Source organism: Nelumbo lutea, chromosome 5 (assembly GCF_056320005.1).
Source record: "Nelumbo lutea isolate HS-2025 chromosome 5, American lotus-T2T, whole genome shotgun sequence".
Classification (NCBI taxonomy): domain Eukaryota; kingdom Viridiplantae; phylum Streptophyta; class Magnoliopsida; order Proteales; family Nelumbonaceae; genus Nelumbo; species Nelumbo lutea.
In genome coordinates, this window is record NC_142688.1 from 33,430,386 (window position 1) to 33,555,934 (window position 125,549).

Below are 125,549 nucleotides of genomic sequence, written 5' to 3' on the forward strand. Positions count from 1 at the left end.
CCTTAGGCTCTAGGGATGACTTGTTTCCCTTCAAGGGTTTCGGGCTCGTATGTTCCTTCCCCGAGCACCCGTTTCACTAGGTAGGGTCCTTCCCAATTCGGTTTGAGCTTGCCAACGCCGGGCTCAGGTACCATAACTTTACGAAGGACCAGGTTGCCGACGCGAAGGTTCCACTTCTTGACCCTGGCGTTATAGTACCGAGCTACTCTTTGCTGGTAAGCTGCGGTCCTGATATATGCGAGGTCCCTTACATTGTCGAGTAGGTCAAGGTTTGTACGTAGCTCGTCTTCATTTGCCTTGTCTTCATATGCTTCCAATCGAGGTTTGTCGTCATTTTCCTTGCCCACGGAGAGGGGGACGGTGAACTGCCCAATACAGACAGTAGGAAGTTGGGGCTGCTCCCCATAAGCGTTTTGGTTGGCACCACGTCTGGCGTTGCTGGAGGAAGCCATGAATGCTGAGTTTTCAGAAAAGGAAACTATAAAAGCTTAGAGGAAGGCTTTTTGAAGCATTTCCCAAAGATGGCACCAAATGATGCGGCACGATCCAGGCACTCCTAACTAGCAACGGACAACACCTGTGAAGAAGAAGATGAAGGATTCCCGAGGAATTTGCCCGACGGGAATACTCTGAAGCTTAAGTTAGAACACTGGGGGAGAAAGTAAAGAGGGTAAAGAGGCTAAGAGTGTAGGTCGTGCTAGATCACTGAGTTCTCAAGATTAGCTCGAGAGCAAGTAAATTTCAGATAGGATCTCAAATGTTCGAGAGAGCCCTTCCGTTCAACTAGGGAGCTCTTATAGGCGTTCTTGTCAAATCGAGCGTAACTGCCACTGGGCTCCTGTCGTAGCCGTTACCTGCCAGGGCTGCATAGGTGACCGTTGCAGGGTACTACCCGATTGGATGGATGACACATCCCAGGAGGACGGGCATGCCACCATTTGTTGAGAGATGTGGGTACAGTCTGTCGAGAGACGTGGGTACAATCAGTCAAGAGACGTGGTGCAGTCTGACGGGTATGGTCTCATCAGATAGAAGGTTCCTGAGAGCATCGCATTGCTTTAGTCACGAGCTAACTTGTCGCGAGCTGCTTTGTAGTGAGCTCCCAAGGGTACTTCGAGGTGACCCTCGCCGAGATTGTCTTTGGGGCAATCTTTATGCCTAAGTGTCGGAGCGAGCTGGTTATCCTAGCTCGCGAGCTAGGATAGATTTGTCTTGGAGTATTCCCTTTCAATAGCTTGGGGGACCTCGAGCTCACGTTGTAGTGAGCTCCCCCTATAGAGAGCTATGGTGCAGCAATCTGTCTTGCAGGATCGTTACTTAGTTGCGGTCAGGCTGCAGTGCTGAGCTGTTGCTCGTGTTGAGTCATGTCCATGTGTCATCATCTTAAGGGGTCGGGTCAAATCATCCTCCATCACTAACAATATAAATTATAAATTTGCAAATTATTCAATTTAAATATTATTCAAATAATAAAAATTTAAAATAAAAAAATATTATTTAAAATTTTTCAATAACTAAATATTATAAATGACAAAATATTAAAAACAAATAAATATTATAAATTTCAATTATGCAAATCCAACTCCACTTCTATAATAGAGAACTAGCGGGGACCCGTGCGATGCACTGGATTTGTTAAACAATAGAAATACATAAAAGTATACAATTATTTTATATTTTTAATTTTTTAAATAATTAATGTAAGGGCATTATTAAAAATATATAGAAATTATTAAAAAGTAAATTTATGATATGAAATATTTTAGACTAAGAAATATGAGAATTTGCTCACTTTCTCAAATTAAAAAAATTATATTAAAAATAATATATATATATATATATATATATATATATATATATATATATATATATATATATATATATATATATATATATGATAGATATAGATATATATGATCAGGTTGTTCAATCTTGGTCGATTTACAAATGGCCAAAGCGAAATTGATCCAACTTAGTTGGGTATGGAAATTGTTGAACTAAAGCCGACCATAAATACTAAAAAACTGACCAACTCGAATAAGTTGGTTGGGTTGGTTGGTTTCATCGGTTTGATGGACAACCCTATCTAAAATTAATTATTGTTATTTGTATTGTAAAAAAATTAGTAAAAATAGTATATAAAATATTAATAATTATTAATTATTTAAAAAAATTAAAAATATAAAATAATTGTATACTTTTATGTATTTCTATTATTTAACAAATCCCGTGCATCGCACATGTCCCCGCTAGTTCTCTTTTATAGAAGTGGAGTTGGATTGCTTTAGTTTGATCAAAGATTGCAAAAGCTAGAAAAATTGATGTTAATGATGAAGCTTTCTTTCCTTTTAGAGATAATGTCACTGGATTGGTGAAGAACTTCAAGTGTCTTTTTACATTAAAATACCAAACAATGCTGTTGCCCATGCCTTGGCTCCAAGTGGGGGTCTTTCCGGTCAGGGTGTTTTTGCGACTGGTTGGTTAGATCCACGGATGCAAGCTGGTTAGTCTTAGGACCTGTTTGGTTCATGGGAATAGGGGTTTGGAATCAGAATTAGAATGGCTTATTCTGATTGCAAATGTTTGGTTGTGCAGAATTAAAATTTGATTCTCATTTCTAGTGGAATGACTTTCTTCCATTTGAGGGAATAACCATTCCCTCCCCTTCCCTTTGAATTCCAATTATGATTTTGATTCCCATAAACAGGTTATAAGAATAAACCATTCCGATTCCAACTATAAACCAAATGGAGCCTCAATTTTTTATAGTTTAATTGCTTTCTGTGGTCCCTATTTTAGGTTGTGTTGTTTTGTTGACCTTTGTTGAAGTCCTGTTATCCTTTAATTTAATTTAATGGAAAGTCTATTTGAATTAAAAAAAAAAAAGGATATATAAAATGATGCTTTTTATTGGATTCAGATTTTAATATCTAAACGCGGAATGATCAAATCCGGAATGGACATCCAACTTTTGCCTTTTGAACGGCATGTTAAGAGTGGTTTGTTTGAACCGAATGACTTTTATCTGTGTTGTATGAAAAAGAACGGACTTTTATCTCTTGGGGCATAAAATAAATTGTTGAAACCTCCCTTGCCACAGTAGCTGAAACCTTGCCATTCTTCTGAACATTTTAAAACAACTGCAAATAAACTCCCTTTATTAGAATCCTCTAACAGAAGTCACTAAAATATCCCAAATATCTATACAATTTATATTGAGGCTAGTTTCTATAAAAAACAATACAAACTTTATAAATAACAAAGAATAGAGAATTAAAAAATGCAGCTTTACCTTTGAGTGACTGATATGTATGAAGTTAAATTTGAAAAAAAGACTGGAAGAATTTGAACTAATAATTCATATGAAGAGAATTTGAAAAACAAACATTTTGGTTAAAAATAACTGCATTGATATTTTGAATATTTTCATGCCGCTTTTTAGATTATTTTAACAAATGGGTCTAATTGCAACTGTTGAAGTACTTGAGTGAACCACCGTAGACCATCAACATCAATGTTGGGAAGCCAACGCTTGAATCAAAAGCCTGAAAAATGGAAACTGCGCTTGTGCCGCTTGGCACATAAACGTATGCTTGGAATTGCCAGACCCCAGAAGAGTAATCGTATCCCTATCAAAGGATTTAATTAGTTTTCACATCCATGTATGAAAGCTGCTAAGGTAGGGCTTTGAATTTCTTACCCGGATGCGTATCTCTGTACGAGGCTTGGTGTTGCTGTCTGGTTTGAAGGGCTTGTCTGTAGAATACACCCAGAGCTTGTGGACTCCATCTATGAAGCTGTACCTTTGACTTTCGTCCAAGTCGTATGGCTTTTGAATGTTGAAGTTTTTGGATGGGTCAAGAGGAAGCTCGGTGAAGCCAGTGGTGGGATCAGCAGCAGCAGATTCATGCGTGTTGAGAAGAAGAAGAAGTAATGAAGAAAGAGCAGCAATGTGAACGAGAGATCCCATATCTTCTTCTTCTGTTCTATGTCATGCTTTATGCCGCCTGTGTGTGTTCCTTTCTGTGGAAGAAGAGGAGGAAAGGACTTAAATAAGGTTGTGTTTGGTTTGACAGAAGGTAAGAGAGAAACTAACAGTGGGGGGGATTATGCCGCCTGTTTGTGTTGTGTTCCTTTCTGTGGAAGAACAGGAGGAAAGGACTTAAATAAGGCTGTGTTTGGTTTGACAGAAGGTAAGAGAGAAACTAACAGTGGGGGGAAGTCCTGAAGGATTTTTGTGAAATTCCTTGTGACGTACCGTTTCTCTTATTTTCTTTCAAACCAAACACAGAAGAATGTGGAACTGCACTGGTTTTTTGCCTTCATTTTTATTCTGAAGAAAATGGAGGAGTACATTAAATGCATCTACATTACCAACCCATTAACTACCGAACATTGACGACATGATGCTTCTATGAAAAACCCTCCATTGGATCATATCTAGAAATCCATTTAATCCAAATCCATTTGCTTAAGAATTCCAACATTTCTAACGTGTCATTTGTCCTGTTCCCAGTTCCCACCACCATTAATGGATCCATCAACCAGTCTCCGCTCTCTAATTCCAATTTCTTTGACCAGTCGCTCACTCCCGTTCAATTTCTCAATAGCAATCCGTCTTCACTCATTATTACGCCGTTGTTGTCCGAGTCAAGTAATCATATATATTGTATCTTTCTTTTTCCAAAAACACAGTTGACACCGGAAAATAGATCTATTGATTAAACAATCTGAATTCTGAAGCATATTTAACTGTGCTCTGCCTGCGTACATATGTCCCTCCCCAAACTCTGCAATAGCAAGAGCTTCCTGCACTGGACTGGTCTTATTAAATTGCTCTGCTTGCAACACTAACATATAGGATTCTTTCAATATTAACAGGGTAGAGAACTGTGTAAGACAAATCACTTATTTTTCTCTCGCCATTATTCAGTGGATACAGCCATTTCTGCCAGGTTCTATAAACCTTGAGTGCCTTCCAACGAGACTCCATGTACGAGCAAGCGTTGTCTTGCACATAAACACCGAATTCGAAGTAATGGGATGCTGTATCATTTGGATCACAATTGAAATTGGAATCAAAATTTCTCAGAATCGAATTGGAATGGTCTATTTCTCTCACTTGTTTGGTTCAGACAGGAATTGAAAAAGGAATCAATTAAAATGGATTCTCATTACTAAGAGAGGGGAGGCAATGACTATTTCCTCAGATGAGATAACATATTATTCTACTGGGAATGGGAATCTAATTCCATCCATTCAAACAGTTGAATTCAAAATGAGCCATTCGACCCCTATTCTCACAAACCAAATGGATCCTAATTGAAAGGCCATCAATGAACACCTTTAATTTCCAGCATCAGCGTTATGGATAACAGTAAAAAACCCCTAACATTTACATCATTTAAATGGAGCCACTTATGGTAGACGTCCTGGACCAGGACCTACCCGTTGTAGTACATGAGTGAAACACTGTAGATCATTAAAATCATGGAGAATCACTTTTTTGTTTTGTTTTTTTTTTTTTACTATATAGGCCTCTACAATGGGGATAGCCCAAGAGCCCCTCAACCCTATTCCTTACAATATCTCCAATTTTACCCTTAAAAAAATATCAAAACCACTTTTGACAATTATGAGTATTTATTATAAGTGCTTATTAAACGTGTTTACTATACTGTATCTATTAGATTCGATTTAAATAGAAGGGTTCGGCTTCTATGAGGGCAGAGTCCATACTAGCATCATTCACGCAGCACGAGGATGCACCATGTGTATTTTGATTCGTGCATTAACTGACTCTGGATCTCATATCCACATGAATTCTGCCCACGCCTACCCACCATGATTGTAAAATATCTCCTCCTGCATAATAATATGCAGAAAAATGAAATGTTCTCCGTGTGTAATTGCGATAAACCGGCTCTCGTTAGGTGCCCCTTCGTTCCATTTTACTTACCGCTCGAGACTCGTTAGCCACTCACCTCGTAAATGAAAAGGAAGGGTCGAAAAGGAATCAATAAAATATTCGGTCAAGAAGTAAAACGAGGGACATTGCAAGACAGAATTGAAACCGGATCGTACGATCAAAGGAAAGACATACACAGAAGGAAATTCCTCGTCTTCCTCTTTGGGACATGGCTTCCTTTCTCTTAATCTCTGCCATCACCTTCCTGGACTCATCGAGTACTTGGCACGATCTTAGGAAGTAGGAGTCTTCAATCACGTAAACGAATCTGGTGTTGGGTGAAGAAAATCCTATAAACACATGACATAGCACATTTGAATTAAAGCTCAGAAGATTCATGAAAAGAAATTAAGAACTCAGAGAGAGACAGAGAGACCTTGCGACGCATGGTGAAGAGGGGTTGTCTGAGCCGTCCATGAGGAGGATCTCTTCCCTATGACTGCCCATATAATTGTCGACCCTAAAAACCAACTTCCCGTCAGAATCAATCACCGTAAACACATTACAACTGAGCTAGAATGACTTTCTCCACACAATCTGCGATCTATACATATCCACCCGCTCATACTTTACTCCTTTTACTTCTTGACCAAATGCTTGTTGGGAAGTTACACTATAGTAGCAGAAATGAGTGTAAAATCAATCTAGTTTATGTGTAAAAATGGGTATGTCAATAACAATGATAATCACTAAACAATTCAGTCAATTAACAGAAAAATATATAATAATCACCGCACAATAGTACATCAGAATTTTTACATGAAAAACCCCAAAATTAGAGAAAAACCATGTGACCTATAATCAGTACAAGTCTTCCACTAATTCAGAAACTAATGGGTACAATAATCTTCTCTAGTTGCAACTAGAGACTTACAAGTATTAAAAAAATAATCCTTAGTTCATAAGAACCGCATTAACATCATTAAATGCAAGGTGGATACAACACAAATAGAGATTTAGATCTCATCAAGTTGTTGTAAATCTAAACTGAAAAGTAGAGAAAGGAAAAATCACCAAATCTAAATTGAAGTGAGATTCTTAACTCCAGCACTTAATATCATTAAGAACGGACTTGAAACACCTCCGAACTTGGTCTTGAATGGAGCAGAAAAATCAAACTCTTTTCTTCTCTTCTTCACAAACTCAAAAAAAAAATCCCTAAAACACCGATTATGTTTCTCTTGTTTTTCCCAAATCGGGTGGTTACGAAACATGATGCTCAAAAAAATAGAAAGGTGGGAGCGGCTTCTGCTATACGGCTCATTTAGGGAGTAAATAAAAGGTGGGGTAGATCCCTCATATGGGCTAGACCCACACCCAACAATGTTCTCCTAATTCCTTTTCCTTTATTAGATACCCAAAAAAAAATCAAAGAATGAATTAAAAGAAAGAGAAAAATATTCAATGTTTTGAACCTACAAAGTAGAAAAATAATAACAGGTGTGATGCAGATTTTTTGTTTCCACTACAAAGTTTTAAACATTCACAAGTTGAGAAGGTTGTAATAGAATAATAGTTGAGATGCGGGGTATCGATTCTCATAATAGAATAGCATGCTAAACAAGCGCTCTACCCGGTAATGGCCGTTGGTCGCCGCCAGTTGGAGAGAGTCTCGAGCACGAGCGGGAAGTGGAATGGAACTCCGTTTAATATTCGCTTCACACGCATTAAACCAATGCATGAATCAAAAGACGCGTGGCACATTCTCATTCTCATGCTGCGCGAACAATGCGAGCATGAACTCAGCCCTGATAGAAGCCAGACTCGTAATAAGAGACCTCACTACCGTTAGAATCACTATTGTGTACAAAAGTCCTGCATTGTGTTGACACCGGATGACCCACTTGGCACATACCCATCACCCTCAATTTGCCACATGCCTGAAGTATAATCATATATTTACGAGAGGAATCGCGCAATAAGAGAATTGCGACCACAACAATAAATTTGCACTTAGACCAGTACTATGGTGATGTTTTTTGAATTGCTTAATGAATCTCGGTACGAGGCCTAGATTGCATCGACGAAGCTGTAGCTTTGGCTTACGTTCAAGTTTTATGGTTTTTGGTTTTTGGTTTTCAAAGTTAGATGTGTCCAGAGGAAACTATGTTAACCCATTAATATTGTATGATCAACTACGGCTGATTCCGCTCCTTGTTGCTTATAGAAATTCAAGAGAAATGTAAGAGAAGAAAGGCAAGTGAAGGACCTGTTCAAAAACATCGTCTATTGGTAATTGGTAGTTCATGAGTCGGGCTTGAATTCAACTTTTGCCAAAATTTAGATGAACCCGGCCCGAATTAGTGTAAAATGTCTATGCACTGAGTCCAAGGCCTGTCCTAGGAACAAATCTTATAAGGCATGGATAAAATCATGTGTGGTGTTGGTAGAGTCTGTTAACGATGCGATATGTGTGTGATTGATTCGTTAATAGAATGGGGTTTGGATTGACTTTTCAACTGTCTTGAGATGGTTAACCATCAATTACAGCGAAACACATCTTCGTTTTTCCATCTTGACATGAATTAAGCTAATTTATTGATCTGTTAGCTGACAGGGACATGACGTTGAGTTAGACTGTTCAAGTCAATTAACATATTACGATTAGGGTGCAATTGGTGTGGAATGGGTCGGGTTGAGTTAACCTTAACCCAACTCAACCTCTAACATGATGATTTGGAGTTGGGTTGTACCATGGTCGGTTCAGGTTAGCGCAATTTCTTAACTTTATTTATTTTTTTGTTTAAAAAATGTTTTCATTACTTAAATCTACGATTGGAAAATTAGGATTAATATGATGGTGATTAGGCTAGGGTGCTTTACAAGTATTTTATTTATTTTTTATTAGGATCAATTTGGAAGGAGTATAAATACAAATTTGTACAATATAAATATATACAAAATAATACAAAATACAAGGTTTTGCAATCTACATATTTTTCATTTATTTTTTGTTTATTTACTCTTTTCATATCTACAAGACAAACATAAATAAATACATACTATAATATATAACACAGCTTGCGTTTTGTACTTCTAAACCTATATTTGCACCATACACAATTTATATATGTACTCTCTTAAAAATTTAAGACTATGTTTGGTTTAAAAGAAAAGGAAGGAAAAGACTGAGAAACTTATACAATGTTTGTAAAGGTTTTCATATATATCTTTTTCTTCCTTTCCCTATATCTTCCTTCAAACAATGTATAGCCTAAATTAGGGGTGTTCATGAAAAACCGAAAAACCGAGTCGAGAAAACCAAACCACAAAATGCGGTTAACCGAATTGATCGGTTCAGATTTTTTGAAAAATCAAATGATCGGTTTGATTTTCGGTTAACTTATAAAAAACCGACGGTTAACTGAACCAACCGGTATATATATATATTATATTTTTAATATGCATCACATATTTTCCATGTATTTTATATAAATATATATATTCATTATATATAAATATATACTTCAATTATATACATAATGATCTATTTACAAATATATTGTATATTTTTTAAATATTTATAATATATTATATATCATTTATTATTTATAATATTATATTATACATATATTTACATAATATATTATAAATATAAAAAACCGAAAAGCCAAAGAACTGAACTAGTCAAAAATCAAAACCGACAAACCAGTTAACCGGTGACACCGATTCGGTTTCGGTTTGGCGAAATGAAAAAACCGATACCACTAGTTTGATTTACAAAAGGGGGCCATAGTTCGATTAACCGAACCGTGGCCTAAATGTCTAATAATCAATTCCAACAAAATAGATATTTTGTTTTCCATATCATGACACGACTAAACCTATTTAGCCATTGTTTAGTCGATACACAGTAAAATTCAATTGAAATATTTTGAATCAAGTGCACACTGGGTTGGATTAGGTCGGGCTGAGGTCAACCCTAACCAAAACTGAAACCCCCAACATGATGACTTGCGGTTGCTTTACGAGATATGGAGGCGAGGTTAACTGCTCAACCATAATGGTTTGTCAGATTCTAGTGCTCATTCTAAGAGGGTTTCTATTGAAAATGGAACTGCTCAACTGTAAATTTGAATGAATGTGTGACCAATGTTTTAAAAAATGACTTGGAATCAGAACACTTCTGGCCACTGGTTTTTGGGTCAAAGGTTCGACTGTCCGGTTTAAATGAATGGCCTGTTTTGATAATAAATTAAAAAGTAATTAAAATTAAAAAAAAACAATAATTGTTGAACGGGTCGACGGTTCGATCATCCGAGTCAATGGATCATTGACTAATTTAACAGTTTTTTCTCAAGGATCGGTTAAGGTTCCGTTTGCTTTTTGATAAGTTATTAACTCATGTTCTTTTATTTCCTAGGTAAGACAATAACCATTTTAGCCATAAAAATCCATTATTAAAAGAGATATTTTTGTCCCATTCAAGTATTGGCAACTTTCCCCCAAGTGGAAAAGTTAATTATTTACCTAGGAGATATGTATCACTTACCCGAATATCTATTAAAGCTCGGCTTGAGTCAGTGCAAAGCCCGTTCAAACAACCCTTATAGCCTTGCATTGGGAACAGTATATGTACGGGCCTGCACTGACTAAAGCCGATCTCTAGCTATTTGTCATGTTTGACCTGCTCGGTGGGTCACAAGTTGGACATTAATTCTTTGTTTTCAGTTTTCTAGTGTTTTTAGTCATTTCCATTACATTAGGAATAATAATTCTTGTTTGTCGCATTTTTTTGGTTGTTGAATACTTGAATAAATCAATATATAATATTAGAAATGTTCATTCTTATTCAAAATTTTTATAATTTTATTTGTTTTTATATTCTTATTATTTTAACTTATGGTCATAAGTTGATTCATTTTACTTAGATGGTTGAATTTCTGATCTACCATTGGAAAAGTAATTTCATTTATAGATTAATTCTTAAAACAGAGATTTAGAACAATAAATTAGATTAGATTTTTTTTTTTTTTTTGTGCAACAATAACTCAATGAGAAATGATTCAGGAAACTCTTTTTACAATTCAGATGACATGAGGAGGAAATGTCTAATGTTGTTATCCAATTGATGTGGGTTAATAGTATCCGAAATTTTCAGATCTCATTGGCAGCAGCAGCAGCAGCTATGGACTAAAACCCCATTATAGCAAAATTTAATCTAATAAATGCAACTAGGAAGTTGGTAAAAATCTGCCAATTCATCATTCAACTTAAACCTTGAACATCTTATATATTTCTAAAGAATCTATTTTTTGGTAATATATATCTAAGGTGTGCATCTCTGTGCTAGAAAAATTGTTTCCTCTTAAGAGAAGTGCACCCAAATTTGGAACAAGAGGAAGAAATTTTGGAAGATATCCAAGCAAATTGTTTGCGCTTAGATCCAACACCTCTAGAAATGGGACGCTTGATGCATCGATTATGATGGACTTTGTGAAACAAATTTTTGTAAGACGTAAATTGGTTAGTTTATACATTTGGGAAAGTATTGTCATACCATGTAACTTGTTGTTTGATAATGCATTTGGCCAACTAAATGGTTACCCCTCAATGACCAATGTTTTGGTGAAGTATTATTGTACAATAATCAAGGAGCAACGGTTCCTTCAAGAGAGGTATTAACTAAAGATATGGTAGTTAAGTCATATTGAACGATGACATTACGGCTATTCCTATTGAGGTTGCAATTAAACATGGCAACGAATCAACCCTGCATCATATCTTATGGAAGCTAATCCTAAAACTTGTGCATGGGGCCCGACTTGAGTTTCTCACTTCTCACTTGGTTGTTTCTTTTGCATGTAACAATCTAGCTAGAAACCACCCATGTGAGGTGCACAGTTGTGACTTACAACTATTAAATGGAGAATGAAAGGATAATATATATCTTATTTCATTTTCTAGTTTGTTTCTTTTTTTTTTTTTTTATTTTATAAAAAATGAACAACGGGGAGACGCCTTGGCCTTTCACCTAATAATTCCTTGGTCCAACTTCACCGAATTCGGATTCTATCCTCCCAAATTTGTCCTCACACCATCTCACTACGTTTACAGCCGTGAATTTGTAAAATCTCCTCATAAATGAAAAAATATATATATAAATAGGGAATATTCCAAATGTACGACTGTAAGCGTTGAGGACGGTGCTGAGAACTAAATCCAGTTTCAACTTCAATCACATGTTGCGGGTGACGTAATTAATTACTCTCCTATACTTGTTTACGATACTTAAATATTCCCATTCCAAAGGCAACTGTTTGTTGGAATAAGAAAAAGTGAGAGCATTTTATATATAAATAATCCATAAAAACATTTCCATATATGTATAGGAATTGAAGAAATATTTAATTAATGAGTTATTTAAATGAGAAGAGATGACATTAATATTAATATAATTGGTACCGGTTGGTACGCTTGAAAGATTTGTTCCGTAACATGCAGAGTATTTCCAATGAAGAGAGGTTATGCAATATTAGGCCTCAGGGTAAGCCTTGGCCGTTGAAAAAGTTATAAATGAGATGGAATTGCTTTGAGATTCCTCAATCCATCCAATCCTGCAAATTGGAGTCATACAATCTGAGCGCCAAATCTGGTTTTCATTGTGACAATCCAAACTAAGGAGGATTCTACTCAAACAATCTCTAATGTGTTCTTCATTCCAAACTTGAAGACCAATCTGCTTAGTGTGAATCAACTACAAGAAAAGGGATACGAGGTTTTTATCAATGGTAGAGTTTGTCGAATTCAAGATGCAAAATTAGGTTTAATTGCTCAAGTTAAAATGACAGTGAATCGTATGTTTCCGCTTTATCTCCACAATATCACTCATTCATGTTTCTCAGCCAAATTGAAGGATGCAGCATGGCTATGGCATTTTCGCTATGGTCACCTAAACTTTGGTGGACTAAAGACTCTACAACAGAAAAATATGGTGATTGGTCTTCCTCAAATTACAGTTCCATCTAAAGTTTGTGAAGAATGTATTGTTAGCAAACAATGTCGTAATCAATTTCCAAAAAGAAAATCATGGAGAACGAAAAAGGCAGTGGAGCTGGTTCATTATGATCTTTGCGGGTCAACTAATCCATCTTCCAATGGAGGTAAAAAGTACATAATTACCTTCATTGATGATTATAGTTGAAAAATACGAGTCTATTTTTTGCAAAAAAAATCTAAAGCTTTTACAGCCTTTAAAATTTATAAAGTGCTTGTTGAAAAAGAAGTTGGCAGCCCAATAAAGGTTCTTCGCACTAATCGTGGTGGAGAATAAAACTCACTTGAATTCGCAAATTTTTGTGAGACCAATGGAATCAAGAGGCAACTTACGGTAGGTTACACACCTCAACAAAATGGAGTTTGTGAGCGGAAAAATTGCACTGTTTTGAATATGGTGCAAAGTCTTTTGAAGAGGAACCTCATTCCAAAACTTTTTGCCTGAACCAGTCAACTAGAGCATTCATATTTTGAATAGATGTCCCACACTCACTGTTCAAAATATGACACCAAAGGAAGCATGGAGCGGACGGAGACTGGCAGTAGATCATTTCAGAATTTTTGGGTGTGTTGGCTATGCTCATATTCCATACTAGAAGATGACAAGGAAGAAAAATGCATTTGTCTTGGTGTTAGTGATCAATCAAAAGCCTGTAAGCTTTACAATCCTATCACTAAGAAAATTGTTATCAGTCGTGATATCGTTTTTGATGAAGAAAGGTTTTGGCCATGAAATAACAATGTTGTTGAACAACAAATACCTATCAACTTTGATGGAGTCAACGAAGAGGAGAGGCAGCAACCAACAGAAAATGATCAACAAATTCCACCAGATGGTCCAACAGATGTTCCAAACTTGCCAATAGCAACAACAAATAAAGAACGGTCTCAACGTGTTAAAAAAGGCCTGTATGGATGACTGGTTATGAGGTAACCGAAATTGACCAATTTGAGGACCCGCTTACATATTTTGCTCTATTTTCGGATTGTGATCCTACAGTTTTTTAAGAGGCTGTCAAAGAATCCAAATGGTGAAAGGCAATGGACGAAGAAATTGCAGCCATTGAACGGAACAACACTTGGGAATTGACTGATCTTCCAAGAGGGCACAAGACAATTGGTGTCAAGTGGGTGTATAAGACAAAATTGAAGGAGAATGGAGAAGTTGACAAATACAAGGCGTGCCTAGTAGCTAAAGGCTATAAGCAAGAGTTTGGAGTGGATTATAGAGAAGTTTTGACCCTGTTGCAAGACATGATACGATCAGATTTGTGATTACATTGGCAGCTCAACATTCATGGCCTATCTTCCAATTGGACGTGAAATCAGCATTCTTGCATGGTGACCTGCAGGAACAGGTATTTATTGATCGACCTCCGGATTATGTGAAGCTTGGAAGTGAAAATAAGGCTTATAAACTAAAAAAGGCATTATGCGGGCTAAAACAAGCACCATGCGCTTGGTATAGTTGTATAGATGATTATTTTTCTAAAGAGGGATTTAAGAAATGTCTATATGAGCATACACTTTTTACAAAGATTGAAGATGGAGGAAAATTGCTCATTGTTTGCTTATATGTTGACGATCTTATTTTCACTGGAAATGATAGTGCCATATTTGAAAGTTTTAAGAAGTCCATGATGATTGAGTTTGATATGTCTGATATTTGAAAGATGCATTATTTTTTAGGTATTGAAGCGGTGCAATTTGTAGCTGGAATTTTTATTTCACAAAGGAAGTATGTACAAGAAATTTTTTATAGGTTTCAAATGAAAAATTGCAATTCTGTTAACACGCTAACTGAAGTGGGTTTGAAGTTTGTTCGAAATCCTGAAGGAAGGAAGATTGATAGCACTCTTTACAAGCAAATTGTAGGGAGTTTGATGTATTTAACAGCTACAAGACCTGACATAATGCATGTTGTAAGTCTCATAAGCATGTTCATAGAGTGTCCAAAAGATACTCATCTCTTAGCTACAAAAAGAATCTTTCGATACTTGCAAGGGACTGTTAGTTATGGGTTGTTCTACAAGAAAGAAGAAAAGTCTGATTTGTTTGGTTTCACTGACAGTGATAAAGCCGGAGATTTAGATGATCGGAAAAGCACTTCAGGATAAGTTTTCATGCTTGGTTTTGGAGTTGTTTCGTGGTCTTCAAAAAAGCAACCAATTGTCACTTTGCCAACAATTGAAGTAGAGTTTGTAACTGCAACAGGCTGCGCCTGTCAAGCTGTTTGGTTGAAAAAAAATCTTGGAGAGCTAAACTTTGAACGACAAGGGCCTATAACAATTTTCTATGACAACAGTTCTTCCATCAAACTCTCCAAAAATCATGTTCTACATGGAAAAAGCAAGCATATAGATGTAAAGTTTCACTTCTTAAGAAACCTGACAAATGAAGGAGTCATTGATCTCGTCTACTACAAGAGTAAAGACCAAATTGCTGATATAATGACCAAGCCTCTCAAATTGGCGTAGTTTGTGAAGTTAAGAAAATTGCTTGGTGTCTCCACATTGGAAGGTCCAGCTTGAAGAAAGTTCGCTGGTTCACTGCTAATATTTTTAAACTGGATATTTGAAAACTTTCAGTTTAAGAGAGGGATAATTGTTAGAAATATTTACTAAATTTCTTAGTTGTCCAAGTCAATAGGAGTTTTTTTTTTAGTGATTTTAGTTTGTTTTGTTTTTACCTTGTCTATAGGAGAATATGTGGTTTTAGGAGTATGTTGCATGTTTTTTGTTTGTGAGCACTTTATTAGGAGTTAGTGGTTGCACTTCCTAGTTTCAAGCATTTATCCGTTTGGTTTTAACTCTATAAATAGAGCAGCTTCTTGTTGTGAAAAATGCATCAGATTTCAGAAACAACAAAGTTCAGTCATTGTTTCTTTTATTTGTCTTTTCTTCCTCAATATACATTTATCAACTGCACCACAAATAGATTAATTCACCAATGTAACTGCACAGTGCTTCTCAAATATGAAAACTTATTGAGAATAATCCACACCCCATGATTTAATTAATTACTTGCCAATAATTACCAGGTAGACCGTGGAGAGATTGTTAATATATCTCAGGCACATACTCTTGTTCATCAAGGAGAAAAAAAAAAAAAGTCCACAAGTCTCTATATATATGACCATTATCAAGTTTAAATCACTCTTCTTTGGTGGGTGTTATGTATATATAAATTGAAGGGATCTAACAAGCAGAGAATCAACTGCAAGTAAAAGGAAGAAACGAAATTGTAAGCATGTTGTAGGCTAGGGCTGTCAGAAATTCAAGATCCTAGACCCGGAGAAAGGGAGAGAATATAGGTTAATCTATTGCAATTGTTCTGCTGACTTCTGTTTAATTTGTTTGGCAGGCCATGAACTCTATCACCTTCCATGGGCAAAGATTTATGCCAGCTGAGAGGTTCCTGGATTGGATTAATGGGATTGTTTCTTTACATGGTCTTACGGATATGCAGATTGTTGTAGTTGAGATGTGGTGTTTTGGAAGCGGAGCTTCAATCCATCTTAAGAGCTATTTAATTTGTTTTGTGAAATCTTAGCAATGCAGTTGAGTATTGTATATTGAATTGGATTGTAAGATGGCCATAAGAGCTATTGAAGCCCAGTTGCGGACTTGTGGATGTGTTCCTTGGAAATGCCTTCATAATTGGGACCCTATCAAATCATCATATTATAAGTATTTTGATTATCATAATACTTAGGAAAAATAACTTGTAAGCAATCAATCGGCTGGTATCATAAAAACGAGATCGCCTTCTATCAAGGCAAACCAGTGCTTATACCATTCTAACAGTCTTTTGATACCTTACATTGAGAATATTTTCCTATGAAATAAAGCATATAAATATAGAGATATTTTTAATGAAAGGTAGTAAAGGCTGCTCGAAAAGACTTTGTCCTGACTGAAGTCGATTTTAGAAGTGGTTTCATATTTTTATGATAAGTACCTGTTGGTAAATTTGTAAGCTAGTTTGAGTACATGTAGAGTATTTCCAATGAAGAGGTTATGTAATAGGCCTGAGGGTAGGCCTTCACATTGGTTAGAGAGTTTTGTTCTACATGCAATTCCTTCAGATTCTTCAATCCACCCAATCTTGTAGAGGTAAGTGCATCCACATATTTCATCGATCCGTGGGCTGAGAGGGAAGATGGAATCCTGTTCCTGGATAGGGGTGGTAATTTTCACCCAACCCATTGAACCCACCCAATTTGTCTATTTATTTGACATGGAAATGGGTTTGATCACCCATTAGATCAATTTAAATGGACTGGGTTGTGGATAATCATTGGGTTAACCACTAAAGATATAAGTATTAATTCCTTAGCCATTTTTCTCAAATTTTCTTCATTTGAATAAAATAATTTATAATTAATGCATTAATTTTTTATTAATTATTGTCTAAAATTAGTTTTGATTCAAATCAACACACTTCACCTAAACTGACAAATCTAAATTAACTTGATTCAAGTCTAAACCAGCTCAACTTGGTCTAAATATGAACAAACCCGATCACCTTTGGTTCAGCTCATTTGGGTCGGGTAGTACAGCCCAAACCCAACCTGACACAAGGCATACCTAGTTGACCCAAATCCGAAACAGATCCAGACCTGGACTGGCCCGAAACCCAACTGTTTCTCGACCTCTTGTCTAAACTCTTTGAACTTTTCAAAGGATTCAGACTTGTGTCTCATTAGGTACACGTAACCATATCCTGAGAAATCATCTGTGAAGGTGATGAAATACACGTGTTGATTCCGTGTCCTAACACTCAGGGGACCACATACATCAGTATGTATTCGGTCAAGTGTGCCTATACATCTTTCAGGCTTACCGTTAAATGGTTGTTTCGTTATCTTGCCTTGTAAGCAAGGCTCACAGGTGGGAAGTTCTTCTACAGTTAGAAAATCCAAAGGACCATCCTTTACCAACCTTGTGATTCGGTCAACACCGATGTGCCCAAGTCGGTAGTGCCACAGACACGTGGGATTAACTATATCACGAGCTCTCTTCTTGGGGATTTCAGCTGACGTAGTTTCGGTTATGTTAGTTTCTAGAGAATGATGTAGAATATAGAGACCGTTCTCCAGTTCCCCGTATGCGATGAATCTATTGTTTCTTTTAATAGTAATCGTATTACTAAAGAAGACAGAATAACCATCTGCACACTGTTTTGAAACAGAAATCAAATTTCTTCTTAAGTTTTGTACATAAAGACAATCTTTGAATACAATTTTTCCTTCTCTAAAAATTAACTCCACGGTTCCTATTGCCGCGGCTGCAACAGTTGCAGTAGTCCCCAAGTAGAGAGTGACTTCTCCGTCACTCAGCCTTCTGTTTACCTTGAACCCTTGCAGTGAGTTACACGCATAAGTTGAAGCCCCTGAGTCAATACACTAGGACGCAGAAGCTACCAATAAACTGGTTTCTATAACACAAGTTTCAAAATTACCTTTCTTGGATTCCAGGTAGGCAGGACAATTCCATTTCCAGTGGCCGGTCTTCTTGCAGAAGTGACATGCATCTGATGCTTTGTCTTTCTTCTACCTTTGGCCTCTGTCAGACAAGGTTCAGAGTCGTCTTCAGGTAAACCTTTCTATGTAGTGATTGCTTACCCATCATATTCGTGAATGCCAAAGTACCATGAGAGAGTTCCCATTTTCTGGTGAAGCCCCTCCCACATCGGTCTATGACGCCCCTATCATCTTATGAAACATTCAGACAAGCCCAACAGCAAATGGATAGCCCATTTTCTGGTGCATCTCCTCATTACCGAAGGACTCATCCTCATGCTAATGATGGAAGGCCTTTAGAGAGTTCATCATATGAATCTCCCTATCACATGCACTCATATTACCTGGAGGGAATAAATAATTACGCCCTAGTTTGATTTAGGTCAAACCAAAGTGGCTCCCACTGACTTTCATAAAGCCAAATTTCAATGGGCCTTAAATCGGCTAGGGTTCTGCACGTAACCTCTTGATGAGGTGTAGGGCCCACCACTGAGGGAGGTCATCCAATGACCTAAAGGGACACCATGTGCATTCAGCCATGGTGTGCGCAAGAGCCACTGTCGAATGAGCATGGGCCAAGTACTTATGGCCCATGTACGTAGCACATCACACATCCATACATCTCATGCAGGGATAAATTGATACAATCAATTAATTATCTGTAAGGCCCGTTGGAAGCCCGTTAAAATTCTATAATATTAACCATTAATATTATCTAGGTATATGGGCTGAATTAGGGTTACCCAGTTCGGCCCATATAGCTTTGTCCTTTAAACTGAGCTTTTGCAGTTCTAACAATTTAAAACCGGGCCTTTACAGATTGGGCCGAATTAACCATTTAATTAAATATTAATCCTTAGGACCATTAGTGGGAAAATATAGGGCTGACTTTCAGCCTTGATTAAACCCTAGAATTGGTCCAAAAAATTTGAACCAATCTTGGTTCGAATGGGTCTAGGGTTTGATTTTTAATTAAATCCTTAATTCAAGTAAATAATATGAAATTAAATAACTGATAAAAGAAAAATAGAAATCAGTTAATCAGGGTTGTTCGCACACTCCATCCTACAAAACAGAGGTTAGATCACAGATTGCAGTTTCTCAAACTGCAAATCGCAGATAGCGAATCTCCCATCTGCGAAATCTCCTTCTCTGCGCCGCCATCTTCGATCCAAAATTAAAAATAAATAGAAATCCTATTTCTATTAATTATTACATCTGATCGAATGCCTATACATTGAGTCTAAAAATAAAAAAAAAATTATTTACAGGCCAAATGTAATAAATAAATTCAATAAACTGCAAATCTTGCAGTTCTCCCTGAGCAAACCAAGATTTCGATCTCCTCTTGTACGAACAACCCATAAATCAAGAAAATTATAAAGAACTATTCTAAATAATAATCATATTTATTTAAAATTAATTTCAGATTATTTGCCCATCTGCTTTGGGAACAAATTTCTCAAAACCCATATCTGCGCAAATTGGGTAGAACACCTTCTCCCTATTTGCGCAGGTTCAGATCTGAAACAGAATGGTTCAAGATTTGAACCTGGCTCTGATACCACTGAAGGGATAGGAAATCCATCACATGGACGCCCAAGATTGCGGAATAAAGGGGCGAATATCAAAAATTTTTCTTTCCCTTCAACTACGGATTGAATTCCCTATTTAGAAAATCATATTTTCAATGATCATTCTTGAACCGTAAACTAAACCAGATCTGAACCAAAAGGAGGAGAGAGAGAGAGAGACAATACCTGATACAGAGAAATAGTATCTCTCAATGGAGGTGTTCACGCCCAAGGTAGAAACCAAAATCTGCTCCCACTGAAGATGACGCAGTGCAAGGTGGAGCAGAATCAGTAGTGTCCTTCCCAAGAACTTGATTTTTCCCAAAAATCACCTGGACGGCTAGTGAATACAACTCCTACCAATCTTTTCTGCAAAAGATTGGAATCAAGATCCAATCTTGATTTCTCCCAAGCAATGAAGATCGAACTGCTATAGGCGGCGGCTGCAGGAAGGAGGCGGCTAGAGAGAATTTGCAGGGTGTAGAATTCTCTCCTCTATGATCTCAGCTCTGAAGACAAGACTGTTGCTGGTGATTGTGTGTGTATAAAGGCTGCCGCCCCCTCTTCCTTTTATAGACTTAAAGGGATCAACTCCTAATCCCATTAAGAGTTGCTAACCCAAATCATATCTGGATTAGAAGTCCCTTTAAGATAAGGGATAAACCTTATCTTATCTGCAGATTAGATCAGCCAGTTCCTAATCTAATTAGGAAGTTTCCAAATCTAAATCTCATTTAGATCTTGAACTCTCTGAGTGGATAGGGTGTGGGCCCAATCCTATCAGCTGATCTTATTTCAGAATTCGCCCCTTAAAGTACATCATTTTGATTGAAGCCAAGGGAACATGAATCAAATATGCACTTTTATTCATTTACAATAAACTCATAAAGTACATCATTTTGATTGAAGCTAAGGGCATACAAAAATTGTCTAACATCAATCACTCTTGATGTGATTAGCACGAAGACAATCCAATTAGATAGTTCAAGTTGGCCTGACCAATTTGAACCTAAGTGGTTCGGTCAAAATTGAAACCCGAATATAATCAAATGGCCTTGCCGCTTGTATAAAAATAACATACATATAATGTGATTTAAACATTCACCACTTATGTAAATAACAACCACTATTACCACTAAGGTCTGACCAACTTATTTGTCAAAAGAGAGTTAGTTTTTTGTTTTAAGTACATTAATATAAGGTCACTGGGTTTGGGCAAATTGGATTGGGTTAAAGCGGGTTTGGGTTGAACCCAACCTATTTAATTTTATATAAATGCATCCTTACATGTGTTGACGGGTTAGATGGGTTGGGTTGAAGCTCAACCCAATCCGCCCAATTGCCACCGCTATTCCTGGTTGATTCAACCGATTCTCTCTCACATTTTAGATATTTGATATTTCTGTTTGTTTTTCTAACCTCTCTGTTTTTTTTTTTATTATTATTCAGTTTGTAAATAATCTGAAAGATTTGATGTTTGATATTTAATATTCTTTTTTTGGTAATTAATTTTTTCTTGCATGCAGCAAAAAAGTGCATCTACGCTAGCAATAAATAGTAGAGATATATGAAAGGATAGTAATTTTTCTGTACCTCTGGGAATAGCTGGTAAGCTTCTGAGATTATTGTTTGTCAAATGAAGTAATTCCAATGAAGAGAGGTTATGTAGTAGGCACCACGGTAGCTGTACTCCTTCTTAATCACCCAGATCATGGTTTTTAAAATCGACCCGGCGAGCGAATCGGTCAGGGATCCGGTTACTGGCTCAAACTGTTCAACTGTTCGACCCAAATAGTTGGCCAGCTCTAATAAAAAAAAATTTGAAAATTTTGAAAAATGGTCAAAATCGTTCGAACAGTTTGAACAATTAACCGGTCGATTCAACGGTTTATTGACCAAAATCAACGATTTTGAAGGAAAAAAATGGTTTAAGGATAAACGAAACTGGTCAAATGACCGATCAAGTGACTGATTCTCGGTTTTTCTGATCCGACCATCCAGTCCAATCCGATTTTAAAAACCATGACCCAGATTGTTGTATCCAAGGTCCAATTCTCTAAGATTGCTGATTTGGCATACTGCTGATACCATATATGTACATATGCAAATAGCGCGCAATAATTAGTTTAAATTAATTTATATTAATTAGCTAGTGTGCATGTGAATTTATTTGTAATTCAGATCGAATATAAAGACGGTATATGTATTGATTGTTCATGTGCTATACCCTTAACAAATGCTGACGACCCTTTAAGATTGTTGTCTGAAACATGAAGCCTTTCCAATGAAGTCAAATTACGTAGACACAGTAATGCGGCTCCACTACTTCCAGTATCATCATCACCCAAATTGTTGTAAGACAGGTCCAATTCTTTGAGATTAGTTGCTTGGCATAATGGTTCTGCAATATAAGGCAAATTGTGTTATATATCCCAATAAAGCTCAAGCCCAATGCATGAATCCATCGACATTATAAATAAAGAAATATTTTTTGGTTAAATAAATAAATAAATAAATTATAAAGGTATAGATTTAGATGAAGATTAATGAATATCCCTTTTAAATAATTAATAATATTTTCATACCTTTTAAGGCATTTGATGAACCATTGATACTATTGTGTGATAAATCAAATGATTCCAGATTACGGAATAATGGGCACCCCGCTGGTAATAGAGTACTTCCACTATTATGACCAAGATGGGTGTAGGATAGGTCCAAATGTTTGAGATTGGTGGCTTTGCAAAGAGCTGCATGCATATATACATTATAATTAACGATGTTAATTATAAACAAATTAAGATGAATGATAAATAATTAAGAGATGATTTAATTTAACAGTTAATTGGTAATTAAGTAATAATAAAAATACATGGAAAAACAATTACTGTCATCAATCATCCATGATTTTTTCATGTTTTTAATCCCCTTGATTAATTTCTGCATGTACATACCATGCAGGACACCTGGCAAGCCTAGGAGATTGGTGGCTTCGAGTCTAATTTGATTTATTAAAGAAGAGCTAGTATTTTTGTCCAAAAGGCACGGCGGTAGGCTGTCATCCGTTAAGAGTATTTAAACTTAGATCCAGCGAGAGATTCTTGGCTCCACAGATTGCTAATTAGACAGCACCATGCAAAAACAGAGAGCAAATCAGCCCCTACAACGTTCCGCATCACTCTGCCGTGTATCAGGAATATCTCCGGACGATAATATTATAAATGATAATATCATTATTGAGAAATATTCCCATTATATGGTCGGGAATGTGTTGTGGGATGTTATGGGAGACAATATTGTGGGGCTGATTTGAACTTGTAAAAATAAATCAACTATTCTCTCTCTTTCTCATTGCATAATCATTATGGGAGACAATATAATGTTACTTTTTCTTTTTCAATGGCAACTGGCAGGAGACGAGTAGTTGGACAACATACAAATTCAACAATTACTTACTTGTTAACAGTGAGGAGGAAATATTACGTTGATTGAATGATAAGTCCAACTCAGGTTCAATGTCTTAAGGTTGCGCAATTGACATAATGCTGTGCAAGTCAATATATATATTAATACTAATTAATTTAAGCATTGTCTTCATGTATACATAAGCATTAATGTTTGAAATTAATTTGAAGTAGCTAGGAAGAATATGGAATGGGCCGAATGATTGTGATCCATGCAAGTAATATTATTTCAAAGAATAAGGAATTAAAAACATTTAGGCTATGTTTGCTTCGAAGGAAAATGAAGAAAAATGTAAAAAAACCTTTACAAATCTTGTATTAGTTTTCCTACCTTTTCCTTTAAACCAAACACAGCTTTAAAGACATACAAATTAAGTAGGATTAATTGCAGGATGTAAAGCAAAGTACCATACCATGTGGCATAATCCAACCTGGGGTCAAAGGGTATAAATCCAAGATGACCACTACATACTCTAATGCTCATACCCGGTCCACAGTTATCCAGTTTGCTTGCTGAATCATGTTGCTAATTAAATGACTTCCGGCAACCAAACCAACAATTAAATGTCTTCAACTACATGCCAATTAGTCTTCAATCAAATCAACTACATGCCAATAAGGTGTGGAAATATCAGATTTTTCTCATTGTTTCTTGGAAATTTCTCAGTCCTGATGATATTTAATGTACATTCTTCATTGTTTATCCACGGAGGGAGATTTCTCCTTTGACATCATCAATTGGCACCATTGGAAAAGAATGACCTTGTTTTCGTTTTTTCATATGTCAAAGATTTAATGAAACGGAAATTAAAATGAATAATCTAATGAAACCGGTCTTTGTAATCTGGTAAAATTCAGAAGAAACAACTGTGAAATAGGGCTATAATCAGGTCTCATCATTTGGATCTATTCTAGTCGAAATCCAATCCAATTACTAGGTCATAAGCCAAACGCTACAGCTTCATTGATAGAGTGCACAAATTTTACCAACCTCAGGGTTGGCTCAGTTGGTACATTAGCTGTGTAGTCCTAGCAGATATGTGGAATCAAGTCCCGCTATTGAGTTATTAATGTGTTGCATTAAACCTGTTCATGAGTTGGGCTGGGCTTGGGTTTAACTTTTGCCAAAGTTTAAATGAACTCGTTCTGAAATAGTTTAAAATGTTCATGGACCAAGTTCAAAGCCCGGCCTGTGAACATGTCCTATAAAGGAATATCGGATGGATAAAATCATGTGTGGTGTTCGTGGAATCTATTCACTATGTGATAGCACATGATGATTAGTTTAGACAAATTGTATCAGACAAAAGGTAATTTATAAAGTTTCACATTCTTAGTCCTTAGAAATACACTCATGACTAGGCGGACCTTTAGTATCATGGTGTTGTGATTGCACCTTTGCAGGTTAGGGTTGGGATTTTGTCAAAATCTCAATAGACCCAATCTAAATCCTGAGACCAAAACAGTATAGACTATTAGCTCAGGCCAACCCAACTTGCACCCTTAGTTTCAGAGATACCTCAGTGCCACATAAGTGATTATGCTTACAACTTGTTTGGTAGGCTGATCAGGTTCAAAAGTTTTGTACTTCTTGTCTTGGCTTATGTGAAATTCACTTTGACAGTTTCATTGTTATGTTTCTATTTGGCAAACACAATAAATAATTGCTCAATTGCATTTTGTACTTGCAACATTTTTCCTAAATTTCTAATGGGTAAAATGCAATGGACACACAAAACATCATGTAGAAGTAGAACCATGGTTTTTAAAACCGAATCGGTCAGGGGTCTGGTTATTGGTTCGAACAATCGGCTCATTCTGACAAAAAAATAAAAAATTGAAAAACGGTCGAAACCGTTCAAACGATTAATCGACCGGTTCAGCGATTTACTGACCAAAATCAACCGTTCAAACTGGTCAAGTCCTGGTTTTTCCAGTCCGGTTTTGAAAACCATGAGTAGAACAATTAAAAGTACCAATTTGGATGTATGATTTAAATGAACTTAGAGGGGGAGGAATTTTTTGAATATAGCTCAGATTCCAATTCACAGCAGGAGCATCTTGTGGGAAGAGTTTATAGGTTGGAGACCCAGAACGATTTCAATTGGGTGGGGGGTTAGGGTTGGCTTTAAGCCTTTAACTGTTGAGATAGTTAACCATCAATTCCAGTAGAACACATCTTGGTTTTTCCATCTTGACATGGTTTAAGCTAATTTATTGGTCTATTAGCTGACAGGGACATGAGGTTGGGCTTGATTGTTGAAGTCAAATAACATATTATTGTTAGGTTGCAAATTGGGCTATAATGGATCGGGTTGAGTCAATCCTAATCCAAACTGAGTTGTTCAACCCCCAATATCATAACTTAGGGCTGGGTTGTACCATGTTTAGGGCTGTCAATAGGTTGAGTCTGACCCGGTGGACCCAAAAGGACTGAACCTGAACCAAATTTACAGGTTTTGGTTCTAGGATTTAGACCGGTAGATCAGTTCAGTTCTTCTTTTTTGTTTCAGTTATTATCGGGTGGGGATTGATTCCACCATATATATAAATGTCCAAAAGGTCATGCCACTAATCGACTGTCGGCTCTAAGTTTCCATGCTTCAGGTAAACTCTCTTCCCTTATGGTCCGTTTGGTTTGTGCAATTGGGATAGGAAAATAGGAATATTCTTTCCCACGTTTGTATTGAGCGAACTACTAAAATGTGATAAGAACAGGGTTCTCATTTTTTAGGATGTGCGGTCTCACCAAATAGGTGCGACCCCACTGCGAAAAGAAAGAAGTGCGAAAATTTTATTGAAGGGAGGCAACCATCTTCTTCTCAGCGTCGTCTTCTTCTCAGCCGTCGTCCAACCATCTCCTCATCGAAGGGATCACCAGTGATCTTTCTTGGAGGTAAGCTCATATTCGGGTTCTTCTCATGATTTTTGTTCGTTTATGTACCATTTTTACCTATTTTCATGAATGAGCTCCCCATGAGGTTTTCGTTCATCTTCTTCTCAGCCGTCGTCCAACCATCTTCTCACCGACCAAATCTATCATCTGGTATCTACACATTTCTAGATCTATTGTGTTTTCTAGATCTGTGTTTTTTCTAGGTTTGTTGTAGATTTGTTCTCAAATACATTCGTCATCTTCTCAATCTGCATTCTGTTTCAGAGTTGTCGTTAGATCTGGTAATCCTCAAACTGATCATATCTTTTTTTTTTTCATTTTTGTTGTGTTTCAGGTTATGTCAGGCAACCCAAGGGGTTGTTGTTAGATCTATTGTGTTTTCTAGATCTGTGTTTTTTGTTTTCATTTTTTGTTTCATGCTTTGTATTTATCAACAGTTTCTTGAATCAAGCTTTACATACAAATGGGCCAAGCCCAACTAAAGAATGACAAATGGGTCAAGCTTTGTTGTTGTTTTTTTTTTTTTTTTGAATAATCAAGCTTAGTGCATTTCATTGTGGTTAATTTTTTTGATAATAAAGAAAAATTATATTAAAATGGAAAAAGAGGAACAGTATCAGGTTATAATGAATCATAGAAAAGAAAACAGAGTAAAAGGTAATGACATATCCTTCCAAATAAAGTACAACAAAGAGCACTATAAAAATCTAAACCCAAAGAAAAAATAAAAGGTACCACCACCTACGGCAAGAAGTTCCCTCAATCGTCTTCTGACAAAAGTGTTACAAGGACAACAAAGCTACTCCTCACTATGCCCATACCATTTTGTTGTAGTTATATGGACAATATTCAATATTAAAGTATACTAAAAATGTTATAAATGGAACAATGGGACTAGATTTTTACAAAGATTCCAACTACAGGAATTAGATAAGCCTGGGAAAACTGTCATAGGTCTGATTTTGCCATCATGTTATGACAGTTTTTTTCCCATATATGTTCTGCTCAAGTTGTAGTGTAGGCCTCAATTGCACGTGGTGTTTTTCCTTTTATGTTACTAGAATATTCTCTTTTTTTTTTCCATTTCTAGAATCATGTTCAACTTTTTAGAATGATGTAGAGAAAGGTTATGGAATGGCTTAGAGGAGAACCATCGGTAAGTCCTTCTGCAAAATTGCCATGCTACACAGATGTGTCTAAAGTTAAAGTCAAACTACCCTTGATGAAACATGTCAGGTTCAAATACCCATGAAAAATCTACTACTTGTACTTCAAATATTCTTCTTATTTCTGGTTTATGTTCACAAACGTATGGAATAGCATGTTTATCTTGTCTAAAATAGTTTGTTATGTATTCATATTATATATCTTCTAATTGCCCATGCATTAGTCCTACCTATGTGGTGTAGCATAAAAGTTCCATATATGCTATATGTTTATGCATGACATTACATTTTCATTTCTTAATATGGTTATTGCTCTAGGTTATTGATTTGTGGTAGCTGTTAGACATTTTCTTTAAAGAATCTAGTGATTTCTATTTGAAAGCTGCAGGTCAGAAAAACAATGCTCCTTGATAGCGTAGATATTCACAAAATTCATGAATTCACTCTTTCAAAATGGTTACATGTTTTCTCTTTTTAAATGCAGATTTAAATCTCTGAAAGGATTTAAATATGTTAATATCATGTGAAAAATAGGTATTAGACCAGGGACATCTTTTTAATATGCTAATACCCAGAGCCTATATCATTGGGTTGGTTCTCTTTGGCTTTGTTGGGTATGTCTGGCTCATTGATAGCCCTAGTAAGGGATATAATATAGAAACTTTGTTCCCTAGCCTTCATAGCATTTGCTTCGTTCAATAAATACCTTGATAACTCATTGATAGGGAAACAATACCAGCATGGGAGGAAATATTTTCTAAGGACAGCATAAGCACATCAACATGAAATCTTAATAAGAAGCATAGATTATCACTTCCATCCATCAAGGAATGGATTTCTTTTTCTCCAGCATCCAGATCTAAATCTAGTTTATAGACAACTTATCACCATTACACAGGCTGAAATAAATTAAAAAAATAAATTCATTCATATGTCTCATTGACTGCATGAAGAGCAACAGTGCTTGAAGCTGTCAATTATGAAAAAAAAAAAGCATTGCTTGAAGCTATCTTCTAAAACTATCATGGTGAATGATTGGCTGAATTGTAAAAAACATTCAAGCTATTTTTTTAATATAACAAGACATCAACCATCCTAAGATAAACCTCACAAAGAAAATAAAGCAAAATGTTTAGAAGCATAAAGACCATAGAATGATTTGTTGAGTTCCCAATCTATAGTGCATTTCTTTAGTTAGTAAGAGAAGTGAAATCAATATAAGAATTACCCCAAACACAATACATATCCTAAAGTTGGGTATAGAATATTTATATCAAACACACAAATAAGAGAAAAAAAAAAGATAGAAACACAAGGTTGGTGTGATTTAAAGAAGGGATGTACCTGTGCCCAATCATGAACCGACTGCTTTACATCTTTCTTTTTAATGATAGCCGACTGTTTTAACCAACCAAACTACTCTAACCCCCTTAAGACACTTCCAACCAAACTACTCTAACCCAAATGTCTCCCTCACAAATAACCTAAATCAAAATGAACTGCAAATATCTAACCCGAGTGTCTATAAAGATATCTATATTTTGGATGATAACTATATTTATTTTAAATATTTATTTGGCTTAGAATTTTCATTGTCATGGGTATTCGTCTGATAATAAAAAGAAATCATCCTTTTTTAATCCCTCCATTGATTTAAATTGATTTGAGGAATCCTACTTTTAACCTTTTTTCACACATATTTTGCTTTGATAGATGGACAAAGAACTTTTGATTGCAGTGGTCAGTGCTGCAACCACTGCAACTACATTGACATTTACCATTCTACAAGAATGGATGGACTACGTGGATAGGGAGCCATCTGTCAATCGAGACTTAGAAAGACAAGATTTATTGGATCGACTATATAGGGGAAGACTAGTTGATTGTTATAATCAGTTAAGAATGGGGAAGGAATCATTTTATAGGCTTTGCAAAATTCTTCGAGAAACCAGGCCGATTGAATGACACTTTCTGAAGTACCATGGAGGAACAAGTTGCTAGATTCCTACACATATTAGCACACAATGTTAGGAATAGAATGATGGGATTCCATTTCAATAGGTCTGGAGAGACTGTGAGTCGTCACTTCAACTTGGTACTAGATGTAGTTTTAAGTCTAGAAGATAGGTATTCAATCCAACCAAATGGTGTAGTAGTACCTCCTGAGATTAGAAACTAAGTTGACTTTTGGCCATACTTTAAGGTAAAAAACACATCAAAATGAAATGCTTACATATGAACTATCTACACTATTATTTAGGCATTAAAAATTTAAATACACTATCAAAATGAAATGCTTCGCAGGATTGTGTTGGGGCAATTGACAGCACACATATGCCTGTAAAGGTTCCTACTACAGATGTAGCTTGATTTTGTGGCCGTAAAGGTTACCCAATACAAAATATTCTTGTTGCATGTTCATTCGACCTGCGTTTCACGTATGTATTACTTGGATGGGAAGGTGTTGCATCAAATTCCTGCATGTTAACTAATGCACTAACAAGAAAGCGTAAACTATATATTCCTGGAGGTATTAATACAAAGTCATGTAGGCCATATGGGTGTTGCACAAGTAGATGTGGGGGTTTGTTTCTAATCTTGTTCTTTATATATTTAATTTGGTAAATATTATCTTGCGGATGCTGGGTTTGTTTTAAAGACATTATTTTTTTAACGTCATACCGTAACATAAGATACCATCTGAAGGATTGGGAAACACATCAATTCGAGAATCCAAAAGAATTGTTCAACCTCTATCATGCATCACTTAGGAATGCAGTTGAACGAATCTTCGATGTCCTTATGAAACATTTCCCGATTTTGGTTTCTGAACAACATTATTCATTCAAAACTCAATTGAGGATAGTATCTGCTTGTTGCATATTACATAACCATGTCATGGGAGTGAATCCATATGATTGGATCATGTCTAAGTATGACCGGGATGGAGGAGATGCAGACTTGGATGCAAATGATGGAAATGAGTTGGATGATGGGATGGATACCCAAACAACTCAACATTTCCAACACATTAGTAGAAATGAGCAATCTAGAGAAGGGAACCGACTCAGGGAGGAGATAGCGAACCAAATGTGGGCAGATTACCAAGTATCTCGGTCTAGGACCGAAATTAATTTTAGTTGTTTGTTTTTATTATATGGGATATTGCTTTGAACTTGTATTTTTAACCGTCCTCTACTCTTGTGCGGATGTTAAACATTTTAATATTTAGCATATGTGTTGGTGGATTTAGTAGCTTATGTTAATTGTTATGTGTATTGTATTTGGTACCATGCATGTAATTGTGTGAAAGCATGTCATGTTGTATTACATGTATGAAATGACTAATTGCACTATGATTTCTTTATTTGAACCAGCAATGGACTCTACACCTACTCAATATGACATTAGGTCGGCCAAGCCTAACATGTCATGGACAACATACATGGACAACCTATTAATAGAGGCCCTCATTGAGCAAGCAAACCTCGAAAACAAGGTTGACAAAAGTTTTAAGGCCCTAGCATATAATGCCACTGCTAGGGCTATAAGCTTGACATTTGGGGTGGACTGCACCTCTAACAACATTCGAAACCGATTAAAAACAATAAAGAAAAACTTCACTACTATATTAAACATTCTAAACTCAAGTGGTTTCTCATGGAAGGACATTACGAAGACAATAGATGCAGAACCTAAAGTATGGGTTGAATACATACTGGTAAGATTGATTTAGTATTGTTTGTATATAAATCTTGGCATTTTTTTTATTGTAATGTGATGATGATAGAATTATTCATAACAAATGGCCAGGCACACCCTGAGGCAACAGTTTAGAAGGAAGTCAATCCATAACTACGATGGGAGGCAACCTACAATAGTCAGTGATAATGATCAAGTGATTGGGATTGGAGCTTTTACTTCTAGGGAGGCACTTAGATGGGAGGCAACCTCAATAACTCCAAATAACACACAAACAATGCAAGAATCAGTGTATGAGGAGTTAGATGAGGGGGACAATGCCGGTGACTCTAACTTACAAGCTAGGCCACCATAAGAGGGTAGCTCTGCTGAAGGGAGAAGCTCATTGGGGAAAACTCGGAATTCCTCATTAAGGCAATAGACTTCTTATCTCAGTTTGAGAATAGTGCAATAGCATTTTATGCCCTTAGGCCTCAATTGAGGAAAGCATGGCTGGATATGAAGCTTGCATCTGAATACTAAATTGGATATTGACTTCTCTTTAGGCATTGATAGACACTTGAATTAATTAGATATCCATTGCATTATTTTGTTATGACTTTTATTGGGGTGCATTGGATATTTACTTTGAAATACTGTATGGACATATACACAATGATTGAGATCCTATATAATTTTTTTTTTGCAACTTATTATTTATAGGTTGTGAATGTATGATATGGGTCACAGGTTAATTTGCAAGTTGATTGATTGATGGATGATATAATTGCAGGTTTAGATGCATTGGATTTAATCCACTACAATTTGTGACTGTACCATTTCTCTTTATATGGTGGTGCTTGGTTGTAAATGTATGATATGTGTCACAAGTTACAACTTGATTGATTGATGGATGATATAATTGCAGGTTTAGATGCATTGGATTTAATCCACTACAATTCGTGACTGCGATTATTCTCTTTATATGGTGGTGCTTGGTTGTAAATGTATGATATGGGTCACAGCTTAATTAGCAAGTGTTTGGCAAAATGTTGTATTGGCTTTAGTACGATTGATGATATATTTGCAAGTTTTATGAGATATATATTTACATCTGTATAGGTACTGATATGAAAAAATTTTACGTTGTATTCAAAGGCCATCGACCAAGAACCTATTTCACATGGACAGAGTGTAATGCCCAAGTGCATAGGTTTAGCGGAGCAATTTTTTGCTCCTATAGCACATACGAAGAGGTAGTATTCCAATTGCGGCAGTACCAGTGCAATATATATTCAATACCTCAAAACTCTACAGTTAGGAACACTTCTAGGATCCATGCAAAGGTCAACAGCAGTGAACTGCTGACAGAGCAGCTCTGTACCAATGTGGTGTATCTAAGAGCACGATACCACAAGCAACATATCAGCAGCAACGACAACCTACATCTAGGTGGTAGTGATGACAGAGAGCTGCAGTTGTGCTTCATGCCTGAAATTGATTGTGGTTTTTTTTCAGTTGAAATTGAATTTAAAATTTAGTAGTGCATTTCAAAATGATTATTGGCAATGATGAGAAGGAGCATTGGTTAGTTTGGTACTCGATAGGGTTGCTTATTGGTCTAAAACCAACCAAATCGCTTGGTTTGATTCTTGATCTAAAATTACAGACCCTATAGCTAGAGTTTGGCTTGGGACTGAGCCTGTAATTCTTTATTGGTTTGGGACTAATTCTACCTTATCTGACCCAGGCCCAACCTATTGACAGCTCTAATCATGACTTGTTCAAGTTAGCACTTATTTTTTTCAAAAGAATGTTCTCATTCTTTAAATCTATTATTGGTTGGAGAGTAAGGACTAATATGTATGGTGGCTAAAGCTATGGTGCTTCACAAGTACCATACTTATTTTTCACTCAAAAAATCTCTGCATTCAAATTTAAAATTATTGAAATATATATATATATATATATATATATATATATAAGCATAGATGTATGAATACAACAAACATACATATATTTTTTATATAGAAAATACAAAGATATATCAGATTCCAGTTTGATTGGTTGCTCAGGGCATCAACACTAACCCATCTAAGATGCATTTACATCTACTCATATCGGAATTAGGTATAGGAACACCTTACACTTTCCACTTTTCTAGTGGGGCAATCCAACAATGTGTTTTCTCTCAAAAAAATCTCAGTCTTCAGTATTCATTCAAAAAGACGTCAGCGCCTAGCGGTGGCAATCGGGTTGGGTTGGGTTTGGATTGAACTTTAACCCAACTTATTTAATATACCAACCATTAACGATTCAATTATATAAAATTAAATGGATTGGGTTCAATCTAAATTCGTTTTAATCCAATCCAATCTGGCCAAACCTATTAATCTTATATTTATGGACTTAAAAAACAAAATAACTCTCTTTTAACAAATAAGTTGGTCAAAGCTTAATGGTAATTATGGTTATTATGTACACAAGTGGTGAAAGTTCAAATCACATTACATATATGTTATTTTTACACAAGCGGCAAAGCCATTTGACTATTGTTCGGATTTTGGGTTTGACCAAACCATTTAGGTTCAAACCAACTTGAACTATCTAATTGGACTATCTTCAAGCTAATCACATCAAGGGTGATTGACCCGTTTAGATCTGGATTAGTCCGATTGGATCAGACCAGACCGGTTCAATCAATGGTGGATTGACTTGAACTGGACCATATCAGGTTTGTGCATGAGTTTGGGACCAAACCGATTGACCCGAAGCTGATCAATGTAAGTAAATCGGGTCGATATGGATTTGGGTCGGGCTGTGTGGATATTGGAGAGACAAACTGTCCATACCGGGCAAAGCATACGGACACCGAACTATCTTGCCCAAAATTGTTTCAGATTTGGGATGGCCCAGGCTGGGTTGTATCGGGTCAGGTCGGGTTGTGTGAATAGTAGTTGGACCAGATGACCCAAACCAGGCAAAGCAAACGATACAAAATCATCCCACCGGGGGTCTATTTCATACTCGGATCAACTTGGATCAGTATATGTTGGATCAGGTCGGCCCGCATTAAACTGGTCCAAACTCGGGTCAAATTGATTTGGATTTATATTGGGTGAACTGTGTTGATTCAAGACAAAACTAAATTTAGTCAATAATTAATAGAAAATTAATGCATTAGTTATAAATTATTTAATTCAAATGAAGAAAATTAAAAAAAAACACTAAGGAATTAATACTTATGTTTGTAATAGTTAACCCAATGGTTATCCATAACCCAACCCAACCCAACCCATTTAAATGGGTAGATTGGGTGATGGGTTGACCACACAATCTGCCAAGTAAATGGGCAGATTGGGTGGATTAGATACTGGGTGGATTGGGTGAAAAATTGCCACCCTTATTTGCGTCTTAGTTGTTTGACTTTGACAAACCTAGCTAGCTAGTCTTAAGGATTTCTCACATGCAAGGTTCCTAGAATTTGATAATGTAAAACAAAGTTTTCTCACAGCTTTGAAGTAAAAAACTAGAAAGCCGGCGTTGTTTGGATGCTTAATTTGTTTCTTTCTACCAAAAATACAATAATTAATGAATCTTCTATCCAATTCCAAAATACATATTTATAAACCCACTTTCTTCCTTATAAGTGATTAAAAACAATGCCACACATAATATATAAATCCCAAGAGCCACTTGCCCACATACAACATTTATCAATACACCCATCAATGACAATGAAGTACTTCTAACACCAAGAAACAATGGAATATTGAAAACAGCCCAAAAGCCCAATGCATAACAAATAACTACATATGGAATATTGGCTCATTAATTGACAAATCAATCCTAGCCAGATAGTAAGGAGGACCACTCTCTCAAGTGTACATGCTACCCCTTATGGCAAAATTGATTTGGCATAAAAAAAAATGTAGAAATCATCTTTGTTAGAATAAGACCCTTCTATTTGTTAGAGTAACCAATCTATAATTCTCATAGATTGGTTTTGAATGATTTATTGCATATTCCACACCTTCGCAAGAATCTTCTCTCTATTGCAAAATTCACAATAGAAAATCATTGTTTTTTTTTGAATTTCATCCATTTGAGTTTTTGGTGGATGATGCATATATAAAGGATGTGATTCTACAAGGAATGAATAACAATGGCTTATATCAATTTGTTTCTTAAAACATTGCACCACTAGTTTCATTGTATGTTGGATATCAATCTGATTATCTTGGTAGAAGGACTTGTATCAATAAATGGCATGCATCCAGCTCTAAGAATTGTTCTCCAGTTGTTGGTTCTAGCAATTTACTTTTATCTACAAGTAAATATCTTGATTTTTTAGAAAACCCCATCAATTGCCTTTTCATGATAGAAATAATGTATATAGCAATGTTTTCGAATCGTCATTGACCTGGATGGTCAGACTGTTTGGCCAGGCAACCGGTTCCGTTTTATTTAAAACCCAGAATCTGTTAAAAATCGTTGAAAAAGTCAATAAATCGTTGACCGGGATAGTCAAACTGTTGACCCATTGACCTATTCAACAATTTTGACCATTTTTTTTTATTTTTTTAATTATTTTTAATTTATTATTAAAATGGACCATTTATTCAAATCAAATGAACGAACTGTTAACCTAGAAACTGGTGGCTAAAACGATTACGTTTCTGAATCGTTTTTTAAAACGATGGTATATAGTATATATTTCAGTGAAGAGACAAAAGAAAATGGACTCCATTCCATCATTCCATCTATGCTCCATCCTTATAATTGCCTTCCAGTAATGGCCTCGCCCAAACGTAGGGACTGGGCCGACATGGGTGGAATTGACGCTAGAATAGTCGATTCAATTGAAGTAAACGCACACAAATTGTGTCCATCGGTCTTAAAATGTGACGTGTGAAAATATCTCATTTCTTATATACTTTATTTCGTCATAGCTCTGATGACTTTCCCTCCGAATCATGTGGTGCTAAATCACTTCCGGCGACCAACAATTCTCAAGTCTTTGGTAAATGCGTGCATCGTCTAGTCAATTGAATAGTGACTTAAAGTGAATGTACTGTGTGGAAATGTCAAACCTTTCATTGTTTCGTGGAAATTCTTAGCCCCGATCAATAATCGTTAACATTGCACTGAAAAATTAATGTAGTAAAAGAAAGGGCTTGTTTTCGTGTTTCCACATTAGATTTAATGGACAAGTATGTAAAATTTTGAATTCTGTAATTTTATAAACATTCAAAAAGTTTAAGCCTATACACTGCTATCCGTGAATTGGCATCAATTTCGAACTATTACCTACTCTAATTGTACTTACTTTAGGCCTATGAATTCTAATCTTGGACTGGACTGAACGGTTATTTTTCTAAAATTTAATGCAACGAAAATTAAAATAAATAATCTGATAAACTTGGTCTTTGTAATATGGTAAAATTGAGAAGAAATAACTATCAAATAGGGCTATAATCGGGGCTATTTTAGATCCATTCTATTCCAATCCAATCAATCACTAGGTATTCAAATCCAAATCTTATGCAAGTCTGAGTTCGCTTTATAATAATTAAAACAAAGAAGATTCAAAAAGTTTTTATACAAAATTAAATAGATGGCTGATTTGAGGGTAAGCTACAGCTTCATTGATAGAGTCCACAAGTTTTAGGTGTTTTTAGCTGAAATTATGAGTTGGTTCGGTTCGGTCGTAGGCTATTTGGCCAATCAAATTCGACCTGGTCAAATTAGGGAGTTTGTCAGCTAAAACCAACTAACCTTTTGTGAAAACCGACCCACTCAAGTTGTATCGATTTGGGTCGATTTTTTTGTTTGGTCAATCGGTTCAAAAGATTTAAACTTAAAAATTTAATTTAATTTTAAAAATTATAATGCAATTATTAAAAATAAATTTAAAAATTAGATTTATGATATAAAACATTTTAGACTAAGAAATATGAAAAATTTCCCACTTTTTTATATTAAAATTTATATTTAAAATATAAAATATTAATATATATCCATGATTAGGTCATTTAGTTTTGATTAGTTTACAAATGGACAAAGTGAAATTGATCCAACATGATTAGGTCATTTGATTTTGAATTTTTTTAAAAGTATTACTTTTATTGTTATTAAAACCCTAAAGTTTTCGTCTCGATATGACTGAACTTGATTTATTGTTGTGTTAGCCAAGGGACATGAGATTGGGCAACCCCCTGCTATCCGTACGTGCAGCACCCGTAGAGGATATGAAAATGATTTGGAGGAAGAACAAAGGCAGTAAGAACAAGGTAGAACTAAAATTCAGAGTACGATTGAATGATAGTATCTTTCTTTATCTACAATCAAGGCAATGGTTACACAAAGTAATTTTCAGCTGATTTACATCTTCGAAATCGCAAGATAACACATTTTTTACATGAATTAATGATACAGTGGAGGAGATGGGATGATTTTGCACAAGCCAACGAGGGTTATATACATGCCGGTCCTGGATACCTTCGCAATTTATAGAAAGCTGGGTTTTCTGGGCATAGACTTGATTAACAGCCTCAAGGAGGATCATTTATATGATTATACAAACACTTCGATAACAATAATTCCTGATGACTGGGATTCCACTATAAGTAATCTTGACTTTTGACTAACATATATTGCAGGGAAAATCCAATTAGAAGATGATACTGTTTTATCAAGGGTAAAAGCATCTTTTTGTTAAATCTACTAACATAACAGGGTGAAGGTATTTTAAGTTCATTTATAAAATTTAGGATATATTTAAGTCAATTTTTTAAAACTGAAGTTCTATAAATATAAATTTGTAGAATGCAAAACCTTATATTTTGTATGTATTTGCACCGTATATATTTATATTTATACACTTTCCAAATTGAGCTTGAGAATTCATCCTCCTTATTTATTAATATTTTTACGCCAAAATGTCCTCATTACTTAAATCCTATATTCTAGGATGGACAAGGTTATGGTATTTTAGGAGTACAATACCTCTTTTAGTAATAAACACTTAGTTTTGACTTTTGATTAAAAGAATCTTTCTTCAAATTTAAAATAATTGGCGTGTGCAAATAAATATGAATGGGCAAAAATATACAAGTTAATTGATTTATTTACTTGCATTAAATTTAGGGCAAGCATTTCATCTTTATAATTTTTATTTCTAAATTTAACGACACCATTTACCGGATTTGTTTGCCCAAGCTATCAACTAACCCGAACCGGAATTTCAATGTGGCCCATTTTCTAAATTTTATCATGAGAAGAACCCTTCTATACGAGGTTGCAAATGGGATACGATCTGAAATTTATATTGTATTTATTAGCAAAGTTGGTTTAAATAGTATGTTTACTAAAAATCCATTAGATCAAGTTTCAAACAAGTTATTTTCCAGTTCGTTATATAAGAACATTAAAAGCATTTTTAATTCATTTTATTAAGGATATAATAATGTTTTCTTCAATTTTAGTTTAATTTATCCACGCTATTCAATATCTCGTCACAATCACAATCTAAATTATTTGATTCAAATATAAGTCCGACAAAAAAGTTGATTCGAATTCACATATAAACAAATTAAATTTGGATTTACTTAAATACTTGATTCCATGGTTTTTAAAACTGATTTGGAGACCGAACTGGTCAAGGGTTCAGTTATTGGGTCAAAAAGTCTGACCGCTCAAAGAAAGAATCGACTCATTTTGACAAAAAAATAAAAAATGATCAAAATCGTTTGAATGGTTAACAGCCCAAGTCAGCTATTTACTGACCAAAATCAACATTTTTTGAAAAAATTCTGGTTTTAGAGAAAACCTAAACCAGTTACCTGACCGGTTCCCAGCTTTTCCAGTCTGATCCGGTTTTGAAAATCATACTTGATTCATCTGATTCGTTTGCAGCCTTCTTGATAATTTTGGGTGTCCTTCCTGACTTTAACCTTGTTTGCCCTTTACAAAGTACCAATGGGCCACAGTGATTTTTTTGAGAATCACACCATGACTATATTTGGTACAAACAGTCATTTTATACTCGTCCAAATCATGGGCCTCTGCTTTCGCCCAGCGCATAGGAGTTGAGGGTATGTTCGGTTCGCAGAGGTCTGGAATCAGTCCATTCCGATTCCAGCCATTTGGTTGGGTGGAATTGGAATCCAATTCCCATACGGGCGGAATGGCATTTCCCCTAATAATTTGTGGATACATGATAGGTATTGGATCTGTTCAGTGGATCATGAGTTGGATATTAATTCTCCTTTTCGATTTTCTTTAATATTTTTAGCGATTTCTATCACATTAATAATAATAGTTTTTATTTATCACATTTTTTTATATGAATCTATATATACTAAAGCAATTTGGGCCATAATAGTGGGTCTCTCCTTTCTCTCTTTTCCCCAGTATTCTCCTTTAATGCCTCTCTTTTTCCCGTTATAGCTCTCTTTGTGGTTCTGCATCAATACTCTCTTTTTTTCTCTTTTACATTCCCACTTTCCCCTTTCTCTTCGCAAACTTGTCAATGTTAGTGTGTTTTTAAAACAAGAAACATGACGTATTAGAAAATTAAAAAGAGTTTATCTCGAAGCAGATTTGGTTCAACCTATTCAGAAGCAGTTGATTCCGTGTTTTATCACTTCCTCTGTATCGATCTCTATTTGTTATCAGTCTCTTTGATCCCATAATTTCGATTTGGTTATTCGGTTTCAATCGAAATTTGCTCACCCCTATCTATTCGTCTTTTTTTAGTCAAACTCTCTATTTTCATCTCTTATAAAAAACAAAAGCCTCTCTCTATTATCTATCCTGGGTTACTTCTATCACTTACAGGATTTTTTACCTTTGAAAGGTAGAAATGGAAGTAGCAGGCACGGTCTTATTTCTTCCTAATGTATTTATCAAAACCAACAACTACATATTTTATGTTTCTTTTTCTTCTTCTATTGCTACTTTTTTTCTCTGCAATTATCTTTTATTCTTCATTCTTTATAAATGAGCAGCCACATAACCTTCAGTTTAAAAATGAAATCTTTAAAAACGTCTAAGATACAAAAATGCCCTTTATAAGCAATCATGGTGACATAGAGCTGGACAGGAAATTTTAACGGTGGGTACATAAATAGGGATTCGAATGAGTTGAATCATAGACCCCACTGCGATTGGTGCGGGCCCATGTATTTTATTAGTGGCGTAAACCTTTATCATTGGTTTTACAACCAGCCGAACAGCCATTGCGTTCACACAAATTAACCTTGCTCCATAAGATTTGGAGCCAAAAAATGCGCTAAACTGATTTCACCCCAGGGGTCATGCAGTCGGTTTTCTTGAGAGTCGTTGGATCATCCTAATCTTGACCGTTGATTCCCAGACATAGTGGCTACAAGTAGGGATGACCCGAGTCATTTTCTCCACCATAAGTTCACTAGCGTTCACTCTGAGGTCACGCCTAAGACTCCTCAGCTCGGGTTCTCTAGTTCGGCCGCTTTCCCTTAGTGAGTTTCCCTAGCTTCCTTTTCAGTTCGTTTCAATTAGCAGTTATGTCAGACCATAGCTTTGATAGTCTTCTAGATGAACCCAAGGTGGGTACCTCGGCTCAAATAGGTGTCTCTGAGGCACAACCAACCTATGAGGCACGGGAGGCCTTGGATGTCCTAGCGTCTACCTCACATCAAGTTCAGGTACCGGACAAGTTCGGCCCCTCAACTATGACCGTAGAGAGACTTAGGGCCCTGATACGTCAGTATAATCTTTCGAGGGAGTATTCCTATAATCTTCCCGCAGGTAACTTCCCTTAGGAGCACGGTCATGATGAGATCATGATTTTCGGAGAACAACTCATGGCTGGGCTCCGTCTTCCTCTGCACCCCCTGATCATAGAGGTCTTAAAGTTTTTCAATGTCACCATAGACCAACTTCACCCAAACTCCATTCAGAATGTGGTCGGGACAATCTCCCTCTGCTCCGACTACGCCCTGCCCCTTGATCTCGAGATTTTCTCCTCTATCTTGTCCATAAAGAAGAATGCCTCTAGCGTTCTCCCCAAGCATAGGCGGGCTGCCTATACCTTGGACATTTTAGAGTGCTTTGCTCGTGCCAATGTCTTTTGTTAGCTCGACGTTTTCGCCCTTAGGCTGGGAGAGCGACTCATAGTCCACTCTCTTCTGGAGTTCGCCCATGTCGAAGAAGCGACTGGGTCTTTTAATGTCGAGGTCATTGCTAGTTCGACACTTTTGGCCCTTATGCTGTGGGAGCGACTCGAAGTCCACTCAGCTTTGCCCATGCCGAAGAGGCGACTAGGGCTTATGGGGTGCCGAGGTCATTGCCCGTTTGACACTTTTGGCCCTTAGTCTGTGGGAGCGACTCGAAGTCCACTCATCTTGGTCATTACAAGTAATATTGCCTTAGGTTGACAATATTCCATGCCCGAGGTACTTGCTTCCCTTTTGGGGTTTTGAGCTCATACGTTCCTTCCCCAAGCACTTACTCGATAAGGTCCTTCACAATTTGGCCCGAGCTTACCAACGCCAGGCTTAGGTACCATAACCTTACGAAGAACCAAGTCTCCGACGCGGAGGTTCCGCTTCTTGACCCTGGCATTATAGTACCGAGCTACTCTCTATTGGTAGGCCGCGGTCCTAATGTATGCGAGGTCCTGTACCTCATCAAGTAGGTCGAGGTTGGTGCATAGCTCATCATTATTTGCTTCGTTGTCGTAGGCTTTCGGGAGTAGTGTAGGACCTCGATCTCGGTTGTAATGACTGCCTCTATCCCGTAAGTGAGGTTGAAGGGAGTCTCACCCGTCGTGGTCTTTATAGTGGTTCAGTAAGCCCATAGTACGCTGGGCAGTTTGTCTACCCACAGTCCTTTAGCTCGGGCTAGGCGTGCCTTTAGTCCATGGAGAATGGCCCTGTTCGTGACTTCCGCTTGACCGTTTGCTTGAGGGTGCGCCACTGAGGTGAAACTTTGTTGTATCCCCATGTCTTTACACCAGTTCTGGAATTTGATGTCATCGAATTGTTTGCCATTGTCAGAGATGAGCACCCGGGGTAGTCCGAAACGACAAACTATATTCTTCCAGAAGAAGTTCTGCACACTCCGTGCCATGATCGTTGCGAGAGGTTCAACTTCCACCCACTTAGTGAAATAATCAACTACTATGAATAAGAACCTCCTCTGTCCTGTCGCTGGTGGAAATGATCCGAGTATATCAATCCCCCACTGTGCAAAGGGCCACGAGCTAGTGAGGTACTTGAGGTCGGCAATGGGTTGGTGGTGGATGTTGGCGTGCTTCTAACACTTGTCACATATTCTGACGAACTCAATCGCATCTGCCTTCATCGTTGGCCAATAATATCCCTGTCGTAGCGCCTTCTGGGCGGGAGCCCTGCCCCCATGTGTCCGCTGCGCAAACCCTCGTGAGTGTTGCAGAGTACGAGCTCGGCTTCGAAAGGTCGTAAGCAGTGCAGATAAGGGAGGGTCCCATGTAGTCATCCGTCTATCATGACGTATTTGGCTGCCTGACGCTCTACCCTTCTGGTAGCATTATGATCTGCAGGGTGGGCCCTGTGTAGTAGGTAGCTTACTAGTGGATCAACCCAGCTTGGCACTGCTTGTACAACAGGAGCAATCTCCTCTGCCCCCCCGAGAATGCTATGCCGAGGCAGGTTTTCTATGTATACGGTTCTCATGGTGTTGTCGCTTGTGCTGGCTAATCAGGACAGGGCATCGGCCTCAGCGTTCTCGGACCTCGGGATTTGTTTGATGAAATAGGACTTGAAGTTGAGTAGAGCCTCTCTGACTTTGGTTAAGTAGGCGACCATGGTTGGCTCGCGAGCTTTGTATTCACCAGTGACCTGGTTGACTACAAGCTGGGAGTCACTGCAGATAACAATATGCTTAGCTTTCACTTCGCTTGCTAAGGCCAACCTGGCTATTAGTGCCTCGTACTCCGTTTCATTATTGGACGCAGAGAACTCGAAGCGTAGTGCGTATTCCAATTTCACACCGCTTGGCCCATACAGAACGATTCCAGCTCCGCTACCCTGCTGATTCGACGAGCCATCCACATAGAGGATCCAAGGCTCCTCATCCCAGGTCGGTTTCGGTCTAACCAGGAGAGAAGCCGCGCTGGTTGGAGCTTCCTCGCTGTGCTCGGGCTCGATTAACTCAAGGACCTTGGTGCTAAAAGTGCATTCCGCGATGAAGTCAGCTAAGGCTTGGGCCTTAATGGCAGTTCACGGCTTGTACTGGATGTCGTACTCGTTGAGTTCGATGGCCCACTTCATCAATCTACCAGAGTCATCGGGCTTGAGCAAGACTTGCCTCAAAAGCTTATTGGTGAGGACAACGATTGTATAAGCTTGGAAGTATAGTCGAAGTTTTCAAGTTGCAACAACTAACACGTACGCCAACTTTTCGATCTCAGGATGCCTTGTCTCTGCTTCCTGTAACACTTTGCTAACATAATAGATGGGTCATTGGACCCGATCTACTTTTATCAGTACCGAGCTGACTACCTTGTCACTCGTGGAGAGGTACAACTCCAAAATATCCCTCTCATCGGATCGGGTTAATACTGTGATGCTAGCGAGGTCCTTTTTGAGCTCGTTAAAAGCTAATTGACACTCTTTGGTCCATTCGAAGTCTTTGCTTATTTTAATTGCCTTGAAGAAAGGCAGACAATGATCTGGCGATTTGGACATGAAACGGCTCAGAGCGGCTATGCACCCGTTTAAACTCTGAACCTCCTTCAATTTCTGAGGTGGTCTCATATCTAATATGGCCTAAATTTTATCAAGATTGGCCTCAATGCCATGTCGGTTGACGATGTAACCTAAGAATTTACCCGATGTGACAACAAAAACGCATTTATTTAGATTTAATTTCATATTAAATTTACGCAAAATAAAAAAAAAAAGAATCAAACAATGAGACACATGAGCGTTAACATCCGACATGGCACCATTTTTTTGTTTTGAAAAATGGGCAAGGTTCCAAACATCCCCCTTATTAACCCGCATACGCAAATCAAAACCACTCTTTATACTTAAACCATCTCAGCCCTCAATCTTTGACCCAACAGCTCTCAGAATCACGATTTGACTCTTTAAATCCAAAATTACCATTCTCTCTCTTTTCATTTCTTTTCCATCGCCTTCTATATTTCATTTTCTTTTCTCTCGTCACTTCCCTTCTCTTTTTCTTTCTCACCCCTCCCACCGTCCCCTGTTTTTCTCAGACGTCACCGTCGCTGCAATTCCCAGCAGCGGCGGCATTCCCTTCCTCTTCACATTCTCTTTCTTTCTTTCTCTCTCTCATTCTACTCCCTTCTCTCCCTCGTGTTCCCGATATCTTTCCCCCACCCCTTCCGTCATTTATATTTGCGTTTTGGATCATTGTTCACCATTGTCTTCAAACTCCCGAACTCGAACCAGACGTAGTAGTGGCGGCAAACCGTTGATTCTCTGGAAGGCAGAACTCGAGTCCAGAAGTTTGTTTCCTCCCACCAAACTACCTGTTACATCCCCGGTCGTCATTGCCGTTCGAAGCTAGTAGTCGGTGACTGAAACTGATCAAGATCTTTCCCCTGCTCCTCTGTCACCGTATCGTTAGTAGCAGCGGCAGCTCGAACGTCCCAACACTCTCTTCATCATATTGTTGTTCAAACGAGGCGGTCCGGGAAGGCCGAAGGCTGACCCAGGTCAGCTCTAATCTCGTAGCATCTTCCCAAAGCCGGTGGTGAAGCTCCGGCTGAACTGGTTCCGTGAAATCTGAAACTGGCCCAGATTTGTCATAGCATATCTCCCTATTCTGTAGAAACTATTTTTTGATTTTTTTCCTTATGTAAGAGACGTTTGCTTTGATTGTAGGGCTATTTGATATGATTTAAATCAGGGAAGGATTGATAACAATAAATTAATTGCATGGTTGAGACTGAAAATTGGCATAAATTTTCAATTTGAATGTTTCTGTTTACTTAACAATTCAGATAAAAAAGGAGATGCACCTGTTTACACTTTATGGACCAGATATAGGCCTAGTATTTTCTCCAAGTCTTGAAAATTAGTAACAAGCCGGGTGTGGACTGGTCCGTTTTGTAATTTTCTTTATTCTATTTACTTTAGTGTTTTTAGTTCTAAACGCACCAACTTTATGATATGCATTTTTAAACAAAACATACCAATTATGAATTATGAATTATGACTTATGACTTATGACTTTCCATGTTAGTGGAGTTCATATGATGAGACATAAAACAGAAAAAAGGAGAAAAAGGAAAGATTAGTATTTGGGGGGATTATGACAGGGTCTTTTCAAGTAATTCAAGTGAATATTATTTGCTGGAATGTAAAAGGTCTTGGAAGTACAACAAAGAAGAGAACGGTCAGGAATGTTCTGATAAAAGAAAAATCGAATGTAGTGATGTTATAAGAAACAAAACTCCAGGAATCAGACAGGAATTGGATAAGGATCATTGGAGTAGTAGAGGCCTAAGTTGGGCTTGTGCCCCTTCAAGGGGTGCCTTAGGTGGCATACTTGTAGTCCGGAAGAATGGGGAAGTAGAGTGCCAAGAAGAGGTGATTGGTCAATTCTCTATGTCTATAAAAGCAAGAAATGTGAGTGATGAAAGAGAATGGGTGGTGACAACTATGTTTCGCCCTAACTCATGTAGACATAGGGTCCTATTTTGGGAAGAACTAGCTGCAGTTAGGGGTTTATGGGAGGGATTATTGTCATTGGGGGGATTTTAATGCCATCAGTTATACAAATGAAATTGAGGTTGTGTGATCTGGTTGGTTCCTCGTGTCAAGATGACTCAGACGTTGATTCATGTGATTCCTTGTTAGGGTCGAGCGGGTGGTGGGTAAACTAAAGTGTTTCTACGGGTGAAGATGTTAGAGTGCCTATGTTGTCTTTACCCAATAAAGGCACTCCAATACTTAAAAGTCAAAAAGTGTTTAGGGATTTCTTTGAAAAGATGAGAAAGTTAAGAGTATATTGTCGCATATGTACCTTCTGACTGAGTACTTTTTATATATGTTTCTATGGTCAAAACCTTTTGCAAAGGCCTAGAGCCGTTTCTAATTGATTGGACACATTAATATGTCTGTTGCGAGATCTACGCGATTACATTATGGCGTGCGTTTTGGTAGGCCGATCTAACGATCTAGCTCCAAAAATCTCATACTGGTGACGTACTATCAGTCCAAGTCGACGGTTTGCGCCCGTCCATTACTATAGCTCGGCCGGTCTATGAGGCAGGTCGCCATGAGTGGGGAACGCCTAGGCGCTCGTCCAGACCCCCCGGATTTTGTATACGCATCCGCCCAGAGACTTAAGCGGGCGCCTACGTTCTAAAATATATATATTTTTAACTTGTTATTTTGATATCTTATTAGATGCTTTATTCTTTTAAAATAAAATCGGTTACATATTATCATTATTTTATTATTAAGACAACATTGCAAAGCGTTTTTCTTCTTCTTCCGCGGTTACATGCACAAGGGTTTTTTCGGTTCGATTGGAGAGGGAGGATAACCGAAGACTTCATTCCCCAGCCGAACTCCATCGCACCTCAGCTTCAGCAGGTAAGTTTTTTCTCTTCTTCTTCTTCTAGCCCAGCTTCAGTCATTTTTTGCTTTTTTTTTTTTTTCAAAAAAATAGGGGCTGCCCCTATACTCCTCCCTTCCTCCACAGCTCCACTCATTCTTCTTCCTCTTCTTCTTCTTCTTCCGCCCCTGATTGTTCTCAGTCGCTAGTCCTAGTCTCAGTCCCTTATTTTTTTTTGAAAAAACAGGGGCTCCGCCCTTATACTCCTCTCCGCCCATGACTGTTCTCAGTCGATAGTCTCAGACTCTCAGTCCCTTTTTTTTCTTTTTTGAAAAAACAGGGGTCTATACTCCTCCCTGCCCCAAATCCCTATACTTCTTCTTCTTCTTCTTCTTCTTCCGCCCCTATACTCCTCTCCTCCCTTCGTAGTTCCTGCACCTATTTATTTATTTATTTTCAGTTAATAGTTAGTGTACATGCTTGCCAGTTAGTGTATAGTTAGTGTACTGTGTACATGCTTGCTAGTTATATGAAATTTATAGTTTTATACTCATTTGAATGATTTATAGAGTTAATAGTTAGTGTACAGTGTACATGCTTGTTAGTTAGCACACAAAACCAATAAAAAAGCTTACAAAAGCATGGATAAAGTAAAAACTCAAGAAAATTAATATTTTAAAATTCCAACGCCTAGACGACGCCCTTTGATCGCCTAGCCTCGCCTTGGTGCCTTGAAAACTATGGTGGGGAACCAATCAGTTCCTCCTAGCCGAGGTGGAGGTTGGCCTGGGTGAGGTGTTTTAGGCTAACTTGTCGAGCTAGTTTGCTTACTCAGCGTCAAGGTGTCACTCGAAGGCCACGTGTCGCGAGACGATTAGGAGGACCAAATTACCCCTCATCAATTGCCCCCACTCCCGAGCCTATGTCATCTCAGTGAAGGGAGTAGCTTCTAATTAGGTAATTGGTCTGACTGGTTTGTAGGTTGCCCGACTTGCTTTCTTGATCCGGTCTAAAGTTGAGCAAAACCATGACAGTTTTTTCAAATTTCAAATCCGGGAAAGAGGTGCCCATTGCGAAATTTAAAGCACGCATTGCTTTCAAATTTGAAAAAGAGCACCCTCCCTGGGCGCGCAAATTTTGAATTCAAAATATTTCGCACGTGCTACTAGCTATAGATTTGCTGTAGATGCATTTGTAGCATTCGTCTCTTTGTCCAATGGGTTATAAGTAAGGGGTCCCCACTGAGGTCCCACTTACACTGTTTCTTTTTGGAGCTTTCTGGGGTGGTGTCTGACTAGAGGAGGTCCTGGTCCGAGTTCTCCTCTTTGTCAAGATTCCATTAGTTGCCATCGCCGGTCTTCTTTACCTTTTCCATGAGTATTCTAGTTCTTCCGATGTCCCACAGTCCGTCTGAGAGTAGTCATCTGATCAGAGGTCGGAAAGTGAGGCTAGCTCCTCGGGGAAGGACTCTTATGGGGAATACTGTGTGGATCTCTAGTAGGGAAAAGGCACGAAGTTGAGCAGGCTATAGCTATTTTTGGTCTGACTAAGTTGTCTGGGGAGCGGATAGTCGAGTTGTGTCACACCTATCAGATCCCAAGTGATTACAACTGTCACACCGAGATGTAGTGTCCGTTTACGAGGAGGCGCTGGTCGTTGGTCTCCGATTCCCCCTTCACCCTTTCATCATTTGCGTGTTGAGGTACTATGGTGTATCTTTGGGTTAGCTCAACGCGATCCAGACTTTGGTGGGGCTGATCAGCTTGTCCCACCATCGTAACTTCCCTCTAAACCTTGACGTCTTCTCTACCTTGTGTAATATGAAGAGAGTTTCTGGCCCTTTCTGCTTCTATCTTCCTCTCCGAAGTGGGTACAAGGTGTTGACCGACTTTCCCAATAAAGTTAAGAAGTGGAAGAGCAAGTTTTTCTTCCTTTCTAGAGATGGTGGCTGGGGTATGAACACCGTCTGGTATAGCAACTGTCGGAGCTTTGGTGAGAGTTAGGATGAGGAGATGTGTGCTGTGGTTCAAGAATTTGTTAGCCGAAAGGTCGAAGTAGAGAGTGTTCTGGCCGAGCCTATGCTTATACAAGCCGACCTGAGTCGCGTAGGTAGGTTGGTAATTGAGTTGTCTGCATCTGCATTTGATATTTCCTTGATAATTAGCTCGGCTATTTTTTCTCTTCTTTAGATATGGAAAGCATGGCTTCAATGTTGGCAGTCTCTAGGGAGAAGAAGTGAGGTCGCCGCACTCCGCTCCTCTTGTTGTCGACCTCGAGGGAGGCAATGAGCCCATGAAAACTGACCAGTACTCATTTGGCCCCTCTGCCTTCCAACCTCAGGTCAGTCGGGAAGAACATGAGGCCGACCCTTACGTTTCAGACATCCCTCGCTTTGTTCCCAACATCAACCATTTGTTTGAATTTGAACCTGCCACACCTCGACCTTTTGAACACATTAAAGCTTGAGCAAAGGTTTTACACATACCCATTGAAACTCTGATCTACTGCTTCGAATTACCAAACTGAGAGGTAACTGAATTTACACCTTTCCAATTCTTAGCCTTTTTTAGTTTCCTTATTCATGAGACTTCCTAATATTCTCTGTTCTCCTCTCTTTCCAAGGTTTCCTTGAGACGAGGTTTTGGTCACGTCAGCTTCTTCTTCTCTAGCCCTTCCTTCCTTCCTTCCACCATTGAGCTTCCACAGAGGAAGCTATCCAAGCTTTGAAAATCCGACCATCCAAGAAAACATCTACAGAATGTGGGATGAGTGCTGGCTTCGCTCCATTCACTAGGGATGCAAATGGGTTGGATTAGATTTGAATAAGGGTATATCCGAATTTGATCTGACACTGTTTGTGTCGGATCCGGTCTGATCCTAAGATCTAGTCGGATCTGATAGGTCTCGATTTAAATTCGAATCCTATCGGTAAGTTGGATCTTCGGATTTGATCCGGTCCGACTTGTTTTCTTTGAAAATTAATAAGTTATTAAAAGAAATAAAATATACCAATTTAAATAAAAAACAAAGAATACAATTATTTTTAAGTATTTTCATCATATATATACATGTTTTTTATAAAAAAATAAATAATATAACAAATTTATAAACATACAATATAAATAATATTATTTATAAATAAATAAATAGCATACACATTATATATATTTATATTTATAAATATATAACATATATTGGATTGGATTGGGGTGATTCGAATCCGACCCGAAGATCCAAACAAGGTTGATCCAAATTTGACCAAATAGGATTGGATTGGATCATGATCCGATCCATTTGCACCCCTACCATTCGCCTCTATAAGCACAGCTTGGAGGTCTGAAGCATTCACAGTTGCGAGTTCCCCACCAGACAACTTTGCAATTCTGTTAAAAATCTTATCCGACCATAGATGATAAGGCAGCCCCAAAATTCTCATCCCAATGCTATCTGTTGGGTTTACAATTTTTGCATTGCAACTTGGGGACCATCTTCCTACCACTGCCATTCCTTGCTTTGTTACTGCCGGCACAGCTTCAGTGTCTGGCCAGGGATTTCTACAAGGTACCACAGCTTTCTGCCCATCAATAGGAATAATGTGCAGCATTTCTGATACCTTCAAAATTTGTTGAATTTCTTCACCCAGGGTTTTCCAATCTGTAACATCCTTACTCATGGATAATACTAATTTGTTCTCCCACTCTGTTTTGGATTTATTGATCCACATTCTCATTGACCCTAAACTTGCATCAATCTGAACATCCTTATCCGCATTGATTCCCTTTTTTTCTTTTTCCTTCCGCTCTGTTTCTTCCATCTTCTCTTCAAGTTTCTTCTGATCCTCTTCCTTTCTGAATGGAGAACTTCGTCTTTCATATACTAACACCAGAAAATCCTGCATTGCTTGCATTAGTTTACCCCAACCCGAGGCTTCTCTCCCTTCAGGGAAGCAAGTGAACTATTTTAGACCCTCCCCATAATATTCGTAGATACCCACAAGTCTTCCTTTTTTGTTTTCTCCTCTTTCAGCAGAATACCTTCTTCCCTCTTCCACAAGACTACACTTCCATTCTATTGTTCTTAAAAGTCTCTTTGCTCCCTTCAGGAATCCCTGAAACCAGGAGATTGCCTTCTCTTCAAGGATCAGCGAAGCTTTTCTCAGCTCCACTACCTTCAGGGAAATTCCTCTTCTTGTCCAAACTTCTTCGAAGACAAACGTTTTTGCCTCGATCTTCAGAACTCTTCTCCATCTCCTTGCTGGTGTGAACTCCATCCTCCCCACTCTGTCACCAAGTAACCAAAATTTTCAAGGACTAGAAAGATCTAAGAACGAGTTTCTAGATTGTATTACCATTAAAGTAGCACATTGGGTAACAACAATTAATTTGTTAGTTCCTAGTTGATGATATAATCAGAGGTAGCGAACTCTTTAAAGTCAAAGCCTACAATCCAGGAGAGTTGGGCCCCACATCATAAGATGAATTTTGACAGAAGCTCACTTGGTAATCCTGGACCATCATATATAGGGGGAGCTTTAAGGGATGTAGGAGGAAAAATCTTGGCTTTATACTTAGGGCCAATAGGGGTGGGAGACTCACTAAGAGTTGGAAGTGATGGCCCTCCTTCAAGGCTTGAGGTTGGCTAAACAGTTGGGCTTCCAATAGTTCGAAGTGGAGGGGACTCAAAGATGGTGATGTGTTGGATGTAGGCAGATAATCTAGGGATCTAGACCCACAGATAGGCCATGGGGGAAACCAAATGTCTAACAAGGGAGATTGGTGTAAACTTTAGATGGATTAGAAAGTCAGCCAATTGGCTGGCTGATTGTTTTGCCAGACAATGGTCAGCTAGTGGAGAACTTTTTTGGGCTGCATTGTAATTTTGGATTCTTGTTTGGGGTCAGCAGTCCTTAATTTGGGTTCTTGACATTTGTAATGACTTTTATTAATCATTGAATGGAATTACCATTTCCAATCAAAATTGTGAATTATAACTTTCTGATAATACTGTAGAATGTCATTAACATTTATGAACATGATTAATGGAAACTAAACCTATTTTTCTTCTAGATAATAAGCCCATTTGTCATTATAGATAAGTTTAGATCCATTGTCTTTTAGACATTTTAAAAATAAATCAATGCAATTCTAATTTTTGTTTTCTTCTCTTTGTTTTTGAAGTAAGTTGCTAGAATTTTTCCCCATAAATAAGCTCTATCTTTAACTTAGTTCAAAATGAGCAGTGCATGGCCTGTTTAATCAATTATCAATTTCTCGTTGAATAACTTTTATTTTTGTTTTATTTTTTGTGATCTGATAAACCTCATTTATTTTACTTTTTTAGGTAATTGCAGTTCTTGGACACTTTTTTTATGAATAATTGCCATTATCATTTAAATCACTATCTCACTTCACATTTGTCATACTGTACCAATTCATATTATTTAGGTTAGTAGATAGCTTGCATTTTAATCTGCTGGTAGTGCTCATATTTTAGTTGATTTGCCTAATCCTCATTTTGGTTAACATGCATAATTTTCATCTAATGTTAAAACATAATCCCTCCATTAAGTCATTGAATTGTTATCTTCTATTTAGGTTATTGAACAATTTTCATCCTATGTCATTCAATGATTCTCTTGTCATTAATAACTTCGATCACATGTTAATGGATATTCTTAGTTAGAGTGCACGATTGTCTTAATGATTCCTCTCATCAAGTCTTAGTATACACTTATTACAATATTGAATAATCTTCTTCATCTTAGTATGCACAATTGTCTTTAAGTTAACTTGAATAATTACCATCTTAATTATCCTTTTTAGTCATTAGATGATTTTGTCTCTTGTGTTATTACATAATTTTCATATTGTATTTGGTTGATAATTCTCATTTTATGCATTTGTTTGGATAATCTTGTTATCTTGTTTGTGTCCTTTTGGGTTTCCCCATATGATTTGGTCCCACCTACTAGACATGGGAGAGGGGTGCCTAACCCCTTCCCTCTTCCATTTCAAACTTTACCCAAACTGGTTTAATTTGTGCCTTATATGAAGTTGTTATTAGGACTAAAATAATTTCAAGTAAAATTAACCCGGAGGGTCTATCACCTCCATTTCACTCAAATGATGGGTGGTGACTCCATATCAGCTTCAAGTGAGTCACCTGGAGTCCTCACAGCAACCCAACCTGCCAAGTTGCACCCTTACTCTTTCTGGTTCCCACTTTATGGTCCCATTTTTAAATTCTCAACCATCAGACTGATAACAAAGGCCTCACTGGTCTGTTTTGTTATTTTTTGGTTTGTCATTCAGCCTTAGCTCCGCTTTAAATCTTCAAGCAACAATGGAAGTTGAAGGCCAGCAAGAGATGAATAACGTGATGTGCCTTTTAATGGACCCGGAAGGCACCCCCGTTGGAGCTCCCATGTATCTTCCTCAAAACGCTGGACCTTTACAGCTCCAACAAATCGTCAATAAACTCCTCAATAATGTAAAATTCTCTCATTTAAAGTTTTTTGTGATAAGTTCTCTCATTTATAGCTTCAATTCTGTTGTTCTTGTTTTACTGCTTTAACTTGTAAATATTTAATGTATATCTTGCTTATGTGTTTCTTGTGGGGTTAGTTGTGAAAGTCCATTTCAAGTTATAACTTCCTCTCAGTTTATTGTTGTAACCTTCATATCTTTTGATTTGTTGAGACTAGATACAAGAAAGGAAAGGATTATATGAAATTGCCCTTTTCTTTTGAAGAAGGTAAAGTGTAATTAGTATTGAGTATCAAAAAGTTTATACAATATGGTCCTTTGTAGAAAGAGTTTCTATACATATGAATAATCATAAGGACCCCAAAATGTCCATTTCCAAGAAGGATGGTGAAGTAAGTACCCCTTTAAAACAACTTATAGTGGAAACCCGACTTTTAATTATATCAAAAGCAAAATTTATCACACTCTCTTCTGGATTGGCTTTCTGATCAAACAATCTGCTACTGATACATCTTGATTACTTGCTACTTTTAACAAGTTCCAAAATAGGTCCTTTAGCACCATGTCTTCACACCAGGGATCGTTCCAAAATTTTGTCTTGTTGCCATCACCTAATTTATATTTTATACCCTTGATAAAGTGTGGGAAACTGTAGTTCGACAGAGAAGAGAGAAGAGGGAAGAGAGAAGAGAGAAGAGAGAAAAGAAATTGTATATTCAGATCTAAAGTCGGCGGCACCTAAGTTGGTATATATACTTAGGCCGATATCTCATAAGAAATTTCAAGAGGAAAAGGCAGAAATGCCCCTACTAGGCCACACCGCTACATATTTCAACACCCCCCCTCAAGTTGGAGCATATATGTCAATCATGCCCAACTTGTCACATAGTTCATTATGTCATAGATAGTGAGGGCTCTTTGTAAGAACATCTGCTAGTTGTTCCTTGGAACTGATGTAAGGAGTACAAACTTCCCCTTTTTCGAGTTTCTCCCTTATCACGTGCTTGTCAACTTCAATATGCTTGGTCCTGTTATGAAAAACTTGATTGGCAGCAATGTTAATGGCTGCCTTGTTGTCATAGTAGGGAGACATTGGGTCATCAATAGAGAGACCCAACTCTCCAATCAAATTCTTTACCCATAGTACTTCAGCAACTTCATGCGCCATTGCTCTATATTCAGCTTCAACACTAGATCTGGCCACAACAATTTGCTTTTGCTTCTCCAAGTAACCAAGTTTCCACCAACAAAGGTATAATATCCACTAGTTGATTTTCTGTCATCAACTGCCCCAGTCCAATCTGCATCTGTCATATGGTCATGTTTCTTGAAAAGTAACCTAGTTCCTGGATACTTCTTCAGATACCAGAGAACTCTCTCAACTACCTCTAAATGAGAGGATGTTGGTGCATGCATAAACTGGCTAAGTGCACCAACAACATAAGCTATATCTGGTCGAGTCATTGATAGGTAGAGAAGTCTTCCTACTAGCCTTTGAAATTTCTTGACATCTGTCACGGGTTCTCCAGTACAATCACCAAGCCGATGGTTTTCCTCAATAGGAGAATCTACAAGCTTTGCTCCTAACTTTCCTGTGTCTTGCAAGAGGTCTAGGGCATACTTCCTTTGGGAAATGAAGATGCCCCTTTTTGAGCGGACAACCTCAATACCAAGGAAATAATGTAGCTGTCCTAGATCTTTCACCTCAAACTGCATAGCAAGGGATTCTTTGACCTTCTTAATCTCAGAGTCCCAATTACTTGTAATCACAATGTCATCAACATAGACAATTAATACCACAACATTCTTCTGATTTCTCTTGACAAATAGAGTATGGTCAGATTGGCACTGCTTGAACCTAATTTGCTGAAGGGCCAAGTGAAATCTACTGAACCAGGCTCTTGGGGATTGTTTCAAACCATATAAAGATTTTTTTGTTTTGCAGATTTTCCCTTCACACCCTTGTGCTACAAACCCAAGAGGCTGAATCATGTACACTTCTTCTTCCAGATCCCCATTTAAGGATGCATTTTTGATGTCTAGTTGGTGGAACTCCCAATCAAAGTTAATAACCAAGGATAGTATAATCGGAATAGTGTTCATTTTAGCAACTAGGACAAAAGTCTCAGCATAGTCGACCCCATACACTTGAGTATACCCTTTTGCAACTAACCTGGCTTTATACCTTTCAACTGACCCATTTGTTCTGTGCTTTACCGTGAATACCCAGTGGTTCTTTTCCTTCAGGAAGATTCACCAACTTCCAGGTGTTGTTTTTGTGAAGAACACTAATTTCTTCCTTCATTGCCTCTGTCCATTCAGGTATAGATAAGGTTTCTGCAACACTTTTGGGAATGGAGACACAATCAATGGCAGTAAAAAAGGCACAAAATGAGTGAGCAATGTTTTCGTAGGACAAGATCTGGGCAATAGGATGCTTAGTAGTACATGATCGAACCTCTTTTCTATGAGCAATTGGGATATCAAGATCATTTGTAGAGTCATCAATAGCAATAGGTTTAGAAATATCAAAAGGAACAAGGGTACTTGGATTTTCCTTCAAGGAGTTAGATGGTGCTGGATGTATAGTCTCAAGTTGCTCCACAACCTTTGAGTTCAGCTGTCCCTTACGGTGCCTCAAGAAGACACGAAATGGAGAGGAGTCAAGAATAGAAGGAAGAGGAATTTGAGGAGTTGGAGCTTGCCTCTCCTCCTTCACACTATTCTACCCCTGAGGAGAGGCATGGAAGAAGGGTTCAGATTCAAAGGACACATCCATCGGCACAAAGTACTTATGTGTGACCAGATTGAAGCATTTGTAACTTTTCTGGGAAGAGGGATAACCCAAGAAAACACATAGAACAGATTTGGGGTCCAATTTACCTTGGCTGGGACAAAGATCATGAGCAAAGCATTTACACCCAAACACATAATGGAATGGAGAATAAAGGGGATTGAGGAAAAAGAAGTTGATGTGGGGCCTTGTATTGTAGGAGGCACAATGGCATATGATTAATAACATAAGTTGCAGTCATATGGTTTGATGCCCTTGAGTCAATGACCCAAGGTGACTCAGGAGCAAAGGTACACACATGAAATGCAGAAGCACCTTTACCTGATGTAGAAGAAAATGAGGTAGAAGGGGTAGGAATCGACCAATCTAATCTATCCGAGTGTCCTACCATACAATTCCAAATTATCTCTAAAGGAGTTGATGATGTCTTCCTTGGGATTGGAACCACTGGGATGTTCTTGGGGAAAAATAGTAGTACGATTATTCTGCTGATAGTCTTGTGTGGCCAGATTTGCAGAGGTAAACTTCTCCTGAGGAAGCTTCTTTGAAGTGTTTTGATTTTTTGTTGCCCACTTGGGTTTCCCCACTAACTCCCAACAAGTTTCTTGGGTGTGTCTAGGCTTCTGGTAGTTGGTACACCACCGTTTGTCTTTATCTTCACCTTTCCGTGGTTCCCCTTTTTCATCCCTGTGTTACTCCCTCTTGCAGCTAGGGCAACAGGTTGCTCCCCCTCAAAAACATTCATGAGATTTTTCCTACTCTCTTCAGATTGAGCTAAAGCATATACTTCCTGAATTGAAGAAAGTTTTCTACTTCCCAAAATCTGCACCCGGAGAGGCTCATAAGCCGGATTCAGTCCATGCAAGAAAGAAAAAACCCGCTGTTGGGAGACAAGTTTTTTATAGTCCTATGCATCTTCATCATTCCTCTAGTCAATAGTTTGATAATAGTCCAACTCCTTCCAGACAGATGTAAGGGTTGAGTAGTATGTAGATAGGCTACAGTCCCCTTGTCTACATGTAGATGATTCTGCTTGAAGTTGATAAATCTTGACAAAGTGCCTCTGTTCAGAATAGGTTGCCTTGGCTTGTTCCCAAATTTCACAGGCTGTGTCAGCACATATCAACTTTTTTCTTACATAAGGTAACATAGAGCCTAACAGTCATGACATAACCATGCTGTTTTCTTGATCCCATCGATCATGTTCAGCAGTACTGGACTTTGGTTCTTTTATTTTTCCACTTATATAACCAGCCTTCCCCCTAGCTGTAACATAAAGTTTGATGCCCTTGGACATGGAGAAATTCATGCTGTCCATCCCCCCATTTAAGTTTCCTTGCTGGGAAGTAATACTAGAGGTTGTTGAATCCTCAGTAAGCCATTTTCACGGAAGTTTAACAGTCTGTACAATCCTCAAAACTGTGACATTCACTCTGAAAAGAAAGATAGGAGTCTCCAAAAACAAAGTTTAACAGTACTGTAGGTGATACCTTTTCGATGAAACACTTCGGTTTCCAGGAGGAAGAGACAACCAGTCCATACAATCCTCAAAACTGTGACATTCACAGTGTCAAATGTTTACGTGTGAATGTAACAGTGCATACCTGTCTCCCATGACCCACAGTACATAGAAAAACTCCTCAGAAAATCAAGTTTTGTTGCATTCGGCTGCCACCACAAACCCAGAAAATCACTTTATTGCATTCGGTTGCCACCACAGATCTAGAGATGTCTTTTACTGCATTCGGCTGCCACCACAGCCTTCTCCTTGGTACAGCAACCAAGAGAGAAGAGAAAAAAATTAGGGCTGAAGGTTGCGCCCAGAAGAAGAAATCCCGATCTGAGAAAAAAATAGATTTCCAGAAAAGGGAGGAAATCACAATCTGAGAAGAAGAGAGAACTTGCGTCCAGATCAGAGATGCTCTGGTACAATGTAGTCGACAGAGAAGAGAGAAGAGAGAAGAGAGAAAAGAAATTGTATATTCAGATCTAAAGCTGGCGGCACCTAAGTTGGTATATATACTTAGGGCGACAGCTCATAAGAAATTACAAGAGGAAAGGGCAGAAATGCCCCTACTAGGCCACAGCCGCTACATATTACAACAGAAACTTTATTGATTCCCCTCAAGAGTCAAGACACTACAGCCATAAGACACCTGAGAGCCTTCTTTATCCTACCCATTGGCTATACTTTTCAGCAATCACCTTTGTTCACAAGTCATCTGGCTCAGCCACAAAATGCCAGAGCCAACTACCCTAGAAGTTCCATGTTAGAGCTTCTCAGCTTTCTTATACCCAGCCCTCCACGGGAGATAGGTTTGTATATCTGGTTCCAGCTTACTAAGTGGTGCTTTTCCATGTCCTCCCAACCTGCCCAAAGGAAATCATGCATGTTTTTTTTTTTTTTTTCAATTTTTTCTGCTCTAACCCTAGGAAATGATCTTATTTGCTCAAAGCAAGAAGCAAAGAACATACGTATTTGTTTCTTTGTTAGGAATATATCTTTTCTTGAATTGAATAAATCATATTGATGATTTCCATGAGAGGCTAGTTGAGGTATTGGTGAAATCTTCGTTGATTGTAGGGAAAGTAATATGGTGGTAGGCATCTGGTCCTGGTTATAACCTTTTTATAATGAGTTAAATTTTGTAATCTAGGCTCAGTTTGGAAGGAGTACAAATTCAAATATGTAGATTGCAAAACCTTCTATTTTATATTATTTTGTATGTATTTGTACTGTACATATTTGTATTTGTACTCTTTCCAAACTGAGCCCTAAGGATTTCCTCCATTATCTACTGGTTAGTTTGAAGATGAAATTTGCAAATGTTAAACTATATTTACTAGAGGAAAGGTTGCTAATTTATTTGTTTATGTTTGTATTTTTTGTTGGGGACATACCCATACTGGTATTTGTGGATTGAGATTTAGTGTTCATTGGTTTGTTCAGGAGGAAAAATTGCCTTACTCTTTTTACATATCGGATCAAGAGCTTGTAGTGCAGCTTGGATCTTATCTAGAGAAGAACAAAGGTTGATGAATTCAAAAAACTTCTGTCTTTTTAGTTTGCAATGCTTGCTGATTTGTTTGCACAAGTGCAACATATTATTTGTGAATCCATGAGTTTGTTGGTAGCTGATTTTCTTTTCTTTTTTTCTCCTCTTGTTTGTGGACTAAAATTGCAGTTTCTGTGGAGAAGGTGTTGCGCATAGTTTACCAACCTCAAGCAGTTTTTCGAATCCGTCCTGTTAATCGGTGTTCTGCAACTATTGCTGGTATCGAATCCTATTTCATTTGTTGATTTATTGCCACTTCACTAGTTCGTGTATTCTCTCACATTCAAGAGTTGTTTCAGTCTTACTACCAAAATAATAAATGTAAGCATCATATATTTGTCTATTTTGGGTGTTCTGGAAATGCTATTCTTGGATTTTTAGATATTGTCAGAATGTTTTTTGTGTCTGTGGTCATGCATTAATAATATTTGTTATCAGATGTTGCCTCTTTTGTTAGCTTCAATGCTTTTATCGAAATAATGTTTTTATGAGGATCATGCATAAATGCATTATACACAAATTATTTCATGGTTTTGTTGACAACATAAAAAAAGAAATCATTTTGTCATTTTCTTGACCTCAGATTTTAACCATGGTTTAAAATTTCATAATGTATCGGCCAGTATCGATCGATACGTATCATTTTGGCAGAGATCTGATACACAAAACATATAGAATTCAATAGTTTTGTATTTTTTCGCTTGTACCAGGCCGATATGGGTCTGTATCGGTCTCGCATCGGATCGCTTCGGGTATATATTGACCGATAAAATACCGAAATGGACTGATACACACTATGTATCAGCCGATTTTAATTTCCCTCTCTTTCTACTTTTAAATTCAAATTTAAATTTAATTTATCTCTTCTCTCTTTCTCTCTTATTTATATCACTTTTAATTAAGCCTTTAAATTTGAGATGTCATTAAATGCTAATATTATTTAATTAAAGGGTAAATTACAGGTAAGATGGGTATCCTGTACTTTGGGTGTAGTGACGGATAGGTACCCTGAACTTTCAATTGCAACACTTGAGTACCCTAAACTTTAAAAAATGGACACTTGTGTCCATCTGTTAGTTTTCCGTCAGTTAAATATTACACTATGTCAAAAATACCTTTCTCGTGTATTTTTGAGATCATTCTACAAAGTAAAATCATCACCAGATAATTCTGTCATCAGAAAATTTGAATATGTTATTTGCTGTCCATGTGTGAATGTCATTGTGGGGAGATGTTTGGTTACCTGAGAATGATCTCAGAAATACAGGAGAAGGGTATTTTTGACATAATGTAATATCTAATTAATGGAATACTAACGGATGGACCTAAGTGTCTATTTCTGAGAGGTCAGGGTACTCAAGTACTGCAATTGAAAGTTCAGGGTACCTATCTGTACTACCGCCAAAGTACAGGGTACTTATCTGTAATTTACCCTTAATTAAATGCTCATTTGAGTTGTCTTTAATTAAAACATTTAAGGTGCCATTAAATGCTAATTAAGTCAAATAATTTGTTAAAATCATAAGTTTAAGTAAGAAGTTTTGAACCCTAGTCATTTATTTACAACAGCAACAACAACTAATTTGCCACTATGCCAACCTTGCTTATCTTAATTGCATCCATTTTTGTTCTTAAAGTAATTATTCTTCTCTTGGTGGATGTTTCTCAATAAATGCTGAAGTTTGATTATTAAAATTTATATAATAATAAGATTTATACAAATTATATTTATTTATTAAAAATTAAGGTATATATTAACTTATATGCATAATAAATATTATATACATCTATATATAATAAATATTAATTAATAAATGACTTAAAAAAATATTAACTAATAAACATTCGTATATCTACACAAACATTTAAGTTCTATTATTTTTCAATGGTTACTAATTATGTCCCGATACTTTATATAAATCATTAAATATGGTTTTTATGTTTAAATAAATTAGTTATAATCACATAAAACTCATTTTTATTGTTGTTAATATATTTTCTAAGGATTTGTTTTGAATTTTCTAGTGTATCCATGTGTATCTTGATTTTTCGTCTGTATCTATGTGTTTCCAAAGCATATCTAGATACATCTCTTAAAATTACCTTTCTGATACACCTTGTGTTTCCGACACTTCAAACCTTGATTTTAACTTGGAATGACACTTTGATGGATGGATAACTGGGACATACTGAACTAGTTAACGGACCTTAGTAACTTAGTAGTCTAGGCAATTAATAGGCCTAGGTTATAGCAAAGGCTTGCAATACATAGAGGCCATTCTTTGAACTTCCAGTAGTTGATGCTTATTACCAAGTTACATGCATTGTATACAATGTATTTATGTTATTATAATTCAAATCTAAGAGCTTATATATATACACTCCTTGGAAGCATGTTTTGAAATAAGGGCCTAAAGATTGGGGATCATGCTTCCCTCTGATATCATTGATATTTTAAATTTTTATATGTATTTTTCTTTTGGTGTATGGTTAAATTTCGTCAAACATGCATGGCTTGTAAGGTTGACAGTGAGAATTGCTACCGTTTTTTAATCTCTTGTACTTTTGTGAAAGGCTGATGGGAACAGTTTTCCTTTTTGTTTGGTTGCAAGTGGAACCCACCATCAGATGTGAAAAGTTTGTTCGCACCTTCATTTTTTCAGATTGCCAAAGAAAAGGGGAAGAGTGATGTGGCATTGTGTAAGGGCTGCTGTTATTTTGACCATTTGGGAAGAAAGAAATTCCAGAATATTCTCTGGAAGGAGAAGAGCAAGGAAGCTATTCAAAAGGTAATTTTTATCAGGGTAATACATTGGCTTAAATCTATGGAGCTCTTTAACAGTGTGTCAATGGATGACCTGTCAAGCAAGTTGTGGAGAGAATTTACTTTTTCAGCCCCAGGTCAGAAATTAGCAGTCCCAATTTGGTCCCCCCCTCCTAGTGGCTGTTGCAAACTGAACTTTGATGGAAGCAGTTTTGGCAACCCAGGGCCATTGGGTATTGGGGGTGTTCTAAGAGATGAGAAAGGGGTAATAATTGCCGTGTTCTCAGGTCCAATTGAAGCTGGTTACTCTCTCAGAACCGAGATTTTGGTGGCATTGGAAGGTGTTCAGAGACATAAAGAGTTAAATTTAAGAAAGCTGATCATCAAAGGAGACTCCAACTACTTCAAGTTGGTGGTGGACTGACTGAAGGGAGACAAAAATTGGATGTGGAGGTACAGCAATGAAAAGAAAAGATTCAAGTGGCTAACTAGAGACATGGAAGTTGAAGTAATTTGGGTCAAGAGGTGTGCAAACTCCTTTGCTGATGGGTTAGCAAAACAAGGGGTAAACAGGGATACTTTGTTGTGGTTTTAACTGTAATGCTTCAGCTTTGCTTGTTTTTTGTTGGGGGAGATAAGAAAGGTTATTTCCCCCTTTGTATCATTAATTTTTCTTAATGAAATCTATTGTTATTGATTAAAAAAAGTTATTGGAGGTGATTCATATGGAAGAAGTTATGTGGAGGTAGAAGTCAAGAGCAATTTGGCTAAGAAAAAGAGACAAGAATAATGCTTTTTTTTTTTTTTTCCATGCACATATAACTTCATTTCTAGGTTGGAAGAAGAATCCAAAATCATTGATGATCCAAAAGAAGTGATGGAGGAAATTAGAAGTTTCCATATCAATATGTATAGGGCTACCCCAAGTAGAAAAGTTTTCCAGGGTGATGTAGAATTGGGAAGGATTGGGGAGGGTTTAAGGGGTTGGTTGGAAAGGGAGTTTGATGAACATGAAATCTGGGAGGTAGTTAATATTATGAAGGGTGACAAGGTCTTGATGGGTTTAATATTTCATTCTACAAAAGTTGTTGGCATGTGCTAAAAGAGATTTGTTGAGGATGTTCAATGAATTTTGGCAGGAAAAAAATTTATTGAGAGAAATGCTAATGCAACCTTCATTTCTCTAATTTTGAAAGTGGAAGGGGCCTCTAGAATCAAAGATTTTAGACTTGTCACCTTAATTTCAAGCCTATATAAAATCATTTTGACAGTTCTTTTAGAAGACTAAGATCAGTCTTGCATGATGTTGTGGACCCAACCCAAATGGCTTTTGTGGAAGGCAGGCAAATTCTTGATGGGGGTGATGATTGCAAGTGAATGTGTTGAATCAATGCTGAGAAGTGGCCATCCAAGTTTAGTTTGCAAGCTTGATATTGAGAAGGCTTATGATAATGTCGATTGCGGTTTTCTAGAGGATATCCCAGTTAGGATGGGTTTTGGGGAGAGGTGGAGAAGTTGGGTGATTGCGTATAAAATATTTAAAATTTCGATTTGAGGTCAAAAAAGTTTTTTTTTTTTTTTTTGTGACAATAGCGGGGCAAGGAACCTTTGGCACCTTGGGATGCATAGATATCGAAAGGTTACCCAAAATAAAAAAATCACCTCAATCAGACATCGGAGTGCAAAATTATGGCCTCCTGAAGTTTGCATACATAGTTAGTATGCAACCCCTAACCCAGTGACTGGGTCGTTGGTTCAACAGGTCAACCGTCTGGGTCGATAGTTTTGTTGACTTTTCAATGGTTTTTGGGGCAATGCTGGAGTTTATAAGAACCGAACCTGGAAAGTCGACTAGGTGACGGTTAAAAACATTGGTTTAGAGCAGGAAGACTTGGAATTTCCATTACCGATCTTCAGTTTGTGGATGACACACTGGTATTTTTTATTGCTAAAAAAGCAAGTATAGCATAACTATGTGACAAGAGGTCACCCCCACCAAACTACAAGTGAAGCAAAACAGAAGCCACAAAAAACTTCATAGAAACAAATACATAGACATCAAGATTCCTTTTACGAATTCAGAGAACACCAGAAGTCAGCACAAAAGTCTTCTTTCTTCAGTCCTTGAAACTCTGGAAGCAGCAAAACCCAACCAATAACTGTCGAACTAATAACTGCCACCACCTCTTCCTTTCTTTTCTTTTTCTCCTCAAATATTCTCTGTTTCTTTCCTTCCAGACCTCCCGTCTAACAGCAAAGGGAATAGAACCACCCTAGATTCTTGGCCATTGGCTTAAGATTTCAGCATCTGATATGGAACATCTGTCCACCTTGATCAGCTTGAAAAAATAGGACCAAACTGGAATTGTAAAACTGGAATGAAGCATTAGATGAAGAACATCTTCCTCCAGCTAAACACAACACATACCTACTTGGAAATGGAAACTGATAGCCTCTGATCTTTAAGGTGGTCTGAGTTAAGATACAACCTCTAGAAATCAGCCATGCAAAAGTTCTGCCCTTGGTGGCACTGGTTTCCCCCAAACACCCCTAACTGGATCAGCCTCCACTTGATTTATGTTCAAAGCCGAATACACTGACTTCACTGTGAGCTTCCCATCCTTACACTCTTTCTACAACCTGATGTCTGTAGTTGAGGGATTAATCTCCAAAACCTGTAGCTTTGCCAATAAAACCAAGCACTGGTATTTCTAGGTGCGTCAATGGAGCAAGTGCTGAATTTAAGAGTGGTCCTCAAATTTTATGAAATGCTGGTAGGTCAAAGGATCAATTTGAAGAAGAGTGTGATGATTGGGATGGGTGATATCCCGGATGCCTTACTGGAGGATTGTTCTTCAGCTTTGGGTTGTTTGGTGGGGGGAGTTCCCCTTTACTTATTTGGGTCTCCCTATAGGGGCAAAAGCTTTGGTCTCATCTACTTGGCAACCGGTTCTTTACAGGACTGATAAAAAACAAGCAAGATGGAGGGGGAGGTATCTCTCTCCTGGTGGAAGGATTAATCTTATTAAGAGTGCTCTGTCCTACCTCTCAGTTTATTACCTCCCACATTTAAAGGCCCCCTCTACCGTGATAAATTCAATTGAAAAATTGCAAAAGGAATTCTTATGGGGAGTTAAAAGGGATTGAGAAGAAATTCTACTTAGTTAAGTGGGATAAAGTATGAAAGGAAAAAAAGATGGGGGCTTGGGGATAAGAAAATTGAAGATTTAAATAAAGCCCTTTACGGGAAATGGTTATGGAGATTTGGGTTAGTGAGGGAGACACTCTAGAGAAGGGTGGTGGTTTGCAAATATGGGGCTTTTGGCTTTGGGTGGGACCCTAAAGAAGTGAAGACATTTTATGGGGTAAGTGTGTGGAAAGGGACTACGAGTTTCTAGTCAGCTTTCCTTAAGGTTGTTTCCTTTAGAGTTGGTGATGGATCAACAATTAAATTTTGGGAGGATGATTGGTTGGGTATTGGAAAGCTGTGTGATCATTGCCCTCACCTAGTGCTTTAAAAGCGCAATGCCTAGGGACTAATTTGCGCTCGAGGCACAAGGTGAGGAATGCGCCTTTTTGAAGCAATGCACAATAATCGAAAAAATGCCAAAAAATTAAAAAAATGCAAATAAAATAAAAAATATTAAACATAATATTAATAAAAAAGATAAACTTATGTTTTAAAATAAATGATTTAGAAAACCTATTATCTAAAATTAAAATACATAAACATAACATGTAAAGCGTATTCAAATGAAAATTTAAAAATAAAATCAAGCATATAAAACATTTCCGAGCATGTAAAACCCATAATTTCTTTTTTTCCTCAATTGCATTACTTCAATTAGCTAACGTGATGTAAAACATATTACATTCCTGATTCTACGAGCCGCCTTTGCCACACCCCTTGAGGCAAGCTCAAACAAGTTCATTTTAGGGTATTAATTCTTAGTTCTCATAGAAAAAAATAATGATTTTATAATTTTATTTGCTTGTTAAGAAGATATTTTATTAGGGTGAATGAATGAACAACATTATCAAATAGGGGGTTCTCAGAGCTTGTTTGGGCTTGCCTCGAGGGGTGTGGGGGCGGAGCCCCCACCCCAACCGCTAGGTTCAAAAAAAGCAAAAAATCTTGAAATTTTCAAAAGGCACATACTTGGGCTGAGGCTCAAGGCGCATCGGGTGCACCTAGTGCGCCTTTTGAAAGGGCTGCACCTAGGACCTAGGCGAGGTGCTTACCCGAAAATGCTCCTCGCTTGTGTGCCTAGGTGCACCTTTTAAATCACTACCCTCGCCTGTATAGATTGAGTATGAAGAATTGCTCCATTGAAGAGAATTTTGAGATTAATCAAGGTAGAGCAGTTTGGTGTCCAAAATTTTGCTCTCTATTTGATTGGGAAATTCAAGAGTGTGTAGAGGTCTTCTAGCAAAGTTACAATCTGTTGAGCCTCAGGTGGAAAGAAAATATTCAAAATGGTGTAAAGAATCTAAAATCGGTTTGTTTTTAGTCATATCTTATTAACAATCCCTCTCAAGGTCAAGTGGAGAAGTTTCAGGGTTCAAAGGCATTTGGGGAAAACCCTTTTCCCTCAAGGGTGGAAGCTTTTGCTTGGCTAGTGGCCTTGGATAGTATTATGACTTTGAATCATCTTCAAGACAGAGGCTTTCACTTAGCTAGTAGTTGCTATCTTTGTGAGAATGCTTTTCATTTGCTGGTTGAGTGCTGTTTCTCCAAGTTCATTTGGGACTTTTTCTTTAGGCTATTCAAATCCGGTGGGTGGTCTCCCAATTTGGTGGAGATATTCCCTAAATGGCCTAAGATAGCTTGAAATGACAAGGCAAGATTACGTGGAGTTGCATTCCCTTTGTAGTTTGGTGGGAACTTTGGAAGGAAAGGAATAGAAGAATTTTTGATGGGAAAGCTCGCTCAAGGGAACATATAACACTTCTTTGTGGCAAACAAATCATGGATTGGATTCTGATTCTTCCAGAGTTCGAAGGAATTACAAAGGATGATTTTGGTGCTGGATTTTGGAATACTTTACTTGGCATCATTGCTTGTTTCCCTTTGTTTTTTGTATAAACCATGTATTCTGTATGATTTATGTTTCTTTCTTTGTGTTTTTTTCCTCTTTTTGTGCTTCCCTTTGTAGTGTTGTCTTCCAGTGATACCTCATCACTTGTAGTTGTACTTTTTATATTAATAAATTTTCTTTTTTATTGATTACCAAAAAATGTATTAATATAGTAAGGAAAAACAGGGGATGACCCAGAGAAATGCAAAAAACTATACAGTTAGTGAGAAGAAACCATGGTCACCTTGCACATGAAGATTGAGTTCATTTTATGGATTACTGAAATGGTGAAAAACGATATTATCCAGTTGTGCTTGAAATATTGTCAAACTATAGTCCATTACACAGAAGTTTTTGTAGAGAGAAGTAGAGTACAACCTGGTGTACTTCAACATCAAGGAGGTGTCTTCCTACCAAAGATTCTCCCAGAACCTGATCCTACCCAAGGTTTAAAATGTCGATGTCGCTTACCAAAATATAGAACATATGTCGGAATGTCGAGGGGAAATATTGTAAAAATTAGAGACATTGTGGAAATACTATGAAATGTGTGGAAATATGCAATGATATTTTGTAAAATGGTAAAAGAAGCATTAATACATATTTCTAGACTATTATCTTATTCCCAACCATTATATAAAGCTAAGAAACTAAGATCATTAACAAATTAGTAAATGACGATTTACTGATTTATTATGCATTTTGATGTTTTTACAAGGTTATCTGATATTTTTTTTCTTATTTTTAATTCTGATTTATTATAAATTCTAATATATTCATTTCACACTAGTAAATAGAAGTAAATTTATTCTGATTTTTTAAATTTTAAAGTTATAATACATTATGTTTTATTATAAATTTCATAAACTGATTCTCCTTTTTGTAGTATTAAGATTATGATAAGTTCTGATTTCTTATAAAACTTAATGAATTTATTATGATTTTTAATACCAAATTTATAATAAATTTATTCTGATTTTTTATATTAAATTAAATGTAGAATATGATTTATTATAAAATATAATAAACATTCTCTGATTTTAATAAATATTTTAAAAAATACTAACTAGTTAATATTTTGTTACTTGAAAAGTATTTTATGTTTTATATTATAAAGTAATTAATTTATTCTTTTGTTTTTATATTTTGTTAATTTTTTTATAAATGTTTTATTTGAATATTAAATAGAAATAATTAATGGAATAATTTATATTAATATACTGTATTATATTAATATAATATACTAATATATTATATTATTGATGTACATTAGTTGATATCCTATCAACATAATAGGAAAAACTGTTTTTTTTTTTTTTTTGGTTGACATTTCCGAAATATAAGAAATGTCGACCGAAATAATGTAATTTTTATATTACCATCCATTTTCATGTCGGTGAGCCTCGACATCGACATATGTCGAGCAACATTTGAAACCATGATCCTACCTCCTTTTCAAAGGTCATATGTTATGTACTTAGATGGAATCTAGGATAGCTTAAATAGCCATCCAAGGAGGGGTAAGTGTTGCTCATGATGCTAGATTAGTATCCCAGACATTGGACTTCTGCCTTTAAGTGCTTCTAATCATGGAATGACATCTTAGGAAATCTCCACAACCATTTTCTAAGGAAACCTATACTGCCTAGGCACCAATCTCTTAGCTTCTTATAGACTGCCTCTCAATTAATCAGGTTACCTTCTTATCATTTGCTGGTCCCAAAAGTAGATAATGCATTATCCTTATATCACTTTCAAGGAGCTTTGAGCACCAAAAAGTACACTGGCAGTTGGAAATTGATGATATGAGTTTTCATTCAACCTGGTGGTTTTATCCTCCAAATAATAGATTTAAGGCCTCATAATTGGAATACCATTATTTTTATTTTTACAACTTAGTTTCGCTGCATGTCTTAAGGGAATCTATATTCATTGCTTATTTCTTTTAATAACATGTTTTCAGTTATTTACAAAAAAATCTGAGTATCTTGTTCTGATTGGTTAGAAGGTCAGCAAGAATATTAGCTGATACTTGTGCTAGGGAAGGGGTCAACTGGGATGGATTTTATGTGGGGTCTTCCATTCAAGGATAGGTAGTTTTATGAAGGGCTAGGTAAGCCAGAGGGCTCTTTATAACATATTTGATGGTTCTAAAAGCTCAGTTGTTTCTGTACTTGTGTACCTTTCTATAAATTATTACTTTATTAGTAAGTCTTTCCGATCTTTTAATGCTAAAAATAATGTTTTTTTTTTCTTTCATTGTAGGTCATACAGAAGCCGTTCTTTCTGTTGCCTTTAGTCCTGATGGGCGGCAATTGGCCAGTGGTTCTGGTGATACAACAGTCCGTCTGTGGGACCTTAACACACAGACTCCATTGTACACATGTACAGGTTAGATATGAATGCCTTTCTTGAATTGCTTTGGGATTTTAATGACTTGGATTTTTGTAACAGCTAGTTATATTCTTGGTGTTATGTGATTAAGTATGCGAAATTTATTTGCTATGTTTTTTTTTATCAGTAAAGTAAATTCCTTTATAAATTTATTGAATTACTAGTTAAAGTACATAAGCAATTCATCTTAAAATGGTGCAGGTAATAACAGATTACAGCATTTCCCAAAATAAATTGGGCCTATCAGCCCCCTGCTTTCCTAGGGTATCCGCCAAGCTATTTTCTTCCCTTCTAACCTGACCAAAACTGGAATTGAATTTCTTTGCAAGTAGGTCAATTTGTCTGAAGATGAATCTGAATTTCCAAGGTTCTGAGTCGATTTGCTTTACCCAGGTTATAACTAATAGTGAATCCCCTTCAATTTCTAGTTCTCTTGTTTCAAGCCTTGTAGGAGAGCCTGAATTTCAACCTGAATCGAGTCTCCAAACCCAATTGGTCCTGAAAACAGTGCACTACTGCTCCTTGGTGATTCTGAAAAAATCTCCTATCCCAGTTCTCCTTGGAGTGCCAAAGGAGCTGCCATCAAAGTTCCACTTTATCTTATTTAGTCCCAGTGGTTTCCAATCCATTCTTACACTTTATCTAGGTGTTTCTAAGTGTCCCATTTCACTCCAATTCATTAATATATCATCTGTAGAGATAATTCTGAAAAGATCCAGTGTTTTAACCCAATGTACAGATATGGCCTTTATGATTTCAATCACTTCCTCTGACTTAAATTTCTCATTGAAGATCCTTTTGATTTCTTTCTTCCCAGATAGACTATAACAAGGGTTCTCTTATTACCTTTCACATGCATCTTCCCCTTTTCTTCTGTTGCCTCAGGAAATTAGAGCTGAGCAAACTCACTTTGTCTTTTGGGGGGCACATCTGCAACCCAAGAGAGAGCAGAAATATTCCCAAATATAAGAAACAAAGAATAGGGGATTAGTGAGGGAGAAAGGCTACACACAGGCCTTCAAGGATATACACACAAGGAGAAAGGCACTTATTTGGCCTTTAGTTTCTGTAGCACATCACAGGTGCTTATCTAATTACCTTCCCTAAGAACACTTCCCAACAAAGAACTTGTACTTTAGGAGGGATTGGTTTGCACCACATTTGTCATTGAATATCCTTTGGAAGTTTTCTCTTTTCAAAATTTGGTAGCTTACATCTAAATATAGTTTTTGAGAATGTATTCATAAGCAGATCCGAGTAGTAACTAGAAATTTTAGGTTCATAGCTTGGTGAAGAGCCTCTGTAGTCTGTAACATGTTTTCTTTAACTCTCTTTGCTTGCTTGTGAAATTCTGGGTTGGATCATTTTACCGGATCGGAGAATTCCTTCTAGGTGAGACAAATTTTAGGTGGGAGTTTGGTAGCTAGTGGGAAAACTGGAGGAAAGAACTGAAGGTTAGGTCTGATTTTATAAGTTGACTTTGATAAAAATTTTGACCTAGTTGTGATTTCCTTGAAAACCTGCCTGAAAGAAGGTTGGTGGATATAATAATCTAATTGTGCCCATCTATATATTGATGTGAATGACAAAATCTTGGGATGACAAGTGTGAGAACTCAAGAATTATTCTGAGAGTGACTACATTCCTCTATCCAGTCCACCCTTACCAACTACCAAGTTCCCTAGATAGCTAGGATGAATATTTGGTAATGGCCCTCAGCTGATGTGTCTGATCCATTTTTGGTCAACTCAAGTGCATGTAGATTCAAAAATTAGTCCTCGATCCTTATTTTGTTTGTTATTAAAAAATTGTCATTACTTGTAAATGTGTATGTGCATTGTACGTGGTAATTTCAATAATAGCTAAAAAATGATAATTTCAATATGCTTGTCTAAAGCCATTATAAAAAAATAATTAAGTAATCAAAATATGGTGTGCTTGTGAATTGAAATTATGTATTTTCATTTCCATTGTTAATGAAAATACTACTTATTTATGGAGTCTATCTTTGTTTAATATGATAAATGCATGATATTAGAGGACTAAACAATTTTTTGACATTTTTTTCATATTTTTATATTTTTTGTTTTTATCAAATTTTAGTTTTTATTACATAATCATGACATCATTGGTATCCAAGCAATTGAATCATTAGGGGTGCAAGTTGTAGAGGTGCAAAATGGATCAGATCATGATCCAATTTGAATTCAAATATGATATGATCAAAACTAGGATCCGTTAAAATTGAATTCGAATCACCTATATTTATTGCATTTTTGTAATTTGGTTTTTATGTTATTTATGTTTTATAAAAATATATGTATATATAATAAAAATGGTTGAAAAAATGTTTTGTGTTTTTGTTTTTCTTTGTAAAGACTATTTTATTTCCTTTTTTTTTCTTATTAATAATTTGTTAAACCATACAGATGTAATTTGGATTCAAATTCAAATTAATCTTTGTGAGATCTGTCAAATCATTGGATCAGATATATAATTAACATTATTGATTCGGATTCGGATGTACCTCTATCCAAATTTGATCCAGACATCTGAATCTGATCCAGTCCATTTGCATCCATAGCAAGTTGGGCCTAATTTAAGCCTAGCCTAGGCCCAACCCCAAGAATTGGGTCTAATGCTCGAGCACAAGCCTAATATGTTCAATTCAGGCCTAATCGCATTGGAATTTGATACACTTGGGTTGGGGGCTGTGCTCATGTTGCTAAATCAACTGATACTATAATTTGGCATAAATGTATTATGTATGCATTTATGTATGTATATACGCAAATATGTCTCTATTTGTATATAGTTAGGCTGGTCTCAAGCTACCTAAGGCCTAGCTTCAAGCCCAACCCCAAAAATAGAAAATGCCAAACTTTTGGGTCCACCCAACCCAAGGACTGAAAATCCAAGCCTTGCTTGTCTTAAATTGCAATCTAAGTTAGTCCAAGCTCAAGTTGGGTTTGCCTAAGTAGACCCCTATGGACCGTTGACCACTACTTAGATAGAAAGTAGTTTTCTTTCCGAGTTAGTTTAACTTTCTATTCTATTTCCATCATTAAGAAAAATAAATTTATTTATCACACTTATTTTTTTGACATGATAGATACACATTTTTTTATTAAAAATTCCTATATCTCCAGTAATTCTATGCATTTACCTTTTTGAAAATTTTTATTTTACCCATTTGACCTAAAAGGTTAAACCATTAATCCAATACTTGAATAGGAAAATGTTTTGTTTTTGGGTAGTTTTTAAATTTTATATTTCAATTCGATCATTAGTAAATAATTCTTCTTATTTATCATACTTATTTTTCACTATTATAAATATGAGACCATGGGTTCACCCATTTAATTTGATGATTTTAACTACATACATGCCATTTGAATTAAATGATGGTTATGTTTTCATATAATTTTAAATACATAGGTTTTGTATTCTTAAAATTATTAGATATTAATTTATTTAGTATAATTTATTAGTGAGAAATCAAAATACCTCAAATAAAGGATATGATCATAGAGAACTAGATTTAACACCTTAAATATAGGAGTTGGGAAATATCCCTTAAGAAGTCCAATTGCTTTGGGTTGGAGCTACTTTTTAATAGCCCTTTTATTTCAATCAATAGAGGCAATTTAATAGTCCTTTCATTTCAAATTATTACACTATTAACTGTCTTAATTATGGTGCTTTGTTAAAGGACACATTTGTCCCCAAGAAATTCAATGATTAAGGGGTAATTTATGTCCAATGAAAATTCCAGAAAATACCATATTCACACTTTTATAAGTAGTATAGATTTTTGAAAATCAAATATAAGTTATCATTTTATCATTTACTGATTTAACTCATGGTTAGTAGATTATGATTAGCATAGCATTCCATTGTACTTGTGCATGGTTGTGTACATATATCATAAAATATGCACATGTTTTGTGATTGGAAACACCTAGTTGTTGAGCCGACAAGTGTGAGAACATGGGTTTGAGTCCTAGAATGGTCACTTTGTGCAGAAAATGCTAAATGTTAGGTTCACTCTGTATTGTGAGTCCTAGAGTGATCACTTTGGCAATGCCTAGTTGTTGCCTGGGCATCAACTTTCCTTACCAGGCTAAAACATCCAGATGTTGCCTAACCATCCTTAACTACTGTACACAGAGTATAGGATATGGTTTGAATAGTATATTTCCTCACCTTTTCTGTATTAGACAGTGTGGTGTTCCTTTAGACTAGAGGTATCTTTTCTTTGCTCTGCATATTAATATGTTTGGAGAAAATATTTGAACTGTTTTTTATTCTGCTGGGGAATTGGTTGAGAGCTAAAGTTTTAATCTGGGTAGACACAATGTGTTGCTCATGGGAGGAAATTATTAGAAATGCAGACTCCAATGGGTTTATTTGATTGTTTGCATTTGATATATCTGGCCTTCCCTCTTGGGTGATGAATTCCCCACTGGAAACATGAAAAAAACAAACACAAAAGGACCAGATCAATGTCCTTGTGGGCAAGCATGGGCAAAGAATTGCATCTTCTTGATATAATGGTTAGTTCAGTCAGGTTTATTTTTTTGGACGTTCTTGTCTGCATCATATCCTTCTTTCAATTTATACCATCTTGTGAGGTGGTATAAGTTCTGGTAAAACAATCAATAATAATCTGTCTCACTGGGAAAATGGCTTTGGTCCCTTCAAAGTGACAACCAATAAGATGATGTGATTCTTTGCAAATATGGGCTGGACTGAAATAAAAAGCTTGTTGGAGGAGATGCATAAAGGGCCTAGTTGCTTTAGAGGACTAAGAAAAAATGTGGTTATTATTTGTATTTTGCTTTAGTTTTTCTTTATAGTGGTCTTTGGCTTGGCATTTCTATTTGGATCATGGTTACTGGATTTCCCTCCCATTTGGTGCTTGAATGTTTTTATGTTTCCATTTCCTTTCAATATTATTCACATTATTAGCAGAAAAAGTGTTGTCAGACCAAGTACCATTCTGGATGTCAGCTGTCATAACCAGGAACCAACAGCCAGAATGGTTTTTATGATGTCTGGTTCTTAGAAAATGTTGACTTGGTTGAACCTAGTGAAATATATGTATTAAGATCTGTTATAACCAACATTATTTAGTGTTTTAAGCTTATTTTGACATAAGATGACTTAAAAATATAATCTAGAACCATTTGCTATTTTTTATTCTTTCTTTTTGCATTTTATTGGATCCAGTGAGAAAAACAGTTTTATGTTCTTACAGCAGTGGAAAAAACTGCTGCTGAGCCTGACTTATTTTGGAGTTCTGTGGTGCTTGATAGTCATCATGCCTTGGCTGAAGTTAATAGTGGTTTACAAAGATCAATTTTGAGAGTCTCCAATCTAAAGATCAATCTTGAAAAGATTTGGGTAGTAGGGGTCAATCTGGCTGACAATGAATTGGAGTGAATTGCAATCTCTTTGGACTGCTCTATTTCTTCTTGGCCCTTGACTTGTTTGGGTTATCTTTGGGTGGGAATCTTAGGAAAAGCAGATTTTGGTACCTAGTTGTTGAGAAATTTGAAAGAAAGTTGGCAGCTTGGAAAAAGAATTATATCACTATGGGAGGAAGGTAACTTTGATTAAGGCTATGCTTGTCAATTTACCAGTTTTATATATCTATGTGTTTAGGATCCCTTTTAGGGAGGCTAGGAAGTTAGAAAAATTGATGAGAGATTTTCTTTGGGAACCAGGGGAGGAGAAAAGGATCACTTTGTTAATTGGGAAAAAGTTTGTCGGAGTAAGGAGGTAGGGGGTCTAGGATTAGGGAATTTGGTCCTTAAAAATGAAGCTTTATTGGGGAAGTGGCTATGGAGATGGCCTCAGGAAAGATAAAGTTTGTGGCATAGGGATGTGCTTAGTATTCATAGTTGTTTTTGTAGAGAACAATGATGTGGGCCCCACAACTGTGGTCCCACTCTGTCCGTAGGGTAGAATGTAGCTAGTCACAGTTGTGGTTCTTTTTTCTGTTCTGTTATCTCTAGTTTCAATTTTATATCGTTTGTTATTTGTTAGCAGTTATGATGTAAACACCAAAGGCAGATATGTCCTTTCATGTAACTAGCATAACCTATATATATTAACTTAAAGTGGCAACGGCAGAATATTTGACATTCTGTTCTTCTCCTAAAATTCTGTGTTCTATTGCTCTTCCACCACTCTTTCCTCTACATCTTCTTCACATTCTCTTCTCATCGAACCTGAAATCTCTTAGTGATCAAGACTGAATAGCAGTCTTGACAACCTACATGGTATCAGAGCCAAGTTAGGGTTTTTCATGTGAGTCTAATACCAGCCGACCACATGAGAATCTCCTAGGACTGAAAGCTGAAGAGGAGGAGTTCGCAGACTGATTCTTGGAGATCGCCAGAGGTACTAGCAGCTGTTGGAAACTTGCTAGGGTTGCAGAGTGTTGGTGGTCAGGAAGGATCAGAGAAGACTAGGGTTCAGGTAACCCTAGAAGGCAGCGAACTATTTTTCCTTGTAAGTTACTTTTTTAACAGAAGTTCTTTCAGAGAAGATAGGTTGGACCTATCTGGAGGGGAAGGCCGAACCATTCTAGCTCTCTCTCTTCGATTTCCTAGGGTTTTACAGCAAACCCTGAACCGAACTGTGTTCTTTCTACTCTAGGGTTTGAAAGTGATCTGCGGCAAGCCCTAGTGGTTGACTGAACCCTGTGATCTACCTAGAGCTACTCTCAAGTTGATTGGTAGGTCCGATTAGATTCTAGGGTTTCTTATTACTGCAAGCTCATCTATACAGTTTGTACTGTGCAACTGAATTGCTTCCTTTTAGGACTGATTAAAACCCTAACTTTCCCTAGCATATCAGTTTTGTTTTAAAGCTGTTCTCAGAGTTCTAAGGGGGTTAGAGATCTACGGACAGCTACTGCTGTGTTGGCTAGTTGGTTTCAGATCAGAATTACTTCGGTTTTGTGCACATACACTGACAATACAGAACAGGCCTATACTATTTTGATTGTAATTGGTGACTCAAGTATTGTTTTTGAGACTTGACAGAAATGGAGTCTAAGATTCAGGCAGAAGGCAGTCTTGGGAACATCAGTTATGGTGGTGTTTCTGAGATGGGTGGTCAGATTACAACTGTAAAGTTTGATGGATCAAACTATTTGGAATGGGCCCAATCAGCCATGATGGCTATTGGTGGAAGAGGTAAATTAGGGTACCTCTTGGGAGATATGAAAGAACCTTCCAAGGGAGACCCAACATATACCAAGTGGATGCAAGAAAACTACTTGGTTATGACATGGCTATGTAATTCTATGCAGCCTCATATTAGTCGGAACTATTTGTGGGCAAAGACAACCAAGGAGATATGAGATGTTATGAAAGAAACTTACTCCCAACCCTTTAATGTTGCCAGAGCATATGAATTGAAATGTGAAGTGGACACCCTTAAACAAGGAGAGAAACCGGTATCAGTCTACTTCTCTACCTTGAAGTCCTTGTGGCATGAGATTGATCACTTAGAGACTCTTGAGTGGGAGAGTCCCAAAGATGCTCAGACCCATAGAAAGCACATTGAGACAAACATAGTGTTTGAGTTCCTGGCGGGACTGAACCCAGAATATGATATTGTGAGGCATCGGATTTTGACTAGAGATAGTGTGATTCTCTCTCAGGCCTACTCATTTGTACACAGTGAAGAAACCAGAAGGAAGGTTATGATGCAACCCGTATCAGCCTTTGTAGCGGCTACACCCAAATCAGGGGGTGATTCAGAGAAGGACAGGAGGAAGGAAGACAAGAAGGATGTAGTATGTGAACATTGTAAGAAACCCAAACATACAAAAGAGACATGTTGGAAACTGCATCCTCACTTGGTTCCTGCGAAGTTAAGGAACAAGAAGGGCACTGTTCATGTAGCCATGAACACTGATTCAGCATCCTCATCTGGCACAAAAGGAACATCTTTGGAGACCTTAGCTGCAGTTCGGGCTGCCCTAATACAACTAGAAAAGGAAGTTGGAAATTCAGCTCAGCCACCACAACCTCCATCAGCCCCTATCACATCTGCCTTTGCCCATTCAGGTACTCGAGCTTCAGCCTATCATGCCTCAGCTCCAGGTACTACTGAGCCTTGTTGGGTAATAGACTCAGGTGCATCTGATCACATGACTAGCTTGCCTTCACTGTTTACTACTTACCATTTGTCTTCTGGTAGAGATAATGTATCTATTGCTGATGGCTCCCTGGTTCCTATTTCTGGGAAGGGTGACATCAAGCTTTCAGATGCTATGTCCCTATCATCTGTTTTGCATGTGCCTAAGCTTGATACTAACCTTCTTTCAGTCAGTAGTATTACCAAGCATATGAACTGCTCAGTAACCTTCTTCCCTGACCGATGTGTTTTTCAGGACTTGGAGACACAGAAGGTGATTGGGACTGACCGTGAGACGAATGGGATCTATCTGCTCGGGGAGCGGTTCCGTCAGGGAGAGTCAGTAGAGAAGTTATCTTTTGTTTCTCAGAGTGTGAGTCCAGTTATGCTTTGGCATAACCGATTAGGTCATTTGTCTTTTCGATCTTTACAAAGTCTGTTTCCTACTTTATTTGAGTCTATTGAGTTGTCTCAACTACAGTGTGAAAGTTGTGAGTTTGCTAAGCATTGTAGAAAGCCTTATTTATTGAGTAATAAAAAGAGTGATAATTCTTTTGATATTGTGCATACTGACGTTTGGGGGCCTTATCATATCCCTTCCATGGGTGGGTACAGCTATTTTTTGTTATTTGTTGATGACCATACCCGTTTTTCTTGGGTTTATCTCATGCGTTCACGAGATGAGGTACCTCCCCTGACCCAAAATTTTCACCAAATGATTCTAACCCAGTTTGATGCCAAGATCAAAGTTCTCCGATCTGATAATGCAAAAGAATACTTTGCCAAATCATTGACATCTTATCTTCTTCATCATGGGGTTATCCACCAGAGCTCTTGCCCTCATACACCTCAGCAGAATGGAGTTGCCGAGAGGAAGAATATACACATTTTGGAAGTGGCTAGAAGCCTCATGTTTACTTCCAATGTCCCTATTCGCTTCTGGGGGGACGCTATCCTCACGGCGGTATACCTTATTAATCGGGTCCCTTCCAGGGTCCTTGATATGTGATCTCCTTTTTCTCTTCTACACCCACGTAAGGACTTGTTTTCTATTCCCCTTAAGACATTCGGTTGCACTTGCTTTGTTAAGCTTCTCGGAGCCCATCCCTCCAAGTTCGAACCCAAAGCCTCTAAATGCATCTTCCTTGGTTATGCACAAACTCAAAAGGGTTATTGCTGTTATGATCCTATCTCCGGGAGGAAGTTTGTCTCCATGGATGTCACTTTCTTTGAGGGGACACCCTATTATCCTCGGGATGCCCCTCAGGGGGAGAGTAGTGAGAGTCCTGGATTCTATGATGCAGAAGTAGGTAGGAAGGTCTGCCGGCTCAACAAGGCTTTGTATGGTTTGAAACAGTCACCTAGGGCTTGGTTCGATAGATTCAGACTAGCCCTTGTGAAGTTTGGATATGTACAGGCCCAGTCAAATCATACCCTATTCATCAAGAGGGTGGAGTCCTCTTTGACACTGTTGGCAGTATATGTTGATGATATTGTGGTCACAGGGAATGATAGCCATGAGATTGAGTCTCTTAAACAGCTTCTTCACCAAGAATTTGAGGTGAAGGACCTTGGTGTACTTCGGTATTTTTTGGGTATTGAGGTTGCTAGATCCAAACAGGGGATCTTTATATCTCAGAGGAAATATGTCCTAGACCTGTTGGCAGAAACTGGAAAGTTAGGTGTCAAGCCTGCAGATACACCAATTGAACAGAATCACAGGATTAGTGCCGAGAGTGGGGTGCTTCTGGAAGACAAAGTTATGTTCCAGCAACTGGTAGGAAAGCTCCTATATCTCTGCCTCACTCGGCCAGATATTACTTATGCTGTTAGTGTTGTCAGCCAATACATGCATTCTCCTAGAACCACACATCTTCTTGCGGCAGAAAGAATCTTAGCTTACTTGAAGAGATGCCTAGGTAGGGGCATACTTTTCAAGAATAACAATCACATGAAGGTGGAGGTTTATACTGATGCAGATTGGGCTGTGAGTGTTGATGACAGAAGGTCTACCTCAGGATATTGTGGGAGGAAACCTTGTCTCCTGGAGAAGTAAGAAACAAAGTGTGGTCTCCCGGTCAAGTGCTGAAGCAGAACGCAGGTCCATGGCCAATGGAGTGACTGAAATCCTATGGCTAAGATCTCTACTTGAGGAGTTGGGTATTGAGTATGAGAAACCCCTGATGCTGTATTGTGATAATCAAGCCGCCATTAATATAGCACATAATCCGGTACAGCATGACAGAACCAAACACATTGAAGTTGACCGCCATTTTGTGCGAGAGAGGGTCTCATCTCAAGAAGTATGCCTCCTTTACATCACATCCAGTATGCAACTAGCTGACATTCTTACTAAAGCCGTATCAAGAAAGAAGCTAGAGGCGGATCTATCCAAGTTGGGAATGATGAACATATACTCCCAACTTGAGGGGGAGTGTAGAGAACAGTGATGTGGGCCCCACAGCTGTTGTCCCACTTTGTCCATAGGGTAGAATGTAGCTAGTCACAGCTGTGGTTATTTTTTCTGTTCTGTTATCTCTAGTTTCAGTTTTACATTGTTTGTTATTTGTTAGCAGTTATGATGTAAACACCAAGGGCAGATATGTCCTTTCCTGTAACTAGCATAACCTATATATATTAACTTAAAGTGGCGGCGGCAGAATATTTGACATTCTGTTCTTCTCCAAAAATTCTGTGTTCCATTGCTCTTCCACCACTCTTTCCTCTACATCTTCTTCACATTCTCTTCTCATCGAAACTGAAATCTCTTAGTGATCAAGGCTGAATAGCAGTCTTGACAACCTACAGTTTTGTCTCTGGTTGGGATGATGCGGTATCTCATTGGGCCACCCAAACAACACCATGGAAGGCAATACATGGCGTCTTCCCCAATTTCCTTCAATTTCTAAGGTATGACGCTTGCTCCGGAAATTTGGTTCTTTTTTGGGAAGACACTTGGGTGGGTAATCAACCCCTAAAAGATCTATTTCCTTCTCTGTATGCTCTTTCCCTCTATAAAAAGGAGGTTATCTCTGTCTTTTTTCCCCATCCAGTTTTACCTTTATCCTTGAACTAGGACTTTGGTTTTTGTAGGGGCTTAAGGGAGGAGGAGCTTTCTTGTGTTGGTGAACTTCTATCCATTTTAGAGTGTTTGTTTGGACGCCTCTTCTCTTGATAAAAGGGTGCGGACTTCTACCCCAAAAGGTTCTTTCACTTGTGCATCCTTCTTCAAATCCCTTTGTTTGAGTACTTCATTTGAGCCTTTCCTAGTGAAAGAAGTGTGGACAAAGCCAGTGCCCTTCAAAATTGCTGTTTTTTGCTGGGAAGTTTACCTTGGTAAGAGTAATACTTTGAAGAACTTACAAAAGAAAAAGCCTTTCATTTGTTTATTCCCAAACTGGTGTGTACTGTGCAATTCTCATAGTGGGGACTGTTACCACTTACTGGTTTCTTGTTCCTTTGTTGCAGCTCTTTGGGACTAGATGTTTGTTTTGTTTGGATGTAGGTGGAATCAACCAGCAGAGTTAAAATCATTATTCTCACCAACTACCTTGCTTGCCCAACAAAAAGAGGGAGGAGTATGTTTAGATGTTTTAGAGCAGCCACCCTATGGATAATTTGGGAAGAATGAAGTGCTAGAATTTTCCAAGATAAGGAGAGGTCCATAGTTGTGAAGGCGGTGCTTAGGCAACGCCTAGGTGACAAGGCGCCCTTGGAGGCTTGCCTCACCTAATCGCCAAGTAGTTTTCTATAGTGTTATAAAAAACTTTTATATTCTTAATTTTTTGAGGTTATAATTTTAAAATAGACATTTTTAAACTAAAGTATTCATTTTGTGTGCTTCTATACTAATTTATTTTTATTATTTTCTTATTTGTTAGGGTTTAATCAACACAAACATTGCTAAATGCTGTATTGAACCCTCAAAGACTTCAAAACCTGAACCAATAAGTAAGGAAGAACGTAAAATGTTGTCCAATCAACACATTTTCTTCTTTTTCTTTACCAATTTTGTGTGTTTATATACTAATTTCTTCTTATTCGTCTTCTTCCACCTTTTCTTTTCTTCTTTTCCTCTTAACAGAAATAGGGGTTCAGCCCCTATATTTTTTGAAATTTCTTTTCTTTCTTCTTTTCTTCTCATGAATATCTTGGAATATGCTGATTTTCTATACTTTAACATGAAGTTTATACTTATGAAAATTATGGATATTTATTAAGGAAATATGATCATGTAACCTAGGGTAATTACATGTTTTTACTTAAAAATCCATCACCTAGGCGACAAGGCGCCCCCCTGTTGCCTAGCCTCACCTTGGCGCCTTGAAAACTATGGATAGGTCCTTCACAAAAGTGAAGGAATGTATCTTAACCAGGACTATCCATTGGCTGAAATCCTTGTTTCTTTCAGCTCTTTTTCATTTGATGATATCTGGAGGAATTGGGCCACAGTTGCACTCACTTCGGTTAGAATAACCAGAGCCACTACAGTAACTGAATTTTGATGGAAGCAGTCAGGCCTGTCAGGATTACCCGTGACTTTCTGACATTGGAGGAGTGTTGAGGAATGAGAATGGTAACATCATATCCTTACTCTTAGGTCCGATAGGGATAGGGGATTCTACAAGAGCTGAGATATTGGCTGCAATACAAGGAATTCAGATTGCTAATCAACTAGGAGTGGAGAACCTATTAATTGAAGGGGATTCTAAGGTGATTGTGGGCTGGCTGTCAAATCCAGGCTCAGTTGTTTGGAGTTATAGGAACCTCATCAAAAAGGTTAAATGTTTGACAAGGCACATAACATGTAGATATCAATGGGTGTAGGGAGGCAAATGCCTTGGCTGATTATCCTGCTAAACAGGGTTCTACTAGGGATCATTTATTTTGGACAGCATTGTAATTGCTTTCTGTTCTCTTGTAATGTTTAGGGGAGGCTGCATCTCGTGCCTCTCCAAGTGATTCTTGTAAAATCTTATTTTTCTTGAATAATGAAATCATTTTCAGTTATAAAAAAAAGTGGTTTTCAAAGAAGTTGAATTATTTTCCTCATGGCTTGAGCAACATAATTGAATTTGCAGAAAAACAATATTAGTTGGGCCTTCTTTTGCCACTCTTTACTGAGTTAACAAAATTGTATAGGTTTTGGAACTAACCTTACTATATTTTGCCTTCTGGATGCAAACTATCTTTCATTTATAAATTTTATACTGTATCTTTCATTTTAAATAAAAGGTTTATGGCAGATACAGCACCTTAGAAACTGTTGTTGAATAACTATAATATTATTCTGTTCATTCTTATTCAGGACACAAAAATTGGGTTCTTTGCATTGCATGGTCCCCTGATGGTAAGCATCTTGTGAGTGGGAGTAAGGCTGGAGAACTTCTGTGCTGGGATCCACAGACTGGGAAGCCATCGGGCAAGCAACTTATTGTAAAGTTCACATGTTATCGCATTCACATTTATCTTATTTAGTGTAAAGCAATCAAGTCGTTCCATCAACAACAATTACTTGTGCTAGTACTTGAACATTTTTAGCTGTAGATAGAAACATCTATTCATGGCATTAAATTATTTTTATTTATCTATATGTAAAGTCTTTTGCACCATTCAAAGTCTTCATTGATGGCATCTTGGGGTCAGATATCCTTTTCCTTTTTTTTTGATAATCAACAGTAAAATTTCATCAAGGAAAACTGCAACACTGGTCAGAAAAGAAAGCAGCAAGCTAAAACTGGTGAAACAGGTTCAATTTTAATACAAAATCAGTATTCCTAAAAAAATGACTGTTAATACAAAATCAGCTCCTATTCACATGGACATCTAATTACAACAATAAATGGACATTACAGATTTCCTTGTAATGCAGAATCCTTTTCAATTTAAAGCTTTGAGAATGTATTTGGTGTGTCATCTAGACAATCAAGGGTGTTAGGATGTAATCTTTTTCTTTTAGTGAAAAATTTTCTTGATTCTTCAAGAAAATTTAAATAAATAAATAAATAAAAGGACATTACAGATTACAACCCGGCCCTGGACATCCCCATTCAAGCTAGTTCCTTGCCACCCCTGCCCTGACTAGAGAGTCTGCTAGTCCATGTGCCCTTTTGGGCAGGTGTTGAATGAGCTATTCAATATGGAGCTTAAGTATTTTGCCTTTCTCGCCATCGGCCTGACCAACCAAGGAATCATTTATTGTTTTTCATCCAACAAAAATTATAGTTTGCAGTCTCCTTCAACCTCCACATTTTTCATTTTGTACTCATCAATTTGAATCCGTGATTCAAATCTTGTAGTTCAGCCCTTAGAGAGTTTCCAACACCCATAGGACCAGAATAGCTAATTAGTATTTGTCCATTATGGTCCCAGATCAAACCTCCAATCCCTGAATGTCCTGGATTCCCAAAGCTGCATCCATCAAAGCTGAGTTGAAGTTTGCCCATTGCTGGTGCATACCAATTGACTGCCCTTTCCACTTGGACTTGAACATCCTTGTTTTTATATATCTTTTGATTGTAAGTGCAAAAACAAAGGAAAAAGAATAACAAATACGGTTCCTTTATAAAAGATTGACAGAAATGGAGAATATTTTTGGGTATAAATGGTACTCTACTGTGAATTTTAGACTGGTAGGACATTCAAATAGTTCAAGACAAAGCACTCTTTGGGTTATGGGTGAATTGAAATTGTGGATGTGATAGGCAGCCGGCTGATCACTTAAGCCCAGCCTAGGAAGACAAAGTACCCATGTGACTGCTCCGCTGTGGTTTGTTTATACAAGGAAGCCACGTCGCCCAAGTTAGTTATCCATCACAGTCTCATCCATGTGCAAGTGATGTATAAATACTATGTAATCCGATCTCCATGGCATGAAGTAAGAACCCTATTATCCCCTCTCTTCTCTTCCTCTGTATCTTCTCCTTCTTTCCTCTTACTCTGTTTCGGCCTTTCAGGAGGGTGAGCTCCCTTGAACCAGCTTTTTGTTTTGACTTTGAAGTGGACTTATCAATTGGTATTAGAGCCTAGCTCTCCGATGACCAACACAAGGTTGATGGTGTTGGACGATCGGGTCGATAGAACAGAGGTTGAATCACACAAAACCACCAACAAGATGAAGGGCATCAAGGAAACACTCTTTGCTTTGGTAGGGCAGATCGAACGAATGTCATCTTCCATTTGTCCCACATTGGTAGTATGGGATGTTAATGTGAGATATTCCATATCAGTAGTATGGGATTCTATTGTGGGGTATATATGTGCTTGGGCTCCCTTCCTCTAACAGCTAGCTTTTAGGGGTGAGCTCTCCTAAGGCACATGACAAATGGTATCAGAGCCTACACTATGCCTCTTAGTTGCAATTGTGCGGCGCAGGTGGTGATGATGATATTATAGTGTTCGGTCGGGACTAGGTGGAGTAGTGCAAAGGTAGCCTGCGTGGGCGTCGGGACTGTGGAGCGTGGTGGAATGTTATGATCCATTTGTCCCATATTGGTAGTATGGGTTGCTAATATGAGATATCCCACATCGGTAGTATGGGATGCTGTTGTGGGGTATATGTGCTTGGGTTCCCTTCCTCAAACAACTAGCTTTTAGGGGCGAGTTCTCCTAAGGCACATAACAGGATGACTTGGTCATTGTATCTTGGATGTGTGACTGTTTCTTGAGTGAGGTCTGCACTTGGAGTTCCAGAAAGGACATGATCTGATAATTCTGAGGCCTTCCTACTTGGTGGTTGACAACTTAGCCAAGGGAAGGGTTAGGAAGAGCAGGTTGTAGTGGGAGACCAATCTTCCATGCATATTTTTCAAGGTGTCTAGGCGATTGTGGGTGACATTGGGGTGCCTAGTCACTTAGTTGCCTAGGCAATAATAATTATATAATATAAAGAACTAACTTTTAGATAGTTCCCTAGTTTAATATACCACTCGTCATGTATATAAATTGAAAAAATAGCAATTCTCTTTATTAAGAACATAACATTTGCTCAAAAAATGTGGGAAGTCATCAAATCTAAAAGATAAAAATCTTACATATATTAATTTCATTATTTTCAAAAATAATACTACTATAATAAGTATTTAATAGAGCAATTTCATATCAACTAGCATCTAAGGAAGGTTATTAACTTTATATGATAAATATTCATGATGGAAAGTAAAATAGAAAAAAACAAGGATGGAGTTTCTGTTTCATTTTTTTAGAGAGAGAGAGAGAGGGAGAATAGAAAAGAACCTCATACTTCTATTCTTCCTTTCCTCTTTTTTTTGTTCTTTTTTTTTTTCTTTCTTTTTCTCTCCTCAAAACCCTTTGATCTTTTAAATTTCAATAGTAGAACATTAAAGCAAAGTATAAATTGTATATATAGCATATAATAAAATGTATTAACACATATTAATAAGACATACCAATATAAGTGATATTGTTATAAGGTGCCCTCCTTGTCAACTAGGCGGGTGCTTAGTCACCTAGGCGAGCGCCTTGTTTCTATAAGTCAAGGCGTTTGGGTGAGGTGCCCAGACAAGAGCACCTAGTCGCTTTGACAATTATGCTTCCATTGTACTTATGTTGTTTATAAAGAGCTTTTTACCTTGTTGGACTCCTCGGATGCCTTGAAGCCTTTTGTATAAGCTGATGCATTAGAGGAGTCCAACAAGGTAGAAAGGCCGTTATAAACAATGTAAGAACCATGGAAGCTTGGTCCCCTACTGCAACCTGCTCCTCCTAACCCATAGATAATGTAAAATTCAGAGAAACAATAGATATTGAGACACTTCATCAAAGAGGCTCCAGACTGGAGCCTTGTTATCAATACTGGTGTTTTCTCCTGAGTTAGCTTTTTACCGTTCTTTGATTTGTTTTGATAGCTTGTTATGAAGTTTATGTTATTATCTTTGTTGTTTTCCTTTTGTTGACTTTTTTTCTTTTTTGATAGTGAAGGTAACTTTCATTAATATAAAAGAGAGACAAGTTAAAAGCTTTTATTTGGAGATGTTATCACTACAAGAATTACAATTGAAGTAAACCAAAAAAGCTTTTACTCCCTTAACCAAAGATGGTTACCCTCAGCATTCATCTTACAAAGTCCTATAAGCTTTTCACCTAGATCTCATCTACTCATGCCTCTATATTCACAGTGACTCGATGCCCATTCAGCAGCAAATGAACAAATACCAGCTACAATTTTTCTTCTTGACCTGAAATTTTCTTTAAAGATGCACCTATTGCTTTCCTTCCTCTCCCCCAACAAACAGAAAATGCAATGCTGCTTCATGAAGGTCTTCCTTTTTTCCCACCTATATTATTTGGCTAGAAAGAGAAAATTTCTCCTGGATGAGTTGGAATTCCTGAATCCTGAGTCTTGAACACCAAAAAAATTAAAGTCCCAAATAAAGATCACCAAACTGCTACACGAAAACAGACACAACATATATTCCTCTTGCCTCTTACACATTACAAACCCACTTGGCATTTAATTCTTGATTTCAGATTCTTTAGTTAACATTCTGTCCATAGCTAATAACCAGGCAAAAGCATCAATTCCCTGGAAAAGTCAGTTACCCCAAACTCCTTTCACATTAGTTGTGTTTCTATATATATATATATATATATATTTGATAAAACTGGCAATGTTTTGTTAGTTTGATCAATCTGGAAAGTTGGCAACTAGATGCCTTTAAACACCCAAAAGTGATAAATGATATTCCTTTCCTCATTTTGGTATGCAGTATGGTTTTTAGCTTTTAATCTTGATTGCAGAAGTTCATCTTCCGTTTGTTTTTTGTAATTTCTTTTACACCTTTGAGTTTTTTTTTTCCTCCTTTTTTTGGGGTGGGGGGAGGTAAGGGAGGGCTGTTCTGATAGTAAGAAGGAAAAAATACTGTGTTGTTGCTAAGTTGTACTCCTCTACTGGACAGGACAGGAATGACTGAATACAAAGTCCTCATTACCATGTTCCTCTTAGTCAAACAGGCCACAAGCAACGGATTGAGCGCTAGCGCTCAAGCCGTTGTGCAGTAGCGCAGCCAGTGCAACAGCAGCATGCTAGTGCGTGCACCCGTTTTGAGATTATCAAGTGAACATCGATGAAAGTTGTAGGGTTTGTAAGAGTCTTTTCAGTAGCCTGGAAAGAACTAAAAAGGCTAAGTCGGAAAAGAGAATCCTAAAAGGGAGACATTGGTAAATTTTTGGATCTTCAAGAATAAAAGGTGTATTCTGCTAGAAGTGGAGGAAGTAGAGGGACAGATAAAGTTTCTTTTACTAGAAGAGGAGGTAGGGGGAAGAGCTATCACTGAAGTTTGATGGCTGGCTTGCTGTTATGGCTTCTTTGTGGTACTAAGAGTGCTTGAGTGGCTCATGGGGTTATTGATTTGTTTGTGCGGAGGGAGTCTTGAGTCTTCCTGTGTTATTTTGGGCTTTGGAAAGTCTTTTATGTTCCTTATTTAGGGGCTTCAGCCTTCTGCTTCATTGTTTGGAAGTCCCACTAGTGATTAGGGTTTAGGGAAAGTTGAACTTGTACATGACACTGCTGGAAGATCTTGCTTCTGGAGAATGAATAATCTTGAGGAGAAATTAGCTATTGAGTGTTAATTCCTAATAATCATGTCAAACACTTATGTTCAATCCATACCTCAAGACAGGGGCTATGTTTGTTATGATTATGTTGATTTATTGCTAGAATTTCTCTTCCTTTTTCATGGCTTTTACCTGCTTTAATGAATGTGTTTATGATGCCTGTTTCTTTTTGATAGTAGAGGAAATATGTCATTAATTTCTTGATCACAATTGCCAGTAAAAACATGGGCAAAGAGCAACAGCACAACTGTGAAAAAAAGGCCATGCTGCCAACCTACAACCCTGTACATCATCAACATTGTGCAAAGTGCAAACAACCCCAAAAGAAAGACCCATCCTGTCAGAAGGGAAAAAAAACAAACAACATGTTCTGATGTCTTCAATACAATCACTGAACCACAGGAGATTAGATAAGTTGAACTGATGACACTACCAATGTTACCGAACAGAAAAGAAAGAACCCTAACTGACTTCAACACTACCTTACCCAATGAAATGGAACATCTTGAGCTACCACAAATGCCCCTTTTATGCTCTGCCACATGATTCACCACTGTCCTGGGGCCTTGACCTCTTGTATTCTTGGACATCCCCTTTTGGTCTTTCTTATGTGTTGCTAAAACATGGTTTCTTTGATTAATTTTTAAGAGATTTAATTTATGGCTTTACCACATCTCAGGGCCACAAGAAGTGGATTACTGGCATATCATGGGAGCCAATTCATCTGAATGCTCCATGTCGCCGATTTGTAAGTTCCAGTAAAGATGGTGATGCACGAATTTGGGATGTTTCATTAAGGAAATGTGTTATTTGCCTAAGTGGTCACACACTTGCAGTAACTTGTGTGAAATGGGGAGGAGATGGAATGATATATACAAGGTAAAACAACTTTTGAATGTTAATTTATGTTGACAAATATTTATTGGTTTGATCATTAAGTTTATTGGTAATGAACTAGTGGTTTGATATTGCTTCTATTCATGGGTGATTTTTCTTATTTATACACTGGTAAGTGAGTCCCTATTCCTACTTTGATAAGTGTAATAAGTGAGTACATCCTTGATATAGCCATTATTTTGGCCAAGTGCCTGAAATGAACTGTTGTTTTTGTAATTGTTTTCTTTTTCTAATACTTTATTGTGTGGGAGATAATTAATTTTTCTACTTAGTGAACTGTTTGGCATTCTATGAGAGAGCAGACTTGGTAACTTGCTGGTCTCTTTGGGAAAGCTAACTTGGATTATACTAATTTCATACTGTCTGATCATCTACTGGGCACTGGGTGGGTGCAAGGGCTCCACAATTTTGGGTTTATTTACTTGGCGATATCAGCAGAGTTTCCCTAATTGGTCATCTTTTGGTTTTTAAATGTAAATTTCCAAATGAACATTTGGTATGATGCCTGTTTGATTGTTTGAATTTGATCATTAAATCAGCTTTCTCCCAGTTCCGTTTGACTCTAAAATAGGATAAAGGAAACTGGAACTAGATTGATTGCCTTGTTTTGAATTTACACTGTAAGACACGTATTCATGTTTTGAACATGAATTCCTTCATATATTCATGTTTTGAACATGAATTCCTTCATATATTCATGTTTTGAACATGAATTCCTTTACACTTGAGTTCAATTTGTTTGTTTGTTTGTTTATTTTTGATTGGTGTGGTTTTGACTAATTTATGATTGTTTGCTACGTTTTCCGATTAATCTTTATGATACTGTAACTTTAAATTTACAGTTGGAAGTGTTCAATTGAACTCTTGCAGCTCCCAGGACTGTACAATTAAAGTGTGGGAGACTTCACAAGGGAAGCTGATCCGTGAATTGAAGGTAAATGCATCTCTTCTTATAAGTGAATTTATTTTTCAGTGCTTGATTGTGTATTATTATGCAGTTGCAAGTTGTTATTGTTGGAAGTTCCATTAACCATTATCAGTACCATATCTGAATATGTTTCCGTTCTCCTATTTCAGGCAGCAATTAGTAGCACCTTATTCTCTTTAGTTGCCCTTCTCCTGGATGTCTGCTCAGTCCCATGTGCATCTGAATGTCTTTCCTTTATAGACAGTACTGAATCTTATGGGTAGCTCTATAGCATGTTTCCATTTTTCTCCTGCCACTGTTGCACATCTTGAGAAGATCTGTCATGAGTACTTGCACCATGATTGTTGTTCAGACCTTTGAATGGTCCTTTCCGCTTCTTTGCTGGCTTAAGTCATTTATTCACTTTGTCTCCTTTCTTTTATTTTGGATAAGTTAGCTTCATGTTTATAGTTGGTGGTTTGGTTGGGCTTTGTTTTAAGCTCTCAAATGTTTTGTAAACTTCCCGTAGTGAGAATGTCGAATGGGCCTTAGTGTCTTTAATTCTTTTAAGTTATGTTTTAAGTTTATGTTCTTTTAGTTATGGGCCTCTTTTGTTTTGTTTTATGATTTCCTTTGTGCTGGTCGCCCCATTAAGGGCATCCAGCGAATTGTGCTCAATTTAGAATTAAGAGAATAAAAGATATCTGGAGGGGGGGGGCTAGAGAAAAAGGATCAAACTCTTCTCTTCTCTCTTCCCTTCCCTTCTTCCTTCTTCCACATACCTACGTTGTCACTTTTCTTTCTTCTTTCTTCTCTTTTCTATATTTTCTGAATTATTCCAGGTGTACTTCACAACTTGGTACTAGAGCAGGTTCTCACCTTCAACATCTTTCTCCTTTCTTAGCCCATACACAATGTGTATGGAGAACTAATCGGCTGATCAATTAGTGGATTATGTAGCCCAGTTAGGAGGTTTTCAAAGGGTTTTTTGTGGAAATTTTCATCCTTAGTTGAAGCCTATGGAAGGTTCTTGGAGATTTTTCCCGAAAACCCTAGAGATAGTTTGAAGCTGGCACTTGGTGATCGAAGGGGGAGCTCTTTGATTTTTATTAAGGGCAGTTTGTGTTGGATAGAGTTATGGAACCTCTGGTAGGAGCAGTTGAAGTTTTTCTCATTCTTCCATTTTGCTGGGCCCTCTAAAACCCTAGTTTTAGGTGGTTGAAGTTCTTTGCTTGGAATAGAAAATCTAGCTTAGTAAAACATTAATTTGATTTTTGTTTGCATCTGTCCACTTAATGAAGCAAATTGGAGGAGAAACCAAATATTCCATAGATTCTGGATTTGGACATGGGGGGCCAGTGGAGACTAGTAGGGGTAGTGACTACTATAAAGTTGGATGGAACCAATTATTTATCTTGGTCTCAGTCAATTAAAATACATGTATGTAGTAGAGGGAAATTATGTTACATTACCAGGAAAAATAAGAAACCGGCGGAGGATGACCTTACCTATGAATGGTGGATGCAAGATAACTACATAGTAGTGGGTTGGCTAGTGAACTCCATGCAGCTAGATATTAGTCAACACTATTTGTAGTTGGCAATTGCAAAAGGTGGTTAAGTGTCACGGAGACCTATTCCCAAAAGCTAAATGTTGCCCATTCGTACTATTTGAAGAATTATGTGAATAATCTAAGATAGGGAAGAAGCCCTTATCCGTCTACTTCTCCATGCTGAAATCTCTTTGGCAGGAGATTGATTTGATGGAGGCCGTTGTTTGGGGTTGTACAAAGGATGCAGAATGTTTCGACAAAGGTTGAAGTGACTTTTTCTAAGGCTTGATCACTATGCTAATGTTGGGATGAAGCCGAAGGTAAACATTGGGAAGAAAAATGTTATCTGTGAGTGCTACAAGAAGCCTAAACATACTAAAGATACCTGTTGCAAGCTGCACCTAGAGCTCATTCCTGCTAGACTCAAGAATGGAAACAATAGAAAAAAGGATTGAGAATGGAAAAGGTGGAAATGCAAATGTAGCCACCTCCTTATTGAATGGATAGGGGCAAAGTGGTGAGAAATCAGTGGGAGAGCAACTTCTAGCTGCCATGGATGAGTATGAGAAGTATGGCCGAATGATCAGTCATTTGGAGCCTACTGCTACAACATCTACTTCATTAGAGACAGTTCCTTTGCATATGCACATTCAGGTATTCGTGCCACTGCAAATCATGTTACTAATCTAGGTACTCATAAAATTCCTTGGATAAACGATTTTGGTGCCTTTGACCATATGACCAGTGTTTCATAGTTATTCACCTCTTACCAACTCACTTTCTGGTCGGGACAAGATATCCCTTAGTGATGTCTCCATTTCCCCTATCACGGGAAAGGGAGGCATTAAGACCTCACATGTCCTGACCTTATCATCTATTCTTCATGTACTTAATAATACCAATTTGCTTTCAATTAGTAGTTTAACTAAACCCCTAAATTGCAGTGTGACTTTTTCCCTTCATATTGTGTTTTTAAGGACATGAAATCTTAGATGATTGGGAGTGGTCGTGAGGCTAATGGGATATATCTGTTAGACATACTAGTGTTTTGTTTTGTTTGTTGATGACTTTTCACTATATAATTGGATTTACCTTATGCACTCTTGTGCTGAAGTGTCTAAACTTGTGTAACAGTTCCATGATTATATACCGAGTTTGATACCTGCATCAAAATAGTCTGATTGGACAATGTATTGAACACTGACGTGGGCCCCACAACTGCGGTCCCACTGTGTTCGTAGGGTAGAAGATGTTCTAGTCTGCCTAGGGTTAGCTATTGGTCATTTAGTTGTTTCAGTTGTTATTTATTTCAGTTGTTTTGCTCTATTTGTTATGTAAAGACTAAGGGCATATCTGTCCTTTCCATGTAATGAGCATAACCTATAAATATTAATTAAAGTGGTGGCGGCAGAACATTAAGCTTATGCTCCTCCTTTCAACCCTTGTGTTCTACTGCTTCTCCTCCCTTTTCCTCTTCTCTCTTCTTTCTTTCCTTCTTATCTTCGATCCTGAAATCCATTAGGGTTCAAGACTGATAACAGTCCTGAACTTCTACTTGGTATTAGAGCAAGGTTCTCTCATGTGAGTCTAGTCCAGCCGACCACATGAGAACCATCTAAGGCTGGAAGCTGAGAAAGCAGAGTTCGTTGACTGGTTCTTGGAGATCTCCAGAGGATTAGCAGCTGTTTGAAGAAGTGTCACAGTTGTAGCGAGTTGGTGATCAGGAAGAATCAGAGAAGGCTAGGGTTCGGGTAACCTTGGTAGGCAGCAAACTGCATTCTACTGTAAGTCTTTTATTTTCTGAGAGAAGTAACATCAGAAATGATAGGTTGGACCTATCCAGCAAGGGTGGCCGAACTACTCTAGGGTTTTATCTCTCTATTCTCTAGGGTTTCTCTAGGGTTTTGCCTTATCCTTGCGGCAAACCCTAGTATTAGGCCGAACCTTGTGATCTTATCCCTGCGACAAACCCTAATAGTTCTCAACATTGATCAGTTTTAGGGTTTCATATTAACCCTAATACAAACCTTATCCGTACGGTACTGTCTAGAGTGTACGGCTCTTAGGACTGATTAAAACCTCAAATTGGCTTCAGCATATCAGATTGCTCTTCAAACTGTTTTTCAGTTTTCTTTTGGGGTTTCAAACACTTTTGAAGGGGTGAAAACAGTTCGGACTGTTGCTGTTGTGTGTGGTTATTGATTCCAGATCAGTCTTATACATATTTCATGCACATCTATCGTGAGTACAGATTGGTTCTATACTGATTTTGTGGCTGTTGTTGGGAGTCCTAGTGCTGGTTTTGACTGTAGTAACCATAATTTTTGATACTTCTGGTTTTTGACCGAAATGGAGTTTAAGAATCAGGTAGAAGGCAGTTTTGGGAACAACAGTTATGGTGGTGGTTCTAAGACATGTTTTCAGATTACAACCGTAAAGTTTGATGGATCGAACTATTTGGAATGGGCCCAATCAGCCATGATGGCTATTGGGGAAGGGGCAAAGTAGGGTATCTCTTGGGAGATGTGGCAGAACCTTCTAAGGGAGACCCTATGTATACCAAGTGGGTCCAAGAAAACTACTTGGTTATGACATGGCTCTGTAATTCTATGCAGCCTTATATCAGCCGAAATTACTTATGGCCAAAGGCAGCCAAGGAGATATGGAATGTGATGAAAGAGACTTACTCCCAACCCCTTAATGTTGCCAGAGCATATGAGTTGAAATGTGAGGTGAATGCCCTTCAACAGGGAGAGAAACCGGTGTCGGTCTACTTCTCTACCTTAAAGTCCCTGTGGCATGAGATTGATCACTTAGGGACTCTTGAGTGGGAGAGTCCCAAAGATGCTCAGATACATAGAAAGCACATCGAGACAAACAGAGTGTTTGAGTTTCTGGCAGGACTGAATTCAGAATGTGATATTGTGAGGCAGTAGATTTTGACCAGAGATAGTGTGACCCTCTCTCAGGCATACTCCTTAGTGCACAGTGAAGAGACCAGGAGGAAAGTCATGATGCAACCTTAGCCGCTTACACCTGCCTTGGTAGCTGTCAAACCCAAAACAGAGGGTGATTCAGAGAGGGACAGAAAGAAGGAAGATAAAAGGGATGTGGTGTGTTAGCATTGCAAGAAACCTAAACACACAAAAGAAACATGTTGGAAGTTGCATCCACATTTGGTCCCGACAAAGTTGAGAAATAAAAAGTGTAATGCTCATGTGGCTACGACTACTGATTCAACATCCTCATCTGGCACGAGAGGCACACCATTAGAGACCTTAGCTGCAGTTCGGGCTGCTCTAATACAATTGGAGAAGGAAGTTGGCAGTTCAGCTCAGTTACCGCAGTGATCATCAGCTCCGGCTACATCGGCCTTTGCACACTCAGGTACTCGAGCCTCAGCCTACCATGCCTCCGCTCCAGGTACTACTGAACCGTGTCGGGTAATAGATTCAGGTGCATCCGACCAAATGACTAGCTTGCCCTCTTTGTTTACTACTTATCGCTTATCCTCTGGTAGGGATAAAGTATCTATAGCTGATGGCTCTCTTGTCCCTATTTCTGGCATGGGTGACATCAAACTGTCAGATACTATATCCTTGTCCTCTGTCTTGCATGTTCCTAAACTGGATATTAACCTCCTTTCCGTTAGTAGTATTACCAAACATTTGAACTGCTCAGTAACATTCTTTCCTGTCCGATGTGTTTTTCAGGACATGGAGACGAAGAAGGTGATTGGGACTGGCTGTTAGACGAATGGGATCTATCTGCTCGGGGAGAGTTCTCGTCGGGAAGAGTCAGTAGATAAGAAGTTACTTGTTTCTCAAGTTGTGAGTCCGGTTATGTTGTGGCATAACCGATTTGGTCATTTATCTTTTCGGTCCTTGAAGAGTCTGTTTCCTACTTTGTTTGAGTCTGTTGAGTCATCTCAATTGAAGTGTGAAAGTTGTGAGTTTGCTAAACATTGTAGAAACTCTTATTCATTGAGTAATAAAAGGAGTAATAGTTCTTTTGATATTGTGCATACTGATGTTTGGGGGCCATATCACATTCCTTCTATGGGGGGGTGCAGGTATTTTTTGCTATTTGTTGATGACCACACCCGATTTTCGTGGGTTTATCTTATGCGATCACGAGATGAGGTGCCTGTCTTGACCCAAAACTTCCACCAAATGATCCTAACACAGTTTGATGCCAGGATAAAAGTGCTTAGATCTGATAATGCAAAGGAATACTTTGCTAAGCCATTGGCATCGTACCTCCTTAATCATGGGGTTATCCACCAGAGCACGTGCCCTCATACACCTCAGCAGAATGGGGTTGTAGAGAGGAAGAATATGCACATCTTGGAGGTGGCTAGAAGTATTATGTTTACCTCCAATGTCCCTATTCGCTTCTGGGGTGATGCTATCCTTACGGCGGTATATCTTATTAATCGGATTCCTTGTCGGGTTCTTGATATGAAACCTCCTTTTTCCCTTCTATACCCCAATGAGGAGTTGTTCACTATTCCCCTTAAGACATTTGGTTGTACCTGTTTTGTTCAGCTTCTTGGTCCCCATCACTCCAAGTTTCAACCCAAGGCCTCCAAATGCATCTTTCTTTGTTATGCACAAACTCAAAAGGGTTATTGTTGTTATGATCCTGTCTCAGGGAAGAAGTTTGTATCCATGGATGTCACTTTCTTTGAGGAGACACCCTACTATTCTCGGGTCTCTCCTCAGGGGGAGAGTAGTGAGCGTAGAGATTTGGGTCCTTTTCTTCACGGGGAGTGCAGTGAGGACAGGGTTAATACCTTTGGGGCTGTTCCCTTACCTATTCCAGTTGGTGATGAGGGCTGTAGTAGCGAGGGTGGTCAAAGGGATTGGGAGTTGAGAGTCTATCATAGGCGATGCAGGCAGGTTGATCCCGGTCATCAGCAGTCCCAGCCAGCTACAATCTCTTCTGCGGCTCCAAGTCCAGATATTACAGTACTAGGGTCCACAGAGACTCCTTCCATTGTTGCTACCTCACCCTCTGCAGATGACCTTGACCTTCCCATTGCCCTCCGTAAAGGAAAACGGCATTGCACCACATCTACAGCCCACTGCATCTCCCAGTTTTTGTCCTATGATCGCCTATCTCCCTCCTACAGGTCCTATCTCACCTCCGTTGCTGATGTCCCTATTCCGAGAACAGTGCAAGAAGCCCTATCAGTCCCGGAGTGGAGAGGTGCAATGCAAGTTGAAATGGATGCCTTGTTGAAAAATAATACCTGGGAGCTAGTTGACTTGCCCCGGAGTGGAGGGTTCACTCAGACTTATGGTATAGATTACTTGGAGACATTTGCCCCGGTAGCCAAGACGACCGCCATTCGGGTTCTATTATCTCTTGCAGCAAGCTACACTTGGCCTTTGTACCAAATGGATGTTAAGAATGCTTTCCTGAATGGGGACTTGCAGGAAGAGGTTTACATGTAGTTGCCTCCTGGATTCTATGATACAGAGGCAGGTAAGAAGGTTTGCCAGCTCAATATGGCATTGTATGGTTTGAAGCAGTCACCTAGAGCTTGGTTCGACAGATTCAGACTAGCCCTTGGGAAGTTCGGTTATGTACAGGCCCAGTCAGATCATACACTGTTCATCAAGAGGGTGGAGTCGTCACTGACACTACTTGCAGTTTATGTTGATGATATTGTGGTGACAGGAAATGACAACCATGAGATTGAGTCCCTCAAACAGCTCCTTCATCAAGAGTTTGAGGTCAAAGATCTGGGTACACTATGATATTTTTTGGGTATTGAGGTTGCTAGATCTAAACAGGGGATCTTTGTCTCTCAGAGGAAATATGTGTTAGATCTCTTGGCTGAAACTGGAAAGTTAGGTGTCAAACCTGCAGATACACCCATTGAACAGAACCACAGGATTAGTGCAGAGAGTGGGAGCAGCTTGAAGACAAAGTTATGTTCCAGTGGTTAGTGGGAAAGCTCCTATATCTATGCCTTACCCGACCGAACATCAGTTATGCCGTTAGTGTTATTAGTCAGTACATGCATTCTCCTAGAACCACACACCTTCTAGCAGCAGAAAGAATACTAGCGTACTTGAAGAGATGCCTGGGTAGAGGTATACTGTTCAAGAACAATGACCACATGAAGGTGGAAGTCTATATGGATGCCGATTGGGCTGGGAGTGTTGATGACAGAAGGTCTACCTCTGGATGTTGTGCTCTCGTGGGAGGTAACCTGGTTTCTTGGCGGAGTAAGAAACAGAGTGTTGTCTCTCGATCTAGTGCTGAAGCTGAGTACAGGTCAATGTCTAATGGAGTGGCTGAAATTCTTTGGCTGAGATCACTACTTGAGGAGTTGGGTATTGAGTATGAGAAGCCCTTGATGCTGTATTGTGATAATCAAGCGGCTATTAATATAGCACACAACCCAGTGCAGCATGACAGGACTAAACATATTGAAGTTGATCGACACTTTGTACGAGAGAGGGTCTCATCACAAGAAGTGTGTCTCTCATACATCACCTCCAATATGCAACTGGCAGATATCCTCACTAAAGCTGTATCACGGAAGAAGCTAGAGGCAGATCTATCCAAGTTGGGAATGATAAACATTTATTCCTAACTTGAGGGGGAGTGTAGAAAACACTGATGTGGGCCCCACAGTTGCGGTCCCACTGTGTTCGTAGGGTAGAAGATGTTCTAGTTTGCCTAGGGTTAGCTATTGGTCATTTAGTTGTTTCAGTTGTTATTTATTTCATTCTTTGTTTTGCTCTATTTGTTATGTAAAGACTAAGGGCAGATCTGTCCTTTCCATGTAATGAGCATAACCTTTAAATATTAATTAAAGTGGCGGCGGCAGAACATTAAGCTTCTGCTCCTCCTTTCAACCCTTGTGTTCTACTGCTTCTCCTCCCTCTTCCTCTTCTCTCTTCTTTCTTTCCTTCTTATCTTCGATCCTGAAATCCATTAGGGTTCAAGATTGATAACAGTCCTGAACTTCTACTGACAATGCTAAGGAATATTTGAGAAGTATCTTACTTCCTACCATGAAAAATTTGGGGCAGTTCATCAGAGTTATTGTGCTCGTACTCTACAACAAAATAGAGTAGTGGAGAGGAAATTTTGCTACTCAATTTTTTGTGAATTTTTGGGGTGATATAGTTTTAACAACCAGTTATCTTATTAACCATATGCCTTCCCGAGTCTTGGGGTTAAAGTCTCCTTTTGTAGTGCTCTTTCTTGGTGTTGAGGTTTTCTCCATTCCTTTGCGTGTCTTTGTTTGCACTTGCTATGTCCACATTCCTTTGTGTGTCTTCCTTGGTTATGCCTCCACATAGAAAGGTTACTATTTGCTTTGATCCCATTAGTGCCACTCGATTTGTTTCCATGGATGTCACCTTTGCAGAGTCGGTCCCGTTTTATAGTCATCCTTTTTAGGGGGAGAGTTCTCTTGAATTCTTTTTTCATTCTTTTCATCCCAACTCTAGTTGATTCTTATGTTGAGCCCTCCATAGTTGCCCCCGCTCTATTTTTTTTTTTTTGATAAATGAGAGTAATTTTATTAAATCAAATAACAAAAATACAATCAGCCTAGGAGGAGGCACGGGATGTTACCCCCCTTAGGACTGAACCATATACACCAAAACTGCCCAAGCCTGAGACACAATTACAAAGTAGCCCAAAATAGATCTCCCCTTGACACCCCCTGCTTGGCCAGAGAATCAGCCATTGCATTTGCTAATCTTCTAACCCACTGAAACCTGAGTCATGTTTCTTGTCATCCATTTAACTTTCTTTAACAGATCCCGGTAGCCCCAACAAGCTGTTTCTGGGCTAATTAGCCAGCCTACTACTACCATGGAATCAATTTCTACTAGCAGATTTGTTACTCCACTTTGACTAGCCATTTGTATACCTTGTACCACTGCTAGTAGCTCTGCCCTTATTGAATCACCTTCACCCACTGGTCTTGAAAATAGAGGCAACATATTGTTGTCTTTGTCTCTCAGAATCCCACCAATTCCCGATGGCCCTGGGTTACCTTGGTAGCTTCCATCAAAATTCAATTTTACCACACCATCCGGTGGGGGAATCCATTCAGCTTGTGATTTGATCTTGGTAGAGACTGTAGCAGCCACTGCAGCCCAATTTCTCTTTAAGTCATCAAAGGAGTAATCGGACAACAAGTGTGAAGATTTTAATCATGAAATAATCCTTGTCAATATGCATTCCTTGATTTCAGCAAGACTTCTTTCATGTTCTTGATTGGTGGGATCCTCTCCTTCGAGGTCTTCCATTCATTCTCCTCCCCTTCTTCCTGCTAGTCCTCTAGTTTTCACCAAACATCCTATTCTTTAGAGGTGGTATTGATGGCAAAGGCTAAGGCAAACGTAGGTTGGTCCCACATCTCTAGTTGAGTCTTAGGTTCTTCCATTCACCAAAGAGAGGGTAGGTCTGACATCTCCACCACCATCACCCTCGTTTCTAGACCTTGACCTAGCCATTGCTTGAGAAAAGGTAAGAGGAAATGTACAATTCATTGCATTTCCAAACACCTTTCTTATAGCTTGTTGTCCCCATCCTACTATTACTTTCTAACCTTCCTCTCAACCCATTCCAAAGTCAGTGACTGAAGTCTTAGGCAAACTAGAGTGGAGGGATGTTATAAGGACTGAAATAGAAGCATTTCATAAAAGTAATACCTGGGATATTGTTGGCTAGTGTTTTAAAAGGTGTGGGAGGCGCCCCCCAAATGCCTTGAGGCATATGCTAGAGGCACTGACACCTTTGAGGCGTACACCTCATATGCTTTTTTCAAGATGCGTGCTAGAGGCATACGCCTTATGTGCTTCATGTACACCTCATATAAAAAGACAAAAAAAAAAGGAAAAAATGGAAGGGAAAAGAAAGGGAAGGGAAAGAAAAAGAAAGAGAAGAAAAAAAGAGAAAAAGAAAAGAAAAGGATTGGCTAGGGCGACCCATAACCCCCTTTTAATGTAGCCCAATTTGTTTTCCACTTTTAAGATGAAAATTTTGTTTTTCTCACAATTCACATCAAAACAAATTAGAAGAGGTGGAAAACCATGATTTCTCTATAAAAGGGGGTAGAGATAATTTCAGTCCAAAAAATTGTGTCCATTTCAAAAAGAAACAAATAAAGTGTTAAGAGAAAAGAGTGGGAAAATAATATAAAAGCAACATTAATTAAAAGGTGGGGACTATAGCAATATGAAAGTATTTTATAAAAAATGTCATTTGCTCACCTCCACTTCGACTAGACTCTCCCTTTCAACTAGTTGTATGCATCTTCATTCATTCTTAATATAAAAGACTTTTATTAAAAATAAAGCAAAATGAGATCCTCCCACTTCTTCCTCCTCCCCTTCCTCACCCCCTTCTCATAAGGAGGCTTATGCCTCTTATGTTCTGAACAACCCCTCATGCCTCTAGGTAGTGGAACACCTTGTGTCATGTCTCTGCATTTTAAAACATTGTTGTTGACTTGCCAGCTGGGAAGGAATCTATTGGGTTCAAGTGGGTTTACACTATCAAGTATCCTGCAGATGGGTCAATTGAGAGATATAAGGCACATCTAGATGCTAAAATGACTTTTGTGATAGTTCTTTTATCCTTAGAAATGACTTGTGATTGGCCTCTTTATCAGTTTGATGTTAGAATGAATTCTTGAATGGTGATTTCACTGAAGAAGTATATATGTCCCTTCCCCTTGGTATATATGGTAAGGAGATGAAAGCAATGTTTTAAAAAGCGTGGGAGGCGTATGCCTAGAGGCGTGCCTGTAGGTGAGGCGCTAAAACCTTTGAGGTGAACGCCTTAGGTGCAAGAGGCCTACGCTCATACACTTTTTTCATGAGGCATGCTAGAGGCGTACACCTCATGTGCATGTGCCTCATGCACACCTCATATAAAAAGATAGAAAAGAAAAGAAAAAAGGAAAAAAAGGAAAGGAAAGGAAAAGAAAAGAAAAGAAAGGGAAGGTAAAGATCTCTTGTGCCTTCCCTTCCTCCCTCCTCTTGACTCACCTCCTCTTAAGGAGGCTTACACCTTTTTTTGTTCAACACCTCTTACATTTTTAAACTACGCCTCATGCCTTTGGGTAGTGGAATGCCCTCGCGTCATGCCTCTATGTTTTATAACATTGGATGCAAGGTGAGGTGTGCAGATTGAAGAAGTCACTTTATGGCTTGAAACAATCAACACGTGTTTGGTTTGATAGGTTTGGAGCTGCTCTTGTTCAGTTCAGCTACATTCAGACTCAATTAAATCAGACCTTCTTTGTTAAGAGGAAGAATACTTTGGTCATATTTCTAATTGTTTATGTGGATGATATTATTGTTATTGGCAGTGATACAAAAGAAGTTAATGATATCAAGAAGTTCCTCAATTCTGATTTTTAGATTAAAGACTTGGGGGGATTGCGGTATTTTCTGGGCAGTGAGATTGCTAGGTCCAAAGATGGTATCTTTATTTTGCAGCGGAAGTATGTCCTAGATTTTCTTATTGAGATAGGAAAGTTTGGTGATAAACCTGCCTCCACCCCTATTGATGTGAATCATAAACTCGCAACTAATGATGCTGAACTTTTAGTTGACAAGGGAGTGTTTTAGGGGTTGCTAGGGAAGCTTCTTTACTTATGTATGACTCATCAGGACATTTCGTGTGCTGTGATTGTAACCGGCCAGTTCATGTATGCTCCTAGAGACACACATATGGATGCTATAGAAAGGGTACTAGATAACTCCCAGGAAGGGTGTACTATTTGCTAAACATGCTCACATGAAGGTAGAAGCATATATAGAGGTCGACTGGGCAGGTAATAATGATAGGAGGCCCACATCAGGTTATTGTGTTATGGTAGTTGGGAATATTGTTTCCTGAAGGAGTAAAAAGCAGTTAGTAGTTGCTAGATCTTCAGTTGAAGTAGAGTATATGGCCCATGGGGATTTTGAGTTGTTATGACTTAGATCTCTCCTTGATGAGATGGGTGTCTCATGTGACAAGCCATTGGTGTTATATTGTGGTAACCAGGCTTCTATTAACATTGCACACAATTCGGTTCAACATCATAGAACTAAGAACATCGAGGTAGACAGACATTTTATACATGAGAGAGTGGCTTCAGGAAAGACGTGCCTTCCTTTCATTGCATCAGAAGAGCAACTAGCAGATTTTCTAACTAAGGGAGTCCCTAAAGCAAAGCTTCAACATTAAGTAAACAAGCTGGGCATGATTGACATCTATGCTCAGCTTGAGGGGGAGTGTAGTGAGAATGGGCTGAATGGGCCTTAGTGTCTTTATTTCTTTAAGTTATGTTATAAGCTTATGTTCTTTCAGTTATGGGCCTCTGTTGTTTTGTTTTATTATTTCTTTAGTGCTGGCCGCTCCATAAAGGGCATCTGGGGAATTGTACTGAGTGTAGAATTATGAGAATAAAAGATATCTTGCGGGGGATAGAGATAAAGGATTGAACTCTTCACTTTTCTCTTCCCTTCTTTTCTTCTTCCTTCTTCCACAAACCTCTACTGAAACCTTTATTTCTTCTTTCTTTTCTTCTCTTTTTCTATATTTTTTGAATTATTGCATGTGTTTCACAACTCTTCCAATATCACATTTTCCTGCATAATTGATTTTGATTTCAGGGACATGGACACTGGGTTAACTCTCTTGCATTGAGCACAGAATATGTGCTCCGTACAGGGGCATTTGATCATATTGGAAAACAATATTCGTCTCCAGAGGAAATGAAGCAGGTAATTCTTTTATATGGTTTGATAATTATATTACACTCTTGATATTACTATGAATTTAATTTTTTTATACGAGTAAATTAGTACCAACTCTAGTAGCCTAGGTGTGGATTTTGTTATTTAATTTTGTATTTCCTTGGTTGGTGGTTTAATTTGTACCTATATCATGATGTGGTTTCTTTTATATTTTTCTCTTTCACTCTACCATTATTTTTCTTTATTTCTTTTTTTTTTGGCATTGGGTGGGGGATTGTAGTCAAGCAGATTAGCTGTTCAATTACAATTTGTAGCATGCTCTACATGCGTACTTATTTTTTCTGGATTTACACAGCTATTAGGTATACATAATACCATCTTTCTTGTTAATTTATATTTGAAGTGTAGACAAGGACATTCTTTATTAACACTCACAAGTGTAAATTTGTCTAAGTTGTTTGAATGATATGAAAGATGAGTATTATCAAGTTCTGTAAGGATGTATTGTCTAGCTGTATTTCCCTCTATGTCCGATTCATGTTTGCTTTCAGATTTTGTTGTCCTAAGGTTGCTTTAATCCTATTATTCCTAGTTCTTCCCCGCAAACCCTCCTATTCTGAAGTCTTTTGGCCCCTCAACTTCTATGGAGATATAAGAGACTTTGAAATGGAAAATTGATCTCTTTTTGACTCTTTAAGATACACATGTTTTCTAATGAACCTGACATGAGAATTGGTTCTCCTTGTTGGCTGCCCTCTTGCACCTTCCCTCTCTCTTTGCGAAGCCGTCTTCCAGTTTTAGTTCTGCTCAATTAATGTTTAAGGTGATTTTGACAAGGTTACCACAAAAACACTAACAGTTGCAACATGCTGCAACCTTCCATGACTTTTTGATGCACATGTGCCATGCTCAGCTATTTATTTGTTGACTGCAAAGTGGCTAATGCTATTTGGTATTGCATTTTTAAGTTGGTCTCCATTGGGCACTCCCTTAGGAGCTTGCTTGTCAATGGTGTAGTTTATTCATTTGGAAAGGGGCCACATCTGTTTTGAGGTATATGTTGGCAGTTATTTTATTTGAAATTGACAACAAGAATAAAAAAAAAATATGACATAAATGTAAATGGTTTAGTGGAAGATCCTTGATTAGAGTTGCTTTTGGTGCCCAAAGCTTAAGGGACTTAATCCTGAAGATATTGTCCTTGGCTGGAGTTGGTTACTCACGTTTTATCATATTAATGAGAAGTGGGTGCAATGGATTTCCTTCCTATATGCACTGTAAAAATTAATTTTGAGGGATCTTCTTTTGACAACCTTAGCTGACTACTTATTGGGTGTTTGGATTTTGTATGGGCAACAATAAGAGCATTTTTCAAGCTCCACTGGAGAAGGTGAATCCAATGGTACTGTTAAGACTTGGTCCTTTTTGGAGAGCCTCAAGGGATCTATATATTTATCCTAAAATTAAGTTTGAGGTAGATATAGAGAATGCTTTTTGTAGGCTTCAGGTTGGTAGGGCATGGGGATCAGTCTCAACATTTGGAGCATACTATTAAGAAGGTTTCTACATGACATTGCTTTATTTCTTGTTCATGTGGTTTCCCCATTTATATTGCTACTGTCCCCCTTTTAATTAATGTTGCTCTTATATTATTTTCCCACTCTTTTCTCTTAACACTTCATTTGTTTCCTTTTGAGATGGACATAAGATTTTTCAGACTAAAATTATCTTTACCCCCCTTTTTATAGAGAAATCATTGTTTTCCACCTCTTCTATTTTGTTTCGATGTGAATTGCGGGGAAAACAAAGTTTTCATCTTAAAAGTGGAAAAGATAATAACCAAAAAATTTCAGCCTGATTTATCAAAAAAGAAATAATCAGCCTGAAAAATTTTATGTCCATTTCAGAAAGAAGCAAACACAACCTCAATAATTTTTTTTTTTTTACATTTACAAAGGTTTGATGGAGAAGACATCTTCGTGTCCACATGAAACTAGAGAAGAGTAGTGAGGGTGGAGGCAAAGACATTCATTCTCGAAGAAGTTAGATCAAAAGGTCAGATGTGGCTGAAGATGTGAGAAGGAAAAATGGCTATGATTTTTCTAGCGGAGGAATTTCTACTGTGGCTTACGTGCTTTCTAGTAGGGGCCTGCAAATCATTCAGAGTGTAGGAATTGAAGAAAAACCTGAGAAATTCTAGGAAAATGGTTTGGGAAAGACAAGAAGCAACTAATATGCCTCTCGATGGGAAAACAGAGAAAAGGATGGAATATAATTTTGGAAAATCTACAGGACTTCCAGATAAGGGGAAAGGATTTATAGAGGGATGATGATCCAAAATGCCAACAGACAAGACAACTTTCAGGGCAAGAGACAAATGTTTCAGATGGAACAACATTCTATTGGAGTTAAAACTCCAGTGTCGGAAGAAGAGAAGGGCAAGGAAATCCAATTGTCCTATTGTGTTAAATCACCCAAGCTTAGAATGACTGACTTGAGGGACCACTGGAGCAAAAGACTCGTTTCCGAAGCAAGTAAACCAATAAGTGATTGGAAGAAGGTTGCTGGAGCCATTAAAAGGAGATAAATATTAAAGAAAATCTCTTGATATTTTCATTCTGTGACCGAAAGGTCATCTTAGATACCTAGACCCTTCCGAGAGATTTTTTTTTTTTGCAGTCCAAATTCAAACTGAACAAGGATCTATGAGTGTCCAAAGATGGAGCCTTGCTACTAACTCTATTGCAATGGTAAAAAACCCAAAGGTGAAAATCGTGGGGCTGCCATTCCACCACTTGGTTGTCTCGAGCTTTAAGAAAATAGCTCAGTTATGTAGTGGTGTGCTTGAGGAGCTTAACTGTTCAAACCTTCAAGCAGCTTCGTTCAAGCCTGGTAGGGATTAAGCCAAAAAGCGTACCGCGAATAGTTGAAGTTACGGTAGATGGAACAGTCTATGAAGCTGCAAGGTGCCAACCAGCTGGTTGGTAAGGTCTCCTATTCGTCATAGCGGAGACTTGGGATCGAATCACGCCTGCACCTGGGTTGGGGGATGGGCTACCCCCTTTTGTGTAGTCCTTCAAAAGAAATAAAGAAAAAACAGTCTATGAAGCTTGAATCCTTACAGCAATGGAGTCTGAGCTTTGTAAGCAAGCAGAGGGAGAAGATGACGATGTGGCATTGGGTGGAAAATCCTGGTTGGTTGAGGCAAGTGAATGGTCAAATACAGGAGAAGCTCAATTGTCTAAAATAGAACGAAGTCTTTGGACCTAAACGAAGTGTTTGATGAGTTTCACCAAAAAAGGTAGGTTTCATCAGGAACACATGCCACATTCATCATGTTACTGGCTAAGAAAAAGGAAGCCAAAACTCCAAGGGGCTTTAAATCAATAAGTCTTGTGGGAAGCCTTTATAAAATAATTGCAGAAGTCCTTTCAAGTAGGCTATAAAGGGTGTCACCCACAATAATCTCACAAGCTCAAGGTGCCTTTGTGTGGGGAAGACAAATTGTCGACCAAAATTTAGTAGCAAATGAAAGTGTAGCTGAAAAGAAGAAAAAAGAGGAAAAGGTTTTGTTTGTAAACTAGACTTAGAGAAGGCATATGACTTGGTGGATTGGCCTTTCCTTCTTGATGTTATGGAAAAGTTTGGGTTGGGAGAAAGGTGGAAAAAGTGGATAAAGGGATGCATGGGCTCAATGCATTATTCAATTTTGATCAATTGGGCTGCTAGAGATTTCTTCCTAGCTAAGCGAGAATTGTGATAGGGGGATCCTTTATCCCCTTTCCCTTTCACCTTGATTGTTGAGGTTCTAACCAGAATGTTTAGTATGGCAGATTTGGAAAATTCAATAAGGGACTGGGATGGTGGGAAGGGTTGAGGTCGTGTTTACCCACTTGTAGTTTGCGAATGATTTTAATTCTTTTCTGTGATGACTACAGCCCTGAAGCCCTTAGGAACTTGAAACTTCTTGTTAGCTCCTTTGAGAAATTGTCAGAATAGCAGAGGCCTTAGGTTGTGAAGTAAAAAACTGCCCCCTAGAGTACTTAGGACTTCCCTGGGCGGAAATCCATGAAATTAGAGCTTTTGTAAGCTTGTGGTTGAGAGATTTACAAAAATTGGCACTCTGAAAGAGGAGTAACATTTCTTTGGGAGGAAGGATAACCCTGATTAAAGCCACCTTGGTTAACTTTCCCATTTACTTCTTGTTGACCTTTTGTATCCCTTCCAGAATTGCTGGGCAAATGGAAAAATTAATGAGAGCTTTTCTTTGGGAACCTGGAGTTGATAAGAGACCATTTAGTGAATTGGGAACAAGTTTGTAGGCTAAAGAGAAGGGTGGGCTTGGGCTTAAATTTAGTCCAACAGAATTCTGCTCTCCTAGGGAAGTGGTTATGGAGGTTTCCCCTAGAAAGAAAGGCTCTGGCACAAGGTCATTGCTAGCATTCATGGTATTTCAGACAATGGCTGGGACAAAGGTGGCACCCTATGCAAATTCAGCTTCAACTTGGAAAGCAATTTATGAGGTCTGTCCTTTCTACCTTAAACCTTTGTATAGGTGAACATCCTTTAAAGGTCCAATTTCCTTTGCTTTATGCACTTTCCAATTACAAATCTGAACCCATTTCTAAGTTTTTGAGTTTCTTTGCCTCTAGTTTAAATTGGGATTTTGAGTTCAGTAGGGGTCTTAGGGAATTGGAATGTGAGTCTCTCATATCTCTTTTGGCCATACTTGACTCGGTTTTCTTGGATCAAAATGTAGAGGATACCAGGGTGTGGTCAATGTCCCCAAATGGCTTTTTTACTTGTGCTTCTTTCTTTAACTTCTCAATTCAGCCTTCTACCTCGGGGGCAAATTTCCTGGTGAAAGAAATTTGGAGTAAGCCAATCCCTCCAAAGATTCTGGCCTTGTGTTGGGAAGTCTTCCTTGGAAAGATCATCACCTGTGATTGTGCTGTAGAAAAGAAAGCCAAATGAGTGCCTTTCCCCTCACTTGTGCATCCTTTGCAAATGCAATGGTGAAACTGTTTCCCATTTCTTTCTTTTCTTCCCTTTTGTGCTTTGTGTTTGGGAACATCTTTGTTCTCTTTTTGGCTGCATGTGGAATCCTCCACAGGAGGTGGTGGGCGTCTTTGACCCTAGCTTCATGAGGCAACCAAAACAAAGAGGAAGATTGCTATGAAAACAGTTAGGGCTGCTTTTTTATGGACTATTTGGGAAGAGAAAAATGGAAGAATCTTCAATGTAGAAAAGTAGATCAGTGGTGGAAATCTTCGAAATAGTAAAGTTAAAAGCTTCTCACTGGGTGAAAACTTTGGAGGACTTCCAAGTGTTCTTATTGAATGACATTCTGAGAACTTGGAAAGAAGTGGCTATATCAGCACAAGGAAAGGAAAAAATCTTTATGGAATGGAGACCACCGGCAATAAATTTTGTGAAGCTTAATTTTGATGAAAGTTTCCTTGGTAACCAAGATGTGGCTGGGTTAGGTGTATTCAGAGACTCAGGTGGAAAGGTGTTAGCTATGTATTCAGGGTCTCTAGAAAATGAAGATGCACTGATAGAAGAACAGCAGAAAAAGTGTTTGCCAAGCGGTTTGGATTCCTTAATTTGTAAGTGGAAGGGGACTCACAGGTGGTCATCTCCTGGACAAGATGTAGTACCCAAATCCCTTGGATCTATAGGCACACATTTAGGGAGATTGAGAGCATTGTAAGGGAGTTGAATGTTACTTTCAAATGGGTGAGAAGAACAGCAAATGGGATGGCGGATACTCTAGCTAAAGAAGGGGCTATGAGACATCAAATGTTTTGGGCATAACCGTAAAACTGTATTTTGGGGAAAACTTTCTCACCCTGTTATAACTTTCTTATTTGCCTCTAATAAAGTATTATCATATTGATCATTTTTTTCCTTTTATCTACCCAGAATAAGTTGAGTGATGAGCTTGAGACAGTTTTCTCTCTGGTTACAAGTTGAGGCTGAAGTAAATCACAAATAACCATGAATATCAGCTCATGTGCATCCCACGTCACGTATCAATACTTTTTTGTTCCACGATTTGATTTTTGCTCTGTAGGGTACCTGAAAGATCTACCCCTCCCTCTCTCATCTAATTAACTATGTAGTTTTGTTTGCCATGTTAGGTAGCTCTAGAAAGGTACAACAAAATGAGAGGCAATGCCCCTGAAAGACTAGTTTCAGGGTCTGATGATTTTACCATGATCCTTTGGGAGCCAGCTGTGAGCAAGCACCCAAAAGCTCGTTTGACAGGCCACCAACAGGTAAAATTAGTCGTTATCTATTTATCATGCCATTTCTTGTAAAATAAATGGTTTCATCTGAAGTGGGAATGCTTCTTGGTTCTGCATTGGGCAAAAATCTTTTCTCTTTGGACCATAGTTCTTTCTTTTATGTGTTCAAGCACATAGCCTTGAAAGTTCACGTATCTTGTAGCTTGTGAACCACGTATACTTTTCTCCTGATGGGCAATGGGTGGCAAGTGCTTCCTTTGATAAGTCTGTCAAGTTATGGAATGGTACCACAGGGAAATTTGTTGCAGCTTTTCGAGGGCATGTGGGACCAGTTTACCAGATAAGGTCAGATATAACTCCCCTCTGCTCTCCTTCCTCTTTTACCTCTATTCTCATTTCCCATGTTCCATGGCTAAGATGCACCTTCTTTACTTCTCTACAGCTGGTCTGCTGACAGTAGGCTCCTCTTAAGTGGAAGCAAGGACTCTACATTGAAGGTATGCCTTATTCTTCATTAACTTGTATAGTTTATTTAATATTGCAAGATGGTTACATCTTAACAATCAGGAAGGCGAGTCTCTCACCAGTTTAGGTGGGGGGAGTAGAGAAGGAAATTAAAGGAAAAGAAAAATAGAACACGAGGGGTTACTGGACAAATGGCACCCCAACTTGGGGAAATACCTAGATTATATTATAGATGAAAAGGTCTTTCCCTTCTATTCTTTTTGTCATTGTTAATGAGCATAGAAATTTATTACCCAATAGAGAATAAGATTACAAAGCAACAGTGAAAAGCAGCCACAAAACCCCTAGTCATTGTCTGAGACTCCTTATAATCCTTAAGAACTCATCAGTATCCACTGACCAGGTAATGCTGAACCCTAATTCAATTCAGTTCTTCCTACTCCACTCCTGGCGAAATATGTGATTTGGACAATGAGACACTCTCTAGCTTCTAATGGTCCATGTTTTTGTACACAATTAGCCAATTACTTAGATTATAAAAAAGCAATTACTATAGCAGTAAGCACCTTCCTTGCCATCAGTTGCCAAGATTTACCCTGCATGTCCACTCTATGTAGACTAGGGCAAAAATATCAGCAAAAGTCCCCTCAAAAGAGATGACATACTCTGTTAGATGGTTTCCTCAGGACTGAAGCTTTTTTCACTCGGCGTTATTGTTTTCTTGGGCTTTGGGGAGTGTTAATGTGGGCTTATTCAGTACATCTATGGTTCATAGGCCTATTATTGGATGTAGGAATTGAGGGGTTTGCTTTTTCTTCCTCATTCCAGCCCTTTACACCTTGTATGCCATCCTTTCTTATTCCCAACTGGAGTGTCTCCCCACAGGTCTTTATTCCTCTCTCTCCCCTACATATGCATGGTAAATCCGTAAATATTTAAGTGGACTTTATGTTAAGTCATAACATGCCTTTCAATGCATAATCACCACCACTGTTCTGTCTACAGTGGTGGACTATATAATGTGTCGTAACAGGATCTTCCAGGTCATGCAGATGACCTGGAATACTTTTTTTTGTTTTGATCAATAACCTGGAATACTTTTATTCGTTTGCTAATTGGAGTTTTTTACCTAGGTTTGGGATATTCGTACACACAAATTGAAACAGGATCTTCCAGGTCATGCAGATGAGGTACTTACCAAAAATTTGATAGTTTCTAACATGTTCTTACATAATTTTTTAATACTTTTAACCTTCATTTTTTCTATTTTTTGAAGGTTTTTGCTGTTGATTGGAGTCCAGATGGTGAGAAGGTAGCCTCGGGTGGCAGGGATAGAGTACTAAAGTTATGGATGGGCTAGACCAGTCAATGAGACATGGTATGTGAAACGACAGTAGTTCGCAATTTCCGTTGTTTGATACACCAGGAAGAACATAGGTGAAAGAACAAGACAAACAACTATAGGTATCAAGTCAAATGGTTGGCGGTAATTCAGCAAGTCCTTGGGAGGTCTCCTACATTAAAATACTGTAAATTAAATTTGCTACTGGGATTACTATATCTACCAGCCACAATATTTCGAGGATCCCATCCCACAATTCCTGAAGAAGCACTGGACAGCTGTGTTTCAAATTGGGGAGAGTTGGAGAATTGGAGGTAATGCTAAATTTTGGCATATCTATGTGAATAAGCTATTCTTGGTAGAGATCTAAGTTTTGGTTTTCCATCCGTTTTGGCCTTTTTTCTCCTATTTTAGGAATCTATTGCTCATATCAAATTTTCTTAATTATTTAGAAGTTGTATAGCTAGGCATAAGCAGAGAGACGCTTGAAATGCCGTTCTGTTGTATTATTCAGAAACGAACGAATGGTAGTGGTTATCATAAAATATGGTATTAGTGGTACATTTGACAAACAATTTTGAGAGAAAAGGTTTTATTAGTTTCAAGAATGGTCTAGATATAGAAGTTCTAGGCCGCTACGCATTTTTCCTTTTTGTATCTATGAGATGAAGTAATTTTTGGGGGGTTAAAAGACTTAAAACCTCCCTTGAAGTTCACTGTAAATAATTAAATACTAAGACCTCTCCTCTCTTTTGAACCCGTTAGGAATCGGTTAAATTCAGATTACAGGACCAATATCATTGCATCTGCTGCCGATGCCCAAGATGGTCTCCTTTGTGCAACAATGAAGCACTAGAGAGGGGTGGGGAATGGTGTCAGCTCTGCTGCGTCCTGTGTTGGAGAAGAAAATGGGTGGTGGTGAGAGAGAGAGAGAGCAAAGGTTGTGCCAAGTGATTTTCTAGCGAATTACAATTAAGCCATGATTCTGATAAATATAACATAATTTCATTCAAGGTATGTTGAAGTCCTGTCAGAAACAAGGTTCAAAATATCAATACAGGGCATAGGTTCAGAGTGGCCGGTTTAAGGCCGATTGACCCTTGAACTATTGTATGACCCAAAACACCCCTGTAGGGGTATATCGGGAAGCCCCCGATATGGTACGTATCGGCCAATACAGCTTGATATATATTGATATTTTGAACCTTTTCGGAAACCGGAGGGGAGTCTTCATGATGTTTAGTCTGTATCCTGTTTTTTTGTCACATAACCTTAACTTTAGTCTTCATGATGTTTTAAGTCTCCTGTTTTTTTTTTTTTTTTCACATAACCTTAACTTTAGTCTTCATGATGTTTGGCGGCAGAATGATTTATTTTTTTGGGGATTTTTAGACTGCACTTTACCTCAGAATTCAGATTTGAAATGCAGACCTACAACAATTCAAATTTATGAACACTTCAGCCTATAACACTTTACACCCAAAGTCCCATACCTCGAATTGGCATCAATTCCGATTTGGCACCTACCCCCAATTGTACGATTGAGCTAGGATTTCAGATGTGGACTGATCGGTAAAAACCCCTTGTTTTCATTGCTAGCAGGGTGAAAAGATAAATGAAATATGGATTTTACCTCCCTATGCCAGGCTTTTGAAAGTGCTAAAAGTAGAGGCTACCTAGGGGTGAGGGCTAAGCCTCTAGGCATACAGTAACAAACAAAAATTGCCGTGCACTTAAATTTATTAGAAAAAACGAGTGAAGGAAGATAATGTATTTTTGTAGGGAGCATCTATGATGTGGGAAAGGTATTGTAGAAGAGCCCACCTGTGAATTTTGACAAGTACCATTTGATTGATTTACACATTTAGGATACCGGTTCGATTGGTGATAAGTTTTTTAGATATGATGTCATTTCGGTAGTTTATAGGGTAAATTTCTTAAATTACTTTTTTGGCTTAGTTAATTGACTAAGTATGCTTACTGTTTAAATATTGTCTAATGCTATTCCTACTGTTTTTGAAAATTATCATTGATGTTAAAATATTAATGAAAGGGATGAAATGTCTGTTTTACCCTTAAAAGCTCCTCCCATTCTTCCTTTGTCTGGTCTTAACTGCCAGCATCCAATCTGGTCTTCATCAATCAAAATTACCACTGCTGCTTTAACTTCTGTTAGTGGCGATGATCTTCTTTCTCCACCTCTTCCCCTTTTTGTTCTCCTCTTTCTCTAAGCCGATTTGGCCGAGTAACAAGATGGTTCGGAGGGTTTTGTTCATCCCCGAGACCGTGGAGAGGTATACACCATGTAGACGTTGCTCTTTGGTGACTATTCGAGCAACATCTATCGGAGGTTTTTTTGGGTGGAGCTCTGAAATGCCACACCCCGCAAGATTCGATACAGCAGAAAATGCCCCAAAGAAATTCAAGCAGGATCAGAAACGTATTGACCAAGGTTCCAAGTATTGTTATGTATCGACCCATATCAACCGATGTATCATTTTGGGATCCTTCTGATACGCCCCTACAGTGGATATATTAGGGGTCTGACCAGTTTAGGGGATGGAGGGTCCTAGACCGAATCCCCTGAACCAATTTTGAAAAAAATAAAAAAACAAGTATCTAAACGTAAAATACGCGCCCACCGCGTATTGGGCATATCAATATTTTGAATTTGACTATAAAAAGATCTCCAAGGTTTTTCATGCAAAAGATCCCCTAGAGGTATCTCAAACTCCACTCTCCTCTGTCAAAAAACCCCAATCTAATTCATTGATATTCTGTGTATATCAAAGAGCGATGAAGCTCTCAGAGCACATCATTGAAACTTCCTCAAGAGTAGGCGCCACCAGCTTCGGCCTCAATTCCTAATTCTTCACTGGGGAGCTTTGATGATGGTAGAGCCGGTGGCGTCAGATCTGTTTTCGGAAATGGCTCCAAATCTGCGGTAGAGCCGAGAATGTAGACGGCCATGAGAGAAAAGAGGAAGGGGAGAAAGAGGGAAAAGAGAAGGGAGAGAATAAAAGAGATCGAGAGGCCCGAGCTTGAAACAGAGAGGCTGTCGAGCTAAAAAATGAGAGCGCCTTGTCGACCACCCTCTAAATTGTAACGCAGCGATTCTTTTTCCGGTGCCAGTCGGAAACGCGGCTTCCAACCTTCGGCGCTGGAACCGCCGCTCTCTCTGACCGGAGGGGGGAGATGTTGTTGTTGAAGTTGTTCAAAGCCCTTGTATTCTTTGATTGCTCACCCTTGATTGTAGTTTTGGTTCTTCTCTTCACCTTTAATTGCAAGAAGATGTGGTAACCCACCACCGTGTCAAAACCCAACATCTATTCTACAAATGTATCCTAATGACGGTAAAATGAACTGACCAACCCCATTTTGAATTTCTCTTCTTCTTGTTCTTATTGTCATTGCACATCGTTATTCTCCAAAGCCCACTTGCAGATATTCGATCTGGTTTGAATTGCTCTCTTATTTTCTTTCATTTCATTTTACTATAAAAACTAAGGAATTTTGTTTCCAGCCATCAAATACTTTTAAATTTGGGTTGCCGTTCAAGCCCTTGGTTAATGGCGGTATGTGTTTCCTCTGCCACGTGTTTTCCTTGAACTCCTTATTCTTCTCTTCTTTTTCATTAATGCCCAAACTGGTTTCAACAACAACTCAATGGAATACTTGACACTACGATTGCTTCACAGAAACTCGTTTTTTTCCCCTCTAACACAAACGATCTCTTTGGACTCTTAAGTGTCTTTCTATTCTTTTCTCGGCATTGCACAGCCGTAAAGCCTTCGAGGCTCCCATTGTATCAGGCAATCTATAATCAAGAATCCACGGTCAAGGAAATCAGTTTTTCATTTATTTTGATGAAATCTTTAAAAAATTCGGTGACATCATTAAGTCTCTCCAAGCCCTTGGTCAATTTCTCATCCCTAAGAAATCTTCGTTGGCATCGTCTCTTGTCTCTGAACGATGGTAGCAGTGGTGGTGGGGGAGGTGGAGGTGCTGGTGATGACGAGGAAACGGAAGTAGGTAGCATTACCCACCACTCCCTAACATGCATGTTGAAGAACTTATGATATACGACTTGTGCCCTAAGCTGGGAGAAACAGGGGAGAGAGGGGTCCCCTGCTTGCAGCGGGGTGATGAAACAGGGGAAATAAGGAGAGAGAACAAAGGGGAAGGAGAGAGAGAGAGGGCCGGAGGTGGAGGGGTTATTGTCACCGGTTAAGGGCCGAGCTAGTTTGGTTTGCTGCTGGTAAGGGTAAAATTGGATTTTAAAGAAATTATATCACAAGCGTGTATAAATTTTAACGGAATATTAATGGATATAAACAATAACGTAACTAGTCAATTGCGGTAATTTACCGTTTGACAATAGTAAAATAGTAAGAGTATACTTGTTCAATTAGCTAAATCATAAGGGTATTTTAAGAAATTTATCCTTTTTCTTTATATTTGCATTTTCTAATCCAATCTTATTGAAGTGTATTTATTTTATCTTTTCTCTAATCTTTTTCTCTAGGTTTGTTTTTGTTGTATCTCCATTGTTAAAAAAAAGGTTAATTACTTATGATGCCCTTTACATTTAACATTTAAGATACTATTTAAATGTACCCTGAACTTTTAAAACCTACTTATCATTGTCGACCTTTCAATGGTTAAATATAAAAGATAAAATGTAATTGACAAAAATATCCTCAACCATTCATTAAAATTTTGAAATATGGCATTTTCTTTTTTTTTTTTTCTTTTTTTCTTTCTTTCCACATTTGAATATTTCTCTCTCTCTCTCTCTCTCTCTCTCTTTTTCTCTCTCTCTCTCTCTCTCTTTCTCTCCACACTCTCTCTCCACACGGACCACACCTGAGACTGAGATAGACTACACGTACCCACTAAAACTTTGAAAGATTGATATAGGATTCGTTTGGCAATTTTTTTTTGGAAAGATTTTTTGGTAGCTCTGATAGTCAAAAGTTGAGCTTTTGCATAAAGATCTGAATAGTTCGAAGCTAATTTGGCTGCTACACGTCTTTTTGTGCATATTTCTGTGTCTTTCTATGCGAGAAAGACACAAAAAACTCCATTTGAAACTTTCCAAAATCAACTCAAAATAGCGTCTTTTCGACACACCGACTTTTGGCGACTAAATCTAAATCTATTACGAATCAAATAGAAAAAGACTCAGTTTGCCCATCTTGTAAACAACCGAAAAATTGTGAAAATGGAGCCACAATTTCTTTGAATAAATTGGAGTAGTGGACTTTCAATCTTCATATCTGAAGGTCTACATTTCTGGGCACGTAGAGCTTTCATGAGATCTATATTTCAGATTCCATACAATGACACCAAGAGCAACTTCACTATGTCTTCTAGTATTTGAATTTGTGCCATCATTAGCAACAGTCCAAGATCCAATTGCAGAGTTACTCAGATCTATGTTCTAGATTCTAGATTTGAAGAACCATAACTTCTCCAAACCCAGATCTCATTTCATCAAAATCAACCATTCACTTGCCCCTAGAATTATCCCTGATCTGAAATTACTTAAACCTCTTAATTCCAACTAAGACTCCTCATCAAATCACAAGAAGATGAGCTGTAATGAAATGGGGCTTGTTCATTAGCATAATTGAAAGGGAGACTCAAGAAAGTGGTTGCTTTTGATGTGATTTGTATTGTTATAAGGTCATTTCCCTTTGGCCTTAAGAATGTCGGGGTGACTTACCAGCAACTTGTTAATAAGATTTTTTTATGATTTAACTGGAAATAAAGTATGAATTTATGTAGATGACATGGTCGCTAATAGTAAATTTTTTTGTTTGCATATTGTCGATCTTATCGATGTGTTTGATGTTTTAAGAAAATACAACTTGAAGCTCAACCTAAACAAATGTGTGTTCAGCGTCAAGTCGGGTAAGTTCCTCTATTACATGGTTATCTGTCGTGGTATCGAAGCCAATATCGAGAAGATCTAGGCAATCCTGGATATACAACCTTTGAGGTTTGTTAAGGAAGTCCAAAGACTCACTAGTTGAGTCGCCACCCTTAGTTGCTTTATGCCCAAGCTAGCATGATAGTGCATACCCCTTTTCCAAGCCATTAAAAAGCTAAAGACTTCCAATTGACCAAGGAGTGTTATCTTGCATTTGACGAGCTCAAGCAATATCTCAACTTGCCATCATTAAGGAGTGTTATCTTGCACTTGACGTGCTCAAGCAATATCTCGGCTTGCCATCGTTATTGACAAGGCTTGAGCCAAGGGACAAACTCATTTTGCATCTATTGGCAAGTCATCAATTCGGTACTTGTCCAAATTGTTGACAAAGTGCAGTGATTTGTTTACTACGTAAGCAGAATCATACATGCGGATGAGACCAGGTACCTAAAAATCGAGAAGCTTGCCTTTGCGTTGATAATATTAGTTTAGAAACTGTGGTCATACTTCCAAGCCCATACGATTGTTGTGCTCATCTATCAACCTCTCCCCCAAGTGTTGTAGAAACCTGAGGTGTCAGGAAGATTGACTAAGTGGGTTGTCAAACTAGTGTGTAGTGTACATTTAGCACGTCGACCTTGGAACTAGACAAACCAATAGCGAGTTTGGAGGCGTACACCAGTGCGGGGCCTTCACCCAAATGGAAAGAAGAGCCTGGAGTCCTCCACGTAGATGGCTCGCCCAACTAGAAGGGGAGTGGAACCAAACTCATTTTGTTGAGATTTGACGAGGTGAAGCTAGAATACATGCTCAAGTTCAAATTTCAAGCATCGAATAATGAGACTGAGTACAAAGTACTGATCATCAATCTATCCCTTGTTAAGGAAATCAACACGAAGAATATCATGGTTTGCAGTGATTCCTAACTCATTGTCAACCAAGTCAATGGTCATTACGAAGCTCGAGAACCGGTGTTGATTAAGTACTTGGTGAAGGTGTATGAGCTCATACACCAGTTCGATTTGTTCTCCATCCATCAAATTTTGAGGTTTGAGAATGCCCAAGCCAATGTGTTTTCAAAGCTGGTTAGCTCTACGTACAACACATGGAGGACAATTTATATTGAGGACCCGATGCATCCTATCTTAGAGAATGTGATAAAGGTAGAGGTCGCTGTCGTGTAGGTCGTGGAACCAAGCTGGATGGACCTGCTTGTGGAGTACCTTCTCCACAAGATGTTGACTAGAACAAAGCTTAGAAGATCGAGTGGGAATCAACTCACTACGTCATCATTGGCGAGCAACAATATAGGAAGTCGTTTACTCTCCCCTACCTAAGGTGCCTTCGACCTACCAAAGTGGAGTAGGTGCTCATGAAGATCTACGAAGGGTTATGCGGTGAACACCAAGGGGGCAGAAAGCTTGCCTAGAAAGCTCTCTAACAATGTGATTGATGCCAATGTCATGCCAGCATACCCCGTCAACTAGTGTATAACCTGCAATACCCATTAGTCTCTAACCGATTGCTCAACGGGGAATCAATATCCTTGAACACTTCCCACTAGCAACTGGGCTATGCAAATTCTTAGTCACCATCATAGATTTTTTTACCAAGTGGGTAGAAGTTGAGCCACTAGCCACCATCACAGCCTGAAATGTTTGAAACTTCTTTTGGAAGAGCATCATTTGTCAATTCGAACTCCTTCACATGTTGATCTCAAACAATGAGAAGATATTCAAAGATATCAAGTTCCAAGGCTAGTGTTCTGAACTAGGGATTAAATAGAACTTCACTTTTGTCGCCATCCCCATGTAAATGGGCAAGCTGAGGTGACGAATAGAACCATCTTACATGGTCTGAAAGCCCAACTCACTCAAGCTAAGGGATAATGGGTTCACTGACTCCCTAGCGTGCTATGGGCATAACGAATTATAAGGAGAACTATAATTGGAGAAACGCCCTTCAACTTGACATTTGGCACTGAAGAGGCCATCCTTACAATGATCGATGTGTCAAGCTTGCAGTCTAAGTTTACGATGAAGACGAGAATTATGACGAACTCTGAACTAACCTAAGCATGATAGAGGAAGTATGAGACCAACTACAAATATGAACTATTACCTGCCAGTGGAGAGTAGCTTGATGCCACAACAACAAAGTTAAAAGGTTTTGCTCCCAAGCTGGTGACCTTGTACTTTGAGAGGTCATGGTACCTGAGTTGAGCTATAGGAAGTTGGTCTAAATTGGGAAGGCCCCTACAAAGTGATTAAGGCATTGGGGCCTAGCACCTACGAGTTCAAAACCCTAGAGGGGACGTTGGTCCCCATACATGGAATGCTGAAAACATAAGAATGTACTATGTCTAAAGCTCTGAGCACATTGGTGTGACTTACAACTTATTTCATTTGTCAAAGTAGTTACCAGTTTTTGTTCAACATCAGGATGAGAATCTTGGCTCAATTTATGTGACATCCGCTTACACAACTTGGTTTAATTGACCCACTTTTGGCACTTCGATTTGTTCATATTGCTTTCAAGTACCTCAATACATCATTTTTTATATTGGACTAAGCTAATTCATTTTACTATTTGGAAAAAAATGAAGGAAAATGGGCACATGTTGACACACTGTTAAATAAAGAAGTCTGTTTCATTACTTAAGAAAAAGAGAAAAAAGGAGAAAATTGAGCTCGAGGGCCTAGAACATGTCTAGTTCATATTTACAAAGTCCAAGAAAAGAGGTAGGGAAAAGTCATCCGTCAATGAGGGGTAGGTCGTTCCCCCAGTCACCATCTCTTCGTCCTTGCCACCACTAGTCTCATTGTCCTCACCGTCCTCTTCCTCCTCTTCGGAGTCTAGCTCCTCGTCGATCCTCTCCACCATCTTCTTAATGATGGCCAAGGTCTTCAAATTGTCCACGCCGAACTTGGGGATGAATGAAGCAAAGAGCTGGTGGCACAACTTGAACCCCTTGCTTAGAGTGCCAATAGAGTACTCATCTTTCTCTTGCTGGCACAAGTCAGAGTTGTGATATTCCTCGACACCCTTCGCCTTTGCAGCTTAGATGTCTTCAGTGCATTTCAACCTCCACTCTGCCAGCTTGATGTCCTACTATTCCAGCTGAGCTATCATTTTCTTCTCTTGCTCTAGAGTTGCATGGCAGTACTCCAACTCGACCTCCATGGTTTGGTCACTTGTTCGGGCCCTTACCAGTTTTGCGCAAAGGCTCTTTGTGTCCTTCCTATTAGCTTCACAATAATGGGAAGAAGTATCCACCCTTCCCATTAGGACTTGGGTCATGTTGTTTGTTTATAAAAGAGCTTAGATTACTTTAGTTTGTATAAAGAAAGAAGAGGAACAATGGAAAATATACTAAGTACTCACTAGGAGGATAAGCTTGGATCAGTTTCCTATCGAGCACTAAGGTAACCTAGTTGCTATAGTCTTTCAAATCTTTGGGGAGGAGGAACCCTCTACCCAACTCGAGTGCCACCTTCGGGTCCTAGATTCTGTTAGATGTAAACATTGTCTAATCTGGGCTCACCATGAGGATAGCTTGGATCAGTTTCCTGTCGAGCACTAAGGTAGCCTAGTTGTTGTAGTCCTTCAAATCTTCAGCGAGAAGGAACCCTCTACCCAGCTCGAGTGCCACCTTTGGGTCCTAGATTTTGTCAGATGTCAACATTGTCCAATCTGGGCTCAACCTAGGAGCCTGTGTCTCAGTTACACCAACGACAGGTCCTAACATCTCAATTGCCTCGGTGCTTGGGACTGAGTAAGCCTACTCGCTAGAATGAACATCACCGTTGACAGGCTCCATTTGCATATTCTTTGGCCTCTCCTCCTTGACAAGGTCTATGTGGATGACCTCCATGTCTCCGCTCCTCCGACCTTGGCTGCTCTTCCTCTGTAGCCCGGGAAGTGTCTTTAACTTTCCTCTTCTTCCGCTTTAACGCTCCCAAGATGCCGGATGTGTTAACTCCTATCACCTCTCCTACAAAAGCTAAATGTGGGTTAGCCAAACAACTGAAGTGAAAATTCAACAAAAAATTCCTAAGTATGGTGTGGCGGCCTACTCGTGGGACTTAGGCCGGCTTGGACCAGCACCTTTTTGGCCAGAAACTCATTGGCTTGTAATTTCCTACTCACTAAGTCCTTCCCCTAAGCTTCTAGCTACTCGCCCAGGGAAACTTCCTATACATCCTTAAGGGTTGTTTTCCACTCCGAGGAGAAAGAACACCCTCTATTAGCTAGGGGTGCAACTTCAGTGGGCCCAGCCCAAGCCCGAACTGGCCCAACCTGGAGTTTTACATGGGTTGGGCTTGGATTTTTGGTCCTTGGGCTATGCTTAGGCCCAAGAAGTTGGGCTTTTTAATTTTTTGGGCCATGCTCGGGCCTAGCCCTTAGGTAGTTTGAACCCGACCCGAGCCTGGCCCAATTATATACATTTATACATATATATGTGTATATACGTAAATGTTGCATACATATTTACATACATACATAAATATATTTGCATAAATACATTTATATATGTATAATTTTATAGTGGGTTCATTGACCAACTCGAGCCTAGCCCGGGCCTGAGCCCAACCCGAGTACATCAAATTACAGGGCGGTCTGGGCTCAGGTTGGGAAAATCAGGTTTGACCTTGGGCTCGGGCCTGCGTTGACCATAAACCCGGCCTAACCCGCCCGACTTGCACCCCTACTGTTAGCCACGATGTAGAAAAACTTCCTCTTCCAGGCTAACACTTTAGAAGGGTAGCCTTCCAACAACTTATGCTTACGGTGATAAGATAGGTAAAAGAAACCCTTCTCGTTGGCTGGGTTTTTATTTGATAGAGGCCAACGAAGATTTTGAGGTTTAAAGGAAAATTAAATTGGTGGTAAACCAAGATGGTGCCGACTAGGATGTCGATGAAGTTCGGATGGAGCTAACCCAAGGTTATCCAATAGTAGTTCAAGACCTCAGGAATGAGAGGGTAAAGTGGAAACCGAAGACTGACCACCAAGGCTTGCTCGTATACATAGACTTTGTGCGGCTCATGGTTCTATGACTGAATCTTGAGGTTCGAGAGTAAGACATTGAACTCCTTGGGGGTTCGATATTTTTGCATTAACCCTTAGAGATTGTCTTCGGTGAGATGAGTCAGACTGACCAAACTCAAACTTCTTGTTGTGGGAGGTTGAGGCCACTTTATGGGATCCTCATTGTTCCTAGGTCGATGACCCTTCCCCGAATGGAACGGCCACCTGATCCTCTCCCTCAAACTCAAAACTAGATGGGTTATAGATAATGGAAATGAGAAAGGGAAGAAAGGGACTCACTGAAAAGGGCTAAGGAACCTAACTGAGTCTGCCGACCTCATTGAACTCACTTACTACTTGCCAATTTCTCTGACTTCTCTACCATGCAGTTCTTGCCAAAGACAAGTGAAAATGGACCCCCTAGGCTCCAGTATTTATAGATGGGAAACATGGCTCATCAATGATCATGATTAATCGGATCCAACGGCTGAAAAGGGTGTGACAGTCCGTCCTCCAAGGCTAAAAAATCAGTTTAGCGCATTTTTTTTTACATCTATGACATCTAAACTTTAAGTCAAGTCCACGTGTACCCACCATGCAACCTGTCAAATGGTTCAAATAGGGTGAATCAAACCGATTTGGATCCACGACCTGATGAGAATTCAACATTAGAGTGTTGGGCCAAAATCATCATCAATAGAGTTACTCCCTTTGCTCGATCTATACACATCGAGTTCGGGAGTGGGGGGCAATTGATGAAGGGTAATTTGACCCTCCAATTATGGACCACCACGTGTAATGTATAAACTGTTTTATGACACCTCAATGTCATACATGGATGGACCTCATCTAAGCAGATCGGCTTATGCCACCCACCATGAATTTGACATCATTCAACAGCAACTCAGCAGATCACTTAATAGTAGTTCGGCTTATAACACTTCAAGGGCATAGACCCAAGTGCTCCAATGACTAACTTACCACTCCGATGAACTGAGGAACTAGCTGACCTCGGGAACACTGACCTACGTGGCACATTCTTCCTTATCTGCCCGCTTTGCTTAGCGCTTCCCAAACACACTGTGGAGACATGCTCCATAAACAATAGACAGATAGGCCGTATTGTCTCTAAATGTGTTGGACACGCAATGCCATGCCTTGACGTCTATATAAAGGTTATTCCACACCTTTAGAAGGTTCACGTACTAGAATGCACACAACTTTCTACTCTGATTCTCCATCCCCTCGGGCTCTCTGACGCATTTTTGTCTTTGTAGAACCGACCTACCAACCTCATTTGGTTTTTGTCTAAGATGTCATCCAATAGGGATTTGGAACAGTTCAAGCATTATCAAAATGTGTTGAGAGGAAGCTAGTGAACCCATTCATAGGATCAACTGCAACTGAATCCACTCCTTGATACTCATAGAAAACCAAGAGTAGAATAAAAGCAGAAAGCCAAAGAGAGATATCACCCTCTTGTTATTAAGAGTAGGTTATGTATGATAGGTGTTTTGAGCTGAAGTGTAATTAGGAATGGATAAAATCATGTTTAGTGTCAATGGAGTTAACATTTATAGTAAGTCATACGACATCACGATGTGATATGTATCTGATGATTTGTTTAGGCAATATAATTTGGCTAAGATTTCGGTCTTCTAAAAATTTCATACCATCTATATATATTAAATTAATGTTATGCCATGCTAGATGGCCTCTTTGTGCTCCATTATCCCAATGGAGCAATTTTAGAGGGGGTGCAAGATTCCCTTTAGAAGCCCATGAAGTTGCCACCTAGTAAGGTAATCTCCAATTTTCTTGCCCAAGAAATTAGGAAAGTGAGAGTGGGTAAGCCCACTTTCAAAATTCAACTCTATCTACTAACTAAAAAATAGGAGTGGTTAACTCCACTCCTAGAAGAATGTTAATTGAAAACACGTTTCATTTAAACAGATAGAGCCATCTATGTTGGTTTTTTAGCTATTTTAATTTGGGTAAATTTCCAATTAGTACCATGTACTTTGGGCTTAATACCGTTTTTGTCCCCAAACTTTAAAATGTGGCAATTCAGTACCCAAACTTTCAAAGTGTGCCAATCTAGTACCTACTGTTAACCAACTGTGAGCTCTGGAAAGCTCATGATTGATTCAAAGAAATGGAGTCACCACCAATTTTTAGAGGAAATGGGCCTTCATTTTCAGACTTGAAAGTTCAACTTTATCTCTTTGATAGTGATCTCATTATCCATGGGAAAGACATTGAATTGAAAGGTTTTGGGTCCCAAAGATTGGGATAGGGAAGCTGTTAGGCACCCCTCTCTCGAATCTATTATAGCAGCCCATTACGAGAGTAATTTGGTCTCAAATTCTAGCAAAATCCAAATTAATAGGATTGTTCAAAGCTCCTAAAATCTAGCGAAAATTGATTTAAGGTGATGTTATTGGGTCTTAGGTACTAGTTTCCCTAAGACCCTCACCTTTCTACCTCTTTTTCTCAATTTGGAGGAAGCTAGGAATGCAAGTTTCCCTTGGTTTTAAGACTTTAAGCAATCTGAAACTTCAATTCTTAGTTTTAAGTGGGGGTCTTTTGGTATTTTGAGCTTTTTAAGACTATTTAGGCTTAAATTCATTGGTCCAGGTGTTTTAATGGGGTCAAGTAAGGAGCCGGCATTAGTCCCCGCCCTCTTGAGATCCTAGGTTGGGACAGTTGATGTAGCAATTCAATATGGTGCATCGAAATGGCGTCTTCCTAGTTTAATGGTCAAATGGGTGAATTAAGATGTACTAGGGTTTTTTGAGTTTCTAAACATGTTGGTGGGGTTTGATTGGTCGAATAAGGCTTGGAAGATGGAGATTCATGATAGGTAAGTTTTGATCAATAAGGTATATCAAACAAAGGAATTTTAGGATGAAATTTGGTAGGTAGGTATGGGTTGGGATTATGAGACTGTTGGGAGGGTTTGATCATGTCAGGTATGTACAAATCACAGGTTTTAGGCTTGAGAAGCATCTAGTGTCAAATATGTTAAAATGGAATCACGTAGATTTAACGGTGGATTTATGAGCATTTGTGCTAAAATTTGGTTTCCTAGGATTTCAGCATGTTATAAAAAGATTGGTGTGATCCGATTAGGCATCCGATATGCAGAAGATGAGTTAAAGAAGGGACAGAGCAAAAATTGGGTGCTAATACCAAATGTTAACGAGCCATTAAATTGCATTTGAAAATATACAAATGCCCTTCGAGTATCATCTAATTCTCTTAATCAACCATCCAAATGTTGACAAAAAATGAACAGTCT

The 125,549-nt window shown here is 38.2% G+C and overlaps 1 protein-coding gene, 1 long non-coding RNA gene and 1 pseudogene across 2 annotated transcripts; 1 reads left to right on the forward strand and 2 right to left on the reverse strand.

The window, feature by feature from the left end:
* Positions 1–3,328: 3,328 nt before the first annotated feature.
* LOC148851577 (uncharacterized) lies at positions 3,329–4,139 on the reverse strand. Its single transcript, XR_016099852.1, has 2 exons — positions 3,701–4,139; positions 3,329–3,629 (listed from the first exon to the last, which is right to left on the reverse strand). It is a non-coding gene; the product is annotated as an uncharacterized LOC148851577 (long non-coding RNA).
* A 1,853-nt stretch (positions 4,140–5,992) lies between these two features.
* LOC148851578 (protein LURP-one-related 8-like) lies at positions 5,993–6,520 on the reverse strand (annotated as a pseudogene).
* Positions 6,521–46,493: 39,973 nt separating this feature from the next.
* On the forward strand, positions 46,494–111,854 carry LOC148851579 (WD-40 repeat family protein / notchless protein). The gene is made up of 14 exons (XM_088945237.1): positions 46,494–46,868; positions 53,142–53,319; positions 59,060–59,141; positions 59,295–59,384; positions 69,273–69,398; positions 82,867–82,994; positions 88,813–89,012; positions 89,901–89,964; positions 103,138–103,248; positions 109,365–109,502; positions 109,675–109,817; positions 109,915–109,969; positions 111,071–111,127; positions 111,214–111,854. Exons 2-14 carry the CDS (start codon positions 53,173–53,175, stop codon positions 111,295–111,297), a joined length of 1,425 nt encoding a protein of 474 aa, XP_088801363.1. The 5' UTR covers positions 46,494–46,868; positions 53,142–53,172; the 3' UTR covers positions 111,298–111,854.
* Positions 111,855–125,549: the final 13,695 nt, after the last annotated feature.

Bases quoted from the DNA above. Each gene is read 5' to 3' on its own strand.
- LOC148851579 (XM_088945237.1), top strand. From the start codon at position 53,173: ATGGAAGTTGAAGGCCAGCAAGAGATGAATAACGTGATGTGCCTTTTA. The intron at 59,142-59,294 runs GTTGATGAATTC...CTAAAATTGCAG, and splicing joins TTATCTAGAGAAGAACAAAG to TTTCTGTGGAGAAGGTGTTG. The intron at 109,503-109,674 runs GTAAAATTAGTC...CGTATCTTGTAG, and splicing joins GTTTGACAGGCCACCAACAG to CTTGTGAACCACGTATACTT.